This window comes from Aulonocara sp. 'chitande type north' Nkhata Bay, linkage group LG23 (genome assembly GCF_057382095.1).
Source record: "Aulonocara sp. 'chitande type north' Nkhata Bay isolate Kocher_YH1m ecotype deep benthic linkage group LG23, A_spYH_male_GT1.1, whole genome shotgun sequence".
In the NCBI taxonomy this organism is placed as follows: Eukaryota; Metazoa; Chordata; class Actinopteri; order Cichliformes; family Cichlidae; genus Aulonocara; species Aulonocara sp. 'chitande type north' Nkhata Bay.
Window position 1 is genome coordinate 4795820 of NC_141365.1, and position 140207 is coordinate 4936026.

Below are 140207 nucleotides of genomic sequence, written 5' to 3' on the forward strand. Positions count from 1 at the left end.
AATGCATGCGAAGGGGTGATTAAAGGTGACTTAAACAGACGGTTTGGTTAAGGTTTCGGTTGGCCTCTTAGCTGCACTGTGACTTGTTAGCAGGTAGCCCAGCTTTGTCGAGCTTGGTTCAGGATTAGGCTTTAGGACAGTTTGGTGGGAATGGGGCTGTGAATACAAAGGGATTAGTGCAAAGGGTTGCTTCACTGAGTGGGCTTGAATGGGTGTGTGTGTGTGTGAGCAGGATGGGTGGGTGGGGAATGAGATCTGAAGTTGATGGATGGATTAGATGATCCCCAAAATAAAACATTAGGCAATTAAATGAATAAATAAATAAAATATGATAGATTAAAAAAAGGTTTTAAACTATACATGTGGATTTGAGCAGATTTTTATAATGTGAATTTATTTTTTAATAAAGCATAAAAACCAGTAGGAACATATGTTTTTAGAATTTCAAAATTTTCATTAAAGAAAAAAAATACACATATAAACACACAGACTCTTATATCTATCTATCTATCTATCTATCTATCTATCTATCTATCTATCTATCTATCTATCTATAAATATATATATATGTATATATATGTGTGTGTGTGTATATGTAATTCCCACGTCCCCCCTTTTTGAGCCAGAGTGCAAAAAAAGCCCTACCAAAATCATTTCAATGCCTTGAACCATGTGCCACCATTAGGAACACACAAAGAGAGAGCTGACAAATGACCATTTTAATGCCTCTGTTTGACTTTAATGAATTTATATGTTATCTGGCCCTAATGGAAGGCTGCGCTGAGGGGCTGGCGCAAGGCCATAACAAATGAAAAGCTCTGATTAGTGTAGAATGAGCTGAGAAAAAAATCCCATTCATCTTGGTTAGCATCCTCCTGTGCTCTTTTATGGGTCGCTGTTACAAGGACGGGAGTGCCGGGGTGCCTGTCCTATTAGCGGGGCAGCCCAAAGGCCCGCTGAGTGGTCAGCGGCCGGGCGTTGACGGAGCGTCTGCCCGCTCTGCAGTTCAAGACTGTGAATGCCTCAGTGCGGCTTGACTCCTAAATAACCTTCTGAGGTACCGGGAGCTTCACCCCTACATGACCCCGCACTGTGAACAGGGGTGTGTGTGGGGGGGCTCCGGGGGGGTACCCAGACCAGGACTCACACTAAACAATTAGGTAAACACTGGAGAGATCCCTTCACAGGAAGACGGCAGGAGATTAAAAAGAGTGTTTTGCATTTGGAATTGTTATAGGCTGTAGTCACAGATTTAATAGGCTTTAAGCAAAGCCAAATGAGATATTTAATTGGAGTTAATAACCTACCAAATACAGATTAAACCGGATAATTTAGGAGCTGGAAGCAGGTGTTTGTTTTTGGAGTTGTGTGTAGGCTGCAAATAATAAAGCTAATTTTTTTTTAAATCGCGTGATTTTATGAGAAGAAGTTAAAGAATCTGTGTCAGATAAGTACAGACCTACAGACTCTAAAGTCAGTGGAGCAATTATTTTAAAATATAAGGATAACGTTACCTATTGTATTTAAACTGGTTGTCATGCCCAAACATATCGCCTGTCATCAATAAAATCCAGCTTGCATTCCCTTCCTAGACCGACTAGATTTATTTTCATTGGCCTATTAAAGATTGATCTGATTACGCTGCCTATAAATAGGAAGAAGACAACGTGTAGACTGTAAAACACCTTATTTCTTTCTTTCTTTCGCCAAAGTAACATTTTACTATGAAAATATTGCAACACAGTGTCGCTGCAGGAGAGATGTTTCGTCATGATCGTGTTGGAGCTTGATATCGACCACTGTTGTCATTGGGAGAAGCCCTGTTTTTGCCGCCCCCTCCCTCGCTGGGCCCCTGTGTAGAGCCGCCTTGCAGAGAGAGTTCAGTCGGGCTGGGAGAGGAATGTGCTGGGATGCGGAGCAGCACCGACTGTAGGAAATCGACGCAACAACTCGCGCAGTATGGACAGCAATGATCCATATCTACACCTCAGTGAGTACTCTTGCGTATTTTAGCCCGGGTCCGATCTTGCTGCGGTGCTCCCCGCGAAGCCGCTGCATTTTGTTGTGACTTCAGCGGCGAGCGCGTTTGTTTTATGGCGTCTTCTCTCTCCAGTCAGCAAGCGGTGCGCGAAAGTGTTCTCGGACTTTAACCACCAACTGCTGTGTGTGGATCCTGTTGTTACGCTTGCTCTTAAATAATCGCGTTAGAACAGCGCGAATTGAAACGAAAGATGCGGTCACTGCAAAAGTCAGGTGATCATGGCTGTGCCGGTCGGGCAAGGTCAGAGGTTGGCACTTTAATTGCGCTTATGTAATTTATGGTGCTTGTCGCGCGTCTCTTGCTAAACAGTTTGAGACAGAAACACAATTTATTGGTCTGGGTAGGTCGTCAGATCCAGAGAGGGGAAAAGCGTTCAACTGCGCAGAGGAATGGCGGATTTCCACTGATAAACAAACTTATAGGCTCCCTCTTTGTGGTAGAAAGGAGTGCAGCGTGCTAGACGCGCCCTGGTCACCGCCGTGGCCATATTCAGCTGAATGACAGCGTGATGTGATTTTGCTCAGTAAAGCTGAAGTCTGATCTGACTCGGTGACTTTGCCCTTGAACCAGTGGATTGGATTTGTTCTGTTATCCTTCTTGTGGCCGCTTAAAATCATCTGAGACAAGGAAATAGGACGTCTTGGAGCAACACGTGGGACACACTACTTACAGAAATACCCTGTGCCATTTAAGTGTTTAGTTGAAACCAAATGTGGTCTAATAGGCTTGCGCATATAGTCTCATTAAGTCACACACACTTATCCTTAAAATCTAATAGCAGGCTAACTCTTTGAAGGCAAAACTGTACCGCCTGTTTATGCTATCACAGATATCTTTGCACCATTTGGAGGGGCTGAGTATTGTTTCCATAATGAATGTGGCTCCCAGGGGAATGACATGACATCTGGATAGGAGAGTGTGTTGAGAGAAACCCACAGTGTACAGAAGTAATGGAGCAGTCCCTCAGGGCTAAACTCTTTCTTCTTTCTCTTTAAAGATCTGTTATGATTGGGCAGTAATGGCATCCTAAGATTTAGATATTAATAGATATTAGCCAATCGTGTTTCTGCATTGAAGTTCCACAGTGCGATTTAAACACTGTTCTTTTCCAAAATTGCATTGGTCTTTGTTTAAACAGAGAGTCTGTTCTCCACAGTAATGCTGCTGTAGCATTACTCACTACCCGCAAAGGCTAGAGGTCTGTCTTAAACGCGAAATAGTCATAATTTTTGGTATGAAAAAATGTATTATGAATAAATCTTAAAGTAGTTCTCATAAACCAGGATTAGCTGAATCCTCCTCTTCTGGTGCATTTGCTTTTGAATGTTGGTAGTAAAGCCACAGAGCTAAATGAAAACCACAACCACTGAAAGTCATTCCAAATCTTGTTTTGTCTATGTGTTGGCTCACAGCTATGGTTTAGGATGCACCAAAGCACGTACGAAAACAGAGCCATAAACAGTACTTGTATTCTGACTTGAAAATGGTCACCCTTTGTAATCTGTCAGGAGCGTGAAGCTGAGGCGAAGCAGTGTGGAGTCAAAAAAAACAGTCTGGTGATTATGTGCAGATTGCTTCATGATCCACCTCTTCCTCCACTTGGCTTTTCCCAGACTTGTTATGTTTCAGCAGGTTTGATGCAGGCCTGCTCGGAGCTTAAAGTAGAATCAGCATTTTTTTTTTCTCTCTCAGCACTTCAGCATTTTTTTTTTATTTTCCATCAGTGGAAGTGATTCTAGACAAGCTGATGAGCGCGTATTTTGGGAAATTTGACGGTGAGAACTTATTTGGCTCACACAACAGGGAGGTCATGACAGAAAGAAGAACTGGATTGAAACCAGGGTGAGGGGATGGATGGGGGTGAGGGGGGTGGTTTGAAAACTCATCACTTCCTAGGGATCAACAGTTGACCTCCCAGTGCACGCACAGACCGAAGCAGGAGGACACCCACACACATTCACACACCCATGCCTATTCTTCACAGCTGCGCAGTAGCTTGTATGAGTAACTCCTTTACAACAGACTGTGACCGTGATGGCACGTGACTTAAAGAATGTGAGTTTTACCTTTTGACTGTCAAGTCCCTGCAGTAATAAAACCTCCTCCCCTCCCACTGCTGCAGAATTAAATACATCACACAGGTAGAGAAGGTGTGGCTCTTTGCAGGTATTTGCTCAAGGATCCCAGCTTGAGACATGAAGTACCCCTGTGTTCACACATTCATTAGCACACAATACCTACAAAAGGTTTATTTTCAGGCACTTTTTAAGTGAGCGTGTGCGTATTTGTGTTTCCGCGTAAAATAGTCAGCTTGCCTTGATTGTGTGTTTGAGTGGGTGCCAATTGTGAGAGCAGGATGAGGGAAAAGAGGGGGCAAAAAGAGGCCATTCTCTGGGCTAATTGCCAGTAATTAGTCATTAGTGAAGAAGGTCAAATCCTTGATTTAATTCCAGCTTTAATCAAGCAGAGAACCTTCAAAGGCTCATGTGCTAAAGCAATGTTTAGTTATGAGATGCATTGAGCTATTTCTGATTTCAACAACCTATCTAATTTGAGTTTTTAATTTGTTCACTGCTTGGAAGGCATCTTAACATCTGGCTCCTTTTTCCATCTGATATTCAATAAATTGTCATTTCCTGCAACAGCACTTCTCAGTGTGTGCAAGCTTTAAGTTGCACCTGCGCACACAGAACTAAAGCTGTTGATGCATCTGCAATATTATTCCTAGAGGGAACATTACTTGATTACTTAATTGATAGAAAACTGTTTGCCAGCAGTGCTACTATTAGTTTGAGAAATGCAGAGTGGTTCACTCTTACTGCTCTGCTAAAAAGGCTGGAGTGCAGTGAATAATAGTAATAAATATATGGAATCAAATAAGAATTAGAAAATAGTCACACAAGAAAATATTTGAGGATTCAGTAGTGAAAATGCAGTAATCTGCTTGTGGATTTGTGCAGTTTTTTTTTTCAATTTAATTTAAAAAATGCTAAATGTGTGTTAAAATCTTCCACTGGAAATAGGCCAAACATACCCTAGTTTACTACGTGCATGATGTGAATTATTTCTTTGTTTTGTCTTTCTTTGTCATTCATAATTGCAGTTAAGTATTTACTGGTATTTGCACAAAACAGGCATATAGAAGCCATAACCTTGAGTTCTAGGCACATTTTTAGACAGAGTTGTAAACTGACTCTGTAGGCAAAGGTGCTGGAAGTTTCTTAGCTTTACATTTGTAGCCCCAAGTTCTTCTCACCAATCACGTTCAGGCAACTTTGTTTGCATTTCAATAACTTTTAAACATTTTCTTCAGTTGTGTGCATACAATCACCTGTGAAATGAACAGGAAGGTTTGACCCGGATTTCCAGTATCCGCTGTTTGGATATCCTCGCCACACAGGAAGCTGCGAAAATTGGCCGTTGGCTTTGCAGGCCAAGTCGGCAGACTAGCTGATGTGTTCCCATGTTGACAGAATAATGTATGTGGAGTCAGTTTCAAAACAAGCACAGGCTTTGAAAGTTTAAGCACTGTGGAACTCATTTATACTATTATAGGAGTGTGATTAATGAGCCCAAGTTCATAACTCAATAGATGCTAGTTTGACTGAGCAGCCAAAATATTTCTCATGGTGCTTTTTTTGTCCTGTGGGTGCACAAATAGCAGCAACAGGTAGCAGCTAAGAACATTAGATCTCATTAAACCTCTCCATGAAGAACATGCTGGAAACCTCGCTTGGTTATTTTTAATGCTTTGAGAGTGCCATTTTAGTGTGCTGCTCCTGTCTCACTTCTACAGAGCATCAACATGTAGCAGAAGCACACATTAATGTAGCATAATTTCCCTTCTCTTTTCTGCTTTTCCACTGTATTTTCCTATAAATGTCTACACAGCTGAATATGCCACATGATTATGTCCTCAGTGCTGTCAGAAATCACTACCGGCAGGGAGAGCAGGCCATAAGGAAACCTTTCTCCTGAGGGGACAGTACGCTGATTACATTATTAGAAGTTTAGATTTAAGAATGTAGCCTAAATTTAGGGCTGCCAATTATCTTCTTCCCGCGCCTTAACAAACCATAATACATCTGTGATTACTAATTATGGCTCTCGGGGTTAATTTCATGTATTTTATGTGGGCCATGACACACTAATATAACACAGCGTGCTTTTCAGAAGGATTGCATTATTTTAATTTCTCCCTCTGGGATTTCTTAAAGAGACGCTAGCGTTTCTCCTCTTCCGTCATGTTCTCCTCTTATGTGTCGGGCCGCTGAGTCACGGGAGGAGGACAAAGCCAAACGAGTGTCACTGAGAGTATATGGTTACTAGTGGTTCTCCTTTAAACACTGTGTAGTCGATCCAATCACTTGCTGGGTAGTCTGCGCAAGAAGGCTCTGAGTTGTGTAAGGCAAATGGATGGACACAAGAAATGGGAAGTTTCTGGTGCCATATCTCAGTTTGAATATCTGAAGAAGGATAAATTAGAAGGAACACTTTAACATTTACGGGTTGGTCTATTTTGTGGTGATAATAACATGTTGCCTTGCCTCTGTCATCACTAAACAAGTAGAACATCTACTTCTTGCATGCATATTTTTAAGTCTAAAAATTATTACCTGATTTAAAAGCCTGCTACAGTAGACGCAGTCTTCCACCAAGGGTTACTTTTGCAGATCAAATCCATCTCTGCATGGTTTATTTAGCTTCCCTCAGGATTTCTCATGTATTGTTCCTCGCTGCCTTTAAGTTATATTTTTGGCCTGTGTGTGCATCTGGATTTTCACTTTGCCCTGTGTTTTCCTGGCTATCCTAGAGCACCTAAAAAAGACAATTCCTGACTTCCTGGAATGCTATCACACTTGTTAAACACACAAACATATTCACAGAGGCGACTCAACTGAACATGCTGCTAACAATACCTTTAAGCTTGTATGCTGGCACAGTTATTTCACAGCGTGATATGGTGTTAAGTTATTTTTGGCAAGACAAAATAGAACTTCAACCTCTGACCACTTCTTGTCACCCACTCAACACACGTCATTTATAAAACCTGCAAAACAGAAAGAGAATTTGTGATGTTTAAAAAAACAAGGAGAACGTAGTGAAGAAATGTTACTGACATATAATAACCTTTGGACTGTATTAGTGTCTTCATACTGTCTTCCCTTGCTCTTTAGCCCTGAACCCTTTTTAGAGGAAGTAATTGGAAACGTCTGGTTGTACTGTACTTTTAGACAACCCCTTCCACCATGACCTTCCCCAACCGCGCCCCCCTCTGGCCAGACCTCCTGGTTGTACCACTACAACAGGTGTTTCTGTATAGATAGAGGGGGAGATAAAGAGAGAGGAGAAACATGAGTTGAGTGGGCGGTAGAGGAGCTGATTTGTGCTGCAGTCGGGCAGCAAACAGTTCCTGTGGGATTGATCTCTGGGGAAGGATAATCTGGGTAATCCTATAACCGGCGCTGTTGGACTCCGCCTCTTTTGCTCTTCACGGAGGCCCCCCCATCCCTCCCTCTACACGCCGACCCTTCCGTCCCGTTCTTCTCTGAAAAGTGCTCGATTGAGCATCCACCAAGCCAGCACTTTGAGTCTGACACCTGGTCCTGAGCGACTCGTGTTCTTCCAGCGCTACCATTAGGGCCTGAAGACATGTGGCATCCAGTGGCATCGCCTGGAAGTGGGGGCAGCCCTGGAACGGAAATAGGTTATGGTCACTGTGAGTAGCTGGGTTTTGTTTTTAGTGTGTGTGTGTGTGTGTGTGTGTGTGTGTGTGTGTGTGTGTGTGTGTGTGTGTGTGGAATCATTCCGATGCAACGCGTCTCTTCTGTGGGTTTCAACAGAAGAGAAGCTTGAGCATGAAAAGCTCGTGGTGCACAGATGCATTTGAGTAATGCCTCTAATCCCTGTGCACTCTTTGATGAAGTTATTTTGAATTTCTTTCTTCCGAGGAGACACCAACAACTCTCATGGCAATTGCATCTGCAGATCGTTAAACCCGTTTTTTTTTTCTTTTATATATATTCTTCTCTCACCCATGTTGTATATATCCCTTGCTAAAAAATAACGAAACATTTAATTATTTTTTTAAACAAGGAACTGCATCTTTAAATCTATTTCCAGGATATTCTCTGCTAACAGATTAGTTCCTGCTTTTATCATCACTGGGTCATTTTAACAAGTTGTGGCAGGTACAAGGTTTTCCAGTTGGAGATCGGGATCTAGAACTAGTGACTCACTTGAATTCTCAGATGAGTTCAGCGGGGTTGTCACTCAGTTTAAAAGGATGCTTCCAGCTCTCTTTGCCTTGTCCTTCACTGTCTCTTTATCTCTCAACACTTGTCCCTTCCTGTTAGCCCTCTTCATCACGCTTTCTTTCTCCATTTGTGTCACACTGCCTGTCACCTTTCCATCAACAGCCTCAGTGATGTGTTTGTTTCCTTTTTTTTTTCTCCTTTCTATCCTTCCTGAAGAGGTGTGGGAAGCATTGGTGTGAGCCATTAAGTGGCTTCTCTGTCTAGAGAATATGTATATCTGCAAATTGTGCATTTTAGAGCACCCTCGTGTTTTTGAGTGTCCTTGAGAAACAAATTCTTCTGAAAATACTAAAGTTGTTCAGTGGATTTTCTTGGCCTGGGTGGAAGTATGGTCTGAGGACAGTAATATAGTCTAATACCGACTTTCAAACCTGGCAGTCCAAGTGTTTTATGTTCATGGTTATGCTTATTATTGGCTCTTTCTGTTCTGATCATTCATTAAAAGCACCGCAGGACATTCGACAAAGCTGTGATTAAATCCATATTATGCTGAGCTTCAGCTATGTTGATGAAATACAGTGTTGCCTATTTAGTATCAGGAGCAATTCAATAAAACTTAAACAAACAACAGGACTATAGCTTAATAAATGCTGGCAGTTTTGCATGTTTTTCAACAGTCCAGTACAAATTGATAGATGTGGCATTAAACCGGAGCCACCATATGGTTTCATAATGATTTTCCTTGTCTGAAACGGCGATTAGTTTATAGGAACTTTTAAAGCAACCAAGCACTGGGTTTAAATAAATTTGATCCCATGTTAACTTTAAAGATATTTCTGTTGTTTGATTTTCACATTTTAGTTGCTTTGGCAATGTGGAGTAAATCATAGCTAAGAATAATTTTTAGAAGATTAAAGGAAAATCGTCAAATGCCTCTTGTAGTTAAAGGGGTACGGTGTAGTTATTCTGAGGGAGCGAATCCTTCTTTTTGAAAACTTTGTTTTGTTGTGCTAAATGTGCTACCCCCTAGCATCATGTCCGAATAACCAGCAGCTTGCCTGACTTTAGCAGTTAACTTAAAGCAAAGCCGTTAGCATGGCTATGGCTTAGAAGCTTAATCCTATCACTACCTCGCTTCTTGTCATTTAGCATTTTTCCCGATTGGTCTTTTTATGTTTCTGTATATGACCACAAGGAACACATTGTTTTTCATGTGATACGGTACCCCAAGACCAGACTGTCTGTGTTCACTCTAGCTGCTAAGCTGGTGTAAGTCCGACTGTCTTTCTAGGATCCAGAAAGCTGGTGTAAGTGTCGTCCTCTTTCTAGGATCTGTCTTCAGTTCACGAGGTCAGGTCGGCCTGGTCGCAGCATGAGATGAATGGGTTTGTGTGTGTTTTGTGTGTCCGTGTGTGCATGTCAACAGCACATGGCTATATCTCCATTGCCCCCTTTAACAGTGAATGACTACTTCTAGGAACTAATTTGAGTTACCTCAGCAGGCGAAGCCAAAAGGGCGGATGCCCGATTTGCATTGGGACTTTCGGCCCAGCTGTTTGTTTGTTTTCCAGGACTGCTTGGTCAGCCTGTTCTGTGTTAGCTCGTGTTGTTTAAGTTCCAAACTTTTATCACTTGCAAAACAGTCTTTATCTTGTCCCTGACTCAGTTATGGGCTCATCGATTCTCTGTGGGCCTGTGTTTAAAAAACCCCCCAAAAAACAAAAGTGGCAGGTCTGTGTTTGATTCAAGAGAACTACAAACGTGGTCCGCCTGTGGGAAAACAATATATGTACTTTCCAAACAATTTGCTTTGCTTGTATGAATGCTTGCTATAGGGAAACTGAAAGAAATGGGGGAAAGAGTTTATTCCTCTTCTGTTCAGAAGTATATTTGATTTCACTGGAGGGTTTCACAGGGCAGAATTTGGGGTCAGAGAGGTTTGCTATCTGAAGCCTTTATGTTGTCACAGCCGTAAGCCTTTATGGACACAACTTTTCCCCCCCACACTTTTCTTTATGTTTCCAACAAGACAGGAATGATACACAGCTGTAACATCTGTTCTGCTTGTAAAATGAGCGGTATTAATTTTGGCTGACAAAGCAGTACGAAAATGGAACAGGTGTCCTTGAAGCAGCTTTGGACAGAGTGCTGCTTATGTAACAGTGGACTGTATCTTTATTTTCTATCACCAGCAACCATTCGTATCTCCTAAAATCACAGCTGTGCAGAAAATAAACAGGGGCTTTTCTCAACTCATGATCTAATGTCCTCGCACAGGCGGGGCGATTAGGAGTGTGTGGTGGTAGTGTTAGTGCAGTCATGAGGGCTGGGAAGAGAAGGAGAGCAGTGCCCTCCCCCAGCCATCCAGCCAGCCATCCGTTGCTACCTTCTTCCTCCCTGGGTCTATTCGGCTCTCAGTCCCCTCCTCCCCGGGCCTCCCACCTTCTTGACAGCTGGCCTGCTGAGCTGCACATACTTACCCGGGGATAAGAGGATTTACTGACACAATTGATCAGATATCAACCTCATTTAGTCAAGAAATGAATGTTAAAAGGGTGGTGATTTTTATGCTGGTGTGTGCAGACAATTTGAGGGGGGGTTTCTCCCCCCCTCTTTTAGTGTGAGCGAGTATGTGCGCATGCAAGGAGTGAGTGTGATGGTTTGCAGCCAGGGCGAATGAGCCGGACTGGCAGCGCGGAGATTTCTTAATTACATGTTCACTGAATCTAATGAGCTCCTCAGGCTGTCCGTCTGATTACTTTAGGATGCATTCTGTTCTATGTCATTTGGTCACGGCACTGTCATCTACAGACTTTAACTCATTTTGCATAAAAACACATATAGAGTAGACGGTTATTGAACGAATCCATGCACATGCTGAGGATTCCTTTTTGTTGGGGTTCATGTGATAGATATTGAAGTTTATGTTGTCATTTAGGAGTGCTGCTCCTGCTGCTCCCACCCCGTCATCCCCTCACTGTGCACTCCCAGTGCTGGTCTGCTCTCCAGACGGGAGATATTATTAGTTTGGTCTTATTGAATTACTACTCAGTGCAGCGCTCCATCCAGTTACAACCCAGTAATTAACTGCAAGGGATTTAGAGGGTTTGTGGTTTGTGATGTTTTTTTTAAACCTGTTGATCATCAGATCAATGTGATGTATTTGTGGCTTTGGGTATTCCTTCCTTTGGCTTTCAAAGTAAATATGATCATCTGACACAGCAGAGGCAGTTTGATGAGGATGTTTGAATCTTTTGCATGCAAGGGAACAGAATAATGTGATGTTGTTAAGCTCAGTAAAGGTCATATTAAGAATTATTGTTAGTATTCACTGGTCTGGTTAAGTGGTTAGTCTATAAAAATGCCTTGGAGGCAAAAAGTACTAATCCCAATTTTCCAAAGACTACAGCAAAAAGAATCAAAGAGTCTACTGCGATTGGTTTGTTATTGTTGATAACTGTGCAATCACTCTACATTCAAAGATCTTTCAAACACAATAAGCATATCAAAAGGGAGCTAATATGAAAATAGGCTGATGTGCTGTAAAACTCTATGGGTTACATTTCTTGCTAAAAGTAGCTGTGATTTACACTGGGTCAATTTTTAGGAGCCTTTCATCGCAAAGTCAGATCAAGCTGCATTTTAGCAGGTTATTGTGCGAGTCCTGCATCCGCCCTCAGTGCAGTAATTTCTGGGAACGATCAGTAGAGACCTGCGCTGCTGCAGACAGAAAACTCTTTTGAACTTGGCTCAGGAGTTTGGTAACAAGTGACCTTTGATTTGCGACACTAGTGTTCAAAGGTGCCCTTCACTGCTCTGTTTGCTCTCAGATAGATGCTTGAGTTGCTGAAGCGTTGCATAGGTTTAGACAAGACTGAGAGGGAAAAGTCAAACGACATATTTGTGAATGCTGCAGACTGCTAACGTACATTTCTGTGCCACGAAATGAATGGATGGATTATGGTCAAATATAGTCTGTGCATTTAAGAGTCTTTGTTGTGCAAGTGACTTAGATTGGACTGCCAGTTGAGGCGGGTCATTCAAGGATAGGCTTCTTTGAGCCGCTCGGGGCCCATTTGTGCTTCCTCCACTGAGCATGTTGGCCTTCTTACACACGGACACAAAACTCGCACACGCCCTTCCCAAAGCATGTTCACCTCTCTAGCAATTCCCTTTTAGGCATCCCACCAGCTGACTGTCCGTGTGCTTTTCTTTTTCCCTGTGTAATGCAGCCACGAACACACTCAGGTCTGGGCGAAGATTTGTCGTTAGTGTTGTGTCAAACATGTATGTTGTTTTTCAGAGTTTAAACGGACCCTGTCTCCAGACAAGCAGGAAATCTGAACATTCAGGTCACAAATAGAACTGCACCGACCTATCCACTTTACTTTTCATTTCTCTCCATATTTTCATCCTCATATTATCTTTTACATCTAGTCTTGTTGGTCTTCAGAGCATGTTGCTAAACTATTGGCTGCTGGAGTACCCTGTTGCCATATCTCCCACTCTGTACTAGAATAGAATGGATCTTTATGAACCCCAAAGGGAATTTGTCATGCACATAAAAGAGGGGCCATTGCACGAAATCAGACACAGAACATGTTGTACAGTGGACGTCTATTACATAAGAGTGTTGATTGGATGAAAATGCACTCGGGAAAGTTGGGAACAATGCCACATAGTTGAATTTCAATCTATGTAGTGCATTTTGTAACAGCCTGGAGTGTGAAGTATATTTCTTTTATCCATTCAGCTCTGTGGGAGAGAGAGGAAGGCCCCAATCCATTTCTGCCTGCCAGGGATCACTTGTGGAGGGCTGGAGAAAGTGGGCGAGTAAAGAAGGGGGTGGAGGATATAGTTTCACTGCTAAACAGGAAGTTGCACAACATCTGTTCCTTTGCGTACAGAGAGGGAGTGAATGGCCAGCTGTGTCTTACTGTGTGTCTTTGTGCAGAAAGTGCTGCGTCCAGCCCGACAACATGACATTATTCCCTTTTTCACAATTTCTTCATATTTCAGCGCAATGGTCTTTCATTACTCAGTCACCATTTCCTTTAATGTGGTATAAGTGGGTGCTAAAGGTTAAATATCACAGCAACATTTCAAAACTGTTTCAAAATGTTTGACAAGTTGCTCTGAGTAAAGCCTTAAAACTGAAGTCAAACTTTTTCAGGTCTAAAAGGTCAAAAACAAATTGTGACAGTTTTTCCCCCAGAGTCAGATAAACAAACAGATTAGCAGCATTAGCGTTTAGCAATTTTGACACATTTTTATCAGATCAGATCAGGAAAACCAAGTTTAATTTATATTTGTGTGTTCCATTTCAAGTCACAGTGACCATGTTAGTAAAGGGGCCTGCAGAAAAAGCAATGACAGCAATGAAATTCAAAATAAATAAGATGATGCGAACTTCAAAAGCAGAGATTAGAAATCATAATTACAGACCAAACCATATGTGTCAAGTGTTCCTCTGACTGTGAGGTGTCCACACTTGAAAAAGACCAGACTTTGAATTTCACTCAACTTTATTTAGACCAACTAGTTTGATAGCTGGTAGGTAGCAGCAGGTAAAAAACCTTTCAACACAAAAATAAAGAACATTCCATTAACCATTCAGAGAAATTACATGCATTACACAGAAGACAGATGAAATAACAAAATACACTTCAGTAAAGCCATTTACCATGTGGTTAACTGTGTTAATTTAACTGTGGTTCTTAAATATACAAAATGTCTTCTTTGCATTAAAACTTTTTTATAAACAATTGTATTTTAAAGTATACATTTTAGAGTTCAAACATTTTAATAGACTTTAACTAAGGATTTTCTTTACAAAGAATTATTTTCTTTAAATCAAAACCAAACATTTATTCACTAGTTTTACGATCCACCCAAGGATTTGGGGTAACCATTTTTAATATTAATTAACATAAATATGTGGGAACACTAACTGCACAAACAATTTATTCAAACTTAAACATTCATTTTTGTCAATATAATTAAACTTAAATGCAGCAACTATTTCCCTAAGCGTAAAACATTTGCACAACTGAGCTTCCATAGTCCCAGATACATCTGCAAAAGCAAAATGTGAACTTAAGAACTTACCGATAGCCTGTCTTGTTCAAAGTCTTCCTCACAGTGGAAAAGTGCTTTGTTTGCCATCCTCTCAGTATGTTGCACCCGGGTCAAATGACTGCTGCATGCATTTAAAGGTTTACTCGGCACGCCCACCCTTGATTGCTCTAATGTGGCTCACCTGGCAGGGCGGCGCACACCAGGCCGTGCTTAGTTGTTGATTGCACCCAAGGTCTAATCAGCGGCCATGGGTAAGCAGCAGCACCGAACAGGTAGAGGGCAGGAGGAGGAAAAGAGGAATAACAGCCACACCTACTAGGTCAGCGCGACAATATGTATAGGATGTTTTCATTCAGTGGGAGCAGGAAAACTCTTGTTTTAGGCTGATATTTTTGGTGAAATCTAAAATGCACTAAATAAATTTAAGTCAGGAAAAAGAACATGCTTTTGAAAGAGTGCTGACAAGTACATACAATTCAGATTTTGTGCAATTATGACATACAGGAGGAGCTGAGATGGCTCTTTAGATTTAAGATTATCACACAGACTAGTCACAGCGAGGTCTAGGTCATAGCTGATCCTTTTTTTTTTTTTTTGAACTGTTGATTAGTTGTCAGAATCTTTTCTGTGGTAAATCATTCTTAAAATGGTGAAAATGTCCCTTTCCCTTCTTTTAAATCTCGCAAGATTTTTCTAGATGTCTTGTTTTGTCTGGTCAACAGTCCCACAATCCTTGGACATAATCAGTTTACTGTCACATAAGAAAGGGGGAAGCATCAAATTCTTCACTTTTGAGAAGCTAGAACCTGCAATTTATTGTGTTAAATGAGACTTCACAATAAACCAAGCAAACAAATCGACTCATGGAGCTCTTGCTGCCCAGCTAATCTCCAGCATCTCAAGGGTCATGCTGTAGTCACGCTGTTTTTGACTCATGATTTTAATTGATCACTAGCATTTTCTTGTTATTTACAGTATTTTTAGCAACTCAGATTTGTTTACAACCATGAATCTCTACTAAATGAACTTTCAAGTGATAAAAGACTCCATTCTTATCTGTTGGAAAGTGCACAATCAATAATCATCTTTTAAACTTTCAACTTTTAAGTTAAATAAGTGTATTTTTTGACATTGGAGATCTAGGTTATTAGTAGTTGTGACAAAAAGACATCAAACCCTCCCTTGGGGCTCTCTCCAGGCACCCGGTTCAGCTTTGATTCAGGAAAAAAAAAAAGGACTTTGAAGATTATAAGAAACCCAAAACACAGGTGCTGTTCATTGCGTGTCTGTGCAATCATGCCACAACCCAGCTTTATAGACGCACATGGGACACAAGAATGTGACATTTAACTAAGAACAGTGGTGCAAAGCCCAGTATCACGCTGAGTTTGTGTGTGTGTGTTTGTGTGTGTAAATGGAGGCAGGCGATATACACTGACAAAAAAGCCAAAACTTCTGCAGGCTTATCCAAATATTTATGTGCATATGGTGGTCTGTCACTCTTCATCAGTAGCATTTTACTCAAGAAAGCCCAGTTTTGTTCGCGTCGTTGAGTCATCACCATTAGCCCAGAGGGGTACTGCTTATTGCATCTGTCTGTATTATGATAGCCTTTGGCATTTGTGTAAAGATGTGTCTTGGTCTCTTGCTCGTACACACCATATGTATATGATGGTATTTGCTGAATTTGTATTACTCGCAGCTACAACACATGCATGAAATTACACACCATGCCCTGTTACCCAGCTGACTGACAGCTTTTCTAAGTAGGTCATCTATGTAAATGCCAGCCTGTCAGTTTACATCAATGGCCGCTGAGCAAAGTCAGCATCCTGTGACCAAAATCAGATGGGCTTCACTCTGTGTCGCTAAATTTACACTCCAAAAGGACACATGGCACCACTGGCCAACAATATATAACCCAAACCTGGATTCTAATTAGATAACATCATCATTTTGACAGTTGCTAGACTTTACGTTTTAAAGTGTGATTATTTAGTGTATCCATTCATGTGGAACCTCTAAACTGTTTCGAACCTTGAAGCTAATTTTTATACAAATGTATCAAATGACTAATGGTAATGTAGAGACGTCCTTTTTGAACAATCCACTGATTTCCGTCATCTGACTGTAGAGCATCATCCTGATCATCAGTTTGGTTTTATCCTCCACAACTTTACTGTTCAGGTCTTCGTTCTATAAATATTGTTTCAGAAAAAAAACACTGAACACATCGGCTCAGTACCAAATGACAAACTATAGTGGAGCCAGATTTATTTAGTTTTTCTCCTAGTTGGTGGAGACTTGATAGCTAACAAGGGTTTGATGTGGTTGAATTTTATTTTAATTTATTCGCCTCTGTTTATTAGTTTTATGTCTATTGTATCTGTGATTCAGCAAATCTGTGGTGTCGAGTTCAGCTTCATGAAGTCAGACAAGTCGGTATTGGTTTCAAACTTGTTACACTGTCACCCAATACCCCGAAAGTCATGCATTTTAGATTCAAGCAGTTTATTTTGGATGCAGCTAAAAACTGGCCTTGGGTGGATATTTTGATTTTCGTAATACACAAAATTCCCAGATTAATAGGTCCTTCCTAGGACCAAAGTTAGCAGAGATACAGTACTGGGTTATATAATGTTTCTGTTATTCTGCCGCTGTGTATATACATAAATATTAGAATCGCCTTTGAATAGTCTGCTGTTCAAGTGGCTTTAGATAGTGTCTGCTCAAAGTACAACTTCGCAAAGAAAGCATGTGTGGTAGCATGGATGCATTTGTTTGTGTAGGTGTACCTTCCTAATTCTTTTATTCCTAACTCCTAAATCCAAAGTATTTGCTTGTTCTTTTCAACATGCACCTTCTTCCTTTCCAGACTCTACAGGGCCGATGAGTACAGCCCACACCCACCCCCCTTTGATGGGCAGCATGGTGGGTCACCCATCAGTCATCAGCACCTCCAGGCCCTTACCGTCCCCCATGTCCACCTTGGGCTCACCAATGAACGGCCTGGCCTCTCCCTATCCAGTTATTACATCTTCCCTGGGCTCGCCCTCTGTATCGCTGCAGTCTACTCCCAACATGAACTTCGGACCACTCAGCAGTCCACAGGTGAGACATGTGGGGGTGTTTGGTCGTCAGAAGATAACAATGAATTGTTATTTCCCTAAATGGCTCGAGTATAAAGTTGCTTTTATGTATCCATGAAATTATCATGACAGGATTATTATTATTTTTGCATTTATATTTGAAATGTTTGTTCTTCTTTCACCATTCTCTGTCAAAGCGAACTCTTAAGGCAGGTAAGTTAAAAAAAAAAATAAATGCACCACTCAGAACCCCATTTGGAAATGCCAGAGAATGTGTTTTGAAGCAGAGTTTGTGTGTTTTAAGGTAGTGAAGAATGCAAACACTACTTGCTAGAACTGTTACTTTTGGCAAGGTGCACATGTATTAAATAACATGTTTTTCGGTGGTCATGTGCCTTTATTGCTTGGGATCTCCTCCAGCAGACAGGACTTTGAAGGTTAGCCATATCCAATGTGTTTGGCAGGCATAGCTTGGCTTTACTCTCACTCTTTTACCCTTCTGCTGACCTTTAAACTTTTCTCCCTAAAGGTCATCCATGAGTTCTGAATTACTACACTCATAGAATTGGACATATAAGACACAGTATGACTATTAATGGATTCCTGAAAGACGGAGAAAGGGCAGCCTAATTTTTCCTGGTTTCTCCTTCTTCCTTTGCGGATATTTCTATTTATTTGTTTTACTTTTATGTGCTCATTTAGGCATATACTAATAATACCAAGGCTCTTTACGTCACAGGAGCTCTGTTGCACTTTTTAAGCTCAGTGATTTGACAGTCAGCCATACAAACAGAAACAAAGATGTTTGGATGCACATGGTGCTTTCAAGGCTAGATTCAGGACCGTGCTGTTGGGAATAGCAGGCGATGATATACATTTTATGATAGAGATTTTGGCTTTTTTGCTGCATGCCAAAAACAAAGCTGCTGGCAGGTTTTTTATCATGTAATGTATGTTTTTCATGGAGTGAAGATTACGAACATGACAGTGTTAGCAACATGAGGCAACATGAAATCATTATTTTAATTACAAGGAGAAATGATGTGTAAATTTTATTTATTTGGATGATTGTGACTGACTTTGTTTTACATCATCACATTTGCTTTGGAGTAGCTGATAACTGATTTTCTGATCAGTTAAATAATCAGCGATTTAATGAATTCATCAATCAGCAAAAATTTACTCAAAAAAAATCAATTTCATTTTACAGAAATCTTTACATATAGATTTAAAAAACAAACACGTGCATCACTCAGTAAACCTTGCATGTCTCATGCAGTATTTTCTTCATACCATGTGTTGAATAAAAAATGTATGAAGCATCAATAATCCATATGCAGTGCTCGTAGCCGTTTTCTACAGCATCCTGTTGTCTGTGTAAAGCTGCATGTTGTCTAAACGACAGTTTAAAAACACTTATTTTTTTAGATCATGCAAAATTAATTATGAAAACTCTATGCTACGCTGAATAGCTGCTCACTACAGACACGCCAATAAGCGAGCACGCTGTTGCTGAAAGCTTATTTAGGGTGTGACCGCCTCCCTGCAGGCAGCCAGCATGCTGACATTAAACTGAATGACGGCAAAAAGAAACACTCTTGTGTGATGGTCTCTGCTGCAAATTCATGGATATAGAGTCCCAAATTCAGACTGCCATTGGAGAATATTGAGAGTGCACTTTGTAAATAAGTGATAGGATCTGTCAGAAGGATGTCCGATACTGTATATCATGCTGCATCATATACTACAAGGTATATGTAGGCCAGGCTTGTTTTTTTCTGGTTGGAATCTGGAGATCAAGCAAATATGCTTTCCATGTGTCTCTCTGAGAGAGGATCGACAGGCTGGACGATGATAAGAAGAGAAAGAAGCAGATATGAAGAAATCAAAGGAGGCTTAACTTGTTGCTCTTTTTTTGGGAAACATATTATATTACACATTATTTCTAAATTGGCCATACTTAGTGGTTTGGAGTCTTGATGTACCATATTTGGGAGTTACTCGTATATCTCGTGGGGTTCCTTGGGATCAGGTGCGAAACCCTACGCTGCAGTAAGAGAGATAAATCATGTCAGTTGAAGTGTGCATTATTGTGCATCTACTTGGGATTGAAAGCTGCTGTAAGCACTGCTTATGATATAAAAAAAATGGCAGATAAAATACATTTGGCCTTCATTGGAGGTCTAACAGAAATGCCAACTGTCATCACAAAGCATAAAATTCACCATGAGTTCCCTCTGCTGCTGAGTTTGAGAACTGCGCCTGCTCCACGTGACTCCCCCTTCCTGCGACTCTCCCTGTCAGCAAACATTAAAAAACCTGTATGACAGGCCTCAGCCCCTCCTACAGGCTGAGCATGTGATCATACCAAGACACTTTCACAATAAAGTGTGTGGGTGGGGGAACAAAAAAATATGAGTGAGCGGAAGACAAAATGAGAAAATAGGGGAAGGGAGAGAGTGTCATGAGACTACCACAAACTTTTCACTCTTACTTCCCCTCTGCTTCCTCCTCTGCTCTGTTCCGTTCAGCTCTGGCCACCTCAGCTTTAATTCTTTGTTCTCTCTTCTCTCTTCCTGTCATCTGCAGATGAACTCTATGAACAGTGTTAGCAGCTCAGAGGACATCAAGCCTCCGCCGGGCCTACAGAATCTGGGAAACATCAACTACCAATGTACGAGCCCGGGAGGGATGTCAAAGCACATCTGTGCCATTTGTGGGGACCGCTCCTCAGGTAATGTTAGCATGCAAGGACGGAGGAGAGGGATGGGCAAGCATATTTACACTCCCACTCACCACCACAACTCCCCCCACCCAGATGAGAACAGATAGTAGACAAAGACGGACTTGTTTGAAGTCATTTGTTAAGTATTTTGTCAGGATTTGTGCCGTATGTTTCTGCAAATATCTTTTATCGGTGTGTTGTTACAAGTAGGTTGTCTATCATACAGAAAATAGTTAACACATTTCCAATCCTAATTCTAAAGATGTGCCCAGAAATTAGTCTACAAGCCAGTGCGACGCTTTATGCACTGTGACGCAAGCTGAATAGTGGTCCTAATCAATATTGATCCTGTGGCTTTATTCTCCTCAGGAAAGCACTATGGTGTATACAGCTGTGAGGGATGTAAAGGTTTCTTCAAGAGGACCGTGCGCAAAGATCTCAGCTACACTTGTCGAGATAACAAGGAGTGCCTGATTGACAAGCGCCAGCGAAACCGCTGCCAATACTGCCGCTACCAGAAGTGCCTGGCCATGGGCATGAAAAGAGAAGGTGTGTATGGAGGGTTAGAAAAAGGTTGGTTCGAAATTTTAACAATATGTGACATTTTGCAGTTAAAATAAAATCACATGTGGTTTTGTCTTGTAGTAAAACTATAATTTTCAGGTAAATTCAGTTTTGTTTATTGAATGTTCTATATAGCGCCAAATTATGACAAGAGTCGCTTCAAGGCGCTTAATATTGTAAGATGAAGACGCTACAAGAATAGAGAAAATCCCAACATTCAGACGTTCCCCTGTGAGCAAGTACTCGGCAAAAGTGGGAAGGAAAAAAACCTCATGGCAGAACCAGGCTCAGGGAGGCGCGGCTATCTGTCGCGACCGGTTGGAGGGGTTTTGAGTTATCTGCTAATATTACGGATTTTCTAGTCAACAATTCAGGATGTTTAAATGCTGTGTGGTTTTTTTGTGTGTCTGTGTGCAGCGGTGCAGGAGGAGAGGCAGCGTGGGAAAGAGCGGGGTGAGAATGAGGTAGAATCCACCAGCAGTTTCAATGAGGACATGCCTGTGGACAAGATCCTAGATGCTGAGTTGGCTGTAGAACCCAAAACAGAGACGTACAGCGACGGCAGCCCCGGGAACTCGGTAATTAATACAGACACTGGTCCATGTCTCTTTCACTGTTTGTATTATGAATCTGAGGCAGTTTTTCTGGGGAGAAACTAGATGCCAAGATGTGCTGTGCTATTAAGATATACTGATCTTATTATAAACATAAACACACAAGCTTGGCTAAATAGTTTTGAGTGTGAAGCTGAGACCGGATGGAATTGGGTCAGTTGAATATAAATAACACAAGCTGAGGAGTTTATGGGAATAAATCTAGGCTTTGCTCCAAAATTCTGACAAGCTACTTTGTGCAGTTGTCATAATCTCCTGGGTTAATCTGTTGAGATAATGTAGCCGAGCTGCCGAGTTGCTCTGGTCCAAAACTAACTCTTAAATCTGACAAGTTAGTAAACAAATTAAGTAAACACTGATTTAGCAATTTACTGGGTATGAGCTCAAGCACTTAAATGAATTTTAAAACCTAGAGGTTGGGTAACAAAGCCACAATTTAAAAGCTGTGCGGAACTTGAATTGAATTGTGCTTCAAGATATTTCCCTTCTTTGGTATGTAGAATTTAGGATTGTATTAAAACTACCGCAAGCAACGAGAGAAATTGTTGGTTTAAAAAGAGTCAAAAATAGCCACTGCTGCACCTGGTTACCAGCTGTTGCTAGAAAAGGTTTAGATGTCACTAACAGTGCCTACAATCACATTAAATCGGTCTGGCACTTGTCCTACATGTTCTTCTCCAGACCAATGACCCCGTCACCAATATCTGCCAAGCAGCAGACAAGCAGCTTTTCACCTTGGTGGAGTGGGCGAAAAGGATCCCGCACTTCTCCGAGCTCCCCCTCGATGACCAGGTCATCTTACTACGAGCAGGTAGACACGCAAACACAAACCAGTGCATGCGGCAAGCTTATGCTCACACAAATATCAGACCACACACTCATACACAGCAGTTTCCTGCAAGGGTAAACAGTCCTTTATCCTCCCTTTCCCCCCTCACTTTTTGTGTAGTATTTTCATTCAGCATAGTTGCCGAGCCGATGTCAAGCAGTCTATTTAAGTCTTTTTTTTTTTTTTTTTTTGTAACATCTAGTTTAATGGAGCAGTGAAACCAAAATAACTGGACCATTTGCAAGTCCCAGCAGTGCAGTTTGCTGCCAGTGCTGACCTCTGCTGGGAGGAGATTTAACACATGCCAGGACGATAAAGTGAAAAAGTCACAAAATGGATAATTAATTTTAAGCAAGCAGGGAAATCACAGAACATGTTTTGTGTATTTAATTTACACAAACTAAAGACGGGCTTTAAAGAGACGAGTGGATCGAGATGTCACTCGTTTTTCTTGTTCCTTTTTTGTGTCCAGGCTGGAACGAGCTACTAATTGCATCATTCTCGCATCGCTCGGTCACGGTAAAAGACGGTATCCTGCTGGCAACAGGTCTTCACGTCCACAGAAGCAGCGCCCACAGTGCTGGAGTTGGCTCCATCTTTGACAGGTAGGAAGGATTGAAAGATGAGACAAAAAGATAAAATAATGTGACATTTAGACTCCTTCATGATTAACCTCTTAATTCTGTATATTTTGTGGTTGGAGGCAACCCCCCCCCCCAACACCACCGTTAACTGGCTGTAAATGTTACTAATGTCTTAACTGCATTCATTTCAGTGTGTTGTCATTTAAGCTAAGTACATATTTGCATAGAAATGCAAATTCTTTACTGAGAAATTATTCTAATTCTTGTACTGATTTAATTCAGTCCTATTTTTGTGACTAGTCATTGTTTCTTTCTTGATTTCCTGCAGAGTACTCACAGAGTTAGTATCTAAAATGAAAGATATGAAGATGGATAAGACGGAGCTCGGCTGCTTGCGAGCAATTGTCCTCTTCAATCCAGGTCAGTCTGGCCTCTTGAGACTGTTACATACCACCCAAAACAACATTTTCACCGACATTTCAGTTGTGTTATTTCACTGCTTATTTTAGTAACTGCAGAATCACTATACTGGATTCATGAAATTCATGTGAACATATTTGTCAAGTGCAATGTTGGTCATCATAATATTATGGCTAGTTGGAGAGATTTTACTGTGCACCCATGCGTTCCTAATGGCTCAGTCAGACTAGACTAAAAATAGGATAGTAATCTACTTTATATCAAGAAAAATTAGTGATTGCCCGGATTCTTTTTGCTGATTGTAAGTAGTTGCAGCAACCATTTTCAATTGCACAGGTGTCTTGGTAGAAGAAAACAGCTTTGCTGAGCACCTGTGTCATATAAATCAGTCAATTAACCATCCTGCAGCAATTAGGTCACTATTTGCGGAGGAATTTCTGAATCTCTGTTTAAAATTTATGAGGTTCTGGCTGGACTCTAAATGTAATGATGCATTCAGTTTCCCTTGGAAGCAGGGCTGGGAGTGACATCACTCCCAAGTTGAGTGTGTTCCAGTAGTGAAGTCAGAAAAACAGGATTTATTTTGTTCCTTAGCAAGTAGAGCCATTCATACCACGATGGGGATACAAGGTGATGTTTGTTTGGGTTTGTTGTTGTTTTTTAACTGAAAAACACAACAGCAACACATTTATGGTTCGAGCCTGCACGGTGTTCTGTATATGGCTTATTTAGCGAATCAAATATGTACAACAGTATTTTCACAGATTGAAAGTTGAGAACGCTGAAATTCAGACTTACAGCTTCAAATGGAATACACAGAATTTCTGTGTTGTTAGACAGCAAAAGATTTATGATTTTTGCTCACAGTTAACAGCCATGTTATCACAAACAGACTGCAGAAAATTGACTCCATTCGATCACAAACTAGCAGAATGACTTGTGTGTTTTGTTTTGGGTCTTTTTTTCCAGATGCAAAAGGTTTGTCTAACCCAGCAGAGGTTGAGGGGCTGAGAGAAAAGGTCTATGCTTCATTGGAGTCGTATACAAAACAGAAGTACCCGGACCAGCCTGGCAGGTAGGAACTGTTCCATTACAACATCGATCATTTTTAAACACATTTCTGCACTGGATGTAAAGAATAATAAGGATGGCAGCTTGCATTATATTAGTACACAGCTCTTATGCAAGTAAAAAACTTTTGCCTAACCACAACATTGCATTTAAAAGGATGTAGGCTGATAACGCTATTTGTAACTGCAAATTGTTGCCATTGACTGTATTTTTTATTTGGGAGCTGATTGAGAGCAACAGGTATTAGAGGTAAAAGCAGACACTGCAAACTTCCTGAAAAGTCAACACATCACAGCTGAGATGCAGAAAGAACGCTTAAGAATATTTTGGTCACTATTGAGATCACAGTTATTATTATTATTACCCCATGAATATTTCACCTCACTGAAAAAACGTTTAATGGTGAAATTATGACATAAAGTGCACATGATTGAAGTGAAACTAGCATGCCACAGCCCGGCAGTGAAAAAGATCACCACTGCAACATGTAATACTTTTTCTTGTTTGTTTTCATTAATCTAAATCATAAATCTCTGAGCAAAGAATTGATTTTTGAAAGGTAAATGTAACACTAGCTTGACTTTCTTTGAAATGGCTTACTGTGTACGGTATGTTGTCTCATGAAAAGTGAGATGTTTACAATATAAAAAAAAATATCTTGATATGCACTCACTATATTCTTTATTAGGAACATCTTGCTAGTCCTTTTGGGCCATATCGATATGATCGCTGCATGTCTATGATGGGATTCTCACGTTCCACCACATCCCAAAGGTGCTCTATTGGATTGAGATCCGGTGACTGTGGTGTTTTATCCTGCTGGAAAAAGCGGAAAATGGGAACACTGTGATCAATAATGATATAGTCAGCACCAATGTTCAGATAAGCAGTGATGTTTAAAGCGATGCTCAGTTGGAGCCCAAAATGTGCCAAGAAAATATCTCCCACACACACACACTACCACCAACAGCAGCCTGAATTGTATACAGGGCAGAGTGCATCCATGTTTTCATGGTGTTTGCACCAAATTCTGACCCTATTATTCTAATGTCACAGTAAAAATTGTGACTTATCAAATGAGACATTGTTTGTCCATTCCTCTGTGGTTCAATTTAGGTGGCGCTCTGTCCTTTAGCAGGTGACCCGGTGTGGTCTTGTTGCTGCTGTAGGCCATCTGCTTTAAAGTTTAATATGTTGTGCATTCAGAGATGCTCCCATGCATGTATTTTCTTTTTTGGACTATTCTCTGCAAACCGTATAGATGATTGTCACCTTTCGTCCTGAACTTCAGCAGGTCATCTTGATCATGTCTACATGCCTAAATGCAGAGTTGCTGCCATGTGATTGGCTGATTAGATATTTGCATTACAAAGCAGGTGAACAGGTGTATCAAACAAAGTGGCTAGTGAGTGTGTGTAAAATATGGCTTTTTTTTTTTTTTTTAAACAACTTTGAACATGTGTGGAAGTGAGTTTTAAGCTCAGTTGTTCTCGCCTCACTATTTGGCACGACTTTTTATTATTCTCAGGTTTGCCAAACTGCTGCTGCGCCTGCCTGCCCTGCGCTCCATCGGCCTCAAATGTTTGGAGCATCTGTTCTTCTTCAAGCTAATTGGGGACACGCCTATTGACACCTTTTTGATGGAGATGCTGGAGGCTCCGCATCAGATCACATGACACACGTCTTCCCCTTTCCCTTGTACATACTCCCGCATCATAAGCAATATGATGATGGAATTAAAAAGACTTGATTGAAATGTAAAACAGCTTATTTTGTACCCATTTTTAAAAAAAAAATGCAATTAAAATGTTTAAAAAAAATGTGGTTGTGGGGATGGTGGAGTCATAACTCGATAAATTCCAATAAAGTTGGTTTGGAATTTTGTAAATAGCTAATTTCAGGTGTTTGTTTCAAAAGCCACCAAATGCAAAATTTGAAGAAAAAAAATCATATTTTATTCAAAGCAGAATTGTATAAAACAAAAACCATGCCTGAATTTCTTAAACGTGTCTGAGAATTCTTACAGAATAAAGTTATTTAAAAATGTACATGAAATATTTTGTGCATTGTGTTAATGCCTTATCACATTTTCTTTTATTAGCTGTGTTTGGTATCAAATATAAAGTGAACCTGCTATTTTCACTCCTCGTCCACCAGATGGCGTCCACAGAGTGCCATCAAGACGAGAGACGCTGCTTCACAGCATTTTTTTTTTTTTTTTTTTAGAGCTGTTTGCACGGATTCCTGTATCCTCCTCGTGGCTACGGTCTGTCAGAGTTACATGACTCGTCAGGGCCTCTGCAGGCTTCAGCATCACGAACTGCCAGGACCTCATCACAAAAACCTTTGATTTCATTAAGACTTCTTGGTGAAGATAATCCACGAAGAAATAGGAATCTAGAGAGAACAAAAAAGAAAATAAATCTACGTCGGAATATGTGCCTATACTGGAATGAGTCAGTATGTTGGCTGATATGTAACAAAATCCGCACGGGTTTGCAGTTGTCCGCAATAGTTGCAACTGGAGCTAGAATATAAAATAGCATACAGCCATATCTTGCTCACATGTTTCAATAGGAAAAATAGATGTTGTTATTTTGCAAAAATCATTGGAATCTCTATGATCCCATTTACTGCCAAGACTGGGCTAAAGTGAAACTTTGTGAAGCCACTAATTCGCAGAAAAACCAAACTGATTATTTAAAGCTTTTGGGGGGGAAATCATCACTTAAGTGTGTGACCTTTTAACCTGCAGTTTACTGTGTTATCAAATCACAATTTGAATACTACTGGCATTGAGGCTTGGCGAGAGAGACACACAAGCGTGGGGGAGAGAGCGAGTGACCGAGGGAGGAGAGAGAGTGCCTGGCAGAGAAGGAGAGAGAGAGAGGTAACCTGCACCTGCACATGGAGGAAGTCTTACTCTGTTTCGCGCTCGCTCTCTCTCACTCTCTTTCCCGTTCACCCCTAATAGGATAATTGATAGACAGCCCAAATAGTCAATAACTGTGGACTCAGCGAGGTCGCTGGAAGCACTAAGCAGAAACTTTGATGCGCTGCTCTCTGCTCCGAGGAGCAAGTTGCAGGGGAACTTTGAGTGGCGGAGATGCTCTGAGCAGGACTGGGAGTTCATAACCAAAATCCTTCGCTGCTGACCGGAAACTCGCATTTTACAGGTATGCCACTCTTCTTAGAAAACTCTAAGAAAAAAATCTTAGAAAAATGTTTTCCTTAAATTAAACCTTGGTGAAAATATATTTCGCAGCTTCTTCAGGGAACAGCAATGGTGGATATACCGGATACATCCTTAGGTAAGTAAACATGTATTTTATCAATATATTGAGATTAGATTCGTTTATTTTAAGCAACTTCATTTGTTGTTGTTTTTTATCAGCTCAACAGAATTACTCAGTTGCTAGAATTTAACAATTTGAAATTTTAAAAAAGTGCTAACTTTAAAATAGTTGTTCAAATGTATATCGCTCTTATAAAACACACGCACACATTTCCTCTGATTATAAAAGAGGAAAAGTTTGGTTAATTTGCCAACCTTCGTCTAGTTCAGCCACTTGGTTACGCAAACAACAAAATTTGCCAATTTTCATTTCTTCAGTTTTATCCTTCTCGCTGAACCAAAAATATTTACCAATTAAAGGATTTCCGTGCATTGCAGATGTGAATCGGAGGGCAGTGTGTGCAGGATGCCATCGGTTGATCAGAGACAGATTCCTGCTCAGAGTCACTGACGGCCTCTGGCATGAGGACTGCGTGCGGTGCGCAGCGTGCGGGGACGCGCTCACGAACTCCTGCTTTCTGCGGGACCGCAAACTTTACTGCAAACGGGACTATGCTGAGTGAGTTATTATTTATAACTGTTTGGTTCATAGGTGGCGTAAGTAGTAGTTCCTTTTTCACGGGAAATCACCAATTTCAACTTTAACCAAGACGTGACAAAATAAAATTTGCAACTTGGGCACATATAATGCAACACACGCAGGCATGTTAAGAAAAAACTACCTAATATTTCTCATACAGTTAAAAAAAAGAAAAAAAACATATTAAACGACTCTAACCATTAAAATGTTTGAATAAGCGTTTTAACACAACACTAAACTAATAAAGTTCTAAATAAGGTAGTAGTCGTTTTATGCAGCCTCCTGCAAAAATATAATCATGATATAGAAAAATATATATGACCTTTTCTGCCATTAAAAAAAACAACTATGTTATTTGACTTCAGTTTTGATCATTTTATTCTGAGGGCCAAACCTGATGGTGTATCATTAAGGTCATTTTTGCAACAGTACAGCTTTGTCCAGACTTGACCTTGACTAAGAAAGTGTGTGTGTGTGTGTGTGTGTGTGTGTGTGTGTGTGTGTGTGTGTGTGTGTGTGTGTGTATATGTATGTGTGTGTGCGCGCGTGTGTGTCTGAGAGATAAAGAAAATAACTTTCTCATAAGGCCAACATAAATATTTCTAATCCTTCTTAGTGTTGTATTGGGTAGACATGGATGCATTTTGTGTGCAGTTGTGTTTAAATGTGTGTATATGCCGTAATATGACTTCCAGTAAACTTGGCACAGTGCACTGAGAGAACAAGGTGACTGTAGGAGGAAGGGGTGGCAAGGGAGCTGGAATGTAAGAAAACTATTGTATTGTGTTGGGTTCGTCCGTACATGCACATGCACACACACAATAATGTGGTCACACCTTCATGCACAACCAGGGGTAAGGCTCAACTGACACATTGTCAAAATGTGTTAAAATTTTGAGGCCCACTGACGTGGCAACTGCAAGCTGGGGACAACATATGGTCCCCCACCCATCCACACACACAAAAAAAAAAAAAAATCACCTACTGCTCATGCCCTCCTACCTCATTCACCAGCTCATCCCCCCTCAGCTTCCAAATACACTCTGCACACCCTAAAAGGCAACAACTCACATTATTTTTGAACAATTTGGTAATGGCTGTTCTGCCAAGCACACAGGGAAGCAAGGAAATGTTTCAACACACTCATGTTGGAGACATATACCTTTAAAGGAGACGGAGTGTTTTAGAAAAATATGTAGATTTAATTTCTGTAAAACAAAACAAAAAAATTAATGTACTTAGTGTCTTCAGTGGAGATAATAACACTTGGCGAAAACACGTAGTAAAGACTTGTACTGAGAGGTAATTAGGAGTGCACAGCCATATGTCAGAAGGTCTGGTGCATCCCTACAAGAGGGACGGTGAGGATGGTGTGAACTTATTTTGGGGGACAGTGCGCTCCATGAGCCCTGGCGTTATGCGCCGTGGCATCTGGAAAGCTCTTCACACAGCAGCCCCTGTGTTGAGCAATGGGACAACGCCCAGCCGACCGTGAGTTATCTGACCTGATCAATTAGCAGGAGGCCTGGTGCCAAACTCCACCTCTGAGTCCACCCGTCATCCTTCCACCCCTGCTGTCCTGTCTGGAGTTACGACACCCAATAACACATGAGCACTACTTTTGACCACAATGAAGGTTTTAAAACTGTGCCAGTTTTTTTTTTCTTCTCACCAACAAACTATGTCCTGCTCCCCCGTTCGGCTGATGCAAAACAAGTGTGATTATTCCATACTGTGACAACATTTGTCTTTTACCACATGCTGCATCGTCTGACTGAATCTTGCTTTGTTTTTACCTTTGTTTCACCATGAAGCCTGGCCCATTCATGTGGTTTATAAGACAATAATGCTAATATTTGCCAGTACCAGAGGACCGTACAGATTTCAGTTTTATATATATTTATGCATCTAAAATGTTTCTTTTTAATAACAAGTAGGAACATGAGGATATAATATATGTGCCACAAAGGAATAATAACATTAAAAAAGGGTTGAAAATTAAAAAATTAACTTAATTAAAGTAGTTTATCTCTTTTTGGATGATCTAATATGTGTGATATAACAAACAAGATGCATAAAAACATTTTTGTTTTAACAGAACTTTACTGATTTTCATTGTCTGTCCCAGTTACTGTGGCAGACAAGACTAACTTAAGCATATTTAAACTCATTCAGTATCTGAGAAAGTCATCACAACAAAAATAAATAAATTCAACATGTTTTCATATCATAATACTTTCTGATAGTCATTTTTTCCTCTTTAATGTAATTTTTGATTATATCAAAACACTTTGAATTAAATTTTTTATAAAGACCAGCTGAGCAGAGGGGTTTTTGCACCTCAAGCGTGGGGGGGGATCCATCTGTTTTTCTTCCTCTTATCCAACCCGAGGGTTGCATTAAAAAAACACAGTATTTAAGCGTTAATTATAAAGTCATCGGCAGTATGTGTTGTATTAGCTTGCAGTCATTTCCCCACATTTTAGAGAAGCCGCTGAAGCTTTTCTAACTGTAATCATTAATTTACAATAATCTGATTCATTTAGACGACTGAATGCAGTTGTTTTTAATAATGCTTGTTTTATTCCATAGTTTATACATTGGCTGTCTGACCTGTAGTGACTCCAGTTTTCTGAAGCCGAATGCAGAATCCTGTCTGACAGCGTGTCTTCAGCTTGGTTTAGGTTAACTAAACGGTTCAGCGGGCAGGTGGACCGGACAGCAGATTGGTCGTCAGATCTTCGGTGTGACTCGCTGTGCACTTGACCTGACGATCTGTATCTGATACATAGCTCCCGCTGGTGTGTGCGTTCAGCAATGGATCTAAGTTAACCTGATCCAGAAACAAGATCTGCCTCTCTGCTTGTCCACTAGACCAGCAGTCTGAATGCCTGACTGCCAAAGGTCAGCACTGAAGTCAGAGCAAGAACAATGAAAGAGGAGGACTTGAGGAAAACTGTGAGTTTGTCTGTGTACATTTCTGCTAAACACTCATCTTTTTATACAGTGCTTCTGCATTAGGAGTGCCTCACCCAGACCATGTCAGTGTGGAGGAGTGCAAAATTTTGCTGACTTACTCCTCTGTAATGATCTTGTCACTAATTGCCATGTCTAAATCCAGCGTGACTGAGTGTTCCCGCTCTCCTGGCCGAGCCTCTGGGCCAATCATGTCAGCGGAAACTCTGAAATATTAAACACCTTGAGCCACTCCATAAGTATTGGAGGTACTCTTACCTTTGCATTAACGACGCTTAAGAGTACTGGGGATAATTAGACGAACTGGATAAGGCGTATAATGGAAAAGCGCTTCTCGAAACACGAATGATCTCAAAACATTAATGCCCATAGTTTCTTCTCCGCTGGCATTAGCATCATACTGAGATGTCAAATCAAATGCTTTGCGGTATCTCAGAGACCCAGAAACATTCAGGGTATTTCCTCTGCCACACTTCCTTTGAAATATTTGATTGATGCATCTTGTGTTGCCACAGGAATGCACATTCCACAGACGGTATGTTGACCATATTAAAGCACATACCATTGAAGCTGTGGGGCAGACAACTCAGATGGGTCAAGCAGACCGACCCTCCTGAGCTTCTGGGAAGGGGCTCTTACCATCGCCATAGTGACCCCAGAGCAACAGTAAGAGGTCTTAGCAATGTCTGGCTTTAGGACGTACGAGCTCCGGAGCCTTTGACAGGGATATGTGTGTGTGTGTGTGTGTGTGTGTGTGTGTATGTATATATATATATATATATATATATATATATATATATATATATATATATATATATATATACATACATATAACAATTCTGTAACTGTAACTTCGGTCGTTGCTGTGCTTTTTGGAAGTCGAATTTCCCAGAGGAACCCACCCGAGGGATTAATAAAGTTCTATCTTATCTTATCTTATCTTATCTTATGTCAACATGGCTGTTAGTTTTATTTTCAACTTAAAAATTTATTTGCTTGGAAATATTGTTCTCATTCGGAATTTGAAATATATCCAAAAATTAATTAATTTGCTTAAGTTTGGGTGTATTTTTTTTCTAGGTAGTGTAAAAAATTTCAGTATCTTTGTACTATTAAGAAGAAAGTTAATAAAAACAACATTACACAATTTATTCAAATTAACTTATTAAAGTAAATAAAATAGATTCAATGTGATTAGGACATACAGAATAATAATTGTGGTTATTAATGTGTCCATGCACAGTGTTAGAATAACCTCCAATGCTCCTATTTTCTGATGGTTTCACAGTATCAAGAAAAAGACTTTCTCATGAGGCACATGGAGTATTTTTATTTGGAAACAAAAAAGGGGAAAAGCTGTCACTTTCTCATGCCTCTGTGCTGACTGCTCTGGTGACCTAGTCAAGTCTGGAGACAAACGCCAGCTCCAGAATGATGACGCATCATCCTGCGTGACAGACCCAAAATGCGGAGGTGCCAGCCAGCGGACAATGGTCCTGCTGCTTGAGGGCTGGCTCTGTCTTTGTCTACTTCTGGTTAAGCAGACTTACGGATAATTCCACGGATAATTCCTGGGACCAGTGGCTCAGTCTCTCCCACCAGGAGATCTGATTCCACCCCTCTGCCTGGAGCCATGGCCTGCCGAGAGCCTTTCTCCTGCCTCCCCAGGAGCGCAGCCTCGGACACGGCAGTCGGAGCCACGGCAACAGTCTCTGAGGCTAAGCTCACCAGTACTGGTTGCCAGGCGCTAAGATACACACCCGACACACTAAGGGTATGTGTCTGAGTGGTCCGGGCAGGAGGGGGGGGAAAGGCGAGAGAAGTCAGGCTGGCGGTTGTTTTGAGTGACAGCTCGACTCAGCAACATTCTCAAAGTCTACCCAGCATTTTTTGGTTTTCTCATAGAGTCCCATCTTACTGATGTGTGAGGGGGTCCTCAAGTGTCTAAAGAAAACAAAATCCCTATTCTCTGTTATTTACTCAGCTCTCACACTTTCTCTCTCTGTGCGCTTGCTTTCCTCCACTGTTCAGTCTGTTTGCAGTGCGTTGTGCAGGCTGCACAGAAGCCATCTCTCCCGCAGAGCTGGTGATGCGTGCGGGGGCCGCTGTGTTCCACCTGCGCTGTTTCACCTGCAGTGTTTGTTCCTGCCGCCTGCAGACAGGAGATCGCTGCGTTCTCAGGGAGGGACAGCTACTATGTGCCAGAGAGGGCTACCACCAATGTCTGGCCAGTCCTAGCTCTTCTGAAACAGGTACAGAAATTGCATGCTTTCATGCTGCTCTTTGATTTGTAATAAATTCACAATCCATTTTGATGATTAAATCCCACTTTAAGAATTCAAACTCTGTCCAGCATTGGGTAAAATAAGCACATTTTAGTTTGAGTAACTAACTGTAACAGTGCAATAAAAACATTGCCAAAATAATGATTCAAGTGAAGTGGTAAAATACCAGTTCAAGTTGGGACATAAAAATCATCCTGGGAGACACAGAAAAGCCCAAAACTCAGCCCGACATCAGCCAGGTTGATGTAAAGTATCTGCATTTTAAACAAAAACTAAAATTCTTATAAAAAAATATTTAAACATTAGCAGGCATGAATTTTCCTGTTTTTATGTGAATATTTTCAATCATATCTATGCCTGTCTTCTAGGTAAAAGTAATGATGAAGATGAAGAAGTTGAGGAGGAATCTGGAAGGATTGCAGGCAGAAAAGTTAAATCAGATGATGTGGAGAGCAAACGCCCCAAAAGACCTCGCACTATTCTGACCACTCAGCAAAGACGCACCTTTAAAGCATCCTTTGAGGTCTCCTCCAAGCCTTGTCGAAAGGTAAACAAAAAAAAATATCTTCTGTTACTTTGCATTCAAGTTAAAACTATGAATCTATTTCATATGAGGACCTAACATAGACATTTTAGAAATTTTCATACAGCACTGTCTCATCTTTACACTTATTTTATTCATTGTTTAAAACAAGGTGCAAGGGCTAAGCCTTTTACTAGCTTGTACAATCCAGAGACCCTTTTACCTCATATTGTGAAAGAAAGCCCTTGTACCATGTGTCACCTTGACAGAATGAACAAAAAAAAGGAGAAAACTTCATTCAAAAATATGTGACATGGTTTCATGTATCTTCTGTACATTATTATCACTGTACTGCGGGTGGGTAGTTGGGCAGTTTTGTTATAAGTGACATTGCTAAATTCCTCATGAACTGACTTTAAAAGTACCAAAGTAAAGATTTTTGAAAACATAGCAGTTATTTTCACAAAACAAATAAGCATCATGAGTGTTTCTTTAAGCAGTTTCTGCCTCTTTGCTAAATTTGTGATGTGACGCAGATTTTTATTATCCTTCAAATGACCTCCTCATTCTTTTTTTTTACCCTCGCATTCTGTCTTTGTGTTGCCCTCCTGAATCTTAATCCAAGGTAAGAGAGACCTTGGCAGCTGAGACTGGTCTGAGTGTCCGGGTGGTGCAGGTCTGGTTCCAGAACCAAAGAGCCAAAGTAATTCAAAGTACACACACGCGCACGCACACACACACACACTCATGCACTGCTAATAAAAGCCTTCTTTCTGCACTGTATTCGTAAGCCAGAGTGGAAATCAGCCTGGTTATCTGTTCATACAGGAAACTGATGACATCTCATGGAGAGATCACTGTAGATTAAACCCAATATTTCCTCACAATTTGGGCTCATGTGTGGCTGCCCTCTACTTCATTCTTGATACTTTACAACTGAGTGAACACAAGCATACTCCTGGGTGGTAGATGGACTGTGGAGTGGGAGGACAGTTTTTTACAGTAGACTTGAGGATTTGACTGCACTGAGGCATTAAAGAGCTTTAATGTCTCTCGATGCATGTTTTTAGATGAAGAAACTGGCCAGGAGACAACAGCAGCAGGAGCAGCAACAGACTCAGGAACAGTGTGAACACCCATCGCATCACACAGGTATTATTCATAATTGCTTTTGTTCTCGCTGTAAGAAAAGGTACCGTTTTCTCTATTTATTTATCAGTTTCTAATAGGTAATGGGAAATACCTTGACTAAAGATTTTATTCAGCCTTTAAGTTATAGAAAGTTCAATTTTTTTTTTTTTACCTTTTTATTGTTTATTTTATTTTATTTTTACTTGTTTGATACGGGACAGACTGGGGAAAAGAAAGAGGGAAAGAAAAACAGCGGGGAAGAGGGACGGGGATAAAGGGCAAAAAAACCCAAAACAACAACAACAAAATAAGCAGACAAAAAATACATCTATCAATCACCTGGATCACCTGTTGAGAAAGAAAAAAGAGAAAACAAGCAGAAGAAAAAAGAGCAACATAATAAACAACATCGCGATGATCTATGTGAATATAACTGTAAATACTAAATATTAAACATTGTGCAGCACGTAAGATCGACAGCACACAGTATGCTTTGAGGTAGGAGTCAAAAAGGGTTTAGTTTGTGTGTGTGAGTCCCCGTGTGTACACCTGTTATCATGAGCGCGCTTGTATTTAAAAGGTTCCTTCAAATAATGATCTGCTAGAGGGTGTGGGGGGGCCACAGCCCCGTCCTCCAGGGCATGAAGCAGGTATGGAGGAGATCAAAACTCCAGACATCCAGAGACCCTCAGAACACAAGAGACCATGGAAGACCAACAGAGGGGCAGCCGCGCCACTGTCCCAGAAAGAGCTGAGGAGAGCCCCAGATGAGGGGTCACTCAGCAGCCGCGGAGCAGAAGCCAGGGGGGGTTGCAGTGACGCGCCCGTGAGCTCTGCCGGCAGCCAGCTGTGCCTGAGTGACCGAGCCCCAGGCCGAGAGGCCGAGGGCACCCCACCCCCGAAGTGGCCCGAGCGAGCCCCAGGCTCCAGGCCCCGACAAGCAGCCACCAAGGAGTGAGCCGGTGTGTACCTGGACGCCCATCCACAGACACAAAGAACCACCAACGCACCGATGTCTGATGTCAGGCCCTCCAAACCTTGGAGGGCCTGAGATGTCCCCAGAGAGGTGGCGTCTGATACCCAATCTGACATATAGACACAGAAATACAGGCACACACAGACACAAACATCCATTCCCCCCCTCATGCTCTCATATGCAATTACTCAACACTCACCCAACGTGGAGACAGACATAAAGAGAAACTGTACACACAATCACACTCCCCAAGCGTACTCTAAGCCCCAGGTCTAGGTACCCTTGCCCCTGGAGGGGGAAACTGCACCAAGACCCAGGTAGTGTTACCCTTTTCCCTGGGGTGGAGAGAAGCAGACTGCCCCGGCTCGGCAGCAGCAGGGAGGCCCCACATTCCAGACCCCAATCGGACGGCCAACTTCTCCTCCCAGCCCCCCCGCTCCAGCAGGCCGCAGAGAACGGGGGTGTGAGAAGACTCCAAAGTTTAGAGCTAAAATTTAGCTTTTAATTGTTTTGAAGGGCTTTCTGCAGTTAAAACAGGCTAAAATCATTAACAGAGAACTCTGTTACTTTAACTACATTAACTCATAAACACACAGCTCTGTGATCTCCTTTGGTTTCCTATGCTTCATAGCGCCCTCCAGTGGCAGTGTGACCTCTGAGATGAAGCACCTCGGGTCCTCTTATGTCCATATTGAACTGCAGCAGCAGCAGATGGGAATGACCACACTGGAACAGCAGGACTGGGACATGGACCCCTTCAGACAGGGCCTGACCCCGCCTCAGATGCCAGGGGATCACATGCATCCTTATGGTAAAAGATCTCAACGCAGTCAAATCCTCAGCTTATTTTAAGCCTTTTGTAAAACAAACATGAAATAAACATAATTTTAAAAGTAAAAAAATGTACTTTTGATATTGCTGGTATTAATTTAAACTTCCAATAGTAGTTGAGATACAAAATAATAATTTATATCTTTTTAAGGTTTCAAGAGCCTGTATGGCGATGTGGACAGAGACCCGCTGTGTCATATGGCTGACGGCGACTGCCTCTCTCTTGGCGACTCCTCGCCACTCACTCCTATTGACCGCCTCTACTCCATGCAGGACTCGTACTTCACCTCGTGAGGGTGGCTATCAGATTCAGACAGACTGAATTTATCTCAGAAATGTGGTAATTTGGTACGTGGACGTAAAATGTTAGAAGGGGACAGGGGTACACTCACAGTGATACCATGCAATACTATACCATGTTCACCTCTATACAAACCCAATTACACTCCTGCATCTTATGCTTTAAAATCTCTTCGGAGTCTCCTGTACGTGCATGACACTGAACTCTCATTATGTTTGAATGCCAGATTATGAGAGCGTAACTGCATCTACTCATGTAAATAGTTGACTGGGTGTGTATTTGTATTTATTCTCCAAATGTGTGTGTATGCTGTTCATCTCGATCGAATTAACAATAATCAGAAAATAATAAACATGAAACGGTGATTGTTCACTATGGTGTTACTACAAACCACGGGGTGATTTGTCCATATGAAAATGGGATATTCATGCTGAGGGTTAGAGGCAGGTCAGTCCATCCTCAGTGCTTATCAGTCCGATCTAGGTGACGGGTCAGTGAGACATCTTCTCCTGGCTGTTGAATGGATCGTCAGATTGTAAAATGCTGGGCTATGACAGCCGTATGGGTCAGTGGCAGGTAAGCATCACATCCACGCCGCCATCATCAACGCTCACATTGTGCTTTTCTTGGTCAAAGGCCTTTGCTGCATTTTTCTGCCTTTTCCTTCCTTCAGTCAAAGAGGATGGGAGGAGGGGGAGGTGGGGGACCACCCAGGCGCTGTGCCCAGCTGGAATGCACCAATCATGGGAAGGGAGGTTGCGAAAACCCACGGAGGGGGCTTCAGACAACGGAGTGGCTGAAAGCTGTGTCAGGGGAGAATGCCCAGGGTGACACGGAGATATGAAGCCCTACTGTATGGAGTGCCTCCTTGCCCCAGCCGTGAACCCTCTCCTGGACCCATCTCATATTTCCCACTATGAAATCAGACCTTGCAAAGCAGAGAGCTCAAGTCAATGGTCAGGAACAATCTAACTGTCTGTCACCGTAGTACACTACTGCCAACCAGAGCTAAAGAAGCAAGCAGCAGAGTATACCTACAGTATGTCTGTGTTTCGCAGTCCCTCAGTATCTGTTTCTGTATCTGCTCTGAGCGTCTGCTGGCATGTGCATGTGTTCATTCTCATGTGTTAGATGGAACAACACTCTTTGTTGTAGGGCCTAACATAACATAATGTATTCCTTGTATCTATAGGTGAATGAAAAGAGGGGGAAAAAGGCTTAAATATCGGGGAAGAAAGCCAAGGTGGTCACCTGGGGGAGCCTTTTACCTTCTTGTCTGTGTGCAGTTGGCATACGTAGCAGGTGAGAAGACCAAAAAAAAAGTTCACACTGTGATCATACGGTCACAGCGGGTAGCAATAACCTCATTATTATTCCGATGGTAGCCAAACAGTTTCCTGTCAACAGTGCGGTTATTTATTGCACGCTCCATGCCAACCACAGGCCACAAACCCTCTGTCTTTTAACTGCTATAATTGGCTTCATGCTGTTGCAGTGCCAAGACAGATGCACACGCTTTGCTGAACGTACTCCAAAGGATGCTTGCAGATTATAAATAAAGTCTGTTTGCACACATAGACCAGCAAGGTTTAATGCAGTAGATACAGCCATACCATGGAAATGTATCATTTCAGCCACTGGACTTACATATTCACAAATATGACACACATTTCAATAATCAGTGTAATGGGTGGGGGTAGTCATTGTGGGATCAGTGCCCATTTTGACACTGAGTTGATCACCTCCTCACCATATCCTATGATGGGAGCTTTCTGGTCACCAAATGTGCTAAATTGACAGTTAACGGCATTTCGGCAAGCCTAGAGATTTCTGGGAACATTCCCAATTGACCCCACAGCATTCAAATGCCAAATGTGTAAAATATGAATTTCTGATGACGACCTGACAGGACAGGGTTATTCCAGATTGTACCACATGATACTGGACATAGCTGAAAGAATGCCAGCAGTAAAATGGGACTGAATGAGTCGGGGAAGAGTAAACATAAAACAATGAAAAAGCAAATGAAACAACAGTTTTCTGAGATTTTTTAAAATTTTATTGACTTTTGGAAATTTTCAGGGAGGACCTAATGCAACAGCTGTAGACATACTTTATGTATCGTGGATGAAGTCTGTCATATGAATTGCTATTGCTTAAGCGAGAGCAAGTAGATGCAGTAACTACCAAGCTTCTTAGAATAATAATAATAACAAGCAAAAAGTAAAATCACATCTCAAAAAAGGAACAAGAGGTCAAAACTCAAATGCTGGATTCTCTCTTTCACCCCATGTCGGGACATCAGAAGTGATCATATTTCCTACAAAGATGAAAAGATGGGATTAGAAGTGTGCTCACCCTGCTACACCACACTGTATGTGTAAATGTGCATCACTACAGTAAGTTTCACCTGTTTTCTTAAATTGTTTCATGATCAACACAGTCAGTCCTATCAGGAGAAGTATCACAACAGCAATTCCCGCCCCTGCGCCAGTGTACAGCAACATGGCAGTCCCTATCGACATACCTGGCGTGGGATCACATAAAGATTTTAATGAAGCTTTAGGGAACTGTTCTCAGTGTATACTTCATGGCCAGCAGAAGTCATTGTTTTATAGTGTATGTTGATATTAGTTTGGGTTTTGCCTGTATCACACCACACAGTGTGCAAGAGAAGACTCCTATCTTAGAAAATGGTGTCATTTATAAATTACGGGGGAAATAACATTTTAAACTACAGAGAATAATTTACCTGTGCAGCTGGGCAGGCTGTCATTCCAGATCCCAGTGGCAGAGCAAAGCATCACTGCTGTGCCATTGAGGGTGAATCCATCTTTACAGCTGAAAACGCATTCAGAGCTAAAGCTGAAATTCCCCAGAGGATGAGAGCAATTCATAGACAGGTCTGAGGAGAAGGCACGGATGGCCTTACACTGCACAGCTAAAAAGGACAGCAACTACAATTACATAAGATCAATGAATATGTAATAACATTCAAAGTATTGCTATGCACTTACGTCGACAGGTGGGTGGATCCTGATTCCAGTGGCCTGAGGTGTTGCACATCATAGAAGATCTTCCTTTCAGCCAGAAACCTTTATTACATTTAAAGTCACACTGTGAGCCATAACTGAAAGGAGAGTTCAGATGGCTGCAGTTCATCCTCCCATGCTGTGGTGATTTGGCCAGCAGGGGGCATTGGCGTGCTGTGGATAACATAAAAACAGTATAGGCTCAGTACAGCTTCACTTTTGACTTTCCGGGTGGTGTAGAGTTTGGAACTATTTAATGTATGGACACAGATTAAGAAGGACTTTATGTGGATGGCAACCGTATCATGTTTTGGTTTATTACCCTGACAGCCTGGTATTTCTGTGCTCCATGTGCCCGCAGAGGTGCATTCAGTGTCAGGAATTCCAGTTAGCAGAAAGCCATCCTCACAGGTTGATGTGCACCTAGAGCCAAAACTGAACTCGCCATGAGAATGAGAGCAGTCTAAAGTCCCATGAGAAGGAGGAGTGAGAATAGGACACCTTTCAGCTATAAAGGAAAAAAACTCACAGCACATAGAGGAACAGAGCAGATTATTAGCTTCTTTAAGAAAAAAGTGTAGCTGTGCAATTTAAATTATGGAAAAAGGAGTTTATCGGTCTGTTTCTGATACACTGGATATTGATACAAAGAGTGTTTTTACCTAAGCAATGGGGAACAGCTCTGTTCCACCTGCCTTGAGATGTGCACTCTGTGATAGCTGTACCATTTAGCACAAAACCTTCTGCACATGTTGATGTGCACACAGAAGCAAAACTGTACTCTCTGTGGGGATTAGAGCAGACTAAGGACCCATGAGAGGGTGAGTTCAGAGTGGGACACCGTCTAGCTGCAAGAGGAATGAAGACACAGAGGTACCAAGACAAAGAAAAGGCATCATGCCATTGAAACCTTTAAATTAAGCATTTATCTTTGATTGTCTGATCACTTATTATTGATGGAGGGTTTTTTCCTACCCAGACATTGAGGTATGTCTGTGCTCCAGTTGCTCATAGCCGTGCACTCGGTGTCAGCTGTCCCATTCAGCACAAATCCTTCATCACACGTTGTCGTGCAACGAGAACCAAAACTGAACTTTCCATGAGGATCAGAGCAAATTATGGATCCGTGAGCAGGAGAGTTCAGTGTGGGGCATTTCTTAGCTGGAGGGAGGGAACAGGCAGGGTAGAAGGTCAGCAATACGTTTTTTAATCAAGTGGTAATTGGACCCTCTGTGAACCTTGAAAGTACAAGCTCTTTTATTAACTAAACAATTGAGAAGCATGGATTTAGAATGTTTTTTTACCCAAGCAATGTGGGATGTCTGTGCTCCAGTTGCTCATAGCCGTGCACTCAGTGACAGCAGTTCCATTTAAGATAAAACCTTCATCACAGGTTGTCGTGCAACGAGAACCAAAACTGAACTCTCCATGAGGATCAGAGCAAATTATGGATCCGTGAGCAGGAGAGTTCAGTGTGGGGCATTTCTTAGCTGGAGATGAACAAAAAGAAAGATGTACACAAGGTATTAAGTTGATTTAGTGAAAAATTGTTGTAATGCAAACTGAACCATGAGACTACAAGCTTTTAGCGTGTTCTTTACCCAAGCAAGGTGGAATGTCTGTACTCCACATGCCCATGGAGGTGCACTCAGTGCTGGACGTCCCATTCAGCAGAAAGCCCTCATCACATGTTGATGTGCACACAGAAGCAAAACTGTACTCTCTGTGGGGATTAGAGCAGACTAAGGACCCATGAGAGGGTGAGTTCAGAGTGGGACACCGTCTAGCTGCAAGAGGAATGAAGACACAGAGGTACCAAGACAAAGAAAAGGCATCATGCCATTGAAACCTTTAAATTAAGCATTTATCTTTGATTGTCTGATCACTTATTATTGATGGAGGGTTTTTTCCTACCCAGACATTGAGGTATGTCTGTGCTCCAGTTGCTCATAGCCGTGCACTCGGTGTCAGCTGTCCCATTCAGCACAAATCCTTCATCACACGTTGTCGTGCAATGAGAACCAAAACTGAACTTTCCATGAGGATCTGAGCAAATTATGGATCCGTGAGCAGGAGAGTTCAGTGTGGGGCATTTCTTAGCTGGAGATGAACAAAAAGAAAGATGTACACAAGGTATTAAGCTGATTTAGTGAAAAATTGTTGTAATGCAAACTGAACCATGAAACTACAAGCTTTTAGCGTGTTCTTTACCCAAGCAAGGTAGAATGTCTGTACTCCACATGCCCATGGAGGTGCACTCAGTGCTGGACGTCCCATTCAGCAGAAAGCCCTCATCACATGTTGATGTGCACACAGAAGCAAAACTGTACTCTCTGTGGGGATTAGAGCAGACTAAGGACCCACGAGAGGGTGAGTTCAGAGTGGGACACCGTCTAGCTGCAAGAGGAATGAAGACACAGAGGTACCAAGACAAAGAAAAGGCATCATGCCATTGAAACCTTTAAATTAAGCATTTATCTTTGATTGTCTGATCACTTATTATTGATAGAGGGTTTTTTCCTACCCAGACATTGAGGTATGTCTGTGCTCCAGTTGCTCATAGCAGTGCATTCGGTGTCAGCTGTCCCATTCAGCACAAATCCTTCATCACACGTTGTCGTGCAACGAGAACCAAAACTGAACTCTCCATGAGGATCAGAGCAAATTATGGATCCGTGAGCAGGAGAGTTCAGTGTGGGGCATTTATTAGCTGGAGGGAGGGAACAGGCAGGGTAGAAGGTCAGCAATACGTTTTTTAATCAAGTGGTAATTGGACCCTCTGTGAACCTTGAAAGTACAAGCTCTTTTATTAACTAAACAATTGAGAAGCATGGATTTAGAATGTTTTTTACCCAAGCAATGTGGGATGTCTGTGCTCCAGTTGCTCATAGCCGTGCACTCAGTGACAGCAGTTCCATTTAAGATAAAACCTTCATCACAGGTTGTTGTGCAACGAGAACCAAAACTGAACTCTCCATGAGGATCAGAGCAAATTATGGATCCGTGAGCAGGAGAGTTCAGTGTGGGGCATTTCTTAGCTGGAGATGAACAAAAGGAAAGATGTACACAAGGTATTAAGTTGATTTAGTGAAAAATTGTTGTAATGCAAACTGAACCATGAGACTACAAGCTTTTAGCGTGTTCTTTACCCAAGCAAGGTGGAATGTCTGTACTCCACATGCCCATGGAGGTGCACTCAGTGCTGGACGTCCCATTCAGCAGAAAGCCCTCATCACATGTTGATGTGCACACAGAACCAAAACTGAAGGAACCATTTGGGTCAGAACATGATATGGAGCCATGAGAAGGAGAACTAATTGGAGTACATTTCTTAGCTTAAAGAAAGACAGACATAAGAAGAGGCAGCTTCTTAACCTGTGGTTCACATTCAAAACAGTAAAAAAAAAAAGTTTTCAAATTATATAGTATGTATATCAGCATTTAGTCATACCCAGGCAAACAGGAAGTGCATGACTCCAGTTACCCTGTGAAGAACATTTTGTCACATTTGTACCAATTAGATCAAATCCTTCTTCACACTGAACAGTGCATATTGAGGTGTAGCTGTGCTTGTTTATAGGGTCATGGCATTGCAGATAGGCATGAGGTGGAGCCTGAAGACTGTTGCACTGTACCACTAGAAAAGAGGAAACACTGTTCTTTCAACATCACAGCATGCAATTTTTATTTCTATCCAGAAAGCGTGTGCTGCTTTGTGGTACAGCAGAGTAGTTTGCGACACACCTGTACATGTAGGTGTAGGCTTGCTCCATTGTCCCAAGGTCAGACAGCTGAGTACCTTGTCCCCAGTTAAATAGTAACCCTCCTTGCAGGTGAAGTTACACCATGAGCCATAAGAGAAAGGCTCCACAGGGTCAACGCAGGTCATGTGGCCCATAGCAGGAGAGAAAACTGGGGAGCATTTTCTCACTGTGGTGAGACACAGATATCACTCATAGTTCACATAATGCAGATCAGTGCTCTTATATAAAATGTCAGTTTGAACAACTGTATGTTATGACTGTGCTTTCACAAACATAGCTTAATCATCATGCTGAGATCATTTACGGTCAAAGAAAAAACAACAAAACAGTTTACCGACCCATGAAAAAAAAATCAGTGTTTGTCCAGCACGGACTTAAATGAGTGTGAAGTGGAGTGATGACAGGCGTGACCTAAAGCTAATCTGCTGCACAGTCCAGACAGGATGTGAAAGTGGACTGAGTGCAGTTATGCAGTAGTATATCTCGAAAGTAAATCTGTAAAAAGGGTTCAAGTATTACACAAGTTCTGTGAAAAGTAAGTGACACTCAAATACACACACAGACACACAAAATGAAAGCTATAATCAATTTAACTAAAAATAAAAATGAGTAAACTAATTAACCACCATACAGAATGATTTAAATTCAAAGGCAATGACAACTTTACCTGTACAGACTGGAACAGTGGCTGTCCATTGGCCAGTGTGGTCACAGATGATCTGGTTCTGCCCAATCAGTTCATAGCCTTCATCACAACTGAACTCACAGGTTGAGTTGTAGCTGAAGGCTGCGATGGGGTGGCTGCAGTTCATGCTACTCGCGCTGAAGTTGGTGTATTTCAAATTTGGACACTGTGCAACTATGATAAGCAGTCAAAATATGTTTTGTAACTTTGCCATCTGAAATATCAGTTTTTAAAAACAGCTGGTTTCCTGTTGCCATACCTTGACACAGAGGAACAGGGTGGTTCCAGAGCCCATTGGCTTGGCAAATCAGTTGAGGCGCGCCTATTAACCGAAATCCAACTTCACAGAGAAAATGGCAGGAAGAGTTAAGATGATTAGACCCATAGGGATTAGAACAGCGGAGAGACCCTTGATCTGGATGCGGAAAAGGTTTGCATGTGATCGCTGAAGATAAAACAAATAAAAATTAGTTCATGTCTTTTGTTTAGGTTTGCAAAAATATCTTTAACAATTGTCAGTAGGCTAAAACTAAAATACAGAAGTTCCCGAGGAACAAATGAGGGACAAATTAATAACAATCGAACCCTAAATGGACTGCTACGGTGAGGTTCTATGCCATTCAGATATAAAACGAAGACTTAAAGATGGTCAATATTATTCAAAATCAATCACTTGTTATGGGGACTCTTGTGGCTGAGTTGTCTGGTAACTTCATTAAATAAGTCTGAGGTGGTCAGAATGAAATATCAGGCTAATCCCGGCTGGTTATTTTAATTTAATAGTTGTATATTTGGATTGCATATTGCAATATTCTACAGATCTTATCAGCTTACCCTCTTCACAGCGTAGGCCTCGGAAACCAGGATGGCACTTGCAGATGTGGCTTCCAATGCTTTCCACACAGTCTGCATGAGCACTACAAGACTCATGTTTGCAAGAGGCTGCAAATCACACAAAAGGTGTCAGATGCTGTATTACATTTACTGCCAAAGTTTTCCATCAAACTAAGTGAAAAGTATCCTACCGGTGTAGCAGACAGCTCCTTTCAACTTATTGCAGTTCTCATTGTTCCACTTGGCTGTGTCTCTCGCCCTCTTAATGTATATCTCCACACAGTCCTGACGGGGTATGGTATCTGGCTCTGCTGATGCCCAGTTTTGAGCCTCTTCAGGTACACTCTGACTGGTGTTTACTGAGGTCCACAATCCAGCCACTCTGTGAATCCCTATCCAGTAATATTTTGGATTAAATGGTAGCAGATCATTGAGGAAATTGGTCTCCTCTTGGTTCTGAATGGCAACCATATCCGTGAAGAACTTCTGGCACCACTTGCGAGCCTCGTACCAGTTCTGGTTTGGACCAGTGCTGTAGTTGTATGTCCATGCTTGCACACCTCCTTTCCTACTACTCAAGTCTAAAAATGTAGCATAAGGACAGTAAGATAAATGTGGACTGGTGAAGAAAAGTGTTTGGTGTGTGTATTACGCAGGCTTACCTACAGCAAACACAATCAGTGTAGCTATCAGTGCGTTACAATGCGAGTTTTGTCTTACATCACCTGACATCTGAAATACAAAGAAAAACAACTGAGAACGACACATGGCTGCTATATGTGAGAATGAGGGTACAGTATCAATTTCTATAGGTATGAATGAACAGCCGTTACGTGTCTTACCTTCTGAGCCGTCTTTAGTTACTAATTCTTGGCATTTAACTCTCACCTCTTCAGTAAATGGCAAAACAGTATTATCTGTCCTCCAGGGACTGAGCCAACGTCCAATTTTGTAATATCATTTCTACCACAGCTTCCTTTCAGGAAGGGTTTCACTCAACCACTCACAGCACCCTCCACACATGCATGCACACATCCAAAGATAATTATATATTCAGAAAAAGACATGCAGACACAGTCACTAAAACATTATTTTTATTCACATTTACATTTCAAAGCAATTTACAAGAATGCGGCACACATGTCTGAACCATACCATGATGACAAACCATCGAATATACACAATTACATAATTTATAAGTATGCAACATATCAAATGTAACTTTTACAACATATTAGGTAAAAGCCTTAGCTGGCTGATATTTAAATCAGCATCCAGTGCATGATGCAAGGAGACCGATTTCCTCAATCTCTAAGTGAACTGTCTTGGTGTCAAATATATTCTAATTAAGGCGTGGGACGTTGTTTACGGTTGTGTATCACAGGGTGGACTTCCTTCTTCGGGCAGCCTGTGCAGGACAGAACAATGTTCTTAGATTTTTCCCCCAAATTCTTTGAATACTAAGTCAGCAAAGGCTGTGAGAAAGGGTGGAGCAGCTTAAGACAAACGTATAATTTCAACACTGACCTTTCTTGGGAAAGTTTCTTTCCTGTGAGAAACAGAGAAATGGATTACTTTTGAGGGGTGTTGCAATAAGATTGCACTGAATGTTTTATTTGTATAGAGAGTAGTTGAGAATGACTGACTTTGTCTGTGTTTTATGCAACAAAAACAGATGCAGCAGAAGGTAGAGAGGGCTCCACATCCAGCTAAAGCCAGCAAAGCCTGTTTATAGCCTGAAAAAGAGGGGAAAGCAATTTTTACCATTCAGTTATACATTACAGCACATCATTCATGTACATGTCAAAACTACTGCTTTCCATCAAAATGATTTAGCATGAGTTACTGGAAGCACAGTTCTTATGGCAAAGAAACTATAAAAACCATACATGAAATGGCCGGCCGCCATGTTTAATGTTTAACAACATTTTACAAACATTTACATGATTTTTTTGAAATTACTTGTACAAGTAGGTCTTGGGCCACTCCAGACTCTGGTCTCTCCACAAGTGACGGCTGGTGAGCCAATCACGAAGAAGCCAGGGTCACACTTAAAATGACAGGTTGTCTTGAATGTCTGATTTCCTCTGGAGCAGTTATGGGATCCATTATAAGTTTGAGGTAGAGGGGGACACTCCACAGCTGAGGGCACAAACAGGTTATACAACATCTTACAGTATGTTATAATACATTTTAAAGCACTGTACTTTATTTTTATTTTTTTATTTTTTTATACTTTATTTTTATTTATTTATTTATTTATACTTTATTTTTATTTATTTATTTTTAGGAACAGGAACATTAACATTTACACAGACACAGCAAGGGAAAAAGGTAAACAACTAACTAGAAGTAAAAATAATAAGATAAATAAGATAAATAAACAAATAATAAAAAATAATGGAGGGAGGGGCTCACCCAGGGCTATGGGAAGTTACTAAAATGTAGTTTTTCCACTTGGAGACACACCGTGCATCTTCACCCCCATACCTACGTCTATATACATACTCACATATACTTTCAAGTATCTACATACACATCTACATATACATACATAATACATATCTACATGTGCATGCATGCATACTCGTGCATGTATACCCTTTGACATAAAATCAGGTTAAATGAAAACAGAATGGGAAGGGAATGAATAAGATCCTTTTCCTACATTATTCACAACCCTTTCGCATATTCGAAAACCATTTTGACCAATATCTTTGAAATTTGTCTTTACAGAGTCTTAGAGAAAAGGTCATCTTTTCCATTTCACAAATGTCTTTTACTATGGCTGACCACTCTCCAACCGTTGGTGGGTCCTTGTCCAGCCATCTTCTAGTTATTGCTTTTTTACTTGCTGCCGGGAATATTTTAAAAAGGTGTTTATCTTTCCTATTCATCTCAACTGGTACATTTCCCAAATATATATTGTAGCAAAGCAAAACTCAATCTCAGAACCCATGACTTTTTTTAATCCTCATTAGTATTTCGGCCCAATAAGTGTACTTTATTTTTAATGTGATGTTACAGTTTGGTATTACTACCGCTCTAATCAGTGGTAACAGTAACTTAAAATGCTTCACTGGAAGCACAGCGCTTATGAAAACAAACCTGTGTATTTTCAAGAACCTTTAAACTTTTAGATGATTTCATGAAATTACCTGCACAAGTAAGTCTTGGCCCACTCCAGTCCCCAGTGTCTTCACAAGTGACAAATGACGAGCCATTTATGAAGAAGCCAGGGTGACACTTTAATCGACAGGTCGTGTTGAAGGTTTGATTTCCTCTTGAGCAGCTATGGTATCCATTATAAGGCTCAGAGAGAGGGAGGCATTCCACAGCTAAGGACACAAACAAGTTACGCAACATCTTGTAATGGTTTATAAAACATTTCAAAGCACAAACATGCTGGTGTATGCACATTTTAATGTTATATAAGAATGTGGATAATGAGTCGCTGAAAACAGAATAAGTGTAGCAGTTAAACTAAATCTGTTTTTAAGTATTTACTTCTATATCTAATTGTACGATAAGGGGGGGAGCACTCAGGACAAAACCTGGGTTCCAGTTAAATCGACATGTTGTGTTGAACGTTTGATTTTCTCTTGAGCGGCTTTAGTATCTGTTCTCAAGCTGAGGAAAATCCACAGCTGAGGGCACAAACAGGTATGCAGGGCATTATGTAATGTCTTGTAACAGGTTTGTAATATGAAAATAACACATTTTAAAGCATTTATATTGGGTTTTTGTGTTCATACTGATGTAGGCTTAATAATGATAATTTCAGTTTTTGAAGAAAAACAACACGAGTCACTTATATATGTAGAGCATAAAAAATTGTGCATATCTCAAAGCGTGTGTGTTGGAATATACAACTCTGTTACGATTACTTGTTTCCTCCGTGCAAGTATGCCTGCACATTGTTTCACACATTACTAATAACTGTAAATGGCAACTCTTTATGCATTATAATAAATAACACTAAATTGCTCACGTGTTTGGCACCTGTCTCCCTTAAAACCACGTTCACAGAGGCAGGTTGTACTGTTGATTGCCTCCTGGCATCTTCCTCTTTCACAGGATGATTCATTGCACTGGGCTTTTAAGAAAAAGCACACCAATATAAGGTCACTTATCACTATAAAACCTTCACAGCTTTTCTTTGTATAGAAGACACTTTATTTCTTTTTTAATAATAGATATTAAAAGAAATTAGTTTTAAGACAAGACATGTTATCCTGAAGATGTTAGAAAAGTTAAACAATGCAAACAAAAAATATCTGACATTACTGTAATGGTGGATAGCACATTAAAATAATATGTAAACAAAAATACAACAATTTACTTCAATAACAAATTAAAATAATATTTAAAACAAATATTATGAACATGTAAAAACTATTCTGAAATCAAGTTATCACCTTAAAGGAAATCAGCCATGCTTTTTCATGAAAATATAAAGTTATGATATAGCAAAAAGAAAAAAAATCAACAAAGCAGAATTAAAAATGTGGTAAAAAACTGTACAGGAATTACTATATGACAGGTTTACGTACTTTTAAAACACGCTGCATATTTTGATTTGCTACATTTCTCATCGTTCCACTTCCCTCGATTTTCTCCTGTGTTAGTGTAGATCTCTACACAAAACTCTGTTGCATGGACATTATTTGGTTCATTTGGTGCCCATGAATTGTTACCAATCCACGTGCTGTTATTCCCAATCCAAATCCAGCTTTCATTCATATGGTTTCTAGTGATTCCAATCCAGAAATATGGGGAGCTTCTTTTCTCTGGCAGGATGGAGACCAGATAATCATTCTCCGCTTGGTTTTGGATGACCACCATGTCTGTGAAATATTTCTGGCACCACTCTCTGGCCTGGGTCCAGTTCATTGTCTCGTTTGAGTAGTGATACGTCCAGCACAGAGTAGTCTCAGCCAAGCAACTACCTGCAAATGTTCAGAACAGCTTTTAATGTGATAATTAATAAAGTTTTCTGACACGTGTCAGCCGGTCTTTGCCCAGCAGCCACACATTTCACTGGAACTGGAATTAAAACTTACCAAAGATGAGGATTAATGTCCACTTCATCTTCAAAGAGAAATTTACTGTCTGTACAACGGGGGGGAAAGACTATATTTTCAAAAGTACTAATGAATGTCACCACGGAGAGTTGCTGAATAAGAAAATTGTGACTTACCCAGAATTAATATTATAATATTGTCCTTTGAACTGTTTGACACAAACTCCTACATAAGTTAAATCCCTGTTTTTTCTGATCAACTCAAACATAAAACAAAAAGCGTTACAGCAGAAAAATGTAAAGGTTGTTAGACGAAACTAAGGACCAGTGTCAGGCTTTTATATGTTCTCGTTTGCCATTCAGAGCAACATTATCATACAATAACTGGATGTTTGCTGTTCAGGCTGAATGCATGTAACGAATGATTTACTGAATATTTTAATGACTTTAACAAACCTTTAGGGAAACCCCACCTATTTCTAGTAAAGGTGGTTTCAGGGGCAGATTTTAATGAAGAAAAGGTACACAATGCCACAAGGTGCTTACTCATAGAGGTTGGACTACAGCCTTTGAAACACTTTTTAGTGTTTAAATGGGAATTTTTAAGCCTTTCATTTGTGGCTAGAATGAGTGTTTTCTTGTCTGTTTTCAAAAACACGTCTTCTCCATATCCTGACATATTGATGTAATGGAAACTCTTTTTAACGGCAGTGTCCTTCGAGACAACTTTAGACTTATGAAAGATGCGAGATGTGAGTTCCTGTCCAACTAAAGTAAAAGAGACTGAATTTTTTTAAACAATGAACTCTGGGAGAGAAAAAAAGAATACCTAGGAATATAATTGTTCCTTCTTTGAATACCGCTCACTTTTATATGTTTATTCTGCTTTGTCATGAAGTTTATGATGGAAAGGTCGATGTTTTGGCAAGAGATCTGGGAATTTTTCAAAACACATCCTTCCTCAACCCCTGAAAAAAACCCAGGAGGTTGTAGAAGGTCATGGCTGAAACTGGGAAACTAGATTGGTTTATGATAGAAATCATGAGTCAATCTATGAAGGCTAGCTCCACAGAAGGCTATTACACATCCCACTACTACACATCCTGCTTGGCTAAGCATTCCTACCAGTGTGGTGACACTGACACAACTGGCTGAACTTTTTTATTAGTCCTCCGTATATTTTTTTCAAATGAATATCAGAACATTTCCGAACATAGAAAACAGCAGATAAAAAACATCAAATTTGAAGTGTTACAGTAACAAAGTCAAAAAATAGAACACACACACACACACACACACACACACACACACACACACACACACACACACTCAGCTATCATGACAGGACAGGCAGATGATGATAAATGCAGAGGAGGAAAAGCAATTACTGGATCAGCTAGGTGTAGTAGGGAGCGCACAGGGCCCTCATTATCAACAGACTGTAGAGTTTGGGATACACACACACACACACACACACACACACACACACACACACACACACACACACACACACACACCACCTTAAAAAATAATGCTTTTTTAAGAAAATAAATATTACATGAATTCTATATCAAATTATTTGCTGCTATGCACTACAATGATAATTTACACATAATGCGTAAAACCATCTGTAGTTTTCTATTATAGCATGTTTTTGCTATATTAGGCTGTCAATACTGTTCTTGGAAACTCTGTGGAGGAGCCTCTATGTCAGAGATGCTGTAATAAAAGAGAAAAGAGGAAAAATCAGAAAACCCCAAAAGACACATATATGATTTAAACGAGGTAAATTCTTTTCTAACCTGTTCAAACTTGTTTGATTTCTTCAGTTTTTTAAAGATCCACATAGCCATAGGCACACCAGAGAGGAAGGCAATCCCTCCTGTGGCTACACCAGCAGTGACTGCTGCAACTGGAGCAGGAGCTGTGGAAACACAGTGAAATGTGAATAGTGTGAACTTTTGCTTTCCCCTTTGATCTGTTGTTGCTCATTTACCTTGGCAGGTGGGTTTCTCTGCAGTCCAGTTGCCATGGTGATCACATGTCAGCAGCTCAGGTCCTTCTAATGAGTAGCCTTGGTCACAGGTGAAGGAGCACTGAGAGCTGTAAACTGACTCAGTGCTGGAGCAACTGATGTGACCGTTTTCAGGAGCCTCAAGCAACAAACATGTAACAGCTGTTGTAAAGGACAGGAAGATGTCACTTTGAACATGCAAATGAAATTGTGAACAACAAGTAATCCAGGTAAAATGGGTTCACATGTACCTGTGCAGGTTGGTGATCTGGAGGTCCATTGGCCTGGATGTGTACACTCCATGCTGTGTGCACCTTGCAGCTCATGTCCTTCATCACATGTAAAATGACAAACCATGCCAAGTGGATGGGGTGTGTCATGACTAAGAAATGAAGACAGAGAAGGGCTGCAGCTTATCTGACCATTTGTTGGGACCTCTGGAGCAGGACATCCTTTTGCTACAAAAGGGAAACAAAAGAGTAAAATATTACTAATATGTCATGACATAATCAATCCAAGAAAAAAACTGGAGTAACACTGTTTGTAGTAAATATTGATATAATTAGTCTTTCAGACCTTTGCATGTAGGTATGTTTTCATTCCACTGTCCGTCCTCAGAACACTTGATGGTGTTTGCTCCCTGCAGTTCAAAACCTTCTTCACAGCTGAAGCTGCAGGTGGAGTTTGGTCGCAGTTCAGTCTCAGATTCACTGCACTGCATGATGAGGGGAGCTTCTCTCTCTGGATTCTGGCAAAGGATGGCTGACACAGAAACATGTGTATTTTATTGAACGTGTCCTCATGATATAGAAGATGGTGGGTTATACTTTTCGTGTTCCTCTTACCTTCACAGTGAGGAATCTGCTGATTCCATGTACCTCCTGATGTGCAGGTCACTCTACTGGCTCCCACTAAATGGTAACCTTGGTCACAACTGAAGCTGCAGGTGTTTTTGTAGCTGAACCTCGTATCAGCATCTTCTCCACAGCTGACAAAGCCATTTGTCAAGTTTTGCAGCGCAGTGCACTGAACAGCTACAAAAGAGAGAGGCAACAGAAGGAGTTAAATGAAAGCTTTTATTTTAATCATCATGCAAATCATCCTCCAAATAACAAAAACTACACAACGATGAAAGGTAAAAACATGTGGCCGTACCAACACAGTATGGCTGGGATCCATTCCAATTTGCTGATGCTTCACATTGCAGAGATGGAGATCCAGACAGTACATAACCTTCATCACAGGTAAAAGTACAGGTGGACTGATAGCTGAATGAGCCCAGAGGATCGGAGCATTTCATTGATCCATGTGTCGGCTCTGACATCTTCTCACACTGAATCACTGTAGACAACAGAGGGGAATAAAGCATTACGCCATGACTCCATCACTGTGTAGAAAATAATAAAAGTAACAAAAAGTAGTAGCAATATTATAAGCTATTAGCACTTAAACTCACTTTCACATGTAGGGGGTTTTTCTGACCATTTTCCTAAGGAAGTACACCTCAAAGGTCCTGGCACACTCAGCTTGTATCCTTCCTCACAGGAATACTGACACAAGGAGTCATAGGAGAAACTGCCATACTTGTGAGAGCAATTTACATGTCCTTTATCTGGAACAACCACTTCACCTTTGTTACACTGCACAACTGACAACAAAAAAACAACAACACAGTTGGATATTAATTAAATCCTTTATGTGACTTAAAATATGTATTTAAACTACGCTATCAGATTTTTTCTCACCTTGGTCACACTTGTGTCCAAAAAAACCTTCAAAGCAATCACATTTGTGGCTGTTGATGGTTTCAACACACTCTCCGTGGAAACAGGAGTCAATCTTACAAGCCGCTGGAAAAAGCAGAGGTACTTCTATAAAGGTTGGTAAATATACTAAAACAATATGTCAGAAACATCATTTTTAACTTTCAGATCAGTAGATCACCTATTAAAGAACAGCAACACAGCAGCAAAAATTAGTTTTTCAAGAGTGTGATTTTTGCTCACCTGTGTAGCACAGAGCAGTCTTTGATTTTGTACATCTCTCGTCATTCCACTTGCCTGGTTCTTTATCTCTTTTAATATACATCTCCACACAATCCTCATGCATGCCTGTGTTTTTGTCACCCTCGTTATTGTTCGGTTCTCCTTTTGCCCAGTTGGTTGCTTCTTCTGTCAGAGGCTTGTTGGTTCCTACCCAGGTCCAGACATTATTAATCCTACGAATCCCAATCCAGTAGTAGCCATTTTTCTTGGGCAGCCAGTTGTTAAGATGCTCAAGCTCCTCCTGGTTCTGGATGGCCACCATGTCCGTGTAGTGCTCCTGGCACCAGCTTCGTGCATCATCCCATGTCATTGCGTTGTCCGAGTAGAAGTAAGACCAAGACTCTACACTAGTCCACATGCACAGCACTTAAATAGAGACAGTGACATATAGTAGATGTAAATGGGGAGAAAAGGAGAGATTTAAAAAAATTCTATTAACTAATTTGCTCTCTAATGAGTGTTTTTAGTATTGGGTGCCTTTGTCCCTCCCGTATATATTCTTCATCCTGTATAAATTTCTCTTATTTGTTGTTTATTTTTGCTGTCTTACTATTTATATTTTATTCCTGCACACTTGGTGTGGAGCACCCACAATTTTGTCATACATGTACAGTGAACACAGGGCAATCCTATTCTAGCTGGTTCTAAAACTTTTTATTGAGACGCTCAAGGCTCTTCTGGCAATAAATGTACATACTTGAACAAATAACGGCGAAGTTGATCCATGAGGCAGAGCTCTTATATCCATGGGTTAGTCCAAAGAAGGAATCCTGTAAAAATAATTTAAAGGTGCATTAAATTAAAACCAAATTAATTTACATTAAAATGAATAATATTTAAATTGATATCCCTTCCACTCACCATTTTAAATGATATGCCTGATAAACTCCAGAAGGCACTTGATTCTCTAGCTTTCAGCCTTAGTATGTGTAGGGATGATTCTCTGCGTTATGCACTGGATTTCCAGGTTTTATACGCTTCTCTAGTGTCATTCAGGAAACCTGGAAGGTTTCCATGGAATCCCCCCCAATACTGCTCCATTCCACAAAAGGCTTTAAAAACATTTCCTGCACAAAAGCATTGGCTGGTCGTTCTCAGTACTGAACTCCCAGGTTGACTTTTAGGGTGAGATGGGGCTTACTTGGCTCTGCAACAATGCAGCTAATCGGGGTGACAAATGGGGTGACTGCATGTTCATGCTACTCCCACTGAAATTGTTGTGTTTCTAAGCTAGACACTGTGTAACGATGATAAACAGTCAAAACTATTTTTTTAAACTTCGACATCTGAAATATTAGTTTTTAAAAATTATCAGTTTCCTGTTGCCGTACATTAATGTAGAGGAAGAGAATAGCTCCAAGGTCTGCTGGCTTGATAGATGAGTTGGGGTGTGCCCACCAACAGAAAGCCAAAAAGCAGGAAAAGATTAGACCTTTAGACCCAAACAGATAAAAACAATGGTTAGAGCCTTGATCTGGATGGGGAAAGGTTTGCATGGAATTGCCGAAGATGAAAATAAAAAGAAAATATATTAATTTGAGAAAGAGGTCGGTTCTTTGGTTCAGGTTTATAAAAATATATATACATACACACTACAAAAGTCAAAGTTTGGACACACCATCTCATTTTAATAGTTTTTCTTTATTTTCCCTACTTTCTACATTGTAGATGCATGCTGAAATCAAATATCTGAAGCAAGATATATAGAATTATGCAGCAAAGAAAAAATCTATAAATAACTCCAAATATGTCTTATATTTTAGTTTTCTGAAAGTCTTTGTTGACAGCGCTTCAAACCCTTGGCCTTTTCTCAATGAGTTTCATGATGTAGTGACCTGAAATGCTTTTCACTTCACAGGTGTGTCTTGTCAGGGTTCATTTGTGGAATTTCTTGCCTTCTTAATGGGGTTTGGACCATCAGTTGGCTTGTGCAGAAGTCAGGTTGGTACACAGCTGACAGCTCTATTTGGAAAATCGGAATTCATATTATGACAAGAACCAATCAGCTAATGAAGAGAAATGACAGTCCATCATTATTTTAAGAACTGGAAGTCAGTCAGTCAGTCATTTGAATATGTCCCCAAGTGCAGTCGCAAACAGTGTGACACAGAAAAGGTGAACGGATGGTCTCTACATGCATGGTTCCCACTGTGAAGCATGCAGGAGTGATGTTGTAGGGGTGGTATGGTGGTGACACTGTTGGAGATTAATTCAAAATTAAAGGCAAAAAGAACCAGCGTGGCTCCCACAGCATCCTGCAGCAACATGCAGTCCCATCCAGTTTGCGTTTCGTTAGACCATCATTTATTTTTTAACAGGACAATGACCCCAAATACACCTCCTGGCTGTGTAAGGGCTATTTGACCAAGAAGGAGAGTGATGGAGTGCTGCGCAAGATGGCCTGGCCTCCTCAGTCACCTGACCTAAACTCAATCGAGAAGGTTTGGGATGAGATGGAGCGCAGAAGGAAGGCAAAAGGGCCAACAAGTGCTCAGCATCTCTGGGAACTCCTTCAAGACTGTCGGAAAATCATTTGAGGTGACGACCTCATGAAGCTCATCGAGAGAATGCCAAGAGTGTGCAAAGCAGTAATCAGATCAAAGGGTGGCTATTTTGAAGAATCTACAATATAAAACTTTGTGAAATGGATATAAATTTACGCTACCAGAGAATGGACTGGGGGAGTGGGAGAACATCAAGAGCTGTTATTTTTTAATGTGTTCCAGTTTACGAAAAACAGCATATCTCTTTTTGTGGCACATAAAAAGACAAACTAAGAATAAAAAGTTAGTAATTTTGTGCGGTTAGTGGTTTGTGCAACTCAGAAATATAACAACAATCCTTGGAAACTAGAATGACGCTGACAGTTGTATTTTCACATGGTTTCCATACAGTATGCAATAACACTAAAGGACTAATTTTTGCACAAGATTGCAATTTACAACCTAAAAGTAATAAATGCTAAAATAACAGTCAGGAAAGAGCTTCGGGAAAGGAAAAGGTGTAGCGACAGATTCTTTCTTGTTACTGCATTTATTTCTCATTGTTCCACTTGGTTATGTCTCTCTTGGGGTGATCGTGGCTCAAGAGTTGGGAGTTCGCCTTGTAATCGGAAGGTTGCCGGTTCGAGCCCTGGCTTGGACAGTCTCGGTCGCTGTGTCCTTGGGCAAGACGCTTCACCTGTTGCCTACTAGTAGTGGTCAGAGGGCCCGGTGGCGCCGGTGTCTGGCAGCCTCGCCTCTGTCAGTGCGCCCCAGGGTAGCTGTGGCTACAATGTAGCTGCCATCACCGGTGTGTGAATGGGTGGATGACTGGATATGTAAAGCGCTTTGGGGTCCTTAGGGACTAGTAAAGTGCTATACAAATACAGGCCATTTATCTCTTCCTTGCAATGTATCTCCACACAGTCCTGAAAGGGTATGTTATCTGGCTCTGCAGGTACCCAGTTTGGAACCTCATTAGGTGCAATCTGATGATGATGTATCTGATATCCTCATGTTGGTGTTGTTCCTGCATCACCATAATTAATGTTGGTCCAGGTTTAACACTGCAAGTTACTAATCATATTTTTGTGACGTCATAGTTTTGCAACATGGAAAAAACACCCTGCTATTGTCCACTCAGGAAAACATCCAACAAAGGTTCAATGTTAGGGTTGAGGGTTAGGATGTAAACATCATTAGGGTTAGGGTCATGGGGCTATCGCTAGGGTTATGAATATGGGGTTTGGGTTTGGTGTGATGATGTTTCCACCAAATGGCAAAACAGTATTATCTTCCCACCAGGGACTTCGCCAATGATCATCATTGTAATATCATTTCTTCCACAGCTTCCTTCCAGGAAGGGTGTCACTCAACCACCAATAGCACTCTGAAGACACATAAACACACAGACACAAAGTACCATGATATTTATATTGTATTTATTCACATTTATTTTTGAAAGGACTGTACAGAAATATTGTATATAACATATACTGATAAAGAGATGGTGTAGGAAATTACATAATTTACAACATATTAAACAGAGCCTTTACAGCTGCAACGTATCAGACAAAATCCCCCCAAAATAAACCTCTTATTTTTATCATGCAGTCATAAAGCATGGTATATCAGTCTGACACTACTACTGCCATCATAATAATTTCATAATAATAATAAGAAGAAGAAGGATTTACTGGAAAGCAAAGAAACAATAAGTCAAACCATTAAATGGTTGAAGCTCAGACAGTTTGTTTTCAGTGTTTCTCAATTTTCACTTGAGCAGTTATGGTATCTGTTATCAGGACAAGCAGAGTGGAAAATTCCACAGTTGAGGGCAAAAACAAGTGATGTACCATCTGTAATGTATTGTACTAAAAGTACCAATGTGCTGCTGCATGTACCACTCTTTGGATGGGCATTTTGAATGTGATATAAGTATGTGGTAGTAGTGCTACTGCTCTGGTCATTGGTAATAATAAACTGTAATGATTTTATAGAATTGGAATCAATGTAGCAGCCTTGATTTTTGTTAGTATTTACTGCTATATCTAACTATATCTAAAATTTTAATTTACTACCTGCACAAGCAAGAGCCCAGTGTTGTCACACGTGATGGCAGCTAGGAAAATAGCAAGAAAAAATTCAGGACTGCAAAGCTCATAACCATAGTTTAGGGTGGGGACATAGATCGACTAGTAAACTGACAGCTTTGCTTTTATGGACAGCTCTCCCTTCACCATGCAGTGCAGTGTCCACATCACTGTAGCCATGATCCAAATCCATCTGTCAATCTCCCTCTTCCCTCTCCTCTAACCTGTGAACAAGACCTCTGTGATATTAAAGGTCTTCCACTATGGGCAGCAACTCAACATTAACCCAAAGTGGAAACTCAACTGTTTTCAGGCTTTTTCAGGGCCATATGACTCAGACTTGGAAGAGTTCAATCTTATTCTCGCACTTGGCCATGAACTGCTCCAGTGTAAGACCACCACCTCATGAAGAAAGCAGGACTACATCACCCACAAGAAGCAGAGATGAGATCCTGAGGCCACCTTGGAAGAAACCTTCAGCTACTAGGCTCCACCTAGAAATTCTGTCCATGAAAATTATGAACAGAATTGGTAACAAAAAGAGCTGCTTTGGCTGAATCCAACACCCACTGATGTTGACTACAAATAATTGGCACACAAAACAAACTTTGGCAACATTTGCGCACAAATGAAATGGCTTATATCAGACTATTTATCTATCTAAAGTAAAAATCATCGAAGAGTGCATGACTTTAGGATGCTTTGAGCAATAGCCAGATCAAGTCCATATGAATTATGTAATTAAGTAATGCACTGAATTACTTTTCAGAAGAGAAACAAATAATATATAATTCATTACTGTTTTTTGAGTAATGACCCCGACACCGGTTGGTCCATGTGTGTCACGGTACCGGGTCTGTGGCCCAGTGTTTTGTGTGTGTTTTAGTTCAATTCTTTGATTATTGTTATTCATGGGTTTTGGTTCTGCTTGTGTTATATTTTTAGTCCGAGGATTTTGGTCTCAGGGTCTGCGTCTTTGTGATTTTCTCGTGTTTCCTGTTTTACTTTGAAAGTCTGTGTCCTATGTCAGTGCTTCCCCTTGTCTCATTATGTCTTATTAGTCCCAGCTGTGGTTCCCTCCTGTTTCCCATTCTCTCATTACTCCCTTGTATATTTAAGCCCTGTGTTTTCCATTCCCTTTTCTTGTGTTGTACCACTTCCATGTGCTTTGTGTTTCCTTGCACCTAGTTTCTAGCGTCCCAGTTTCTAGTTTCCTAGTGTTTATGTTCCTTGTCCGTAGTTTCTAGTTTTCTGCTTTTGAATTTTGTTTCTAGTATGTGTTTGCTACAGCGCAACAAAGCTTCCTTTTTGAGTTCATCCTTTCGTGTCTGTGAGTCCTGTATTTGGGTCCTACATCCTACCTGCCACACAACATAACCTGCCAATGTGTTGTTATTTCCAGTCTAAGTTCAACTTTTATTCGTGGGGTTTCTGATGAATACAGTCAAGAAATACAAGAAACAATATTTCTGTGGTAGGATGGAGACTAGGTAGTAATTCTTTTAGTTTTGGATCACCGCCATGACTGTGGATCTGGCACCACTGCCTGGCCTGGGTTCAGTTCATTGTTTTGATAGAGTAATAATATGTTTAGAACTGAGTTGTCTCAGCCAACAACTACCTGGAAACATTCAGAACAGCTGTTAATGTAATAATTAAGTGGAAGATGTGACAGAGTTCCAACTTATTATTGTCCTAATCTTTCCCCAGCAGCCACACATTTTGCTAGTGTTGGCATTAAAACCCACCAAAGATAAGGATAAGTGTCCAATTCACTTTTAATTAGCAATATGCTGAACAAGGAATTAAAAAATAAAATATGTAACAAAATGTTCTCTGGATGATTTTTTTTTAAATGAATTCTTCTTAGTTTTTCATGTATACCACAACATTTCCAACCATCTAGGACTGAAAATATAACATATCAGTTTTAAAGTGTAATGGTAACTTAACAAAACACAACGTTATACACACAAGATTCACACGATGCTATATAATATTTACAAAAACATGGATAATGCCACCTTCCCAGCATTTGCATTAAGTTGTAGAACAATATGTTCAATTTAAAACTCCCTTTTGGAGGAAATATATGTCAGCACATTTTGTTTGAAAAATTCAGCCAAATATGATCAAGCCTATAATATAATCTGCAAATGTCACATCCGCTCACTTCTTGTGACACTGGGTTTACTTATTTTATACTCCTTTTAAATTAGTATATATGATTCATATTTTCACATTGCTGTTTTGAAATATATACTGTCTGTAGTTGTCTACAAAGAACAGAAATGTCTTCTACATCAGGCTGTCACTGCTTTTTGTAGCTCTGTAGAGGAGCCTCTATGTCAGAGTTGCTGTAATAAAAGAGAGAAGAATATGAGCAACTAAATTCAACAAACTTAAAAAACAGTTTTGAAAAGAGGTGAAACCTAACCTGCTGAGTTCATACATAACTGATTTGGTCTTCAGTTTTTTCAAAGTCAACATATTCAGAAACACAGCAGAGAACACAACAAACTTCAAAAGAAAGATGAAGGAAACAAAGAGGTGAATCCTTCTCTTACCTGCTCAGCTCATATGCGTCAGCTTTCTTCTTCATTTTTTTCAAGAGCCACAAAGCCATAAACACACCAGATAACAACGCAGTAGCCCCTGTTGCCACACCAACAGTAATTGCAGCTACTGGAGCAGGAGCTGTGGAAACATTGTAAAACGTGAATAATGTGAACTTTTGAACAGAGATTTGTAAGTGTGCACATTTACATTTTGTGTACCATTTGATCTGTTGTTGCTCATTTACCTTGACAGGTGGGTTTCTCTGCAGTCCAGTTGCCATGATGACCACATGTCAGCAGCTCAGGTCCTTCTAATGAGTAGCCTTGGTCACAGGTGAAGGAGCACTGAGAGCTGTAAACTGACTCAGTGCTGGAGCAACTGATGTGACCGTTTTCAGGAGCCTCAAGCAACAAACATGTAACAGCTGTTGTAAAAGAAAGGAAGATATTGCATATTGAAAAAGTGATCTCACCTGTGCTCGTAAGATTCTGAACATGCAAATGACGTTTTGAACAACAAGTAATCCAGGTAAAATGGGTTCACATGTACCTGTGCAGGTTGGTGATCTGGAGGTCCATTGGCCTGGATGTGTACACTCCATGCTGTGTGCACCTTGCAGCTCATGTCCTTCATCACATGTAAAATGACAAACCATGCCAAGTGGATGGGGTGTGTCATGACTAAGAAATGAAGACAGAGAAGGGCTGCAGCTTATCTGACCATTTGTTGGGACCTCTGGAGCAGGACATCCTTTTGCTACAAAAGGGAAACAAAAGAGTAAAATATTACTAATATGTCATGACATAATCAATCCAAGAAAAAAACTGGAGTAACACTGTTTGTAGTAAATATTGATATAATTAGTCTTTCAGACCTTTGCATGTAGGTATGTTTTCATTCCACTGTCCGTCCTCAGAACACTTGATGGTGTTTGCTCCCTGCAGTTCAAAACCTTCTTCACAGCTGAAGCTGCAGGTGGAGTTTGGTCGCAGTTCAGTCTCAGATTCACTGCACTGCATGATGAGGGGAGCTTCTCTCTCTGGATTCTGGCAAAGGATGGCTGACACAGAAACATGTGTATTTTATTGAACGTGTCCTCATGGTATATCAGGATCAGACTACTTTAATAATCCCTAAGGAAATTACGTGGGTTACAGTTGCTCCAAGACAGTAACAGTAACAGACTAAACTATTTAAATAATACAATATGTTACAGAGTTTACAAATTTAAGAAATAGCATTAATAAATACAATCACTGAATTATAAATATGAAGAATATTACAGGGGTGGAATATATATAACTGACATTTGACTAACCTGTAAACTTTGTCATTTGTTATTTTATTTGCTATTTTACTTTGGTATTTTACTGAGCGTGTGCAAAAAGGGTGATAAAACATAAAAACACAAATTTCCGCTGTGTGACATGCACACTTACACACTTTTTACTTCAAAATGTTCACATTAGTCATATTTCATAATGTTTGTATTGCTCCCTCTTTATAACCCACCCATTTTCTATATAATGTGGACATTGTGGAGAACGATTAATACCTTGGAGTACACTTAGACAATAAACTGGACTAGGTTAAAACACCACTACACTTCACAGGAAGGGCCAGAGTTGTCTCTATTTTCTGGGGGGTCGGAGGTCTTTCAACATCTGTCGGACAATGTTTAGAACTTTCTATGAGACTGTTGTGGCCAGTGCCATCCTCTATGCTGTTGCATGCTGGGGCAGCAGGGTGAGGGTCGCAGAAGCCAACATACTAAAAAAACTGATCTGCAAGGCCAGTAATGTTGTGGGGATGGAGCTGGACTCCCTTAGGGTGGTGTCTGAGAGGCGGATGTTGTCCAAGATAAGGACAATGCTGAATAATACCTTCCACCCACTCCATGACGTGCTGGCTAGTCACCGGAGCACATTTAGTGAGAGACTGAGATTACCAAAGACTACCACTGAACGACACAGGAAATCATTCCTGCCTGTGGCCATCTCCTTGTACAACTCTTCCATCTAATACACTGTGAAACTGCAATAGCTTCAATCTGTGTATTGGTACATAGTGTTGATTTTATTTGCATGATTTTATTGGGATATTTATATTGCATGTTTGTTTATTGATATTTATACTGCATGGTTTTATCCTCATGTTTATATTTGTGTTAACGTTATACCATGTTCCTTTAACCCACTGTGGACTAAACAGACAATTGTAGGCACCTGTTAGGTGGGGGCGTTCCCCAAGGTGGCCTATCAGCCGCCAGGTTGACCTGTTAAAGGGGATGGTGAGCACAGAGACAAAAGAAGAGAGAGTGACGCACGAAAGGTGGGCAGGACAAAAAGGAGCGCGTGCAAGCCCGCACGTGTGTGGAAGGAACTGCTGCCTGACTGTGGGGTGCCGCGAGTCGTTCGGCGATCCACTCCCAATGCAGGAACGGCAACAGTGGGTGGCGATGGCTGCAATGCACAACAGGGCAGGGATGCCCTTCTGCCTGCATCTGACGGTGAGACGAGGGAGGCCGTGTTCAGGTGTGGAGTGGGGCGGGACTGTGCGGCGACGCGCTGTCAGGAGGAGACAGGTCTGCGATAGGAGCCCCCTCCCTGGTCTGTTGCTGACGAGTTTCCCCATCCCGGAAGAGAAGTTCCTCTCCTGTCTCTTTCATATAAGGACCATTCGCCCATGTGTGGCTGGACTGTGGGATTATGGGACTATGGGAGGGTAATTTTAGCATATGGAAAACATTCATTTAGCCTTGTTTTAATATTGTATAGTTATTTCTGCCGGCAGGGTTTTTAGCGGGTTGCAACACTATTTTTATTGTATACGGGGAATTTTATCTTGTATTTGTGACTCTGGCTGTGTTTTTTTTTATGGAAAGTAAATGGTGTTTGAAGCCAGCTTAGTTTCTGTGCCCTGAGCGCTGACCCGCTCACTCCCCTTGTCGCTTGTATGTATAAAGAGGTGGTGGTGAAGATTTAGGTCCACCAGTCTTAGCGGCTACATGCATTTAAAGTTCTTGTTCTATTTGATTCACATTTGTTCGTTTACCTTGACAGGTGGGTTTCTCTGCAGTCCAGTTGCCATGATGACCACATGTCAGCAGCTCAGGTCCTTCTAATGAGTAGCCTTGGTCACAGGTGAAGGAGCACTGAGAGTTGTAAACTGACTCAGTGCTGGAACAACTGATGTGACCGTTTTCAGGAGCCTCAAGCAACAAACATGTAACAGCTGTTGTAAAGGACAGGAGGATATTGCATATTGAAAAAGTGATCTCACCTGTGCTCGTAAGATTCTGAACATGCAAATGAAGTTGTGAACAACAAGTAATCCAGGTAAAATGGGTTCACATGTACCTGTGCAGGTTGGTGATCTGGAGGTCCATTGGCCTGGATGTGTACACTCCATGCTGTGTGCACCTTGCAGCTCATGTCCTTCATCACATGTAAAATGACAAACCATGCCAAGTGGATGGGGTGTGTCATGACTAAGAAATGAAGACAGAGAAGGGCTGCAGCTTATCTGACCATTTGTTGGGACCTCTGGAGCAGGACATCCTTTTGCTACAAAAGGGAAACAGAAGGAGATCAATAAAATATATCATAGTTAAAGAGACTTAAAATAAAAGTGCTACAATGGGTAAACACTGTTTCTAGTAAATATTGATATAATTAGTCTTTCAGACCTTTGCATGTAGGTATGTTTTCATTCCACTGTCCGTCCTCAGAACACTTGATGGTGTTTGCTCCCTGCAGTTCAAAACCTTCTTCACAGCTGAAGCTGCAGGTGGAGTTTGGTCGCAGTTCAGTCTCAGATTCACTGCACTGCATGATGAGGGGAGCTTCTCTCTCTGGATTCTGGCAAAGGATGGCTGACACAGAAACATGTGTATTTTATTGAACGTGTCCTCATGATATAGAAGATGGTGGGTTATACTTTTCGTGTTCCTCTTACCTTCACAGTGAGGAATCTGCTGATTCCATGTACCTCCTGATGTGCAGGTCACTCTACTGGCTCCCACTAAATGGTAACCTTGGTCACAACTGAAGCTGCAGGTGTTTTTGTAGCTGAACCTCGTATCAGCATCTTCTCCACAGCTGACAAAGCCATTTGTCAAGTTTTGCAGCGCAGGGCACTGAACAGCTACAAAAGAGAGAGGCAACAGAAGGAGTTAAATTAAAGCTTTTATTTTAATCATCATGCAAATCATCCTCCAAATAACAAAAACTACACAACGATGAAAGGTAAAAACATGTGGCCGTACCAACACAGTATGGCTGGGATCCATTCCAATTTGCTGATGCTTCACATTGCAGAGATGGAGATCCAGACAGTACATAACCTTCATCACAGGTAAAAGTACAGGTGGACTGATAGCTGAATGAGCCCAGAGGATCAGAGCATTTCATGGATCCATGTGTCGGCTCTGACATCTTCTCACACTGAATCACTGTAGACAACAGGAGAAAAAACATCAGTCCACGACTCCATCACTGTGTAGAAAATCATAACAATCAATAAAATATAGCATCTCAGAATTTCAGTAGCTACTGGGTAATGTCTCATCTCTTCATTTATCTTGTTACTGCAGATTTCCAACTCACATTCACACAAAGGTGGCTTTTCTGACCATTTCCCTGAGGAAGTACACCTTAGAGATTTCTGCACACTCAGCTTGTATCCTTCCTCACAGGAATACTGACACAAGGATTCATAGGTGAAACTACCATACTTGTGAGAGCAATTTTGGGATCCTTTTTCTGGGGCAATAACTTCGCTTTTGTTACACTGCACAGCTGAAAACAAATAAAACACACAATTAGATATTAAATCCTTTACATGACTTAAAATATGATTTAATCTAGGCGGTCATTTTTTTTCATACCTTGGTCACACTTGTCTCCAAAAAACCCTTCAAAGCAATCACATTTGTGGCTGTTGATGGTTTCAACACACTCTCCATGCAAACAGGAGTCAATCTTACAAGCCGCTGCAGAAAGCAAACATGCTTTCATAAGTCTTCTTAATTATATGCAGAGATGAGCAGTAACGCAGTAACTGCTGAGTCTTTGATTTTATTTATTTTTTGCTGTTTTACTTGCATCTATTTCAAAGACTGAGTGTAAACACAAAAAAATATTTTATTTTATGTGCTGGAATGTGCAGAAAATGGGTTTAAATGTTAAACAAATTTCTTCAAGTCAAACATGTTTGCATATAAATAACTTTTTGCTTGATGCAATGTGCAGAAAGTTAAAAGATTAAAACTAATAAAACAAATTTTAAAAAGAGCCTTTCCATTTGATTACATTTTATATGATGGATTATGCATAAACAATAGAATTGGGCTGAAAGGTCTATTGTTGTATTACCTATTCAGGTTGTGTATCATGTTTTTCAAAAGTAACTAAGTAACTAATTACTTTTGAAAATAAGTAACCAGTAAAGTAACGGGATTACTTTTTTGGAGACTTAATCATTAATAAGTTACTAATTACTTTTTCAAGTAACTTGACCAACACTGATTATACTACAAGAACATGTCAAATAAATAATTGCAAGCTTTTAGATCATTGAAAATATGAACAAGAATATCAAACATGAAGCAGCTAAAACAAGCTGCTCTAGTATGTTAGTCCCAAACTTTTGCTAACCTGTGTAGCACAGAGCAGTCTTTGATTTTGTACAACTCTCGTCATTCCACTTGCTTGGTTCTTTATCTCTTTTAATATACATCTCCACACAGTCCTCACTGATCTTTGCATTTTTGTCACTCTTGCTGTTGTTCGGTTCTCCTTCTGCCCAGTTGGTTGCTTCCTCTGTCAGAGGCTTGTTGGTTCCTACCCAGGTCCAGACATTATTGATCTTACGGATTCCAATCCAGTAGTAGCCTTTTTTCTTGGGCAGCCAGTTGTTAAGATGCTCGATCTCTTCCTGGTTCTGGATGGCCACCATGTCTGTGTAGTGCTCCTGGCACCAGCTTCGTGCATTTTCCCATGTCATTGTGTTGTTTGAATAGAAATAAGACCAGCACTCTACACTAGTCCACATGCACAGCACTAAGGATAGAGAACAGCAATATTTATTAGATGCAAATGTAGTTTAAAAAAAAAGGATGGATTTTTTAGAAATTATTTGTAAAGCTTTTTAATTAACTAAAGGTGTGGTTGCATTAAATATACATACTTAAGCAAATAAAGGCGAAGTTGATCCACGAGCTCTTATATCCATGGGTCTGAATTAGTCCAAAGCAGGAATTCTGTAAACATCATATTAAAAAAAAGTTCATTAAATTAAAGCTGAATAGATTTTTACTGAAATCTGCCCTAAAAAGAACAATATTTAAATTGATACCCCACTCACCATGTCAAATGGTATGCCTGATAGCCTACAGTAGATGTTTGACTCTGTGGGTTTCAGCCTCATATGTAGGGATGAAAGTATTCTGAGTGTTATGCACTGGATTTGCTGCTTTTATGTTCTTCTCTTGTATCATCCAGGAAACCTGGAGGATATCAGTTGAATTCCCCCCACCCCTCCAATACTGTCCAGTATTTCATCATTCCACAGAAGGCTTTAAAAACATTTCCTGTTCAAAACGTTTGTGTCGTCTTACTCAATCAGCTCATAGTGTTCATCAGTCTGTAACTCACAGGTTGAGTTGACAACAGACAACAACCTTAGCTGAGTGATATTTTAAAAAAAATGTGTAAAAATTGCAATATTCTTCACAGTTGATAGATTTGCATTTTTAGGTGCTCTGGTGAAGACAAAACAACTCACTGAACATTTTGTAAAATTATTTAAATGTACAGCAAAGACTGTGTGAAAGGGTGGAGTAGCTCAGGACAAACGCCTCATTTCAACACTGACCTTACTTTGGTAAGTTTCTTTCCCTGGAGAAAAAAAAACAAAGAAGTTGATTTCTTTTGAGGTATACTGCAATAAGATTTCATTTTATTTATTTTATTTCTTCAACACATAATTGAGAAAGTAACTGACTTTGTCAGAAGATGGTAGAGAAGCTGTTTAGAGTCTGAAGAAAAAAGAGAGAGAAAAAAGTACACTCATACAGTGTGGTATGTCGATGTGACTACTGCTGCTAAGGACCATGGCCTCAGACTTTGATGCTCATTCTCATTGTTTAACAATTGGATGTGAACTTCTCCAGCCCAAGCTGGATGAAACCAACAGGGCCACACCAACCACAAAAAGCAGAGATGAAATTCTGAGGCCACCTGGGTGGAACCCTTAAGTCTGCACCGAGAAATTCTGTCCAGAAAAATTATGAATCAAAAACAAAGGGGACAAAGGGTAGCCCTGGCAGAGCACTCATGCCCAACATCCATCAATAGTGAGTCCAACTTATTACTGGCAATTGTGCACTCACTGAATGCCTTATATCTAATTACCTTACTAAAAAAAACGATAAAAGACTGCATAACCTCAGAGCATCTAAGTGGCTAGAAAAGAATTCAATGCAAAATCCAGATCAAAAGGTAACTAATGTATAGTGGCTGTGCAGAAACGCTGTTGAGTGTGGTTCCTGAACATGGAAGGACACTTTCATTGGAGTTTTGTAAAGTTTGTAATATATTATTTAATTTAGTTAAGTCTGTTACTGTTATTATCTTGTAACCATATAATTTCCTCAGGGATTAATAAGTGTTCTGATTCTGATTAAAATAATAAAAACAAACTGTGATTTTTCCATATGTTAACACAAAGGTTCCAAGGATGTCTTTGAGGCTGCCTCTAATGTGTATAAAAATACAATACCAGCAACCAGCAGGGGGAGATAATATATTTAAATCCACTGAGTCGGTAGTAAGCTAAAAACATATGAAGTACAAAGCCTTTAAAAAGACATTATTAACACACACACACACACACACACACACACACACACACACACACACACACACACACACACACACACACACACACATATCTTCTGCTTATCCTTTTAGGGTCCCTTGGGGGAGGGCTGGGGCCTATCCCACCTATCTTAGGGCAACTATTTGCACTCACATTCACAACTATGGGCAATTTAGAGTTTCCATTTAACCGATCCCCACTAACTGCATGTCGCAGTACCCACACATGAACACGGACAGACCATGCAAACTCTACAAAGAAAGATCCCGGCCTGATGGTGGAATTTAACTCAGGATCAGCGCAACAGTGCTAACCACCACACCACGTGTGCATAGTATTAACAACATATTAAACAAAAACTTTAACTTACTGATATTTAAAACAGCATCCAGAGCATGTTTGAATCTACCTGTTACCACTGCATTGTAATTAATATTAGTAACTGTACAACTGTTCTAAATAAGACTTGTTGTTTATAGTTGTGTATCACATGATGGACTGGCTTCTTCAGGCAGCCTGTGAATAACATGAAAAACAAAAAGAAAGCTCTCAGCATTTTCTTTTTTGTTCATTCTTTGAATTTCTTTTTTTTATTGCTAGGTTGGCAAAGGCTGTGTGGAAGGGTGGAGCAGCAACGCATAATTTCAACACTGACCTTACTTGGGTAAGTTTCTTTCTCGTGAGAAACAAACAGAGATATTATCACTTTTGAGGGGTGTTGCAATGAGATTTCATATGCTCTCTTACTTCTATAACATATACTTGAGAAAAACTGAGTATGTTTATGTTTTATGTAGCAAAAACAGATGCAGCAGAAGGTAAAAATAGCTCCACACTCAACTGCAGCTAATAGAGTCTGTTTATAGTCTAAGGGGAGAAAAACCAAACAAAAAAAACCCAACATGCAGTGACAGTAGCATGACACTAGTATTGCTGATCGTAATAACCTAGAATGAAGAAAAAACACGATCCAATTGTCAGCCTTCATATTTAACTTGCTTTCCAACAACATTTTACAAACATTTACACAATTTTATGAAATTACATGCACAAGTATGTCTTGGGCCACTTCAGACCTCTGTGTGTCTACAAATGACAGCTGGTGAACCAATCATGAGAAAGCCAGGGTTACGCTTAACCCGACAGGTTGTGTTGAATGTCTGATTTACCTTCTGAGCAGCTATGGTATCCATTTTCTGACTGATCCAGAGAAGGGCATTACACAGCTAAGGGCACAAATGGGTTATGCATAATTTAATGTAATATAATCGAACAGGTTTCTAATATAAAAATAACAGATTTCAAAGTATTTGTATAGCGTTTTTCTAGTCACACTGACCTCTCAAAGCGCTTTATACCAGCAGCAACATCTAATAATAGGTTCATACTTTAATCTATACATTTTTACTTATGAAGGAGTGTAGAATCACCACTTCATCTGACTAGTATTTCTTCGGACTGTGGGAGGAAACCCACACAAGCACAGGAAGAACATGCACAATCCACACATAAAGGTCCCAACTAGGATTCTAAATAGGAACCTTCCTACTGAGAGGCGATACTGCCAATCCACGTATTGTCATCAGAGCTCTGACAATGTGATAACTGTAACAGTACTACGACGAGCCCTGTTCATGCTAATAACTTATAATGATTCACTGGAAGCAGGATCGATGCGGCAGAGGAAAAAATATTCCTCGCTGGAATATTGAATTACCACGTTAGTGAGAATCCCGGCTTATAGATTCCTGTCCGATATCGTGTACCTTCAGTGATTGCTTCCCTTCCTGGCTTCAGATTCTTGGACCCTTCCTTTTCCCTGCTTATTGGAAGATTTAGCGTGAGCTGAGAGCGTGACCGGAGTGTGAGGAACGGCTGAGACCCCGCGAGTGTGGAGCACCTGTCCTGACTTTGAATGGCAGCTCTTTGCCAATTTCAATACTAAACTGCTCACGTTTGGCACCTTTCTCTCTCAAAACCATGTTCACAGTTATATTGTTGATAGTCTCCTGGCATCTCCCATCTTCACATGATGTTGCATTACACTGGGTTTTAAGAAAAAGCTCACCAATAAAAGGTCACTTATCACTTCAAAACTCACACAGATTCTTGTTTTTCTTTGTACAGAAGACTGTGTCTTTTTCCTTGATGACTGATATAAAATCATTAGTTTTAGGATAAGATTTATTGAGTTTATCCCATCAAATTTACTTTGGGAAATTGCTCTGTCACAATAGTTAAACACAAAAATAAAAATGGTGGAATGGTGTATAGATCAGTAAAATAAGATATAAACAAATATACAAGCATATAAAAAAAACTTAATGAAATAAATAACAGAATGAATATTTTACAAGGTAAAACTACTAATCTATGCAACAAAAATTGTGATACACTTCTATCATTCAACTTCCTTCTATTTTTTCCTGAGTTAGTGTACATCTCCACACACATATCTGTAGAGTGGATATTATTTGATTCATACAGGGCCCTTGAATTGTTACTGATCCACGTGCTGTTATTATCTGTCATCTGCACCAGAAAAAAATAACAACAATAGTTAAGACTAACAGTACTTCTCATAAGTAACAATGAAGATCATGATGAAAAGGACTGAATAAGAAAATCCTGACTTATTTTTATAATAACACCATAAAATGCTCTGTGAACCTGTAAACACAAGCTGCTACTTCAGTTAAACATTTGCTTTTCTAATCAACTCAAATATAAACAAAAAAGGTGTTACAGCAGTAAAATAAGTGTGTTTTTTAAACACAATTAAAAATCAGTGTCAGGCTTTTGTAAGTTTCCCTTTTTTTTATCATACAATAAGTGGATGTTGTCACCTTCAGCCTTATGTAAGACATTAGGTCCTTTTCCTGTACCACTAAAGTGCTTTCACAGATAACAATCAGTTTATTAAAACAAACAATGAGCAATGGGGAAATGAAATACACAGGAATACAGTTCTTCCTTCCTTCCTTGAATAACTGCTAATGACCTTCATGAGGGAGAAGAGAGAGGTCTGAGCATTTTCAAAAGACATTCTTGTTTAGCCCTTAAAAAAACACACGGTGGCAGAAGGTCATTGTGAAACTGCAAGATCAGGTTGATGATGGGCAGAACTGATGAGTCAAGCTTAAATTCTGGTTCCACATGAGCCTGGAATAGATCCTGCTTGGCTACGCATTTACAGCAATGTGGTGACACAGCTGAACTGTTATTATTAGTCCTGATGAAGAAAAGTGAATGTGCCAACAGCAAACAAAGACATTTGTCTTCATATTTTTTCCAAAAAGGTTTATTAGGTTTGCATATATTCCAGAATTTCATAAAACATCAACTGTAAAATTTCATAGTATAAAAAAACAGTGAAGGTAAAAGAAAACACAACTTTACACATAAAAACAATAAAATAAAAATTCAATTCGAACTATCCTATTCTAAAATAAATAGTAAATAAATACATATCAAATTATTCACATTTGTGCAGCTAAATGACAATTCACACATAACGTTATGTAACATTTATGGTGACATGAATCGTGCCACCTTTCCAGCATTTTCATGAAGTTGTAGAACAATATGTTCAATATGAAATTCCATTCTGGAGGATATACATGTTGTAACAACATTTCAGAGCAATTGCAGATCTTTTAAAAGTTTCAGGAAAATTCAAATGTCACATTATGTCACTCCTTGTCACATTTAGTATGGCTGTTTTTTTCCCATCTGTTATGCTAGTGTATATGATATGTACTTTTTGCATTTCTGTGGAGAAATATACAGCTGTCTGTAGCTGCCTTAGAGGAAGAGAAGTGTCTTCTATATTAGGCTGTCGGTGCTGTTTTTGTAGCTCTGTGGGGAAGACTCTATGTCAGAGTTGCTGTGAAAAAAGAGAGGAGAGGATAAGACAACAAACTTCAAAAGAAAGATGAAGGAAACAAAGAGGTGAATCCTTCTCTTACCTGCTCAGTTCATATGCGTCAGCTTTCTTCTTCATTTTTTTCAAGAGCCACAAAGCCATAGACACACCAAATAACAAGGCAGTGCCCCCTGTTGCCACACCAACGGTAACTGCAGCTACTGGAGCAGGAGCTGTGGAAACATTGTAAAATGTGAATAATGTGAACTTTTGAACAGAGATTTGTAAGTGTGCACATTTACATTTTGTGTACCATTTGATCTGTTGTTGCTCATTTACCTTGACAGGTGGGTTTCTCTGCAGTCCAGTTGCCATGATGACCACATGTCAGCAGCTCAGGTCCTTCTAATGAGTAGCCTTGGTCACAGGTGAAGGAGCACTGAGAGTTGTAAACTGACTCAGTGCTGGAGCAACTGATGTGACCGTTTTCAGGAGCCTCAAGCAACAAACATGTAACAGCTGTTGTAAAAGAAAGGAAGATATTGCATATTAAAAAAGTGATCTCACCTGTGCTCGTAAGATTCTGAACATGCAAATGACGTTTTGAACAACAAGTAATCCAGGTAAAATGGGTTCACATGTACCTGTGCAGGTTGGTGATCTGGAGGTCCATTGGCCTGGATGTGTACACTCCATGCTGTGTGCACCTTGCAGCTCATGTCCTTCATCACATGTAAAATGACAAACCATGCCAAGTGGATGGGGTGTGTCATGACTAAGAAATGAAGACAGAGAAGGGCTGCAGCTTATCTGACCATTTGTTGGGACCTCTGGAGCAGGACATCCTTTTGCTACAAAAGGGAAACAAAAGAGTAAAATATTACTAATATGTCATGACATAATCAATCCAAGAAAAAAACTGGAGTAACACTGTTTGTAGTAAATATTGATATAATTAGTCTTTCAGACCTTTGCATGTAGGTATGTTTTCATTCCACTGTCCGTCCTCAGAACACTTGATGGTGTTTGCTCCCTGCAGTTCAAAACCTTCTTCACAGCTGAAGCTGCAGGTGGAGTTTGGTCGCAGTTCAGTCTCAGATTCACTGCACTGCATGATGAGGGGAGCTTCTCTCTCTGGATTCTGGCAAAGGATGGCTGACACAGAAACATGTGTATTTTATTGAACGTGTCCTCATGATATAGAAGATGGTGGGTTATACTTTTCGTGTTCCTCTTACCTTCACAGTGAGGAATCTGCTGATTCCATGTACCTCCTGATGTGCAGGTCACTCTACTGGCTCCCACTAAATGGTAACCTTGGTCACAACTGAAGCTGCAGGTGTTTTTGTAGCTGAACCTCGTATCAGCATCTTCTCCACAGCTGACAAAGCCATTTGTCAAGTTTTGCAGCGCAGGGCACTGAACAGCTACAAAAGAGAGAGGCAACAGAAGGAGTTAAATTAAAGCTTTTATTTTAATCATCATGCAAATCATCCTCCAAATAACAAAAACTACACAACGATGAAAGGTAAAAACATGTGGCCGTACCAACACAGTATGGCTGGGATCCATTCCAATTTGCTGATGCTTCACATTGCAGAGATGGAGATCCAGACAGTACATAACCTTCATCACAGGTAAAAGTACAGGTGGACTGATAGCTGAATGAGCCCAGAGGATCGGAGCATTTCATGGATCCATGTGTCGGCTCTGACATCTTCTCACACTGAATCACTGTAGACAACAGGAAAAAAAACATCAGTCCACGACTCCATCACTGTGTAGTAAATAATAATATAATTACAAAAAAAAAAGTAGCAATATTACGAGCTATTAGCACTTAAACTCACTTTCACATGTAGGGGTTTTTTCTGACCATTTTCCTGACCCCGTGCACCTCAGAGGAGTCTGCACACTCAGCTTGTATCCTTCCTCACAGGAATACTGACACAAGGAGTCATAGGAGAAACTGCCATAGTTGTGAGAGCAATTTACATGTCCTTTATCTGGAACAATCACCTCACTTTTGTTACACTGCACAACTGACAACAAATAAAACACACAGTTAGATATCAAATCCTTTATGTGACTTAAAATATGTATTTAAACTACGCTGTCATTTTGTTTTCTTACCTTGGTCACACTTGTCTCCAAAAAACCCTTCAAAGCAATCACATTTGTGGCTGTTGATGGTTTCAACACACTCTCCATGCAAACAGGAGTTATTCTTACAAGCCGCTGGAAAAAACAGACATGCTTTTAGAAATTTTACCTATTATAGTAAAATAATGTGTCACATAATTAATCTTAATTTTTTAATCTGCTCTAGTATGTTAGTCCCAAAATTTTGCTCACCTGTGTAGCACAGAGCAGTCTTTGATTTTGTACATCTCTCGTCATTCCACTTGCCTGGTTCTTTGTCTCTTTTAATGTACATCTCCACACAATCCTCACTGATCTTTGAATTTATTTCTCTCTCGCCATTGTTCGGTTCTCCTTTTGCCCAGTTGGTTGCTTCCTCTGTCAGAGGCTTGTTGGTTCCTACCCAGGTCCAGACATTATTGATCTTACGGATTCCAATCCAGTAGTAGCCATTTTTCTTGGGCAGCCAGTTGTTAAGATGCTCAATCTCTTCCTGGTTCTGGATGGCCACCATGTCTGTGTAGTGCTCCTGGCACCAGCTTCGTGCATTTTCCCATGTCATTGTGTTGTTTGAATAGAAATAAGACCAGGACTCTACACTAGTCCACATGCACAGCACTAAGGACAGAGAACAGAGATACACATTAGATGCATATGTGGCAGAAAGGATGGATTTTAAGAATTTCTCTTTGGTTGTAAAACTTGCAAGAGTTACACTGATGTTTCTGCTTGCATCAAAATTCTTTACCTAAGCAAATGAAGGTGAAATTCATCCATGAAGCAGAGCTCTTATATCCCCAGGTCTTAAGTAGTCCAAAGCAGGAATCCTATGAAAATAAAATCACAAAACAAGTTAAAATACATTTACAGCATGCTATCATCATTAAATATAAGATAAAAGTGAAATAATGTTCTCTGAAAAGATTGATATTTAAATTACTAACCCTTCTACTCACCATGTTAACTAATATGCCTGATAGCCTACAGAAGATTGTTGATCCTTCCGCCTCAGTATATTTAAGGATAAAATGATTCTGAGTGTGATCCACTGGATTGCCTCCTCTTATATATGACTCCATCCTCCTACAGGAAGCCTTTCAGCGGAATTTCCCGCAACATTTCCCAATGCTGAATTCCACAGAAGGCTTCAGGATCATTTCCCACAAGAAAGAAAAAAGACAAAAAGAAAACTTCTATTGTCTGTCATCATCAAAAAAGCATTAAATGATATTAACTTAAACAAATTCAAATAAATTCAATCAATATAAGTATTGATAACTTTATATGCTGCAACACTGGCTGCCAGCTGTGTTCACACATTGTCTGGTCCTACGGAATCAGAATCTGAAATATCAGTTTATAAAACTGTTGGTTTTCTGTTGTCTTATGTTGAAACAGAGGATGATGATTTTCAGTGTGCTTGCCAAAACAGTTTGGATCTGGGTCAGCTCCACCGAGAGGAAACCTTTAGACCCATAGGGATGGAAACAGTGAGTAGAGCATTGATCTTGACATGGAAATGGTTTGCATGATTAAAAAACAGGGAAAATATATTCATTAGAGAATAAGGTCAGGTCTTTGGCTCAGGTTTATAAAAATATTTGTAATCCTTTTCAGGTTAAACAAAGACACCGAAGTTTGTCATGAACAAGCGAGGGACATATTAGTAATAATCTAATTATAAATGGGTGGATATTATGAGGTACCGGGGAGCAGACTGGGAGACTGGGAAAACATCAAATGTTGTTATTTGTGATGTTTTTTTGTTTTGTTTTTTACAATGTATTACAACTGATGTATTTATTTATTTATTTGTGGTGAACATAAAGATGAACCACAGATAGAATATTTGTAACTGTTGCATAGATACTGGTTTATGCCATTTAGATAAAACAGGAATGAATAATGTGAGGAGAAAAATAAATATTATTCATAATGAATAAGTTGTAATAATTCATCTCTCAAAGAGTTACCTATCGTGTTAGAAAAGTCAGAGTTATTCAGAATGAATTATCAGAGTAGTCCTGCGTTGTTCCTTACTGTTTTGAATATGTCGTATCTGTTTCTATAAATAAGGATGAGTAATATCGTCTTATCTGTCTTTAGTTACTCATTATTGTCACTACATTTACACTTATTCATAAAAAGATAAAGGACATTATTTATCCTTCTGGAATTGAGCCACTGGTAAATTTTGTGTTATCATTTTGGCCAAAGCTTCCTTTCAGGAAGGCTTTCACTCATATACGCACACCCCCACACAGACACATGCATACACAGTAAGTCCTTGTGACTCATTTCATGTGAGAGTATAGTAAAGGATCACATCCTGACTTTAAACCTACACAATTATAAAGTTAAATTTATGCAATAGGTCAAATGTGACATTCCTCCAAAATCTTTGTCCATATCAACATGATGTCGTCACCCAGTTGCTGGAGACTTGTCAGCTGCACATCCATGATGTAACTCTCTCTAAAATGTGCTCTTTTGAGTTGAGAACCGGTGACTGTGGAGGCCTTTGGTTACAGGGAAATTGTCAGGTACAAGAATTTCAAAACTTACTTTTCATGCTCACATTTCTTTCTTGTGAAGAGTAAATAGAGCTATGGATTATTCTGGACCTGTTTTGCCATAAACTTGCACTGAATCTCTTAGCAATAGTATTGCTGTTCTAGTCAGTGGTAATAATATCTCATACTGAGTCACTAGAAGTAGAATCAGTTTACCAGAGATATAAAAAAAAACCCTAACAGCACTGAACCGTCAGCCTTAGTCAGAATTATTTATCATTATCTTTAAATGAAGTGAATGCATAAGTTCAATGAGGAGAATTTGTATTCACTCATCAGCCCTGCATGGGTATTCAGGTATGTTAAAATTATGTAAAAACAAACAAACAAAATAATGATGAAAAGTACAAGTTATTGAAATATGTAGAGCATGTTGTGTGGAAAGAAATATTTTAAAAACATTCAGACATCTGAAAGTGTGTATAAGGATGTATAAATATGCCAGGATGACCTGACTTAACTAACTGTGGTAGTTTCCTCAGTTTATACTGTCCTTTACTAATAATAAATTACTAATAACTTTGACTTGCTATTCTTTGCCCATTCTAATAGCCATCTGCTCACCTGTTTGGCTTTTTTTTCAACCTGGGTAATTATGAACACCCCCCCCCCCCCTCCCCCAAACAAAGCATGATTAAAATGCTTGTTATTAATACCAAAATAATATTTCCTGTTATTCCTTTTTTCAGATAACAGCCTTATCCTTTGCCAAGCTGCATACAAATGAATCAAGTTCAGGAGAAGATATGATATTCTTAATAAATCCCAAAGTTGGTAAATTTAATAGTTACAGCAGTTAAAGATGTGACAAATAATTATACAAATATAAATGTTCAATGAAAGTGATATTATGACAATCATATGACAATTTAAAATATTTCTAAATCAACAAAATAAGAACAGGATTTAAAATGGTGCAAAATTTTGTATAGGAAATATCAAACTTTAAAATAATCTTCACCACTTGATGTTAAATTGCTGCATTTCCCATCATTCCATTCTCCTCAGTTTCGTCCTGAGTTAGTTTACAAAAAAAACAAAAAACACTGCGGCTATTTGGCTCATTTGTTGCTGATGAATCATTACCGATCCGTATGCTGTTATTCTCAAACTGTGTCCAAATTTCACTCTTGTGTTTTTTGGGGAGTGGAATCCAGAAATACAGGGAGAAAATATCCTTTGCAGCAGGATAGAGACCAGACAGTCATCCTCCTCTTGGTTTCAACATCATGTCTGTGAATCTGGCCTGGCACCACTGTCTGGCCTGGGTCCAGGTCATTGTCTTGCTGGAGTCGTGATGCATCCCGCAGACAGTAGTCTCATCCAAAGAATTATCTGAAAACATTCAGAATAATTCATAGTGTGATGATTATAACATGTAACAGTGTTGCATGTTCCATGACATCAGTCACACATTTTGCTAGCATCAAATCTAAAACCCAAAGATAATATCAATAATTTATATCAACCTTAATCCTATATTATTAATCTGTTGCCTACCCAAGGTGAAAGGTGGATATATTTACATCCATTATGATGCATATTATCATTAAAAATGACTGATGAGAAAATGTCTCATTTACTCAGATGTTATGTTGTTTGACAGAAGCTGCTGCTGAAGTTAAATCTTTGCTTATCTGATCAACCCAAACATAAGATAAGAAAGTGCTGCAGCAGTAAAAATAATTGTGCGTCCATTCAGTGCATCTAAGGGTCATTGCCAGGTTTTTGTAAGCTCTCATTTTTACATTCAGGGCAGCCTTAGCATAGAATAACTCGATGTTCACAACATGTTGTCATATTCAGCCTTATGTAAGATATCTGACCCTTTCCTGTCCCACGAAAGTGCTTGCACAAATGACACTCAATTAAAACAATGGATAGAATACCCAGAAATATAGCTTTTCCTTCCTACCTCTCACTTTTCAATTTTATTCTGCTTTGTCATGTCCTTTATGATGGAAAGGTTGCTGGAGAGACAAAAGGTCCAGGCAGCTTTCAAAAGAGGTTCTTTCTCAACCTCTAAAAAAAGTCATGGTGGCAGAAGGTCATTGCTAAAACTGTGAGAGTCGGTGCATGTCGTGCAGAATTGATGAGCCAAGTTATGAAAGCAGACGGCTTCAGACCCTGCTCGGCTAAGCATTTCTATCATTGTGGTGACAAAACTAATGGAATATTTTTATTGGTCATTATAACAAAACATGGAAGTGCCAAAATCTAATTTTTTTAAACAATATTTATTTGTTTTGTGTGTACATGAGAACATTACAGTTACAGTGGCTCAGTAAATAAAAATAAAAATATAGCTTTGTACAAGCAAACACCTGAATAAACATTCACCACAATTTTCTTTTAGAAAATAAATACCACATAAATACTAAAAAGAATTCACAGGTATGCAGGGAAATGGCAGCTTACATGTTATGTGACGTTTAAAGTAACAGGAATAGCCACATTTTCCCAGCATTTTCATGAAGTTGTAGAACAATATGTTCAATATAAAATTCCCACTGGGAGGAAATGCATGTTGAAACAACATTTCAGAGCGATCACAGATCTTTTTACAGTTTACAAAGGGATACAATGATTCAGTGGATGTGTCTAAATAAGCTCTTTTTCTTACATTGGCTTTGCCTTATTAGAGTGTTATACTAGTGCAAATAATATGTTGTGCAATAATGTGGTAAAAATTTACAGTATTCATATTTGTTTATTAAGAATATCAGAGATTTCTATATTAGGCTGTCAATGCTGTTTTTGTAGCTCTGTGAGGGAGACTCAGTGCTGCTGTAATAAAAGAGAGAAGATTAGCACTGAAATTTCAATAAACTTAAAAATAAAGAAAATAAAAATGGTTAATCCTTCTCTAACCTGCTCAGGTCGAATTTGGTTACATTCTTCTTCATTTTTTTCAAGACCCACATAGCCATAGACACACCAGATAACAAGGCAGTGCCCCCTGTTGCCACACCAGCAGTAACTGCAGTAATTGGAGCAGGAGCTGTGGAAACACGGTGAAATGTGAATAGCGTCAAACTTTGAACTGAAACTTGTTATGTTAAGTTTATGCATTTTAACTTCTTGTTCCCCTTGTTCTGTTGTTGCTTATTTACCTTGACAGGTGGGTTTCTCTGCAGTCCAGTTACCATGATGACCACATGTCAGCAGCTCAGGTCCTTCTAATGAGTAGCCTTGGTCACAGGTGAAGGAGCACTGAGAGTTGTAAACTGACTCAGTGCTGGAACAATTGATGTGACCGTTTTTAGGAGCCTCAAGCAGTGGGCATCGAACAACTGTTGTAAAGGACAGAAAGATGTCACTTTCATGTCATTAACATACAAATGAAGTTGTGAACAACAAGTAATCCAAGTAAAATGGGTTCACATGTACCTGTGCAGGTTGGTGATCTGGAGGTCCATTGGCCTGGATGTGTACACTCCATGCTGTGTGCACTTTGCAGCTCATGTCCTTCATCACATGTAAAATGACAAACCATGCCAAGTGGATGGGGTGTGTCATGACTAAGAAATGAAGACAGAGAAGGGCTGCAGCTTATCTGACCATTTGTTGGGACCTCTGGAGCAGGACATCCTTTTGCTAAAACAAAGAAAAAGAAAGAAAGAAAGAAAATTAATCAGTAACATATAAGAACACAGACACTGTTAAAATTGCTATGATGAGTGAAAGGTGTTTGCAATAAATAGTGATACAACTAGGCTTTCAGATGAATGATGGCTAACACAGAAACATGTGTATTTTATTGAACGTGTCCTCATGATATAGAAGATGGTGGGTTATACTTTTCGTGTTCCTCTTACCTTCACAGTGAGGAATCTGCTGATTCCATGTACCTCCTGATGTGCAGGTCACTCTACTGGCTCCCACTAAATGGTAACCTTGGTCACAACTGAAGCTGCAGGTGTTTTTGTAGCTGAACCTCGTATCAGCATCTTCTCCACAGCTGACAAAGCCATTTGTCAAGTTTTGCAGCGCAGGGCACTGAACAGCTACAAAAGAGAGAGGCAACAGAAGGAGTTAAATGAAAGCTTTTATTTTAATCATCATGCAAATCATCCTCCAAATAACAAAAACTACACAACGATGAAAGGTAAAAACATGTGGCCGTACCAACACAGTATGGCTGGGATCCATTCCAATTTGCTGATGCTTCACATTGCAGAGATGGAGATCCAGACAGTACATAACCTTCATCACAGGTAAAAGTACAGGTGGACTGATAGCTGAATGAGCCCAGAGGATCGGAGCATTTCATGGATCCATGTGTCGGCTCTGACATCTTCTCACACTGAATCACTGTAGACAACAGGAGAAAAAACATCAGTCCACGACTCCATCACTGTGTAGAAAATAATAAAAGTACCAAAAAGTAGTAGCAATATTATAAGCTATTAATACTTAAACTCACTTTCACATGTAGGGGGTTTTTCTGACCATTTTCCTAAGGAAGTACACCTCAAAGGTCCTGGCACACTCAGCTTGTATCCTTCCTCACAGGAATACTGACACAAGGAGTCATAGGAGAAACTGCCATACTTGTGAGAGCAATTTACATGTCCTTTATCTGGAACAACCACTTCACCTTTGTTACACTGCACAACTGACAACAAATAAAACACACAGTTAGATATCAAATCCTTTATGTGACTTAAAATATGTATTTAAACTACGCTGTCATTTTGTTTTCTTACCTTGGTCACACTTGTCTCCAAAAAACCCTTCAAAGCAATCACATTTGTGGCTGTTGATGGTTTCAACACACTCTCCATGCAAACAGGAGTCAATCTTACAAGCCGCTGGAAAAAACAGACATGCTTTTATAAGCCTTAGTAAAAATAATATATCAAATAAACTATTTCTAAATGTTTTATCAGTAGATTACCTTGATAATAATGAACCAGAATAACAAATCTAAGGCAGCTAAAATAAAGCATATAAGCCCCAAACTGTTGCTTACCTGTGTAGCACAGAGCAGTCTTTTTTTTCATACACCTCTCGTCATTCCACGTGCCTGGATTTTGGTCTCGTTTAATGTACATCTCCACACAGTCCTCACTGACTCCTACACTTTGTCCAGTTTTGCCATTGTTCGGTTCTCCTTTTGCCCAGTTTGTCGCTTCTTCTGTCAGAGTTTTGTTGGTTCCTACCCAGGTCCAGACATCATTGATCTTACGGATCCCTATCCAGTAGTAGCCCTTTTTTTTGGGCAGCCAGTTGTTAAGATGCTCGATCTCCTCCCGGTTCTGGATGGCCACCATGTCTGTGTAGCTCTCCTTGCACCAATTACGTGCATCATCCCATTTCATTGATTTGTTTGAATAGACATAAGACCAGGACTCAACACTAGTCCACATGCACAGCACTAAGGATACAGAACAGAGATACACATTAGATGCAATTTTTTGCAAAAATGCAAAAAATGTTAAGTTTCTATCAGGCTATAAAACTTGCAGGTGGGATGATGTCTGCATTGCACATACTTGAGCAGATAAAAGTGAACTGGATCCATGATGCACGTGCCTGAAATAATCCATAGCACAATTCCTAAAAAATAAGTTAGAAAGATGCATTAACATACATTAATAGTATACTATCAATCACAGGCTATAAGATACAACTGAATAAATCTGCAGTGCAGAGAATGGAATTTAAACTGATTCAACTTCCACTTACCATTTTAAGTGATTCTTTAGCCTTTGACTTCAGTGCAGATCGATGTGATTCTGAGGGTTTTGCGCTGAAGTGCCTGCTTTTATGATGCTTGGCTTGGTCCAGGTTTCCTGAAAGCTTTCATAACAATTGGACTTTTGAGTGGAAACTCCACCCCGACTCTTATACTCCTCCACTCTACGAGAGGCTGTTCCTTTTGAGATAAAAAGAAAAGCAAAAGTAAAGTTAAAAAGAAAAGAAAAATAACAAATGAAATTCTGTTATTTATTAACACAGTTGCTATTTTCATTAGTATGAAGTTCTTTCAGTATTACTTTCAGTATCATTATCATAAGCAGAAAACAAGTGTATTTACTTCGGTTTACAAACTATTTTCATGAAGTTACTAGTTACTAGTGTATTACATTTTGTGCTACCTTATATGAGTATCACACTACACTGCACTGCACGTGCAAATATTGCATTTTTAAACATATGCACAACCACTGCATATAGTGTTCTTCACTGAGATGCCATCAAAACATGCTGCTCAGAGTGCTTTAGAGAACAATAACACATGCAAAAAGCCCCACACAGTCCATCAGCCCTGCTTCAAAAGCACCTGTGAACATCATTTAAGTGATCCTCTCATTAATTCGGGTGAGAATGTTGATGAGGAGAAGATCTGTCAAGCTAAACTGACTGAGTTAAAACAACAGGCAGTGGTTATTGAAGTCATTGTTCTTACTCTATTAACCATGGTTATCTGCAGGAAAACATGTACAGTCATCACTGCTTTGCATAAAAAGAGCTTCCCAGGGATACTGATGCTAGTAAGATTGCACCTAAATCAACCAATTATTGGAGCATGAAGAACTTTAAAGAGAGAAGTTCAGTTGTTATAAATACGTTTTCAGGGCACCTTACAAAGCCCAGCAAGCGCCAGTACCATCTCCTAAAGCAGGGGTTTCAAACACAAGGCAGGGGGCCAGAACTGGCCTGCCAAAGACTCCAATCTGGTCATTGGATAGTTTTTGGAAAATGTCAATGAGAGGATACATTTTATTTTTTCAACTGCATTTTCTATATTTTTATCAGCTTATGAAAATACCACGCTAAACTGAAATAGCAGAAAAGTTCCTACTTTTTTACTGTCTACGAAATAAAAAAAATTTTCTCCATGGGCTCACGTTATTAAAATGGGCATTTTTTGTTAATTAACAAGATGTTTTATAATTTTAGGACAGACTGGGCAATGAGCTACCAGACTTCTAATTTCTTACAATTTAAGTCCAAAGACTGATCCTGACAGATTTCTTTCATTTACCAAAACAGCATTTCTTTCTCACGAACAAAAAGAGATGTACTGTTGAAACTTATTTTTCTTGTATCACAGGGTTTAAATGTGTAGTTAAACTTCTTTAGATTGATAGAAAGAGTTTCACTGGTCTGGCCCACTTTACATGAAAGGGGGCTGTATGTGGCCCACAGTGTAAAATGAGTTTGCCATCCTTGTCCTAAAATTATTCAGTTGCTTAGGAAAGACAGCAGGCAGGTGTGAGTGTGAGTGAGACTGATGTTTTTCAAAAAAACTACAGGTACTGCAGAGGCCTGTGTTAAAAGTCATTTTTTCTCTGATGAAGCCCCTTTACAATTGTTTGAGACAGCCAGAGAAATGATTGTCCAGAGACGAAAAGGTGAGCTCTAACATCAGGCCTGTGTCATGCCAACAATAATGAATCTTGTGACTATTCGTGTGTGGGGTTACGTCTCATACATAGGCGTGGGATCACTCACAATTGTGCCTAAAAACATAGCCATGAATAAAGAATGGCACCAAAACATGAAAGCATTTTTCCCAACCACCAACAAGAACATTTTGCTAAAAAACAATGCCATTCCCAGCATGCTGGAGCAAAAGTGATAGCTAAGCTTGGGGAACAGAGGTGGCTGCGCTTACCTCAGCTGTGGTGATGGGGCTCTGTGTGGGTTGAGTCACCTCTGATGTGTTTGTGGGTCGGTCTGTCTCAATAACTTTAGCGACATGTTGAATAGTACCCAGGGCTGTTCTCTTCGGTAGAATTATTTCGTGTTTGGAGTGGTTAGAGATGGGGACCTTAACAAATGGCCTTTGATGGTTGTTGATCTCAAGGAGCCCTTCCCCAACACTCAGGTGTCTCAAGGCAGTGTTCTCATCGGGTTCGTACAGCACCAGGGGGTCACAAATGTCAAAACTTTGGGGTACTCTGCACCACACTTGGACTGCTTTTCCAGCAGGAATGGTCACATTGCTCTTCCCAATTCTCACTGTGGCTGGGTCACATCCTGCTCTTTGTGGTACTTGTATGAAGTTTACCATAGCCATCACTTGCTCTTCGTCTGTACCAAAAGCTTTGCGTAGGAGACTATACAATAAAGCACTGGCCTCTCGGTCTGACTCTTGTGCTTGGATAATGGCGCCAAGCACGTTTGCTCCCAGGAGGGGCTAAGGGAGTGACAGCTTACTGACAAGGAAAGGGGCTTGCACAGTAAGATTGGGATCTTCGTGACCAGCGAGAGTGACTGTAAGTTCGACCCACCCATCATAAGGAACTGCTTGTCCGTTAACCGCATAAACTTCAAGTCCATCATTTAACAGCTCTTGGAGGGGTCGCACCTGATAGTTGGGAAAAAACCGCTGAACCCAATGTCTGTCCACTAAACTCACTTGTGAGCCAGAATCAAATAACACTGTCACTGGATAGCCACCAATCAAACACTTGAGAAGGCTTTTCTTTCCAACTAGGTGGACTTTACAGCTGTTTGGTGTTAAACTTTGGCAAGAGGTTACCTGTTGCTTTCTCTGGTCTCGCTTTGGCTGCTTTCTTTTTAGCTTACTGCAACGCCTTGCACACTCAGTGGTGAGCTGTGCAGAGGAGGACCTTACTGGCTGGGACTGTGACTCTGCGCCGGCCTCTGGCTGTCCCTTGACAGAGACCGATCCCAGTTTCCCTGAGTTTTGGTCCGCTTTAAAGATCCCACTGCTCGGTGTCCTGACTCGCAGCATACAAAGCAATGACTACAGTCCTGCAAGTTCTGCTCAGTACACTTTGGACAAAGGAACGCTTTCTTTTGGAGGTGGAGAACCAGATCAAGGTCCTGCAGGAGCAGTTTGATAGCAGCATGAATGAGAAAGAATATTTGGTTAATACGATGGCTCTGACAAAGGCCCGTCTGATCAGGGCAGGGAAGCTAACGTCCGCTCTTGGTGACGAACAAGTATGCTGGGAAGAAAGTGTAGCCCTGTTTGAGCAAGAGATCATCAATGTTGTGGGAAATGTCTTCATTGCAGCTGCTTGTATGGCATATTATGGCGCATTTACTTCCCACTATAGACAGCTGCTAATTGACCAGTGGATAACGCAGTGCCAGAACCTGAACATCCCAATCAGTTCCACTTTTAGCCTGATTAACATTCTTGGTGATCAATATGTCATCCGCCAGTGGAATGCAGAAGGTTTGCCTCTTTTAGGTTCTATATGACCACAAAGATGGCCAACCCACATTACCTGCCAGAGGTTTGCATCAAAGTTACAATTATCAACTTCACTGTCACTAAATCTGGCTTAGAAGACCAACTTCTCAGTGATGTGGTGCGTCTTGAGAGTCCGCATCTTGAGGAACAGAGGAACGAGCTGATTGTGCGCATCAACGCTGACCGCAGCCAGCTGAAAGATATTGAAGACTGCATTCTTAAGCTTCTCTTTACCTCTAAGGGGAATATACTTGACAACGAGGAGCTAGTTCAGACTCTCCAGGAGTCAACGGTGACTTCAGAGGCCATAAAGCAACGTCTGGAAGAGGCAGAAGCAACTGAGCTGTTGATAAACTCTGCAAGGGAGCGCTACAGGCCTGTGGCCACTCGAGGATCTGTTTTGTACTTTGTCATTGCCATTCTGTCAGAGATCGATCCTATGTACCAGTTCTCACTCAAGTACTTTAAACAGCTCTTTAATTCCACCATCGAGACATCAGAGCACTGTGCTAGAAGAGCGCCTTCAGATCCTCCTGAATCAAATCTTGCTAAACTCCTACATTAATATGTCAAGTGGACTCTTCGAGCAACACAAGCTTATCTACAGCTTTATGTTGCACATAGAAATCATGAGGCAGCGTGGCGAGATCTCTGATGGGGAATGGTGGCACTTCCTAAGAGGAGCTTCTTCACTGAAAAAGGAGTTTCCAGAGCGACCAGATGTGCCATGGCTAAGTGTTTTTTACTGGCAGACATGTTGTGAGCTGGAGGACACACTGCCTTGCTTCAAGGGCATCTCCAAAGAAATCACTAGAACCCATATCCATATTAAGCTAGGACATTTTGAAGCATCTTTAAATCCAGAAAAATGGAATGGCTATGTGTCAGAGTTGCCTTCTCTCGAGGAGTCCAAAAAGGAGAAACAGGAGATAACAGGCTACTGGAATGAGCGATTGGGATCTTTCCAGAAACTAGTTCTTATCAAGAGCTTCATGGAAGAGAAGGTGGTTTTTGCAGCACCTGAGTTTGTGATTGTCAACTTGGGGAAGGAGTTTGTGGAAAACCCTCCAGTTGACCTGGCTAATCTCTATAATGACATATCCCCTACCACCCCATTGATCTTCATCCTCAGCTCAGGTTCTGACCCAATGGGTGCCTTCCAGCGCTTTGCAAATAAGAGAGGGTGTCTCGACAGGGTCGAGGCTATCTCACTGGGGCAAGGCCAGGGACCTATAGCGGAGAAGATGATCCATTCAGCGCTGACAAGTGGCAACTGGGTCTTCTTGCAAAACTGCCATCTGGCTGTGTCTTGGATGTTAGCCATGGAGGAGCTCATTAAGACCTTCACTGACCCTGACACATCAGTCCATGAGAACTTCCGTCTATTTCTCAGTTCCATGCCGACCAAAGTATTTCCTGTTACAGTGCTCCAGAACTCCGTTAAGGTGACTAACGAGCCTCCTAAAGGCCTGCGAGCCAACATGCAACGAGCCTTCACAGAGATCACCAGCAGTTTCTTTGAACACCACATTTTGGGACACCAGTGGAGGAAGATTGTCTTTGGAATCTGCTTTTTCCATGCAATCATCCAGGAGCGGAAGAAGTTTGGTCCCCTGGGCTGGAACATCCGCTACGAATTCAATGACAGTGACAGAGAATGTGCTCTGCTCAACCTCAACCTGTACTGCAAAGATGGCACCATCCCTTGGGATGCTCTGGTCTACATCACTGGTGAGATCACATATGGAGGGAGAGTGACGGATGCCTGGGACCAACGGTACCTAAGGACAATCCTCAAAGGCTTTTTTTCTCCAGAAACTCTGCAGCCTGGCTACACGTACTCCCCCTCAGGTGTTTACTACGCTCCAGAGTCAGATGAACTCCAACAATATAAGTATATTGAGAATCTTCCAATCATTGATGATCCTGAGATCTTTGGTATGCATGAGAATGCCAACTTGGCTTTTCAGCGTCAAGAAACTATAACTCTGATCAATACCATACTGGATGTTGATCCTTGTTCTTCAGCACAACAGGGAGCTAAGAGTAACGATGACATAGTCTGCGAGCTCGCCGAACTGATTTTAGCCAAACTGCCCGAGCGACTGGACATGGATGAAGCAATTGACACACTGTTTATCAAAGACACCAATGGGCGCATTAACTCCCTCACAACTGTTTTGGCCCAAGAAGCAGACCGATTCAACAACTTGCTTAAAGTTCTCAGGATGTCTCTTATCACTCTGCAAAAGGCAATAGCAGGTCTCGTTGTGATGTCAGAGAAAATGGACCGAATCTACACAAGCTTTCTGAACAACCAGGTCCCCACCCACTGGGCAAACTCTGCCTACCCTTCCCTCAAACCGCTGTCTTCTTGGGTCAGAGACTTGACTCTCAGAACTTCCTTTATCCAGACTTGGATCACACGTGGTCAGCCCAAATCACTTTGGCTCTCCGGGTTCTTCTTCCCTCAAGGCTTTCTTACTGGAGTGTTGCAGAATCATGCCCGGCGTTACAGTTTGCCTATTGATGAGCTTAATTTCCGCTTCAGCGTGGTGCCGGCCTACAGGGATGAGGAAGCAGTCTGTGAGGCTCTACGCACTCTTCCCATTGGTGCAAAACAAAACATGGATGAGGAGGACGGTGTACTTGTTCACGGCATGTTCATGGATGCCTGTCGCTGGGATGATGTCGGCATGGTGATTGATGATGCGCTGCCTCGGGTTACGAACGCCATGCTGCCGGTGGTGCACTTTGAGCCACAGCAGAACTATGTTCCAGAGCCTGACCTCTACCACCCTCCTCTGTACAAGACCTCAGCCAGAGCTGGCACTCTGTCCACCACAGGTCACTCAACTAATTTTGTGGTAACAGTAATGCTTCCCTCCAAGCGACCCAGCGACTACTGGATATCCAAAGCCTCCGCACTCCTGTGCCAGTTGGATGATTAAATGTTTATTCGAGTGCAAAGTAGAATTTTAAATGTCACCAAAACATTTGCACAGTAGCAACTGTAATAGCAACACAGACCGCAATAAAAATTTCACCTGACTGAGCTGTGTAGTGTCTTTGTTTTCTGATGCAAGGCTCTTAGCGAGTTCAAAGAGGTCTTGACCTTGGAGTGAAAACAAGCGTCTCCTGATATTCCAGGCGAGTTCCTTTCTCTCGGTCGACATGTTGTATGTATTTCTGATTATCCTTCAGCTCGATAGTGACTAGGATGCGTCACACTCCCCTCACTGCAGTACGGTTCCACGTCGAGGCAAAGGTCCCCTTTTCGCCTCACTACCTGGACACCTACTCGCTGGCTTGGCTGGAGTAGCAGCCTTGGTCACGATTGTGTCGTGGTTCTGGTATCACTGGATCTGCCCTCGACGACTGTAGAGGAGAGATCCCAGACGAGCCCCCACAGTTTGTTACGGGTCCCAGATGTGAAGACCACAATAACAAAAAGAATACAAATCTGTAAAAATAAAGGTAGAGTCTCAGAGAAAGAATCACAGGAGCACTTGTATCTTTTCCCGAATTGCGTCTCTTATTTCAGATCAACAAATATAATTTACATCCAGTGTTTTCACTTGTCAGATATGCTCATTAACTGTAAAAGGTAAATAAAAGGCATTTGGCAAATATATGTATCTATGGTTGTTACATTTCTCCAGTTTACACTGTTAATTACACTATTCCTTCACTCATTTACATCAGCAGTGCAGATACCATACAATGCCTTAAACATCTTATTGCTCTTTCTCACATATAGGGCAAACTCAAAATAGCTTATCCACAAATCAGATATAAGTGCATAAATCTTACTAGATTAGACAAAACACACCTGAATGTATTACTTTGCAATGTAACAACATAAATGTACATGCATTCTTAGCTTATTCTTAACATTTCCACATCACTTGAACCGTAAATTGTATATGAGATATTTTAAACTCGAATAATCTGATGTCAGGGCCTTTACAGTTAAATTGGAACACCACACACACATATTTGATTGTTAAATGGAGTTTACCAAGTTTAAATACATCCCGCGGGCTGGCAAACTCTCGCGGTAACTCTCGCGAGACTTGGGGCTGCGCAGCTCGGCTTTATCACCGCTGCGGTGCCGCGCTTCAGTAACTTTCAAGGTTAAGGTTATATCGGCGGTGTCAACATAACTCTCAGTAAATACCGAAGTAGAATGAGGCACAAAACCCTCATACACTGTATTTTTAAGACGATACTGACCTGTACAAATAAAGGTAGAGTCTCAGAGAAAGAATCACAGGAGCACTCGTATCTTTTCCCGAATTGCGTCTGAGAGGACAGGAAGTAGGTCCGCTCTAGGCAACCGCGGGCGAACGACTACAGTGTCAACAGTTCTGCTTATTATTTCTCACTTTTACTCCCCTCAATTGTTATGGACTACACGTAATGAATGTAAAATAATAATTGTCTTAATTGCTGGCATATATTTTTCTTAAAAATAATAAAATTTACCAAAATGTGGTAGCACATTTGTGCTCACCATCATCAAATGTTTGGGTCCATAGCCAGGAAACTCCCCAGACCTTAATTCCACTGAGAACCTGGTGGACAAACAAAAATCCCCAAAACTCCAACCGCTGATTATGCACGAACTGGCTGCCGTCAGCCAGGATGTAACCCAGAGGCTGCTTGAAAGAATGGCAGGATGCCAGGGCATATGTCACAGGTCTTAAGAAAAGGCCAAATATTTTTACAAATATTGACCCTTTGCATAAACTTAATGTGATTGTCAATAAAACACATTTTGACACGTATCCTCAGTGTACAATACAGTACAGTACAGTGTACAATAGAAACAACTAATAAAAAGGTCTAAAAACACAGAAGCAGTAAACTTTGTGAAAGCATATACCTGTGTCATTCTCAAAGCTTTTGGCCACAATTGTAATTTGTTAAAAAAAAAAAAAAAAAAAAAAAAAACCACCTGAGGGGAAAAGAAGAACAAATTCAAAGACAAAGCAAATTGTATGACATAGGGTACTTAAGCGTTTCCTGGTGAAGCAACAATGGTACAGAGTACACACAAAAATACACGTATTAAATATAAGGCCACCGAGAAGGAAATTCTTTTTCAAAGCTCTGAAATACTGGGAGCTGATAAGAGTCTATCTGTGATTGACTTGTGTGCCACTGACATGCTTTCTTGGATGTCAGGAAACAATATTATCTTCATCAGCACTAATGAGGATTTCTTGTGTTTGCATTTGTGTTTCAAGAAATCTCATGGCCCATGTCTAAACCTCAACTGTATGCAATGAATCATTCTGACTAATACACAACAACAGTACAAAGTGTGCTAACAGACACTGCATAGACTAAAACATGCTTTTCACAGTTCAGAACTGACATGTCATTGAAAAGGAGGTGTTAGTAGAAAGCAAGGGGAAAGATTTTGTAGGAAAGATCACAACAGTCACTTGTTTGCGAGTGTCTTGAGATGGAAAATGTGCGGCACATAGGAGCAGAGGTGCCTGCTGGCTGCCTGCGTTTCCAGAAGTGACAGTTTACATCCTTCCTGTCTGAGCTGAGGCATGGGATTGTAGCTACTGTTATTGACACACTTTGCCTTACTCCCTTCCACAATTAGATAAAACAAACTCTCTGATTAACTAACACAGCTATGAATAGTAGAACAATTACACAGTTGTAACTAGAATGGAACAGACAGTTACACAACTCATCACTATTAGTTACAAAAAATGTAAAGGTTTATTTGACTTCCCTGTCTTATTGGCTTGGTTATATGGGACAGGTTTTGTCTTTTTAGAGGTTTATCTTTCTCTGACTGTCCTAAAACTTCTGTGTCCTTTGGCTCCAAGCTTAAGGTAACATGATAAATTACTTCTTAATGAAGTCACAGGGCAAACGGGAGTCTAATCACGCAAAGCAAAACCATGCATCCTGCTCCCCGCTGAAGCGTTCTTGATGTGAATCCAAAAAGATAGGATTCCTTTGGATTAAGAACCAAAAGGCCCTCAGAGGGAGGATCAAACCTAACTCTGAGGTTTGATCTTGACCTCTGATCTCTCCGATAAACACCAGCGGACAATCTGCCGCATGCTGCAGAAAACGGCCGAAAGCAGAAAATTCTCATACCAGACTTTAGACATTTGACGATCTCACTTCTGCGTCTGAGTAATGTATCATAAAGTTTTCTAATGCAAATCCACGGTATACAGAGACTGCAAGGAACGCAAATTCAAACACTTCGCACTCACTGCCATATGAAGGCGCCAGCGTGCGAGCGCACTGTTAAATCTGCACATTTATGGCAACAAGTCGCGAATGTCCTGCCGCTTTAAGAAGCGAAGTAGAATTCCTGACCCAAATAAAGGTATGTGTGAGAACTACTCATGTTCTCTGTGGTCAGTAGACCTCTGCGCAGTTTGAGAGTCTGCGGCGTTTTGCGTAAATCTACAGTCGCAATGGCAGACGCTCTGGCTAAAATCCCCGATGTAGAGATTGATCCAGAGGGAACTTTTAAGTACATACTGGTCAGAGTAAAAGCGAAAGATGGCGATGTGCATAAAGACATTGTCCGTGGCACAAAAAATGCCGAATATCACAGTAAGTTATTATAGTTTGTTTCAAGGAGAGCGTCAACTGCGTCAGTTTAGCGCGAGATATCGTGCAGACCAGTGACTGTTGGTGCAGATGAAAACCTGCATGTAGTCTATTTTGCAATGTTGTCTCATTGTTATGGTCCCTTTGGTGGATTTTGCAGACGTGCATTGCGGAATAGATACTGCACAGAGCAGAGGGATGAAATTCATGCCAACCTAGTCGTTGGAGACAACTACCAAATTTCCGTATTTGATTCTAATTGCTATTTTTATTAAATTGTAACTAAATTACAATCTCAATTTCTTCTAAATGTCTTCATACATTTTCAGATCATATTTTTGAGAAGGTCAACCCTGCTATGGAGGCCTTGGGGATGGAGTGCAAATGCCTTGGAGGAGGAAAGATCGAGCACAACAACCAAGAGAAAAAAATAAGGGTGTTTGGAGAATCCACTGTAAGTTAACTAAAAGCTGAATGAAAAGTTAAAATCTTCAGTAGTATTTAATTCACTAATGTCAGGTCTCTTGCTCACTCGCAGGCCTTTGGAAAAGCTGACCATGCTGTTTCTGTGGAGAAGCTGAAGACTTTCTTCAGCGACTATGAGATCACCTGGTCAGACGACAAAAAATAGTTGTAACCTTTGTGACATTTCAAACGTCCGCCTTTATTTAACAGTTCTGTGAATCAAACCACATAATGATGCTTTAACTGTTCTGTAACCATTCAAATACAGTCCTTCTGCATTTCACATTTGGTTTCTTACTCAATGAAAGCACAAATTCTGATTCTCTGCAGTTGTAAAAATTTTAGTCCTTCAGAATTGAATACTGTATATGAACTCTGTAGATATTCCTGTAAATACCTTTTTGACTTTTAGTCCCCATTGGCCTCAGTTGAATAGGAGTACATTTGCCAGGCGTAAAGTCCATACAGGAAAGGGTGAGTCTTTTGGAATCACAGACATATCCTGTTACACAGGAGGGAAAGTTTATTGTTGAAAACCCAAAAGAGAGATAACAAGCACTTTCATTTAACCTACGGATAATCACTTTTGTTTTTGTTTAAGTCCGGATAATGATAAACATCAAGCTAAATTCAGCAGAACTCTTTCTAAACGGTAGTGCAATAATAAATAAAAGCCTGCGATAAAATATCTTCAATCAAAAAACTAACAAAAACTCAGAGTGAGAAAATAGCCCGAGCTGAGTCATATTTTAAATCACACGTTGAATTTTTAAAAGTTCTTCCGCCTTCTGCATTTTATGGCTTTAATCCAGTTCAAATTTCACTTTTACTTTTATGCTGCCAAAAAAATGCACTTTTAAAATCGGTAGTAAACAGAAGGTACTTACACCAGACCACATGGTAATATTTAGCAGGCACAGTATTTGCTGTGATCAACTTCTTCAGTTTGCATGTTTGCATGCATTAGTAAAGGTCATTTGCAGATTCTGGGTCATTAACTTAAGCATAAATTGGTGTTTGATGACGGCACTGTAAACTTTGTAGTGGTGTTAAAGGGAACCACTTAGTTGTGTCACGTGATCCATGAGCACATGAATGATTTTTGTTTCATGCCTGTCCCTGTTGTGATATGGTACTGTGCAAACGTCTTGAACCACCCATCATTTCTTTGTTTATTGCACACAAAAAAGAAATATGTGCAAAAATACACAGAAATACAATTTATTATTATTTGTACATTTCTACTGAGCTTGAAAGGTAATACATGGAATGACCACATTTATTCTTTTCCAGAGCTTGAACTCACTTAGGCAAGTTTCTTTGTCATTTATTCAGGTAGTCACTTCACTACCTGTATGTGCCACGCAAGCTTCCACCATGTTTTACAGATGCCCAAAGACACCCACTGTTGTACTTCTCTTCTGTACATGTTGACAATTTAAACCAAAGATTTTAGTTTTGGATTCATCACTCCATAAGACCTGATGCTGCTGATTTTCAGTCCAGTGCTTGTATCATTTGGCACTCCTTGGCCTTTTCCCCTCTTTCCTTCCTTAAGAATGGCTACATGATGAGTCTTAAGTAAAAACTCATCATACACACAGTTTTTAAGGTTCAACTGAATCTCTCAGGTCCTATGTCAGGTCTTTGTTGAATTTTTTCCTATTAAGAACATGTTGTAGTTTTTAGGCCTGCCACTTCTCCACTTCACCAGTTTCCTCGAATATGTTAAGGATACTCGGGCTGCTAGTAACAAAAGGCCTAAAGATACAATTCAAAGTTGCTGCTTTACTAAGATGTCTTTTATCTGTAGTCACAACACTCATTCATCCCTTGAGCTAAGCGCCTTTTTAATGCATGACTGGTTCATAGGTCAAGTGGCCTGATTAACTAAAAAAACATCGAAAGTCTTCATGAACAAAGACATTGCTCAAGACCACCTAAAAAGTATAAAGAAATGAGTGGTAGTGACTGTGAAGAAACAAGATTCATTCTGGTGTTTATTTTTTAACATGACAAATTGTGTGTTTTAAGTGTGTTTCTCCTAAAGCAGAACACAAACGCTGCTTTTTCTCAGCTGTGTTAGCAGTACATGAAAATACTTTGGGTGACTTTACATTGACAGTTGATTGCTGTTTTTAATATTAAAAATTAGCTTTATTTTTCATTATAATAGACGAAAGAAGTAATAGACCTTTTACCATAAAAGACTGCATTTACATGAAATTCATTTTTCCGATGATATTTAGGTTGGCAGCATGCTAAATGTCACCACTGGCACACATTCCTGTACTTTCCGTTTCACTTTGACTCACTCAGTGCTTAAAAAATCACAAAGAAAACATTTGGATAGAAAGTACCATGTAGCTTTGCAGACAGGATTGGAATTAGCTCATGTCGACACTCTGAATAGACCTTAGTTCACACTGAGTCACATCAGAAGACTTAAAAAAAGTTACTGGCTAAATTCTGCCAAATACCCCATGACCCTAACAAAAAGAATAACAAAAGCCATTTTCCTTCCACTTTGTATTCCAATCTACAACCGGTTTCCTTTAAACTGATAACCTTTCCATTATCTAGGTATGGGGAGGTCTGTGTGGGAGGTAGGAGGCTTAAAGTGAGTTAGACTCAGCCCTTTTCTTGTAAAATGAATAATTTACAGTAAGTAATTAGCAAATTCTTTGTAATCTTATTAGAGGACACCATAATATTTCCATTGTTTTTTAAAGCATTTTTGCATATATTCATTTTACCCTATTTAAATGCATGTTGCTTTGAAGGTTCACTAGACTGTAAAAGTGTCTAATTTATTGAGATTAAACTGTAGTTTAGGTAACAATATATATTTATATATGTATATATATATATATATATATATATATATATATATATATGTATATATATATATATATATATATATATGTATAAAACACCCAGCACGCCCATGCAGGCGGTTTATCCTTCAAGCTCGGGTCCTCTACCAGAGGCCTGGGAGCTTGAGGGTCCTGCGCAGTATCTTAGCTGTTCCCAGGACTGCGCTCTTCTGGACAGAGATCTCCGATGTTGTTCCCGGGATCTGCTGGAGCCACTCGCCTAGCTTGGGAGTCACCGCACCTAGTGCTCCGATTACCACGGGGACCACCGTTACCTTCACCCTCCACATCCTCTCGAGCTCTTCTCTGAGCCCTTGGTATTTCTCCAGCTTCTCGTGTTCCTTCTTCCTGATATTGCTGTCATTCGGAACCGCTACATCGATCACTACGGCCGTCTTCTTCTGTTTGTCTACCACCACTATGTCCGGTTGGTTAGCCACCACCATTTTGTCCGTCTGTATCTGGAAGTCCCACAGGATCTTAGCTCGGTCATTCTCCACCACCCTTGGGGGCATCTCCCATTTTGACCTCGGGACTTCCAGGTTATACTCGGCACAGATGTTCCTGTACACTATGCCGGCCACTTGGTTATGGTGTTCCATGTATGCCTTGCCTGCTAGCATCTTGCACCCTGCTGTTATGTGCTGGATTGTCTCTGGGGCATCTTTACACAGCCTGCACCTGGGGTCTTGCCTGGTGTGATAGACCCCAGCCTCTATGGATCTTGTGCTCAGAGCTTGTTCTTGTGCTGCCATGATTAGTGCCTCTGTGCTGTCTTTCAGTCCAGCTTTGTCCAGCCACTGGTAGGATTTCTGGATATCAGCCACCTCCTCTATCTGCCGGTGGTACATACCGTGCAGGGGCCTGTCCTTCCATGATGGTTCCTCGTCTCCCTCCTCTTTCTTGGGTTTCTGCTGCCTGAGGTATTCACTGAGCACTCAGTCAGTTGGGGCCATCTTCCCAATGTATTCTTGGATGTTCCTTGTCTCATCCTGGACTGTGGTGCTGACACTCACCAGTCCCCGGCCCCCTTCCTTCCGCTTATCGTACAGCCTCAGGGTGCTGGACTTGTGGTGAAACCCTCCATGCATGGTAAGGAGCTTTCTTGTCTTTATGTCAGTGGCTTCTATCTCCTCCTTTGGCCAGCCTATTACCCCAGCAGGGTACCTGATCACGGGCAGGGCGTACGTGTTGATGGCCCGGATCTTGTTCTTACCATTCAGCTGACTCCTCAGGACTTGCCTGACCCTCTGCAGGTACTTGGTGGTTGCAGCTTTTCTAGCGGCCTCTTCATGGTTCCCATTCGCCTGCGGGATCCCCAAGTACTTGTAACTGTCCTCTATGTCTGCAATGTTGCCTTCTGGTAGTTCAATCCCCTCAGTTCTGACTACCATGGCAAGTACTACGCAAGTAACCCCGGCAGAAGGGGCTACATGAATAGGATGAGGGACCTATGGATGGATATATATATATATATATATATATATATATATATATATATATATATATATATATATATATTAGTTTGTTACCAAATTTTAATGTTTAAGTGATTGCAAAGCCTTAGCAAAAGTCATGAAACTGAAGAAGTTGTAGGACTGCTGGATTTTGACCTCACTGTCGATCAAATAAAAGAAATGCTTTTATTTTGGGGAACACTGAAAATATGAGTCTTGGAAAATACAAACTATTACTGAATTCTACAGGATTCAGCAATACTGGTTTCTTTTTTTTTCTTCTTTTTTTTAAATTATAACATAGTAGTAAGGGGAAAAACCACCATATTGCCATTGTCCCGTGTATTTTTATACTTCCAAGTGTACTTCAAACAGGTCGGAGCCTTGTTTCCTGAAGAAGAAGAATGTCCCTTCCTGTAGCAGCGCCAGCTCACACCTCAGGGTGTCTGGAAAAGAAGTCACAAGAATAACCAGCACGAGTTCACTTTAATGTTTAAGATCTTATCTCCAAAACAATAGCCAGTACTCCATCAAGTCAGAGTCAACAGAAATTCCAGATGTTCCAGATAAAGGTGTGTGTGTGTGTGTGTGTGTGTGTGTGTGTGTGTGTGTGTGTGTGTGTGTGTGTATAGGGTTATATATATATATATATATATATATATATATATATACAAATAATGCAGTTGGTTGAATGTTATAAATAGCTGCAGAGAGATGAACAGCTACAAATATCTAGACAGAAACTGCTTCCAACGAGGCAGAATCAGAACACTTCCATCTATAGGACTTTCTTTATTCTAAAGAAGATATACTGATATTACATATTGCATAATGTCCCTTTTTTAAGCTATAAATAAGGGTTAAGGCCTAGGAAATTTTCATTTATGGCCTTAAGACTTTTCAATAAATATGCACTTTTTTCAAGTGAAGGCATCTTCTTTCAGCCACTACAGTGGATCACCATCCTTCATCTTTCATCCTCTTCTGTCACATCAGCCATCTGCTTGTCCTTTTCTACATCAATTAATATTTTCTGTGGTTTTCCTTGTTGATTGAATCTGCGGTCTAAAATCAACTGAAAGAAAAATCAGCTGATTAAAAAATGCATTTTTAGCCTCTACGTATCATAATTGAGATATGGAGAAAGCGAACCTTTTAGACCCCAGAGAGAGATTTGAAATAAAATGCTACAGGGGAAAATACAGAAAAGGGGATTTTTTGTGGGGGGTTTTAAGGGAAAGAAAGACATTGATTGTTTCCTTGTGTTCATGTCTAGTCTAGAGGTCATTAGTGGGCCAGGTAAACACAAGGTTCCAGGAACTCAGTGAATTACTGTCAAAGGAAGAGAAGAGAGTAACTGCGGACTGCGTCCTTCTTACTGTAATTACTGCCCCACCAAATTGTGTCAAAAAATATTTGAATTTATGGTGAGGATCAAGTCTCAAGGAGTGATTAAATACACCAGATAGCAAAAAAATGGAAATTTGTGAACATGGGGAAAAAGTCTGGTAAAGAAAGCCCCATTCTCTATGAAGTGCCAGATTTCCTGTCACCAGATGTAGTTTATCAGAAGGGAAAGTATGGAGACAAAGCCATCTGTGTTATGCATGTTTGGGTAAACCATTTTGGATTTGCACAAGGCGTCAACATTTGACAGCTGATGTAGTTAGAAGAGAAAAATGATCATAGAGACAAATAGATAAAATTCAAGAAAGAAAATGAAAAGATTTTGTTGAAATTGCTTAAAGACATTAAACGTGTGGAAGCGTGAGGCAGAAAAAAGGAGGATGAAACAGAGAAATCTTCTCAGAGAACGTCCGCATCTCTCCTCAGAGCCTCAGTGTGTTATAGTGAATCGTGAGCTCAACTGTTCTGCTCCAAAGGCTACATGTGCTCCACCTTGACCTTCACCGTCACTGTACAACAAAGACACAGGACAGGACATGGTGTCAGCAGACAATTAAAGTGATTCATTACTGACTACGATCTAACACCGGAGGTTTCACATTAACAAGCTGATTAACTGAACATCCACTTCCACATCACCGTTTTCTCACATAGCCCACCACACCACTTTCCCAATGGACAGCCTACTAGACTGGTGATTGAAGCCATGACTTGTGATCAGGAAATAGTTAATAACATCAACAGACAACATCACAAGTGGGACGACGATGATAGCACTGTGCAAGGTCAGACATTATGGCACATTAGCAATCTCCTCAGAGCTTAATGGAAGAAGAAAATGGAAAATAAATGGACTAGGACGTGACAGGCCTAACCATGTACCAATCTGTACAGGCTACAGGCTCTTTGCCAGAAACCCTGACTCCAACCATTTATCAAGCTCTAGTTGGAAGAAGAGGTGGTTCCAGAAGAGGCCCTCTGTTTCTAATGCTATCAGGAGTGACATTGTGCTAGAGAAGTCCTCAACGAGGATAAACTTGATGATTGGAAATTTGGCAAGGTGGACTGAAACTGGGGAAGACACGCAACTGCTCGGATTCAACTGATGCAGGAGGTTGGAGGTACCACACCTACACATACAATAGCATCTGTTTACTCAGTTTGTCACAAGACTTGAAGATAAAGTCAGATTCTCTGTGAATGTATATATTAATTATCATGCCAGATACATCAGTCTGACTTGATGGTGCATAGCCAGCAAGTCATCCTCCTTATTGATTCAGGTGCTGCACACCTGAATTTCCAACTCTTCCAAAAGTTAGTATTAACTGTGTTCATGCTCTCATTGCATCTGGAGAAGATGCGAAAGAAAATTTGACTTTAGTCTTAAGTGTAATGATGAATAAGAGAAAATCTAAAACTGCTTTTTTATTTTTTGTTATGATCCACCGTTTTGTATTTGTCTCTCTTCTGGAAACTGTTAACTCACCTTTGTGCAATTGGCTGTAACGTTCCTTCCACTTAAAGCTGAAGAAATCTCTCATTGGATGCAAGATAACTGCACTAAGTGTACTTCTGTTGAATGCCTCTCATAATTAGTGTTTGTTCAGCTTGTTTGGATTTTTTGCTTCCTTTGACTCTCTCCGCTCTCTCCTGTGCAGTTGCTTCCAGTCCTGACATCTGGCCCAAGAGAGAGAATCCTGCTATTAATCTTCTGTGCTATTTTTTTTCCTGTGGAAAGATTTCAGTGGATGTTATGCATGCCCATCTTCCAGTTCACATCTGAAATAACTGCCTTGCATAAATCCCTGTTTACCTCCAAGTGCCAGAAGGTTCAGTGTACACCTGACTCCCAGAAACAGTCTCTGTTTTGTTTCTCATAAATACTGCTATACACTAACAATGCCTCTTCAATACAAAAACAATAGCATGCTTTATGTATGATACACAATGAGGACATTGAACCCATTCGGAGTTTTGAGTCAGATGTTTATGTTATATTATAAATATGATATACATGTGTAATTAGTGAATGCTTAAAGAGAAGGAATGATTTAGTGGTGGAGGAAAATCGTCATAGCGCCACTGTCCAATATATGTTTATATTTCCGAGTACACTTCAAGCAGTGTCGCAGTGAAGAAAGCGAGATAAGCATCAGTGTGGAGCCCTGTTTCATAAACAAAAAGTGAGCTCCCACTTTAAAGTTTTAGGAAAGGACACAACAGCAAGCAACAGCATGGCTTCACTTCAATGCTTAAGATCTTATCTGCAAAACAGAGGCTACAGAAATTCCAGATGGCACAACAGCTACAAAGGTCTAGAAAATGGGGGTTTTATTTTTACATTATGGTTTAATTTGCCATAAAACTTTACAAGAAATATCATCATGTTGATTGCAAAGTATTCTTTTCTTAAGTGAAGTCTTCTTCTTCTTCTTCTTCTTCTTCTTCTTCTTCTTCTTCTTCTTCTTCTTCTTCTTCTTCTTCTTCTTCTTCTTGCTCCCTTTAGGGGTTGCCACAGCAGATGTAAACTTGATATTCAGCATCTTTTGCCCAATATATCCACTATACCGCCTTCGTACATGTCCAGAGTATCAAATTTTTGCATCTTGTAATGAAGTATTTTAAGATTAAGCTGCTTCTATGTGTCAAGTGGACCTTAGAAGGTTCCATATCTTCTTATCCTGCTTTCATATACCGTAATCTTTTAGACTTGTTGATGTACAAGTTCTCTTTTATTACACAATATTCTAACTGTAGATAGATAACTCTGTATTAGTAGTCCAGGATTACAGTCCCTCTTTGTCAAAGAGCATGCAGACTGCTGTCATGCTGTTTGCACTGTTGTCTTATCTACCTTTGCAAAGGTAAAACAAAACTCATAAAGATAACCTGGTTGTGTGCACCTTAGCTCAACCTCCCTAGCACTGGCCACGGGATTCGTGGGCCATTTTGCTCCAATGTAAGCTGGCGGGTAAGGCTCAAGAAGTTTGTTCCTCATTGTCAGCTCAGGACAGTCTGAATTATGACAAGCTGAAAAGTGCCATCCTGCTAGCTTACGAGCTAGTCCCAGAAGCTTATAAGCAGCGATTTCGGGGGCTGAAAAAGGTGCAGGGTCAATCCTACCGAGATTTTGCAAGGAAGAAAAGTGTGCTTTTTGATCGGTGGTGTGTGTCCAGCGAAGCTACTGACCTGGCGTCGATGCGTGAATTAATGCTGGTGGAGGAATTTAAGAACTGCATCTCCGAGCAGATTGCAGTATACCTCAGTGAACAGAAGGTTTCCTCATTACAGCATGCTGCAACACTGGCTGATGAGTTTGCCCTCATCCATAAAACCAGTGTCATTAAGCACGACCGACGCGATGACCTAGTGAAGGTTAGTGATGTGCCAGCTAGACAGTACCCAAAGGGTGAGGTACTTGTGTCCCATTCCAAGGCAAAAAGAAAGTGTTTTTTCTGTTTAAAGTCTGGCCATTTAATAGCAGATTGTGGGGCCTACAAACAGAAACAGTCAGTCTTGGGAGTTAGGAGTGTGCCAGCTAACAAAGTCAATACAGGCGTGGTTTCAAGAGCCAAAACAAAGCTCTGTTTCTTCTGCCACAAACCTGGCCACCTGATTGCTCACTGTTTGAAAGAAAACTCAAAGCAAAATCGATCTGCTTTCAAAAGAGTGAACTGTGGTTCACAAACCAACAAAGTTGCCAGTCCTAGGCAACAATCGGCGCATAATTGCTCAGTGGTGTCATTCGGTCACTGTCAGAGATCAACTAATTGTAATCTGCCACCTGTTGACTGTCTTTCGGGTCCAGATGACCTGCAGTGTGACCCATTGTGTACGACACAAACACTCAAACCTGCACCTCTGGGTAACCCGCATGCCTTTCGCCATGACCTAGTGAAGAAGCATCAGAGAAGTGATGCTGTACGGCCTTTTAGCTGCCTGATGGGTCCTCCATATGTGATGGCTCAAACACCTGGCTATCACTTGAGACACTATGTTGAGGGACTTGAGCCAACCCCGTTCAGTGTTTTCAAACCCTCAGAAAGGTCTTGGCAGAGTTGGCAGGGTATGCGTGCATGGTAGGTGATATGTTTAAAAGCTGGGTAGGACGTTCTGTGACAAACCACGGGTTTGTATATATGGGAGGGGGTGTTACGGCCCTAGCTGGGCCTCCTGATACTGCCCTTGTGTGGGTGTGGTGTTTTTCTCCGCCTCCTCCTCTTTTGCTCCACCCCTCTGTCTCTCTCTTGCTCTTCTCTCTCCCCAGGACACAGCTGCTTCTGATTAGCCTCGTTTGCCACCTGGGCCCAGTCAGCTATCACCTCTCTGAGGTCATATAAGCTGGGGATGAGCTGTGAACAGGGTGGGGTGTTCTCTGGTGTCTCTGCGTTGTGTGGTTAGCCTGCTCAAAGTGTGGAGTTGTGGAAACAGCATAGCTGCTTTGCGTGAGTAGTGTGGGCTTGTGGGCCTTGGCAGCAGTAAAGCCAGCTGCTGTTAGTGACAGGGTGAGCTTGTGGGCCCCTGGAAGTACCTCCTCGTGGTGTGGAGTTTTTGTTTGGTTGTTGTGTTCTTTGTTGTTGCAACCTTTTTTCTTTTTCCAAGTGTTATTGGTAAAACGGCGTTGCCGGCTCTTTATGTTAAGATGATCTATAATAAAGACTATTTTATTTACTGAAAACACTGGTCTGTTTTCCTTTCATTCTGTTCTGGACTCATTTGTTACTGGTCCCCTCACTCACATGCCTAGACCCTTTCGGGGGGAAAGTAACAATCACTCATTCGTACAGTCCCATTTCTATTCTTAAGCATCCTAATTTGCTGCACATCCTTTACTGCTTGATCTCTTAGGCTAGCCACTCATTGCAAGTCCTTTTCTCCGTCCAGCCTCACATACGACTCACTATAAGCCTTTTCCTTTGCTCTTGACACGTCTCTCTTTGTGGTATGGAGACTCCCAGTACTCCTGTCTAAATTCTTCATTTCCCTGATTAGTTTCCATCACCACTTCAGCTCTTCTTTCCCAGCTGTACTTTCCTTCCATATTCTTCTCCTTAATACCTTACCCACCCAGCAACTCCTTATTACTCATGTTTCCTTCACCTACATGCCCACTGAAGTCTGCTTAAATGACTACTATCTCACTCCTAGGAATACTCCCTACCTCGTCATCCAAATTATTGTAAAAATCATCTTTCTCTTCCAACTGACACGTTGTGAGGCATATGCACTGACAACATTCAGCAACACCTCTTTGGTTTCCAGCTACAAAGTCCTGCTCTGTCTGAAAACCTCTTCACCTCCACAACACTATTCACATACATTCCTTTTCAAGATTACCCCTACCCCATTACTATCTACACCATTGTTTAACAACTTGAATCCCGTTTACCTGGTGTGCTGGAGCCAACATTTACTAGACACTTTAACAGACATAGTCCCTATTCTAACCTACAGATCCCTCTTTTCATCTCTCTTGCTGCCTGCAAACATGTCTTCCACAATTTCATCTTCCTTTTGTCTTTGGCCAATAATAGCACAGTTTGTAGGAAATCTCATTTTTTAATCCACATTTGGTTTGCCAAAGATTGCTATGTCGGACGCCCTTTCTGACACAACCCTCCCTGAGCCCTGGCTTGGGACCAGGGTTCTCCCAATAAGTGATTGTCTGCCAAAAATGATTACAGATGCTTGTATGTGTTATGGCTAATATTCTTATTGATAGTGGTAAATATGCTGCAATAAGCTGGGTTTATTAAGAAGAAATGACCCACTTTGCAAGTATTCCTATGAATCTGTATTACTGTCTCTACTCTGTGAACAATCTAGTGTTTTTCGGACAGATAAAATATAATATAATAGTTGTTGCAATTTTTGTTGTCATCTTTCCCAGATCGCTCTTGAAGTAAGTAAATAAATAAATGTTTAAGCTTGGCATTAGGCATGGATAAATAAAAGATAAATAAACATCACTCTGCCATAAACTCAATGTATCTTCCACCTCGTGAACAGATTTTCCTTCTGACTCAAAATAACTTGATATCATTCACAAGAGACATGTTTGACAGATTAGGAGTCAACAAGTTATTAATAATCTTTTGGCACTCAGCACTAGGAGTACGCTGGTTTGTGACCCTACTCCGTTGTTGTTGTATTTGTTTTTGACAGTTTCTCCAACACACAAATCGAATTTTTGGAATGGCAATGAGTTTTATAAATGTTAAGCTATAAGTAGAATAGAATAGAATAATCCTTTAATTGTCCCACAAGGGGACATTTGGTTGTAACAGCAGCCAAAAAGACGCATATACAAACAAACAGTACACAGGACACGGAACAGAAACATACACAATTTTTACATCAAGGACAGTGGTTACACTATACAGAGAGTACTGTACAGTTATTAAATTAAATAAAAATAACTACAGATAAGAGGCAAAGCAGGTTGTAGTGCGAATCGATTAATTAACATATTGCAGTTACAGCGCAGATGTGAACATCTATGTTTGTTGGGAGCAGATCTGATTGTACAGTCTGACAGCTGCAGGGAGGAAGGACCTGCGGAAACGCTCCTTCATGCATCTAGGATGCGCAGTCTGTCACTGAAGGAGCTCTGCAGTTCAGCAACATTAGTAACATGTTAGTATGTAACATGTAACATAGTAAGTAACATGTTAGTATGTGCATGTGTACAGAAAAGATCGACAAAAGTGTAATTGTTGAAATTCCTGTCTTTTAACTTCGTCTCTGTGGGCTCCAAACCAGACTTGAACGCTTTGCAGTTCAGCAGATCTCTGATTGGTTGAACTCATTGAAAGCTAAGATTTTAACAAATGACAATGAGGGTAGACGAGTCACGTGGGTCGTAACGTCACGTCCGACTCAAACTACGGCGCGCGCTATCTTTAGTGTCACGCAGATTGAGTTACCGATCCGCTTGGTCGTTTCAGCCGTTAAAAACGTAAAATGACAACAATTCAAGACTTCTAGGAACGCTGGTGTGAATTTTTAACCTCTTAAAGAGAAGCTGGACTTGTATCTGCGGTAGGATGCCATACGTATTAACCATCGAAAACATTACCTGTTTCCGTTAGCAAAACATGTCAGTAAACAGACAAGCTAGCTGACGCTTTGCACTCAGTGAATTTATAACGCTAGCTTGTTGTACAAAAGTACTGGTAACGTTGTCTTTGCAGGCAAGCCTGTCTGCATGACATTTAAGATATTTATAATACAATTAGGCAAAGCAGAGTAACTGAAGTAGGGAAAGTTGTCTATTTGTAACTGATCAGAATGGATATAAAAGGAATTTCCTTGAATAGCTAATTGGTAAGAGGGCTTGGGAGTCATTTTCAGTGACTGAGTCAGTGATAACTTGGATGTAAAAAAAATCTGTTCCCTGGACCGCAGTGCACGTCTTTCATCATGTCCCAGACCAACACTTCTCTCTTGGACGAGGTGGTGCAGTGGAGTCAGGAAACCTGTCGCCAGGAACTCAAGTCTGTCCTGCCAAAGCTCACTATATCCTCTCTAATGTTTGTTGTTTCATCCAAGTTTCAACGTTGTAAGCTTATGGTTCATAGTGTCACCTGTCTCCATTACAACACTGGAAAAATAACCAAAAATAACATTAATCCTGTAGCTGAAATGATAAAATAGGTAGGTCGGCATTATATTGGAAATCACCCTGTAATGCATTTTTTCCCCTTAACTGTGTTCACTCTTTGCATTGTCAGTCTGACAGCTGGGATGATCACATACGTGAGTTTCCTAATTACACACTTAATAATTACAAACTTTGGTATGACTTGCTGTTTAAGTATAATATGACACCATTACAGGTATATTGAAGATAATTACAGACATGTTCCTCCCTCATATTGGTTTGCCAGACTTGGAGGATGAATGCTTCTCCAAGATCTTACCAAAGGTATCCTGATAATTGCATAATATGTGAATACCATCTATGGCATTTGTTAAAAAAGTGCTCTTTTATTATCAGATTGTTGATACAAGTAACTATTTTCTTTTGAATAACTGCTTTATTTCCATATTTTTTCCTTAAAAATTTATTTTTTTAATCTTTTTGAAAAAAAATAAATCTCAAATGTTTTCAGGCTGTGACGATGTTTGACAGCATGATGAAAGAAATCATGGACCAAGTCGGTGGACTTTCAAGTCAAAACACTGAACTTTGTGCCTTACTGAGGAATATACTGCAGGTATTGCAACACACTGCATTTGAAAATGGTACAGTGGAACCCATACAACTTTTTACATGCCATATAATTTGCATTGCTCTAAATTTTCTCCCAAATTAAACCCTGGATTATATTGTGACAAGAGTCTGTTCTCTTTTTCAGGCAATGATGCAGATAATTGATGCGCTATCCACTTGTGTGCGTCATGTTGGCTCATTGGAGGAAGCCCCTGACCTGGATTCTATCCGCTCGCTACCAGCTTGTATCCTAAAAATTCTGAAAGAAACATTTCAGCACTGCAAGGTCAGAATATTTAGTTTGCTGGTAGCTGTTATCTTTATAAATCAGGTGTTCTGTGAAGTCACTGCATGTGTTTTAGTTTTATAACATTAATATTAATAACCAAGCTGACTATGTTTTAGTGGCTGCTGAGAATGTACTAAGTGGTTAATTACAGAAATGTTTATATTACAGTTATACACAGCTAAATGCTGACGCTAATCTGAGAAGTGCAATTAGGATTTTTAATATTTGTTTCAAACACAAAAGCTGTCAAATTTAAGTGGTTGAAAATAATTCTAAAGAACATTCTTAAGTTTTTCCTCATCTTGTTTACACCAAATGTGTCATCAGTGCAAGAAATTGACTGAAAACAGATTTGAAAAGCATCCCATCATACTGCAGCAAGAAATATAACCACTTAGCAATAGGGGTGGGTTTTGATGATCGATTTATCTATTAAAATTGATTCTGGCTTGGATAACGTGATATCGATTCATTAAAATCCTGAATTGATTTTTAAATATAAATTTATTTTGCCCGAAATGCCAGAATCTCAGGTTAAACCTCACAAAATTTCTACAACCACCAAACAGCTTAAACAGTAAATGAGAGCAGGTACACGGATTCTGCACAAAGACGTAAACACAAAACGCGGACCCAACGCATCCGAATTTGTGAGATGTCGCTTTTCTCACCCGACGGCACTTACACGGACACGCCGTCGGGGCTGAAAGCCGACAGCTCACTGATTTTGAAGCGTCGGTGGGCGCTTTGTGTTTACGTCTTTTTTGCGCTCGATTCTGAAGCTGCAGGTTTTTATCTCTCTTCGAACAATATTGACTGAACCAGCAGCCAAAGACGATCCAAACTACGCTTCACATAAACATCGTCACAAATTTCCTCTTACTTTTGCTGCTTTGCTTCCACCACGATAAAATCACACTTCATGTAGATCTCTGTCTCTTTCGCTCTCTCAGGAACAGTTTCCCATCTAAAAATCTCTGTTTTTCACATTATTCGCTTACTTATTACCCACCAGTCTATGGTGTCTGCCGCTGTTTTTTGTTGTTGTTTTTTTTTTACTTACTTCCGACAAGAAAGCCTCATTTCTGCTGTTCAATACTGAACAAATGTAAACTTTTTAAAATTATGCAAAATTGCAAAATGCTTAGCTGTGTCTCTAATCAAGCCTCTGTAACTTTGCTCTGCTTCACTTCATTTTTGACTGCACAATATTTTTAAGGTCATCTGCTATAAAAACCCAGACCAGGAAAACCGCCTTCATGTTTTTCTGTGTTTTATCCTCAGTTACTTTGACACTAAGGAATCTGCTGTGATGCTCACACCTTTGATAAAGTCTCACAAGTGTCAGCTTCCTTTTTATAGATATAAAAATATCGATGTGTACTGATAAGTGATCAGAATTATAATATTTCTGACTGAGGCAAAATTTCCCCAATTTGAATCGAATCGTCGATCGAATCGATTCGGGACCTTGTGAATCGGAATTGAATCGATTTTGGAAATCAGTGACGATACCCAGCCCTACTTAGCAATGCAAAAGAACACAAAAGGAGTTACAGTTAATTTTAAATTGATTTATACCCCTAAAGAGCTTTATCTGAAGAAAACAGAATTGATCAAGCATATTCTGTCTGTTGTCCACAGGACAGTGAGGTGGTCTACTGTGGCCGTCTGTCCCTTGTGGCTGACTTGCTCCAGGGATTATTCAAGGAGGCTTATTCGCTTCAAAAGGGTCTTTTAGAGCTGCTGGATAAGATCTGCCTTGACAACAGCGCCTCAGATGAGGACGTCTCCGATATTGTTACAGGTGTGTTCAGTTGTCTGTGCAGGTAAACATCACTATGTGTTTCATATTTTCTCACTTTCTGTGCTCTTGAATCTTAATGCAATCTTCAGTTCATTTGACATATTTTTCATCTTCCTCAGTGATTCATAGTCTGCTGGATATCTGCTCTGTTATCTCCAACCTGGATGTAGCATTGCATGCAAACACGTGGAAGTTCCTCATCAAGTTAGTGCAATCAGTGTCATTAAACTTTACAGTTAACTCGATGAATTTTTAGTTTTAAGAGTTGGCCGAGTTTATTGGTTGTTATAACTATTTGAACGGGCTGTTATTTTGTTCAGAACGAGTCTGAAGTACCAGTCATTGGTTGAGGAGCATCTACATCACAGTGAAATCAGCAACAGCCTTGTTGACAACCTGCTGACATCCTTCCACAACTGTGTGGAGCTGGCTGAACAGATTAAACATGCTGGCCTACAGGTAGAAAACCTCTAATTATAAACATATGTATATTGCAATTCTCTCTCTCTTTCTCTTTCTCTGTTTACCTCTAAAATAATGTCAGTTTGTATTATATGCAAAGATTGCAGCTCAGCATATTTGTGTCTTTAGTGACTTGATGCCAACTGGGGTCACAACAATGACAGAGCAAATGCTGAGTGTTTCCTGTGCTGTAACCCTTTGTACTTAAAGAAGGACTTCGGTTTCTTTATAAAAGTGTAGGGTCACCACGGGGACCTTTTGTATTGATGCTGTTCTCTTTTTATAGGAGGCCACGCAAAGTCCAGAATACAAGCTGTTCCAAAAAAGTGCAAAGATGTGCAGATTTTTTGCTAACACTTTGATTCATTACATAAAGGTAGTTAAAATTATGATTTATTTCAGGTGTTTTTTACAGCATAAAAACGTTGGGCTGTCTTGTATCTTATCTCTAAAACACATTTCTTCTTTTTATCCTTTTAACAGGAGTTCAAATTTTTTCTAACAAAATCTTGTAGCTGCTTCCACCAGCTCTACCTCCAGATCTCGAGGTATCGGTTGTTTACATGTCATTTAAAAAAATAAATGGATACAAGTCACAGTTTTTAGTTTATGTTTAATACTGATTATAACAATGTGGCTGGTGTCTTTCAGTAAATTCCCTCCCAGCTTGTGCACTCCAGAACTGCCCATAGCTTTGTCTCAGGAGCTAAATGCAGCAGCTCTTGTTCCCATGGATGCCTTCCTGCTTCAGCTGTTGCCTTTAAGACCTTTTGCTGAAGCTGTCCTCCAGCAAGACCTGCGTAAGTGAAAGGTTTATCTTCTTGGACATTTTCATGATACAGTAGTGACCTTTTAAACTCAACAATTACAGTTTGTGCACTAATGACATTCCACTGGCATATGACACATAGTATGCTGCTCAAAAAAGGTCGTAGGAACACTTTTTAATCACGTTATACCATCAGGTCACTTACATTTCTGTGATATTGATATGGTCAGTTAAGAAGTGAATTGTTGAATCAGTTTCAGCTGATTTGATGTTAATGAAATTAACAGAGGTGCGCAGAAACAGACTTCATGAGGGTGGCGTGAGGGCCCAATGTCACCACGGTTGCTTTCAAAACTTTAACTGAAAGCTGACCTTTGTTACATTTGTATTTTGTTGTGATGTCGCTATAATGTTTGTAGATGCTGACTGTTAGAGATTGTACAAAATACTGTCTGCAGGTTTAAGTCCTGAACATGAGCTTCCGCACTGTCTGTTGCTGGTGAGCGTCATGGGACAGCTGGCCGGCCAACCTGAGGAGGTGCTGCAGCTTTGGTATGCAGGGAATCAGTTTTCAGAAGAAAATATCAGGTAATGGTTTTAATATGGTAATAATGGTTTTAATGGTAATAATGGTTTTAGATGATTTAATGAACAGTAAAAACTTTAAAACACTTGTTTTATTGAAGGACTTATTAGTAAAATTTACTGGTTTTATGAGTTATTAATATTGATCTATTATTGACTTGTTTGGTTCACAAAGTTAATTGTACTTTTCATGTTTTCACAGTGCAATTAAATGCAACTCCAGTGTAGCTGAATAATTATGAATATCAATTTAGCCTTTACGGTTTTACTATCAATTTATTTTTAATATGCAGTAATGTTATAATGATTACATCCCACATGGAGCAATCTCTTTTAAGCTGTTAGGAACAAACAGTATTAGTTAGCAGCCTTGGAAAAGGTCACATTTATGTGTGCTGAATTTAAAGTAGAAAATAGCTTCTTTTGTTGTGTAGTGTTTTTATGTCCTTCAGTGTGTCATCTTTGTCCCTAGGCTTCCTCTCTTCCAGGCCATCTTTACTAGTTTCCGGCGTTGCTATACTGAGCGTAAGGTCCCAGTGCTGTTGCCTGGGGTGATGTTGAAGGGTCAGGCACAAGTCCAAGTCACTCTGCATCAACACATCTGTGTGCACCTCTGTGCCAGTGTGGCTTGGCTTCCACCTGAATACTTCCGTGTACTGGTGAGGTCAACACAACACACACTGTTTTAAGCAATACTAGCAGAATGGCTCTTATACTGTTCCACTTAATGCATAAGGGACACTTTAAAACTGTTAATCTGATGTAATGTTTCATTTGTTGTAGACTGTAAATGTGAAGACCACAAGGTAGCATACAGTCATGGGAAAATAAATTACATTATTTGTTAATGATATGGTGTGACATATCAGGAAGTAATAATAATAATAATAATTAAAAGCTAGTACTTAACAGGTTTAAAAATGAAATACCTGAGATGAACAGCACGTGACATTACACCACAGCCGTGCAGTCTGGCAAAGCAAACCCAACTCATCACTCCTTCACTTGTGCCTGACAGCTGGTGTGAAGTGAGAGTGCTGTGATGCTGTGTTTGGTTTTTACAAAATGTGGTGCTTTCCATTATGATCAAACATCTCCATTTGGTTTGGCTTGTCTGTCCAATGCACAGTTTTTCAGAAGTCTTATGATTTGTTCAGGTGCCGTTTTCCAAACCGAAGCCATACTGCAATGTTCTTTTAAGAGAGACACTTTCTCAATATTAAACAAACTTGCTTAGTACATACTTGTTCAGCTCTTTTGTAACTGTATTTCTGTGAACTTTAAAATGTAACGTGCCGACTGAGGTTTGAAGAGTTAATTGAATGTAAATTCTGTGTTCTCCAATAGTCCACAGCACAGCACCGTCTTCCTGTATTTACTTTTGTTGCTCCCGCCCCAGATACATCTGGCCAATGAGCGGTGGGAACATTCTCATGTGGTTTGTAGTGATGCATTTTGGTTCGTGTGTGTGCGTGTGTGTGTGTGTGTGCGCGTGTGTGTGTGTGTGAACAAAACAAACCACAGGTAATAAGACATTCTAAGGACCAAAATTATGTTTGCTATGCACTGATATATAGAACCTTAGAATTGACAGATGATACCATGATTGTATCATTTTAATCTCCTTCCGGTAGTCCTGGGAATAAATCAAACCCAGCCTCTGCCAAGGAGTGAAATATGTTATTTATAATAATAATAATGGATTGGATTTATATAGCGCTTTTCAAGGTACCCAAAGCGCTTTACAATTCCATTATTCATTCACTCTCACATTCACACACTGGTGGAGGCAAGCTACAGTTGTAGCCACAGCTGCCATCGGCCCCTCTGGCCAACACCAGTAGGGTAAAGTGTCTTGCCCAAGGACACAACGACCAGGACAGAGAGCCCGGGGATCGAACCGGCGACCTTCCGGTTACAGATGCGCTTCCCAACCTCCTGCACCACGGTTTATACAAGCTGCTTCTGTCAAAATATCAACATGTTTATTACAAACAGAACTTACTTGAACTGTGGGTGCAGTACTCGCAAACAACAAGGACGTTATTAGCTTGGTCAAGAAGAAAGATTTCAGAAAGTATCCAATCAGGACAAAGCCTCACTTGAACCTAACCTGACCCCAGACCATACACAACAATTTCTAAATGGGTGATTGTGCCAAGTATTTATATTTAAACATACTAACAATAATATACAGCAATAGATCTACTTTTACAGTATACATAAAAAATAAAGTAAAATAGAATAAATTGCCAAATAAAAGGATTCGTATTTAAACTAATTTTTATTCTAAAACATATGTGATCATAAGCTCTTTATATTACCGTAATTGTCGTGCTATAAGCCGCTACTTTTTCCACAAGCTTTGAACCCTGCGGCTTTTAGTCAGGTGCGGCTTTTCTATGGATTATCCATGATTTTTGTCATATCGTAAGACGATTTGTTTTGTTTGTTCCGCTGTTGTACGGTACTACGTTGCCTGGCGGAAGGGCATGTGATCAGACACACAGGGGTTCAAGAGTGGTGTGTTGGTCACGTGTCCATCCGCCAGACAACATAGTGCCGTACAAGTAGCGCGAAAAACAATGCGAAAAGCAAGTTATGCTCAACTCCACCGGTGGAATCTGACAGCGTGGAAAAGTGTGAAAACATCAATGATCACCAACGGATTTCGAAGGGCTGGACTGCTGCATGATGGAGAGGAGGACACCGCCACGGCCCTTCTGAGGGTGTTCGACTGACACTGACAACGAGGATTTCTTTGGTTTTGAAAGTGACAACGAAGGAAAGGAGCTGAGAGTGGATGACGAAGCCACCCTGAGCCTGTTCGTATCCAACACTGGAGAAGGGGACTTTGGTGGTTTTAGTGGGCAGGAAGATGGTGGTGAATGACTGACTTTTCTTCTTGTTAAAGCCGTGTCACTGCACCTGAGCCTAAAAGGTAGTCTGAATCTATTTTTCTGGTGTGCTGTAGGTTATTGTTATGTACTACATTTGTTACTCATTTATGAAGCACAGTACATGTTTCCTACTTGTAATTACCGCTACTTGTACATATACCTAAAAGGTTATGCAAATATGTACCCGTAACTTGTTTTTCAAAATATTAATAAAAGGGGGGTGTGTCTCCAAACAGCCATCTCTTTCCTGACAATTCCCTTTGTGCATATTCTCTTACATATGATAAGTCAACATTGAAACACCTGCGGCCTTTAGTCAGGTGCTGCTAATGTATGTACAAAACAGGATTTTCCCCTGATTTTAGCTTGTGCGGCTAATATTCGGGTGCGCTTTGTAGTCCGGGAAATACGGTAATCACTGTTAAAGACTGAAAATACATTATTAGGTTGTGTGTAATCTCGTGGTGACCATTAGCAGTGTGTCACTGCAGGATTTCCCTTGATTAAAAGCTTGTTATTCTTTCGTGTTTCTGTGATAGCTCAGTATTATGCGTGTTTTTTGTTTTTGTTTTTTTTTCAATTTTCCCACCCTTCTCCGGTTTATCTGACTTCCCCTCTTCTTTATTTCCTCAGGAATGTTGCTTGGTTGACGCTGTACTTCAGGCTGATACTCAAACAGCTGTGTTGGCAACAGATGTTTGGTGCTTTACAGCACGGTGAGAATGAAGAGTAATGTTACTTTTTGGTTTTTTTTGTTTTGCTATGAGGGACCTTTAGACTAATTTCAGATATTGCTTGTGAAGATTTTGTTTATTAATTGAATCAAATGCTTTTTTTTTTTGGTCTTTTAAATCTGTGCTGACAGGTATGGGACAGCAGAGCTTTGCCTACATCATGTCCTCCTTATTGCTCAACTGGTATGTAGAGACCGGCAAAATGCACAACGCACAAACATATTGATTTGAAAGTGAGACGTCACAGCAGACAGTACTTCACAACATTTTGAAACTAATGAAATAGATTGGAGCTGATAATAATAACAATTATTAATTAATTCAATCATAATAATTCATGTGTCACTTTCAGTAGTGCACAGATCTAAATGCAGTTGCGGTAAAGGAAAAGAACACACAAGATTAGGAGTGTAATCCTACATCTGAAGCTTGCCTTCATTAGTTTGGAGAGTCTCTAAAATACTTTAACTATGGCCCGACAGCCCCTCTCAGTCTTTGTCTCATGCATCACTCCTCAAAAAATAATGTCTCAGTTTAAACAAGCAGATTGTCAGATTAAGCTGGACGTCACAGGCTAACCTTTCTCTTACCTGTTTGTTTTGGTGCTTTCACTCAGCTGTTCATCACCCCTCCCTGCTGCTCCCCTTCTTCTCTTTCAGGTGAAAGCATGTGCCACCGATTGTTACCAGTCATCACATCTGGGCACGCTGCTAAAACGCATGGTTTTTCTAATGACGCCGAACCATCAGGTTAGAATCCCCAGGAGCAGTGCGGAAAGATTTCAGGGAAATATGAATTATGCTAGAGAGTCAGCCCACACTGTATTAAAGTAAATCACACAAAGGCTTTTGCTTAATTTACAAATAATGAAATACATGGATTCATATTTAAACATTAAAATGGTTGAAAAGCTGGTGTTTTTTCTTATTGGGGCCAATTAGAGGCAAAGACAAACATGTAAAATGCTGGACAGCAGAGCAGCACTGATGCGTTACCGGAGTGATGAGCAACATTCTCACATATGAGTTTGTAATTGAAGTCCCACATTCAGTCGAATTAAGATGTAGTCCCTGTGTACAAGTGAATCCTTGTACCATCCATATAATTTGGAGTAGAGTGCCATTTTCTGGGTTTAGATGATGCTTAAGAAATCAATAGAAACAACTTCAATGAATAAAAAAATAATCTTAATAAATAATGTCTTCTCCCATAATCTTATGTATTTATTTTCACAGATGGAACTGGTGTCACATTTTCCACCCTCTGAGATGGAAAACCTTCGAGTTTGGCACCATGTTCTCCTCAGAGCTCTTTCTCAGGACATCTGCCGGCAAGTAGTGACAGAAATCACTGGTTTAACTCAAAAAGTGCTGGCTGACTGGCAGAATGGAGGATACAAACTGGGACAAGTCGACAAAGTGGTAAGGACAACCTTAGCAGTGGGATGTAATGGGAGTCTTGCACCCCATCGCTGAATCTTTTTAGCATGGTTTTATCAAGTGAAGGCCTTTTATTGTTTGTGCAAAGGACAAAACAAAAGTCAAAAATAAACTTGCACTCATTCATCCTTATTATTATAGCCTTGCATGCAACAAAGACAGAGTTATTTGATGTACAAACATTAAGGCTGCAGCCTCGTTTGTACTTGTGCCGTGACGATGGCAGCTTGACTATAAATATCAGCAATAAATGATGTTTGGACTGTGATAACCTTTTTCCTGCAATAGACTGTTAGTGACCTTTCCATTGTTGGCCTATGAACTCAGAGCTTCCAGTGAGTAATAGTTACGCAGCTGAGATTAACACAGAATGGTTAATGGTTGTTTTTATTACTGATCAGTCCATGAAAACATAATCTTGTGTGAATTTACAAAGTTCCTCCTGTTACCAGAATGCAGTGCTGATGTCTCTCCTATCGGTGGTTCGAGGCCAGTCCTCTCCCGAAGAGCCGTGTGTGTTGTCTTCTGTGAGGATGGTCACACAGCTCTGGTTACGAATGAGTCCAGACCAGGTAGCAAACAGTACACGCACAAACAGGTGGAGTAAATGAGAAGATGCAAGACCAGTAAACTGTAACCTGCCATGCTGTAGTTGCAGACCCACCCTGTGCTCCAGTGGACGCTGCAGCTTCTCTTGTCACTGTCGGCCATTTTAGTGAAGCACATTGAACCTCACGTGATTTGTCAGGTGTGTTGTTGGCCATCACGTTAACATTTAAAGAGGGCAGAATAAATTTATTGATGTGTGCGTCTCTGTGTGTGTGTGTTATCCCAGGCTCTGGTGTGTCTGGATGCTGTGGTTTCTCAGAAGTGTGCAGATTGGTTACTGCTGGCTGCTTTGGAGTTTCTCTGCTCTCTGGGGAAGATTTTTGTCCCTCCTGACAGCCAGGTGATAAAAGACTTTTTACAAATGATGATTTTAATTTTGGTTTACTTGTCTTTCTATTGTCTTCTTTAGCCTACTGTTGTTGCTTATAGTTGCTCCTAAAGCTGTGAGCCTGCAAGATAGATAGATACACACATTTTGTTGTATAAAGGAAAGTTCGTGATAAGAAGCAAATGATAATAACCATTTTTATTTTCTTAAAATAAAAATAATAGAAACAAATTAAGCATTTTCTCAGTTATGACCCGTTTTGGTTCCAGAGTCAAATTCTTCCGAGGCTGAGTGGCCTGTTTGGAGTCCTTTTGGCTGACGAGTCTTGGCTGTTGCACCAGCACACCCTGGAGGCCTTTTCTCAATTTGCAGAGGTATTAATTTATAAGTCTAACATAATTTTCATATTACATTAAATTCATACACTGTTGAAGCTTAAACGTAACCTTGATATATCCTTCTGACGTCAAAGAATACAAACCACGAAGAAGTAATCTCTCAGAGTTTGAGTGTCGAAGAAACCAAAACCAAAGTGGTTAATTATCTTAGCAAGGTAAGGGAAATCTATTATTTGTTCATGAACATGTATATAAAAACGAAGCATGGTGAAGTCGTCATTTCTTTTGCTGCAGACGGTGAATGCGCAGGAAGGCAATGAGTTACGGCTGGAGAGGCTCAAACATGAGACACAACACATCAAGCAACACAATGAGAAGCTGGAGTGTAGCAAAGAAAAGCCTTTCAGCAAACCACCTTCTGAAGTTGTTCCAGACTCAGAGGTTAGTTTAATCAACTTGAAATGTATTCAGTGTTTCTGAATATGCATGTTCATGCACAGTCTTGTCTCACATACACGTTTCATATTAGTAGTAGCCGGCTTATATTAATTTAAAGCTACCAGAGCATAAGGAGACAGTGCACATTGCACAAAAGCAGCCTGGATTCTCATATTTTATTAGATGTCAGAGATGATCAGAATCATTTATTTTGCTAAGCATAAAAAACCAAATACTTTGTTTAGCAGTAAAAGATTTGAGTGAACGCATCCAACTTCAATGTGACTGTTTGATTGGAAGTCAGCTTTGTCAGATATTCATAAATATGGTAGTGGGTAAGATTTGTGTTTTTGATATTTTTATCACAAGATTTTGCTCTCCAGGTTCAAACTGTGTCCTATGAAGTACTATAGACCATGAATCATGTTATATAAATAACAGTTTAATTAACAAGACCTTTATCTTTTTCTTTAACTATTCATCCCTCTCAGCCATGCCCTAAGAGAGCTCGACAGGAGAACAGCGCAGAGCAGGAATACAGCCGCTATATCCAGACAGCTGAGAGTGCTTTAAAAGCCCTTCAGGCTCTCACTGATGGTAAAACTAACAGTAGTGCACCACCTCCACAGTGGCTGGACTCCAGACTACAGGAGCTCCAGACTCTCCTAACCCACATCACTACAGTCAGACCCAGCAGCTCGAGATAGTTTTTCATCTCAGGGTGTTTTCTTTCTGTATGGAAAACCCACAAAGTCCCCACAACTTTTGCTGGTATTGAAAATGGTTTCTCTCTCTTTTAAAAAAAAAATGTTAATCTTTGTTCTTTTTTTTTTATTAAACCCGTTTCTGAAACTTGAAGCATTTCATTTCTTTTAGATATAGCGTCGATCGTCTTTCCTGGGTGGGTCGCTGTACTGTAAAACAAAACAGTAAACACATTTGATACAGTAAGTTTTACTTTATTTCACCATCAACCCAAAAGCTACTAATAAATTATGCAATTCTGATTTCACATTCATTCAAAGTGCAAGCCTTCAGTTAATCAAACTGACTCTTTTTGGGAAGACCCAGTATCTCCGAAACGTTTCTTTATGCCACTAGTGAAAATAACCCATAAAAAAAAAAAAAAAAAAAAAAAAAAAAAGCAGAGCAGATGAAACAGGATTACATTCACCTCTGATTGGCAAATTATAAATGGCTTATTTTGTCCAAGTCTAGCACCATCTGATGAAGAGCTGATCGTTCCAGTTTAAAAGCAAGTTCTCATAATTAAAAATGACAAAATCAACATAACATAAAAAGCCTTAGCCCATCCCTGGCATTACCATCCCTACTGCATCATGTTAAATGAGAAACTACTTCCAGTTTACTGGTCTGTTGGCACTCCAGATGTGGTGCATGGGTTTCAGTTTTCCAGTGGTCAAGTCTTTTACTGCAGATGGAAGTAATGGATCAAACGTAATCACCAGGCGTTATCCTCCCAGTTCAGGTCATCTTCATCTCCCCAGCCATCTGGTTCAGTCTTTGAGAGAAAAGAAGTAAAGGAAAAGGTGCAATCATCCACTGGGAAAAATATTTACAATAGTGGGAAATTCTTAATTCTCATTGATTGTCATTGACGGTCACTTTTTACCCCTCAGCTGTTAAAGGCTAATGGGCTACTGTCCCCACAGTGGGCAGGTGGCATGGGCACCCATGTTTGTGAATGTGACAATGAGGTGACAGGATTTTCAAATTCATACAGTAGGTGCATCTACTAAAAATCTTGAAAAAAGGTAATCTCAGTGACCTTAAATTCAAGGTCAGAGGTCAGTTTTTCTGAAAATCATTTTGGATTTTGAATTTTATACTGTATGTGCATCAACTGGCAAGCTGAGAGGTAACACTTGTGGCCGTCAGTATTTTTAAAGTTAGACATGCATTTGTATCTCTTCTGTGTCTTCTGGCTCGTAGGTTCTTCAAAATCATGGCAGCTGTGTTAAATGGTTACAGGTTGCAGTAATTTCCAAAGTTATACACAGAAGTGTAACTGTCAAAAGAATTTCAAGTCATGTTGGAACCTACCGTCACTAGATAATTCAAAGTAAAATTTGTTAGTGTAAAAAACAAAACATCTAGTTGTAAATGGATGGATTCTTATACAGCGCTTTTCTACTCTCCCAGAGTACTCATACAACATGCCTCATTCACCCCCACTCAGACAAGCACTTCCTTCTTTAAGTGCAATCTAAGCATTCGCACACATTCACACTCCGATGGATGCATCGGAGAGCAACTCGGGGTTATTATCTTGCCCAAGGATACTTGGCATGCAGACTGGGGAAGGATTGAACCACCAACCCTTCCAGGCAGTAGCTGATCTGCTCTACCACCTGAGCCACAGCCACCCCAAGCCTAACGAGCCTGTGTTTTCAGGCTTGTTACAGTCTGCATATCTAAAAGTTCTACAAACCAACAAGGCCTCCAAAAACAGTAAAATGAAGAAACAGAGTCATACCTTATAACTGATTGTACACAGATGGTGCTTCACATACAGCGGGTAAAATAAGTGTTGAATACGTCGCCAATTTTCTAACTAAATATATTTCTGAAGGTGCTACTGACATGAAATTCTCACCAGTTATCGATAACAACTCATCCAATCCATACTGAGAAATGACAGGGAAGTATTGAAGTATTGAACAGGCTTGCTTAAATGTATTGAATACTTCGCACGTGATTTTGGTCCATTCTTCCACACAAACATTCTTCCAGGTTCTTTAGGCCCCTTCTATGAACTCTGAGCTTTAGTTCTTAGTCGCTTTTATTGTCATTTTAACCATGGACAGTCGTACAGCACAGAGTGAAACGAGGCAACATTCCTCCGAGACCCTGGTGCTACATATGACATAACAGATGGCAAGGGAATAGAAAGCACAAAAACAGCATCATTTCCATGGATTTTCAAGGGGATTCACATCAGGTGACTGGCTGGGACATTCTAGCAGCTTTATTTTCTTTCTCTGAAACCAGTTGAGTTTCCTTGACTGTCTTTGGGATCATTGTCTTGCTGGACACATTCATTTCATCTTCATCATCCTGGCAGATGGCAGCAGGTTTTTATCTCAGTGCATCTTCCCATTCATACTTCCTTCAGTTACACAAACCTGCCCATGCTGTATGCTAAAAAACAGCCCCACACCATGACGCTCCCATCTCCAAACTTCACTTTTGACATGATATGCAACACCTTTTGTCTTCCAAACATGGCCAGAATATATTCTCCTATTATTTCCCAGGCTTGTCTAAATATTGTTCAGCAAACTTTAAATTTGCTTCAACATGCTTTTTCTTCAGAAATGAGATTATGGCGTGGTGAGTGTGCATACAGTCCACGGTGGTCGAGTACAATACTTGTTTTCTTATAAACAATTGTTCCCGCAATCCGATATCAGGGCAAAGCATGTAATAGACACACTGGCCATTTCACGCTTTGCTCTCCAAAACGTGAAATGTACACGCATGTACAAATTGAAGCTTCTGCAGTAAAAGCAGAGGGAGATATTTTATTTCAAGCCAGCATGGAAATAACCACGGGAAAGTGTTTAAACAGACATTAACACATTTGCATATACTTACACATACACACATTAGGCGCCTAGCTTAATTGATTCTGACAATTAAGGACCTTGAATGTACTACTACATTTTTTTGCTCATTACCAACTTTGTAACTTTAAATATATTATATCCCCCTGCTGGTAATGCAACTTCTGCACACGTGTCCATTTCATTGTTTGGAGAGGCAAAGTGAGAAATGAACATGATGGACCGGCGCGCCTATAACACGTTTTGGGGTGATACTGAGTGGTATCTGCTAATTCCATGTTTTTCTGTAGCTCTACACAAGCGGTCCTTGGCTCTTGGAAAACTCTACTGATAATTATTTTCAGTCCGCTGTCTGAAATCGTGTGGGGAGCACCCTGTTGTGTGCCTTCTTTTCTTCATATCAGCAATACTTTTTCCCTGTCTCATTATTTTACGGAGATCTATGGTTTGATTTCTTTGCGTGTGTGGACTGGACGGGTTGTCATTGACATCTGGTGAGAATTTCATCTTAACAGCACCTTTAGAAATATATTTACTTAGGAAACTGGTGACATGTTCAATACTTATTTTACCAGCATTAAGTATAACATAATCAAGATTTCAGAAATCAGGGTAATCCCAGGCAGCTAGGCAGCTGTGATTGAGAACCAATATATTAAAGTATATAAAACATCCTTTCACCAGACACTCACCTCAGTCAGGTCAACTGCTGCAAACTTGGCAGTGAATGTTAAAGTATCGATGGATGAATCGACCTGCAGAGGTTTAGTGTTATCAGAAGATGCTGTGGACAGTTCTGCTTCACGCTTGCCAGTCTCTTGTAGTGACAGCACTGCTGGAGATGACAACTTGATGTCCGGCACCATGTCTGCAAACAAATCCAGCTCTGGGTCTTGCTGTACCTTTGTCTTCACCCTTATAGTAAACTCCTCCCCCAGACCTACTGAACTACTTTTTTGTGGCACTGTAGGTTTGGACTGGGGGTTTAAGCGGTTATGTGATTTCTGAGAGTTCCTTTTCTCTTGAGCCCAGCTATTGTCCCATAAGGAAGTGGCCTCTGTCTTTGTTGACTGCCGCAGTGTTGAGCTCAACTTAAGGGGTTTAGAGGAACCCAGTCTCAGTGGTTCAGGACCATGTTTCGAAGATGGGGAAGCAGCGCCCCCTTTGGGTGGTGCAGGGATGACTGAGTCTGATAAAGGAGCTGTGGGGGAGAGATCCGAGGTAGGTTCAGTGTCCTCAAAGTCATCCCACGGCTCCTCATCTGTGTTCTGATGTGTGATTGCCAGGCTGCTAACTGGATCTACGCCCTTTGAGGCCTGTATGTGGATCTGGACCGAATGCCCATCTCTATTCTCACTATCAGGGTCACTCCAGTCAGGCCAGTCTTCCACAGTGCCTTCTAGTCTGTCAGTCTGCTCTGGGCTAGAAGAAAGTTGGTCCATCTCACTGTCCTGATGAAAGCCATTCAAAGGCAGAGACATCTTTCTACTAACATCTGGAATATACAAAAAATAAAAATAATATGCAATGGACCTTAAATAAATGAACAAATTCATTTGAATTAATATTATGAAGGGAGTTTCTTACCCGATACTGGCTTGATAACCCTTGGTGTCTTGCTACCCGTGTGACCGAGGACTAAGCCTTCAGTCCCTGATGGTCTAGGGAATAAATTCAGCACTTTGGAGGGTTGGGCCATCTGAGGGTGGAAACTTCCAACTATATGGACAGGTGAGGCTAAAGAATAAAAGTAAAGTAAGATGAGAGTAGCTCACTTGACTGTAGTTCTTAAAGGATTACTAGAGTGACATTTCAATTTCCAAATCCAGATTTTCTAGTTTGAACTGGTAGTCTGACTAAACTAGTAATCTTCTTTGGACGAGACAATAATGCTCACGGCACGCTAGGACCCATTTACTACTACACACTGCTGCAGGAATGCTTCCAGCATATAAAATGTTCTTGTAATGGTTCCTGGTTGATTTTTAAAGATTACTTGTAAAATAAAGCATTTTATTTAAGGTTTTTATTTAGTAAGCTCTGTATGATGCCAGACCTTTAATGCACAATCAGGTTCTGTGCACCCCTTTTATATGGTATAGCTAAATTCTCAAAAAACAACAACAACAAAAGCCTCAGTTTATTTGATATACGGTATCAATAATGTAAATGTACTCTATATACAGTTAGGTCCAGAAGGTTTTGGACAGTCACATTTTAAATAATTTTGCTTCTATACACCACTGCAGTCTTTTTTCATGCAACTGAAGTGCTGAAGGTTTTCACCTTTAATTCAAGGGGTTTAACTAAAGTATTAAATTAGCTGTTTACAAATTGCATCTGTTTTTAAACGATCCCCCACTTTCAGAGGTTCAAAAGTAACAGGACAATTGACTAACAACCAATTTCATGGCCAAGTGAGGCCTGTTTTCTCATTATTTTGTGACAAATTAAGCAGATAAGAGATAGGAGATAATCTCAAGTGTTGCATTTTGTAGTTTTTCCCTTTGAAATTCTCAATATGAGATCCAAATAAATACTGATAAAAGTAAAGGAAGCCATCATTAGGCTGAAAACCAAAACAAACCTATCTGTGAAATAGCAAAAACGTGTTAAGTGGCTACGTCATCACTCACACATCTGAAAATAGAGATACCTCACAGTGCAAATGGATAATGGCTCAAAGCATGATGCTGAAACAACGCAAGATTATCTCAAGGCAAAGATAACATTAAGTGGCCAAGTCAGTCTAATCCCAACGGAACACAGCATGAAGACTGAAAACAAAACTGATTGCAGGGAGACCCACAAACAACCAGGCACCGCAGGCAGCTCCAATAAAACCTAGCAGAGCATCTCACGGGAGGAAACACAGCATCTGATGATGTTCGTGGATTCTAGACTTCATGCAGTAATTGACTGCAAAAGGATTTTTGTCCAGTTACAAAAACAAACTCTTATATTTAAAATTACTGCAGTTTTAGTTTGTCCAGTTACTTTTGAGCCTCTGAAAATTGTCGACATTTAATATTCCAGTAATTACTAAACAGTTTATGCAATACTTTTGGAAAAGCTGAAAATCTGCAGTCGACTGTTTGATTTAAAATCCACTGCAGTGGTTTGCAGAGGCATAACTACAAAAAGTGTCTTTATCCAAAAAAAATTAGACATAAAATTTTAATAAATTAGTTATCGCAATACAAGACTTGTGCTGTCTTGCACTGTTTAGTTATTATTTAGATAGAGGTGCTTTCATTGACATTTATAGACAGTGTTGCTTACTTTCAGGGGTCACTTCTGTAGACTTGGTAAAGTTAGGTGTAGTGCATTTAAAGACCTTGGTTCTCTCTCCACCAACAACCACCTGAGCCCCGAGCAAGGGCACCAACACCGCAAGACTCTGCAGCGTCATGGCAACCAGAGAATCATTGGTGTCTCTCATTCCTAACAAAACCTAAAGAGAGTAATAGACAAGATAATATACTTAAGAGATAGTTTCATTTGAATTTTGTTCTCAAGCTTTAGACATTAGATAAAATTGGTGTGATAAAAGTGGTGGCTCTGTGATTGGAAGGTCGGGGGTTCGATTCCCCTGAACAGCTACCTGAGGTACCCCTGAGCAAGGTACTGTCCCTACACACTGCTCCCCGGGCGCCCAATGGCTGTCCACTGCACTGAGTGAATGGGTTAAATGCAGAGAGGAATTTCCCCACGGGGATCATTAAAGTATACATTATTATTATTATTATTATCATTATTAAATTGGTTACAATTTCTGGGGTTGCCTGTTTAAGCTATTACCTAATCTCCCCGTCTGGTAAGACTAAAGAAAAAAAAATTTGTTTATTGGTTTAAACATTTTCCAAAATACTGAACATTTCAGCTTCAACTGTCTTCGTTTTTTTGACAACAAGAACAACAACAAAAAAGTTTGCTTCTAAAGTAACACCCCACCTGAGGTAGGATCTGGTTTTTGAGTTCATCGTGGGAGAAAAACTCAGCGTAAAGGTGGATGTGGGTCAGCAGCACAATTCGGACATGTTCCTCATTGACCTTGTAGAGTTCAAGAAGCTGAGGAATCACATGCTTACGGTAAAGGGACATAGACAGCAGGCAATCTTCACTGCTACCACCACCACTGTTATCTGTCCACAAAGGTGAAATAAAGAAAGTTTCATAAAACATTTGTGCCTGTCAGGCAAATACTAAGTTCTGGCTTTCTCTCAGAAAATGGGATTAGAAGATCTGGTTATCAGAAGCCAATTTTTGTTCAAATGCAATCTCACCTTTCTTTGGCCTTAAAAGATGAGGCAGGAAGCTTTTTACAGCCATGGGTTCTGCAAAAACGAGAGAGTTAAGGAGTTTGGGAGCAAGGCGTGTAGCTATCAACTCTTCAGGGAGGTTCTGGACTCGGTCTAGAAGAAACCTAAAAAACATAAAACCAAAACACTACGTAAGGAGAATATATACACCATAATACAAGTTAAAGAAAATTCTATCTGTGAAAAAAGTCCACATATAACATGTAACAAGATCACTACATTATTTCTTACTTAAAGAATTCATTCTTCTCTTCTTCTGTCTTTAGGGTGAGACTGTTCAGAAAATTCATCACTTCCAGAAAGTCATTCCTGTTCACAGAAAAAGAATGTTTGCTTAAAAAAAAAAATCATTCTGAGTATTTAATGATAACTACAAATCAAACCTGACCACACAAACCTGAAAAAGTCATTGGTGAGCAAGGAACTGAGTGGCGGCCGCGACATGGGGTCAGAGTTCAGCAGGCCTGCCTGCAGTGTTTTTGTCAGGCTGGCAGCAAGCTCCTGTGACACTGAAAACAACAGTGCAAGCATATGATAATGTACATGCAGGTTAAACCTGAAAAAATGAAATGTGATATTCAAGGTCACCTCTCCTTACCATAGCCATTAAGGAGGGGAATAAGAGACTCCACCATCATCCCAAAAGAGTAACAGTCCCGAGAGTGAGCATGTTTATCAGGAAGGATTTTAAAACCCTCCACCTGTCAAGAAAACGTTTCTTGAAAACCTGTCAACACAGTGGGAAGTGCTTCTTGTCAATCATTAACTTTAACCTGCTTACCTGCTCTTCTGGAGGAAGATAGCTGGCCTCTCTTGCATTCTGGATGCTTGTGAGGAACTAAGGAGTTTAGGAATAGCCAACATTTAACATAAACCTGATATTTTACAGAGTGAGTCTTCAAACAGTCTAAAAAAAAGTGCATTAAAACTGCTGAACTGTATATACATTGCAAGAAAAATAGCTCAATGTTTGGATAAATCTTTGAGTTGAGTGAACACACACGGACTGAATTGTGGTATTACAGTCATACAAAATGTTTTCTCAAATATCAGTTAGCATGTTATGACAGTACGATTAGAAAACAGCTTAACCAGTATTACCGTAGTTTTCGGGTCATAAGTCGCTACTTTTTCCCCCACACTGTGAACACTGTGGCTTATACTGACGTGCGGCTAATGCATATTGTTTTTCATTCAGCCAAAAACATTTTGCCTGGTAACAGTAGACCAATAAAATTGATAAGTAATATATATACTGTATATATTTTTACCGGTTGTTAAGAGACGTAATGTTGTTTGTGCACTGTTCCGTAAAAAAACCATGAGCAACGTACTTAATACTTAAAGGTAGCCACGTTACAGGCGCTGTTCAAGGAAAGAAAGCATTTGCAGTATGTATTTTTGTATGTTACCATGTTTATGTTACCTTACGGATTAATCCTCACGTGTAATATTTCTGTGTAAATATCTCATATTAGAAGTGAAACGCATATGGCTTAAAATCCAGTGCGGCCTGTAGAAGTACAAAATTTATGTTCTTTCTAAAATTAGAGCATGCGGCTTTTAATCAGGTGCGCTCTGTAGTCCGGGATTTACGGTATGTGCTTTGGCTACATGATATCAAAGTGGAAATGGTTAGCTATAATGCACAGAATCGCATCAAGCAAAAATTAAAAACAGCTCATCAGCACAAACACCTCAAACCAACTTTTAAGCACAGTGGTGGAGGGATGATGATTTTGGCTTGCTCTGCAACCACATGACCATGGCACTTTGCTGTCATTGTGTCAACCATGAGCTTTTCTGTGTACCAAAGACCAACTCTATCCAACAGCTAAAACTTCAAGTAGTTGTCAAACAAACAAACAAACAAACAAAAACAAAGTCTAGACCTTAAATCAATTGAAATTTGACATCATCTCCTAAGCCAATGCCTGCAAACCTCAATGAACTGAAACAATGTTGTAAAAAGAGTTGTACAAAGAGTGGGTCAATATTCTTTCACTATGATGTAAAAGACTGAGAAAGCTACAAGCTACTGAATCATGATATTTACTTAGTTTTTCCACAGGACAGTAAAGAATTCTTCTCAAACTTTCTTTTTCACATGACTGCCCACATGGCTTTAATGCACTTCTTACCTCAGGAGTTGCTTCAGAGAACTTGCAGACAGTCTCCATCCCTCCCAGTTTCCAATGACCATCATCACTGACAAATACAGATGAAATACAGACGTTGTTGTGGCTCGACTTACCCTGGTGGAAGAGCAAGACAAGTTTGGAACTTGCATGAATATGCATGCATGCATGTTTAATGCAAACAGAACAACATCCAAGGGTCAATCACCATCTCCATCTTCATCTACCTTGTTTTTCCCACATGCTTTGATATAATCATGCAGAGACTGTAGAAACACTCACCCTCTCATGCAGAAAAACAAGTGCCTGCAGGAGGTCATAGATGCCTGCACAAATTTCCTCTGGGGAGAGACTGTCTAACAGTAGCTGCAGGGGCTGCACAGGCTCTGTCACCAGGTGGATGCCACCATTCTGCACTGAGCAGGACAGGAAGCGCAGTAGACGTGGGTGTCGCAGTGTCTTCAGGTGCTGGGTGAAATGTGTGGATGATTAAGCAGGTGTAAGAATTGCAAATAATTAGTATTTTAAATTACCCGTCAGTTAAGACACAAAACTCATACTTTCACTTATTTAATTCTAGTCACAACAGAGAATACTGAAGTTGGAGGGGGCTCTTCCACTACGCAAAACCATGTTAATTTTTTTTCTTAATTAAAATGTTACATCCACATTACACACTTGTGTGTACAGCTCAACTTCACACACAATCACACGTGATGCAATAATTCGCTTTTTTAAAGAACTTTTTTTCTACAGAGTTTTAGAAAAGACAGAAAACCGACTGGAGAAGTTTGGTAAAAATGTCTCAACGCTGCAGCGGTACTTTGTGTCCAACATGATCATGGCAGCGTGCTGGCTGCACACTTCCACGCATAATGCACATGAGCGACGGCAAAGGCGAGCAGCGACATCTGGAAATTACACACCTTGGCAGCTTTGTTGACTTTGTCTTCATTGCCACGTTTGTGAACAAACACAGAAGCGGGCTTTCCATCCTGGAGCACCGCCGAGTACATGGTGGGTCCGGTGGGCAGAGTCAGGAGCGGCTCCTCCAGGGTGCAGCTCCGCACCGCGCTGCTCTCCGCACCCATGACCGCGGTCGTTCTTTATGAGCAGCCACTCAGGTCATAAACTAAGCAAGCCAGGCGTGATACGTGGCAGTGCGAGTGCCTGTCAGTAAAGAAACAGACACGAGTACTTGTTATAGAGTTAAGTTGACATACCGGTACCTGTTTCAGTAAACTGGATGCACCACTTAGTGACAAGTTAGCTAGCGTCAGTTGCCTAGCAGGCTAACCTTAGCACTACGTTAGCAAGCTTGTCATTGCTGCCCTTGTCGGTAGCTTTTCCGCCTCCAAACAACCATGCCAGTCGAAGTGTACCACAGATTAATTCAACGAGTTTTGCGAACTGCTTTAAAAGTAAAAAAAAAAATAAATCCCGTTTCCTTCTTGTCAAATCACCGACGCTAACGTGGAGCAAGAGCTGCGCTGTAAACAAGGACCTTTCCGGTAAAAGACGAAACCACAGAGGAGGGGTTGGTACTTACTTGTAATTACTCACTTGGTTGAATAACTTAATGTTTTTCAACTTTATTTTCAAAAGATACAGGTTTCAAATCCCTTCATCATAAAATAATTCGTTAATAGGTTTATTTGTTGTTGATACATTGATACAAAAGAACGAACACCCCTCCCCGTAAGCTAATGGTTGCGACTAAAGTGGTGCGAGATAACGCAAGTAATCAGCGGAGAGTTGAGCGCCATATGGTGAGTGAAGTGAAAATAGAAACTGTCACTATTCATTTGAGTTACTTAAATCATACTTTATGTCCTTTTTAGAGAGAGCAGTCCATGTGTGTCTTTCTTTCCTTTACCTGTTATACAAACTCTGAAAAGCACACTGTTTCATTCTCAGCAAAAGCGGGTGTGCTGTCCATAATGTTAGGGTAACACATAGGTATAAAAGTTAAAATCACCTTAAGTCTTAAGTGTATATTTATTTTCTTATTCCTTAGTTATATATATATTTGTTAGGTTTTTTGCACTGATGTAACCGGAGCTTCGTCACTGGACATAGCGGAGATGACAATAAAGTTTACTTTGACTAAAAAGCTGTCAAAGCATAGTTTCATAGTTCATTCCGGTTTCATTCCGGCAGCTGTGGCTACAACTGTAGCTGCCTCCACCAGTGTGTGAATGTAAGAGTGAATGAATAGTGGAATTGTAAAAGCGCTTTGAGGGTTTCGAAAAGCGCTATATAAATGCAATCCATTATTATTATTATTATTATTATTATTATTATTATTATATGCATAATATACAAGACTCCCAAACACAGCAAGGTTAAATAAAATAAACCATATAAACACTACCAGTTCACGTAAAGCCATCATGGGATGGTAAATATAAAAATTTGCATCCCAAACTTTATTTCTATGTTAGTGGGGTTCTTAAAAATATATATATTTCTGATATGCTTTACATTGCTTGTTAATTAAAACTGCTTCCATCTTTACCACCACCACCACTACTGGATTTTTGGAATTAATACTAAAGGCTGCAGGTGTCACGGTCCCCGTGTCTCTCTGGTTGGCCCACGCTGGCTACAGGTTTTGTTGTTGTTAGTTTTAGTTTTTTGTCTCTCCTCCTCCTCTCTGCCTGGGTGGAGCTCATTACGGGCTCTCACTCTTGGCCCACGCACCCCTGTGGATGGTGTCCACCTGCGGCTGATCTGGCTGATTTCCCCAGCTGCTATTTAAGGCAGTGGCACAGAGCAGCTCACCGCTGGAACGTCGAACCACCTGAGTTCGTGCTCGCGGCATATTCAAAGAAGAATCGCTTACACGTGTTTTATGTTGTGGAACTAACCTTTGACCTTCTGTCTGTAGATTCTGGACCGAATCACCGGACCTGTCCAAGTGGGGCAGTGTGTGGAGTGTTGGAGCGAGTGCGGCTGAAGAGGAGTGCGTGTGTGCGGAGGAGCGGTGGCGGTGACTGAGTGGAAGAGGAAGCGTGTGTGTGTATTCCCCCCCCCCCCCTTCTCTCCCTGGAGCCCTGGACCCCCTCCCAACTCACTGTACATATTTTTTGCACTAAGGTGATCCCTATTGTAAATAAATCCCCCTTTGTTTCCTTGAAAGAACTGTCTGCGCGTGGGTCCGTTCAGTAGCCATGACAGCAGGGTTGTGTTGTGGTTACCAATGTCACCTTACAGCAAGAAAGTGTTGGTTTCAAATGTTCTCCCTGGGTCCTCTGGCTCCCCTAAGCAATCCGAAAACATGTATGCATATGAGAGAGTGAACTGTTGTCTGTCCCTCTGACAGACTGGTGACCTGTCCAGGCTGTATCCTGTCTCTCATCCTATGTCAGCTGGCATATGATCTAGCCTCACCATGACAGCAAATTGCACAAGTCAAAGTGGAGGTGTGAAGTAACAAAGTACAAATATTTTGTTACTGTAAGTATGTAGCCTTTGCAGATATATGTACTTTACATAAGTATTATTTTTTTTCTAACAACTTCTTACTTTTATTACCTATATTTTTAACCAAATGTCTGTACTTTCTACTCCTTACACTTTCAAAACAGACTCGGTACTTTTGGTTTAAGACATTTGAGGGGAGTTCTTTTTTTTTCTTCATGTCAGTGCGCATCTTCAAACATCAAACTTTCAAAATTTGAGCCTCAACAGCAACACATGAAAGGCAATCTTACTCGTGTATTATTCACAACGATATGTCACATAAAAAGAGACGAAAGAGACCATAATCAGGGGTTAAAATGCCAAAAGGTGATTGCCTGCCAAAAACTGATTTCCGGTATTTGCTAAAAAAGTGATTGCCTGTATTTAAATTGCCATAAATAACTTGTTGGCTTATAATATCTAAAACATATGTCAAATGTATCCCTCATGAACGATATCAAGTCATCTTGAGCCACAAACAACATTCCTATCTCAACGTAGAAGCCGCAATCAATTTTTGGCAAAGTGACTTTTATATATCCTTTATTTATCCAGTTAAAAAGTCTAATTCACATTAACAAATGCCTTTTTAGGAGTAATCTGGCCAAGAAGACAGCAGGAATTGCAACAAATATAACAATAATTCTATAAAGATACTTCCAAAATGGACTGGATTGGTTACAATGTAGATACAGTAACCCAGAGTCATAAAGATACTTGAAAAACATGTATTTTTTTAATTCTATAAATAACCCCTTTGTAGATCCTTTGTAAATCCTGTTCACTAAAGTCTATTGACCAATATTTACTTATAAAGACATGACACATAAAAAAATACCACATTGAAACATTGGAAATCAATTTTTGGCAGATAACCACTTTTCGGCACAACACAGGAATGGGTGCACATGTCCGTAAGTTGCAGTTGCTGTACTTCAGCATCTAGTTAGCACTACAGAAGAGGACCAAGAGAAGCATAAAAGGAGTGATATTTTTTTAAGTAGCAGGTAATTTCAAATGCAACGTTTTTGTCACCTCAAGAAATGTCAGTAAACACACAAACTGTTTGTGTGTGCAGTTTGTCACACTGTGTGTCTGCTAGCTAAAGAAAGGTAGAGCTGCTGTGAAGATGTTAATTTTACTCAGAGATGGAGAGCGATAAAGACAGGGCAGGAGAGGAAGAAGAGAGGTTATATTTAACCTCTGCTCGGTGGTGTTTGATAAACTGGAAATTTGAATATCAGGTTTGTACATATTATGTTATTTTTTTCATGTTGTAAAATGTGCTGGGAAAAAAACCTGACACAGACTAACCGTGTTATTTAAAGGTTGCATGAAAATATGGAGTTTAGTGCAGGATAAGCTGGTTCGCTTGCAGTAATGTGATGGAATTTAAATAAAGCGTTGTGTTAGATTGGTGCAAAGTGGCTGTGGTCTTCAGAGTTAGGTTACATTAAGTATTGCAAAGATGAATTTGAAGGTAAGCTGATTATACTTGGATTCATTCACTGAATTCCACCTTCATACTGTTTAGTATAACGACAGCATAAACTGTGTCAGTGTAGAGGATGGAACAGGACAACTCATGAAACACCTGCTCACATCTTGTTAAATTCAGTTGTGTTAATCCACAAAGTGCAGTAAACCTCAGAGCAGCAGCAGCCCAGATCATCTGATCACAGCCTGTACACAAAAGAAGATCTACAAGAGCTCAGAATAGAAATTGCGATTCTTTTCCCCACGCTGAGCCACTATAACTGATTTTAGGGTTCCACCACGTGCTGAATCCCGCTTTAACCCTGGGCTATACTCATCTTCTGTTTAGAGGCAAAATCGCCCTCTACAATGTAGGCGACAGAAAATAGATCTCTTTTTAAAAAAAATGTTCCTTCTTTTGCGCATTTTAAAAATCACACATATTCTTTATGAGTATAAATACAGAGTGCAAAGTTACATTAAAAAGTTTATTTAGGAACTTTCCAGCAATGTGTTTCACAAGTTTAAAGTGAGGTTAACTTAAGGTGAAGACCTCACTTGACTCTCCCCTGCTACATGTGATGCTTGCACTGCTGAGAGAACTGTGAACAGTGGAGTCAGAGCAAACTCTGCTGGGCAAACACTGTCATGACACAGCTTCAAAATGATCTTTTCTGTCCTATTTTCTGTATCTGTGAACCAAAATGTCAGTCTGACTCTGTGTTAGTAACACGAGGATGTTGAGTTTTATCAGCGCCATGTTAATCAGTAATTAAGAGAAGCTGATTTTTTCTACCACTTGCAGTGGAGGTAGTGTTACAACATAACACACACTTTGTTTGAAGAAATATGCAATAAATATTTAACAAAAGCACAACTCTGTTGGTATCACACTTGCACTGCTTTAAAACTCTCACTGTTTTCATCTTCAGGAAATAGTCAAACCTCCTCCTAGCTACTGACAATTCTTCACACAGCAGCAACCAAAAACACACCTTCCTCACAGGAAGCGACGGTTTTGATCAGATCAGAAATGAGTTCAGTTGCCTTAGCAACTAACCAGCACACACACACACACACACACACACACACACACACACACACACACACACACACACACACACACACACACACAAAGAAAAGAAAAAAAAGCCACCCACTCACATTCAAGTTTTATGCTGTCAGAAGGAACCAAAATGGATGAGCTCGGTAAGAACTTTCTGTCATGTTTTACCTTCATGAATGTCCTCAAACTAATCGATGGTACAATTTAAACTGAGGTCGAAACTGTTAGCAAAATCAGGAGTTGGTGTGTTGACACCATGACATCAAGCACAGCCAGTGCTTATGGAGTATTACCACAGTCTTGTGTGTTCTCAGACTGATTTATACAGCAGACTCTAAGTACAATATGTAATGTACTCAATGATCCAGCTCATTAGAAGGAATTTTTATACCACTGTTCTTGTGTTTTACCTCTGATTCTAGGGCTCTACATGTAGCGATTCACTACAAATCAAATACAATGTAACATTTAGAATACAGTAGAATTTTACAAGTCTTAACGAAGTCGTTTAATTCGCATACTGGAAATGAAATAAGGGTGACGGTCAAAAGGTAAGACAAAAAAGAAAAATTCTTTTAATTTCACAATGTCAAAAAATATTTTTCTGAGGTGCGATGATGTTTGAAGATGATGATCTTTACTGACTTACTGACATTGAAAGTTAAAGTCATGTCTTTAACTTTTTAAAATGAACCTTTGTCTTTTTTGCTACTTCTGCTACTTCTATGTAAAATACTTACTCATACAAAGCTTCCCATTTCCCTAGATGTGTGGTTTGCCCTGTGTGAAGGAGTGTTGTATTTGTTGTAACAAATGTCACCAGATTCTTGCAACATTATCACAAGTTTCACTTCTGCAATGTGGTATGCCCTCACTTCCTGAGGAACGCAAGTTGCATGAGCAACCTTAGTCTGCTAGCATCTTGATCTGTGTATTGAAATCCACTGTAACTTACTTCATAGAAAATATTTCACTATACATAAATTATATGCATACAGTCTAACAGTTAACACCCACAAAGGACAATAAGTGTGAAAGAGCAATGTGTGCCGTACAAACGTTATGTAATATGAATATTTGGTTGCATGAGTATTTTTTCTGAGGTTTAAAGATTTATTGTGTGTGTTTCCTGCCGCAGATTTGCTGTTAGAGGAGCTGGCCCTGAATCCAGCGGGTTCAGACAGCGTCCCTGAGAAAAAGAGCAATGATGCAACAAAAAGAGAAGTAAAAAGACAAAACTCATTAATCATGAGCTTATCCTGTTTCTGCTTTATCCCCCATTTCATTTGTAGATGAACCTGGAATTCTAAAGAAAACAACTTAAAACCTAACATGTAATTTAATTTCTTTAAGTACAGAAACTTCAGTATATGTTGGTTGTGTTCGCAGGTGCCAAGTGAAGTTTGTGTTGGAACTACCAAAAATGGAAAAGTCTCAAACTCCTCAAATGTGTACAGGTGAAGTTCAAAGTTGAACCCGATTCATAGTGGTGCTGCATGAAGATCATTAGCTTAATAATTTAAATAATACATTTTAATTAATTTATGTATTTCTTTTTAACATTTTAATGCTAAGGTTTTTCTTTCATTCAGACCACACCCAAAAAGAGGAGAGCAAATACAATGAAAATGAAAGCATTGTTCTTCAGCATATTCTGGCCTTTATGTAGATGTGCTTTATTTTCTTAAGGTCTAAAAGGTTAAGAATTTCCAGTTATATTTTTGCTATGGTTCAGAAATGCAACCATTTCAATTATTAATGATGTTACAGGATGTCAGTTTTGCATTTTAAAACATTCGTGTTTTTCCTCTCTGGGATTTAGTGATGTTCCAACTCCTGTGCCAGCTTTTGTGGAACCTGACTCACCGACTCAGGAGCTGGACTCAATCTTGCAAGACCTGATGGGTCTAGCTGAAGGGGTTAGTACTACCCCAGTGCGGAAATACATATTTTATAAATATTGAAAGTAATCTGTGTTGCCCCTTTGAGCTTATTTATTTAAGTGTGAAGCCTGAAAAACTATGTCTATCTATTTTCAAACATTAGTAAAATGACATGGTTAACAACAGAGGGCAGCATTGTACTTATATCAGACTCAAGCTCTTGGACCAATAAGCATTTTGTTCTTAAACATTAAAAATACTCTGATTAAATATAAAATAAATATAATAGACAGCTAATATATTTTGAGGAAATATGTACATAAAACTGTTATTCCTACATTTTGTACCATAATTTAGGATCTAGAACCTCCAACTGACCCACCATCACTTACACAAAAAAAGCAAACAGAAGGTGGAAAACAGGCGAGCAGCAGCAGCAACACTCCAGCGGCTTCAGATGGAAAAGCCACAACGCAAAGAAAGAAAACGGATATGATAGATGACCTGCTGGGAGGGTTGAGCACTGACTTGGAGAAGATCGGTGTACGGACCACAGCCAAGGGCCACTGTGCTTCCTGCAACAAATGCATTGTAGGAAAGGTACAATCTGGACCTACAGGACACAAAGAAGAGAATTTGTCACACTGGTACCAAATTGTGGAAATTCAAACAAGATGAAAGAGATCAAAACCTCTTGTTCCCTCTTTCACTGACATTTCCTTTCTCCAGATGATCACAGCACTGGGTGAAGTGTGGCACCCCGAACACTTTGTGTGTACGGTGTGTAAGATGGAGCTGAGCACCACAGGCTTCTTTGAGAGAGACGGACGGCCGTACTGTGACAAAGACTACCATCAGCTCTTCTCACCACGCTGTGCCTATTGCAAGGGGCCTATTATGCAGGTGAGGACAACTGTATTCATATATAACCCTGCCTCTGCATAGAAAGTAAGATTAAAATAAAAATAGGTGTTAATATGATCTCCACTAAAGGATGAAATTTCATGTTTTAATGAATTCACTTTGGTGGAAAATGCACATAGAAAATGACCAAAATACCAATCTGGAACTCTCTGGTATCTAAATGTCACTCAAATTCAGCTGCGCTGTTGTTTGATTTAAGCTATAATTTGTTCTGTCATATAGTACATCAATTTATTTACACAATAATCTTTTGAAGATTGGATGATGACATACAGTAGTATGTAATCAATTTTTCTCAACATATCCCACATGTCATTCTAATAGAGAAAACACAAAACCATACTGGGATTCTGCTGCAGACCAAAGTCATTAATCAGAAACTAATGCAGCTTCTTCTATGTTCCACTTTGTGTGTTTCACAATTCACATTTTTGTGTTCCCTGACATTTGAACATGTGAGATGAGACAAACCTTACTAATCCTCAAAGGAAGTAAATTTATGATATATTTTGGGCTGCTTTAGAACATCGTGACAGCTCTGGACCAGACCTGGCACCCAGAGCACTTCTTCTGCGCACACTGCGGAGGCTTGTTTGGAACGGAAGGTGAGAGATTTGTGGATTATTTCTCTCCAATTGAAACCACAACTTTAGCAAATAACTCACTGCATCTTATGCCTATCCTAGGTTTCCTAGAGAAGGATGGGAAGCCATATTGTTGTAAGGACTTCTACTACCTCTTTGCTCCAAAGTGCTCAGGCTGTGGGGAGTCGGTGCGGGAGAATTACCTGACTGCAGCCAATGGCACCTGGCATCCAGAGTGCTTCGTCTGCGCAGTGAGCCTCTTACCTCAGACCACACACACAGCTCTGGCTTGCATACGAGCCTGAGAATAAATGAGAAAAGATACCCGCACGTTAGCTTTATTTGCAACATTTTGACCTCAACGCTGATGAAAACCATATGCCTGATGAATACTCTGCTGTTAGAAATGATGCAGATAAATCAAGGAAGTGTATTCCTCAGTGTGGGTATCTTTTACATTCTCTTCAAATCTATTTCTGTATGTAGCATCTGGTCAAAAATGGTTCAATGTGCAGCTCTGCTTTACTTAACATGTGCAAGTGTAAAACATAAAATGCCATCAGTAGTAAGAGACAAGCAGGAGCAACTGTAATATTAAGAATGTATTCATTGTTTTTCTGGCAGGTACTGAAATATGAGGTCCATAAACCTGACCATAAAACATATAAAGGGCATTTTATTTCTTAATACCTATCACTTAAAATTATAATTAACATATCTTAGTTAATCATTAATCACAAACACCAACTACAACTACTTATTTTATACAAACCAGTCATTATCAATAAGGTCAGTTGTACCTGCTACCTAATAACCTAAAACTAATTCCAGCAGGCTGAAGGTCAGACACTCCATAAAAAAGGATGACGTGGACACTCAAAGGTGGAGACTTTTTAATCAGCCTACTGATAAAAATAAATAAAACAGGTCATACAATTTAGGACCCTTGAACTTCCCCGCCACTTTTTCTGTTTCACAGCAACAGTAGAAACGTTTCCATACCATGAGTCATTTGCGTCCTGTAAGCCCCAGATGAAATTCCCCTGAAAGAGCAGTCATTAACACGGCTGTCACAGTGTTATTCTCATCACACATTTGCTAGTCATTAATTGCTTTATTTTGACTGTAATCTGTATGAAATCAGGCTAAAACTGTGACGCAACATCTATTGTTTTAGTCTGTTTTGTCACCAACACTGAGCAAACCAGCCCTTTGATGGACACAGATAACTCAGGTGTTCCAAGGCTTTGGAGCTGCTCATGCTGGTGCATAATAAATGGAACAGTGCCACTGGTGATGTTAAGAGTTACACCTGTGCTTTTACTGCTACAGTATGACAAGTCAAAGTGTCGGCCAAGAGAAACGACCATAATCAAATTCAGTGCTGTACATGTAGGTTCCAATTATGCTTTAGCGGTTATTAACAGATTGTTAAAAGAAACACAGTTGTAACACTCCTTTAGTTTTCATATTAAAGGTCCATGCCATGTGATTTTGTGGCGCCGTCACTTCATTATCTGGCTGTAACAGTCAACCATTTTCCAGGCGCTTGGTTTCCCTTCACATCGTAGACATTTAAAATGAATGATGGATTTAAAGTCTTTTACTTTCTCTCTAAAAGTTATCACTCTGCTGTATGTTAAGCAGTGTTGGGTATGACGTGTGGGTTGGGTTTGGCATCACTGTGTCTAATTGAAACT

General features: G+C 40.3%; 12 protein-coding genes and 1 pseudogene across 19 annotated transcripts in view; 6 read left to right on the forward strand and 7 right to left on the reverse strand.

The window, feature by feature from the left end:
• Positions 1–1825: 1825 nt before the first annotated feature.
• rxrgb (retinoid X receptor, gamma b) lies at positions 1826–26327 on the forward strand. Of its 2 annotated transcripts, none has more exons than XM_086282529.1 (10): positions 1826–1990; positions 17252–17487; positions 20055–20199; positions 20560–20739; positions 21172–21332; positions 22050–22179; positions 22670–22802; positions 23110–23201; positions 24171–24276; positions 25801–26327. In XM_086282529.1, exons 1-10 carry the CDS (start codon positions 1960–1962, stop codon positions 25946–25948), a joined length of 1362 nt encoding a protein of 453 aa, XP_086138655.1. In that variant the 5' UTR covers positions 1826–1959; the 3' UTR covers positions 25949–26327. The 2 variants fall into 2 exon arrangements, with proteins under 2 accessions (XP_086138655.1, XP_086138654.1); XM_086282528.1 differs by lacking the exon at positions 1826–1990 and adding an exon at positions 7385–7760.
• Positions 26328–27363: 1036 nt separating this feature from the next.
• Positions 27364–37487, forward strand: lmx1a (LIM homeobox transcription factor 1, alpha). The gene is made up of 9 exons (XM_086282826.1): positions 27364–27448; positions 27538–27583; positions 27946–28126; positions 33155–33375; positions 33777–33955; positions 34557–34634; positions 35002–35083; positions 36670–36849; positions 37021–37487. Exons 2-9 carry the CDS (start codon positions 27556–27558, stop codon positions 37161–37163), a joined length of 1092 nt encoding a protein of 363 aa, XP_086138952.1. The 5' UTR covers positions 27364–27448; positions 27538–27555; the 3' UTR covers positions 37164–37487.
• Positions 37488–39239: 1752 nt separating this feature from the next.
• Positions 39240–46408, reverse strand: LOC147300989 (P-selectin-like). Of its 3 annotated transcripts, XM_086281498.1 has the most exons (22): positions 46328–46408; positions 46148–46217; positions 45677–46066; positions 45486–45593; positions 44911–45096; positions 44634–44825; positions 43947–44132; positions 43654–43839; positions 43352–43537; positions 43055–43240; positions 42727–42912; positions 42414–42599; positions 42117–42302; positions 41804–41989; positions 41507–41692; positions 41178–41363; positions 40865–41050; positions 40525–40710; positions 40188–40376; positions 39923–40111; positions 39581–39697; positions 39240–39490 (listed from the first exon to the last, which is right to left on the reverse strand). In XM_086281498.1, exons 2-22 carry the CDS (start codon positions 46215–46217, stop codon positions 39426–39428), a joined length of 3738 nt encoding a protein of 1245 aa, XP_086137624.1. In that variant the 5' UTR covers positions 46328–46408; the 3' UTR covers positions 39240–39425. The 3 variants fall into 3 exon arrangements, with proteins under 3 accessions (XP_086137624.1, XP_086137625.1, XP_086137623.1); XM_086281499.1 differs by lacking the exon at positions 46328–46408 and having other exon boundaries at positions 40525–40665; positions 46148–46253; XM_086281497.1 differs by lacking the exon at positions 46328–46408 and having other exon boundaries at positions 46148–46253.
• A 241-nt stretch (positions 46409–46649) lies between these two features.
• Positions 46650–51531, reverse strand: LOC147300990 (L-selectin). Its single transcript, XM_086281507.1, has 7 exons — positions 50039–51531; positions 49477–49581; positions 48644–48823; positions 47448–47627; positions 47132–47221; positions 47013–47034; positions 46650–46893 (listed from the first exon to the last, which is right to left on the reverse strand). Exons 1-7 carry the CDS (start codon positions 50376–50378, stop codon positions 46851–46853), a joined length of 960 nt encoding a protein of 319 aa, XP_086137633.1. The 5' UTR covers positions 50379–51531; the 3' UTR covers positions 46650–46850.
• A 164-nt stretch (positions 51532–51695) lies between these two features.
• On the reverse strand, positions 51696–55495 carry LOC147300991 (E-selectin-like). The gene is made up of 12 exons (XM_086281505.1): positions 55429–55495; positions 55265–55337; positions 54529–54933; positions 54268–54372; positions 53979–54170; positions 53678–53863; positions 53368–53556; positions 53099–53284; positions 52774–52980; positions 52505–52684; positions 52311–52432; positions 51696–52227 (listed from the first exon to the last, which is right to left on the reverse strand). Exons 1-12 carry the CDS (start codon positions 55429–55431, stop codon positions 52219–52221), a joined length of 1857 nt encoding a protein of 618 aa, XP_086137631.1. The 5' UTR covers positions 55432–55495; the 3' UTR covers positions 51696–52218.
• Positions 55496–60900: 5405 nt separating this feature from the next.
• On the reverse strand, positions 60901–68175 carry LOC147300992 (E-selectin-like). Of its 2 annotated transcripts, XM_086281500.1 has the most exons (15): positions 68066–68175; positions 67889–67961; positions 67357–67761; positions 66588–66692; positions 66307–66498; positions 65967–66152; positions 65657–65845; positions 65388–65573; positions 65059–65265; positions 64754–64933; positions 62574–62759; positions 62249–62455; positions 61944–62123; positions 61708–61837; positions 60901–61497 (listed from the first exon to the last, which is right to left on the reverse strand). In XM_086281500.1, exons 1-15 carry the CDS (start codon positions 68126–68128, stop codon positions 61452–61454), a joined length of 2535 nt encoding a protein of 844 aa, XP_086137626.1. In that variant the 5' UTR covers positions 68129–68175; the 3' UTR covers positions 60901–61451. The 2 variants fall into 2 exon arrangements, with proteins under 2 accessions (XP_086137626.1, XP_086137628.1); XM_086281502.1 differs by lacking the exon at positions 65388–65573.
• A 4663-nt stretch (positions 68176–72838) lies between these two features.
• Positions 72839–76623, reverse strand: LOC147300993 (E-selectin-like). 2 transcript variants are annotated; one of them, XM_086281503.1, is made up of 12 exons: positions 76544–76623; positions 76336–76414; positions 75801–76205; positions 75579–75683; positions 75296–75487; positions 74994–75179; positions 74684–74872; positions 74415–74600; positions 74090–74296; positions 73785–73964; positions 73549–73678; positions 72839–73466 (listed from the first exon to the last, which is right to left on the reverse strand). In XM_086281503.1, exons 1-12 carry the CDS (start codon positions 76544–76546, stop codon positions 73406–73408), a joined length of 1923 nt encoding a protein of 640 aa, XP_086137629.1. In that variant the 5' UTR covers positions 76547–76623; the 3' UTR covers positions 72839–73405. The 2 variants fall into 2 exon arrangements, with proteins under 2 accessions (XP_086137629.1, XP_086137630.1); XM_086281504.1 differs by lacking the exon at positions 74415–74600 and having other exon boundaries at positions 72845–73466.
• A 3743-nt stretch (positions 76624–80366) lies between these two features.
• Positions 80367–83967, reverse strand: LOC147300994 (E-selectin-like). The gene is made up of 11 exons (XM_086281506.1): positions 83852–83967; positions 83659–83722; positions 83136–83540; positions 82870–82974; positions 82587–82778; positions 82289–82474; positions 81979–82167; positions 81551–81757; positions 81274–81453; positions 81032–81161; positions 80367–80947 (listed from the first exon to the last, which is right to left on the reverse strand). The coding sequence occupies exons 1-11, from the start codon at positions 83852–83854 to the stop codon at positions 80893–80895; spliced, it is 1716 nt and encodes a 571-aa protein (XP_086137632.1). The 5' UTR covers positions 83855–83967; the 3' UTR covers positions 80367–80892.
• Positions 83968–86881: 2914 nt separating this feature from the next.
• Positions 86882–90292, forward strand: LOC147300995 (dynein axonemal heavy chain 6 pseudogene; annotated as a pseudogene).
• A 3425-nt stretch (positions 90293–93717) lies between these two features.
• Positions 93718–94689, forward strand: LOC147300996 (14 kDa phosphohistidine phosphatase). Its single transcript, XM_086283785.1, has 3 exons — positions 93718–93944; positions 94271–94395; positions 94480–94689. The coding sequence occupies exons 1-3, from the start codon at positions 93731–93733 to the stop codon at positions 94570–94572; spliced, it is 432 nt and encodes a 143-aa protein (XP_086139911.1). The 5' UTR covers positions 93718–93730; the 3' UTR covers positions 94573–94689.
• A 12321-nt stretch (positions 94690–107010) lies between these two features.
• Positions 107011–119920, forward strand: firrm (fignl1 interacting regulator of recombination and mitosis). 3 transcript variants are annotated; one of them, XM_086282379.1, is made up of 25 exons: positions 107011–107190; positions 107557–107667; positions 107868–107907; positions 107988–108076; positions 108264–108368; positions 108510–108650; positions 110298–110460; positions 110580–110664; positions 110781–110919; positions 111209–111298; positions 111406–111470; positions 111574–111722; positions 112150–112279; positions 112749–112935; positions 115810–115892; positions 116042–116093; positions 116570–116659; positions 117146–117331; positions 117802–117921; positions 118002–118097; positions 118185–118298; positions 118556–118660; positions 118759–118839; positions 118919–119065; positions 119554–119920. In XM_086282379.1, exons 2-25 carry the CDS (start codon positions 107572–107574, stop codon positions 119767–119769), a joined length of 2769 nt encoding a protein of 922 aa, XP_086138505.1. In that variant the 5' UTR covers positions 107011–107190; positions 107557–107571; the 3' UTR covers positions 119770–119920. The 3 variants fall into 3 exon arrangements, with proteins under 3 accessions (XP_086138505.1, XP_086138506.1, XP_086138507.1); XM_086282380.1 differs by lacking the exon at positions 107011–107190 and adding an exon at positions 107210–107475; XM_086282381.1 differs by lacking the exons at positions 107011–107190; positions 107557–107667 and adding an exon at positions 107701–107805 and having other exon boundaries at positions 107883–107907.
• Positions 119921–120054: 134 nt separating this feature from the next.
• Positions 120055–130637, reverse strand: scyl3 (SCY1-like, kinase-like 3). The gene is made up of 14 exons (XM_086282383.1): positions 130407–130637; positions 130036–130279; positions 129392–129577; positions 129113–129226; positions 127753–127809; positions 127570–127672; positions 127369–127480; positions 127203–127280; positions 126936–127075; positions 126604–126794; positions 125932–126103; positions 124237–124386; positions 123342–124144; positions 120055–120584 (listed from the first exon to the last, which is right to left on the reverse strand). The coding sequence occupies exons 2-14, from the start codon at positions 130198–130200 to the stop codon at positions 120525–120527; spliced, it is 2331 nt and encodes a 776-aa protein (XP_086138509.1). The 5' UTR covers positions 130201–130279; positions 130407–130637; the 3' UTR covers positions 120055–120524.
• A 4552-nt stretch (positions 130638–135189) lies between these two features.
• lpxn (leupaxin) overlaps positions 135190–140207 on the forward strand; it is a 6478-nt gene continuing 1460 nt past the window's right edge. The window contains exons 1-8 of the mRNA XM_086282594.1: positions 135190–135259; positions 136255–136340; positions 136506–136573; positions 136939–137035; positions 137357–137599; positions 137729–137902; positions 138447–138528; positions 138610–138758. Of these exons, the coding sequence (XP_086138720.1) occupies positions 135226–135259; positions 136255–136340; positions 136506–136573; positions 136939–137035; positions 137357–137599; positions 137729–137902; positions 138447–138528; positions 138610–138758 (933 nt within the window). The 5' untranslated portion in view covers positions 135190–135225. The remainder of the gene's footprint in view (positions 135260–136254; positions 136341–136505; positions 136574–136938; positions 137036–137356; positions 137600–137728; positions 137903–138446; positions 138529–138609; positions 138759–140207) is intronic.

Bases quoted from the DNA above. Each gene is read 5' to 3' on its own strand.
- LOC147300994 (XM_086281506.1), bottom strand. The intron at 82,975-83,135 runs GTAAGCAACAGT...TGTTTTTTCCAG, and splicing joins GACTGCTCTGTGCTACACAG to CGGCTTGTAAGATTGACTCC. The intron at 81,162-81,273 runs GTAAATAAGCAA...GTGTTTCCACAG, and splicing joins AGAGAAACCCACCTGTCAAG to CTCCTGCTCCAATTACTGCA.
- LOC147300996 (XM_086283785.1), top strand. From the start codon at position 93,731: ATGTTCTCTGTGGTCAGTAGACCTCTGCGCAGTTTGAGAGTCTGCGGC. The intron at 93,945-94,270 runs GTAAGTTATTAT...ATACATTTTCAG, and splicing joins AAAAAATGCCGAATATCACA to ATCATATTTTTGAGAAGGTC. The intron at 94,396-94,479 runs GTAAGTTAACTA...GCTCACTCGCAG, and splicing joins GGGTGTTTGGAGAATCCACT to GCCTTTGGAAAAGCTGACCA.
- LOC147300991 (XM_086281505.1), bottom strand. The intron at 52,981-53,098 runs GTCTGAAAGACT...TCCCTTTTGTAG, and splicing joins AAACATACCTACATGCAAAG to CAAAAGGATGTCCTGCTCCA. The intron at 52,685-52,773 runs GTACATGTGAAC...CCTTTACAACAG, and splicing joins CAGATCACCAACCTGCACAG to CTGTTACATGTTTGTTGCTT.
- LOC147300992 (XM_086281500.1), bottom strand. From the start codon at position 68,128: ATGAGGCTGAAACCCACAGAGTCAAACATCTACTGTAGGCTATCAGGC. The intron at 65,846-65,966 runs GTACGGCCACAT...TCTCTTTTGTAG, and splicing joins ATCCCAGCCATACTGTGTTG to CTGTTCAGTGCCCTGCGCTG. The intron at 65,574-65,656 runs GTAAGAGGAACA...TTTCTGTGTCAG, and splicing joins GCAGATTCCTCACTGTGAAG to CCATCCTTTGCCAGAATCCA.
- firrm (XM_086282379.1), top strand. From the start codon at position 107,572: ATGTCCCAGACCAACACTTCTCTCTTGGACGAGGTGGTGCAGTGGAGT. The intron at 108,651-110,297 runs GTCAGAATATTT...TGTTGTCCACAG, and splicing joins AAACATTTCAGCACTGCAAG to GACAGTGAGGTGGTCTACTG. The intron at 112,280-112,748 runs GTAATGGTTTTA...CTTTGTCCCTAG, and splicing joins TTTTCAGAAGAAAATATCAG to GCTTCCTCTCTTCCAGGCCA.
- LOC147300993 (XM_086281503.1), bottom strand. The intron at 75,684-75,800 runs GTGAGCAAAATT...TGTTTTTTCCAG, and splicing joins GACTGCTCTGTGCTACACAG to CGGCTTGTAAGAATAACTCC. The intron at 74,873-74,993 runs GTACGGCCACAT...TCTCTTTTGTAG, and splicing joins ATCCCAGCCATACTGTGTTG to CTGTTCAGTGCCCTGCGCTG.
- LOC147300990 (XM_086281507.1), bottom strand. From the start codon at position 50,378: ATGAACTGGACCCAGGCCAGAGAGTGGTGCCAGAAATATTTCACAGAC. The intron at 49,582-50,038 runs GTACGTAAACCT...TTTTCTTAAAAG, and splicing joins ATATGCAGCGTGTTTTAAAA to CCCAGTGCAATGAATCATCC. The intron at 47,035-47,131 runs GTCAGTCATTCT...TGTTTCTCACAG, and splicing joins TTGCATAAAACACAGACAAA to GAAAGAAACTTTCCCAAGAA.
- rxrgb (XM_086282528.1), top strand. From the start codon at position 7,694: ATGTGGCATCCAGTGGCATCGCCTGGAAGTGGGGGCAGCCCTGGAACG. The intron at 22,180-22,669 runs GTAGACACGCAA...TTTTGTGTCCAG, and splicing joins GGTCATCTTACTACGAGCAG to GCTGGAACGAGCTACTAATT. The intron at 24,277-25,800 runs GTAGGAACTGTT...TATTATTCTCAG, and splicing joins TACCCGGACCAGCCTGGCAG to GTTTGCCAAACTGCTGCTGC.
- scyl3 (XM_086282383.1), bottom strand. From the start codon at position 130,200: ATGGGTGCGGAGAGCAGCGCGGTGCGGAGCTGCACCCTGGAGGAGCCG. The intron at 127,281-127,368 runs GTTTGTGTGGTC...TTCTGTGAACAG, and splicing joins CTCACCAATGACTTTTTCAG to GAATGACTTTCTGGAAGTGA. The intron at 126,795-126,935 runs GTGAGATTGCAT...CTTTGTGGACAG, and splicing joins TCTTTTAAGGCCAAAGAAAG to ATAACAGTGGTGGTGGTAGC.
- lmx1a (XM_086282826.1), top strand. From the start codon at position 27,556: ATGGTGGATATACCGGATACATCCTTAG. The intron at 33,376-33,776 runs GTACAGAAATTG...CCTGTCTTCTAG, and splicing joins TCCTAGCTCTTCTGAAACAG to GTAAAAGTAATGATGAAGAT. The intron at 35,084-36,669 runs GTATTATTCATA...TATGCTTCATAG, and splicing joins ACACCCATCGCATCACACAG to CGCCCTCCAGTGGCAGTGTG.
- LOC147300989 (XM_086281497.1), bottom strand. From the start codon at position 46,253: ATGTGTCGTTCTCAGTTGTTTTTCTTTGTATTTCAGATGTCAGGTGAT. The intron at 44,826-44,910 runs GTATGGCAACAG...TGCTTATCATAG, and splicing joins CCCTGTTCCTCTGTGTCAAG to TTGCACAGTGTCCAAATTTG. The intron at 41,364-41,506 runs GTAAAAAAACAT...CCCTCCCTCCAG, and splicing joins AGACATCCCACATTGCTTGG to CTAAGAAATGCCCCACACTG.